General features: G+C 43.2%; 3 protein-coding genes across 5 annotated transcripts; 1 reads left to right on the plus strand and 2 right to left on the minus strand.

The window, feature by feature from the left end:
- The first annotated feature begins 5900 nt into the window (after positions 1 to 5900).
- LOC118384380 (complement C1q tumor necrosis factor-related protein 1-like) lies at positions 5901 to 19160 on the plus strand. Its single transcript, XM_035770864.2, has 3 exons — positions 5901 to 6017; positions 15366 to 15596; positions 16365 to 19160. Exons 2-3 carry the CDS (start codon positions 15377 to 15379, stop codon positions 16910 to 16912), a joined length of 768 nt encoding a protein of 255 aa, XP_035626757.2. The 5' UTR covers positions 5901 to 6017; positions 15366 to 15376; the 3' UTR covers positions 16913 to 19160.
- Positions 19161 to 31628: 12468 nt separating this feature from the next.
- Positions 31629 to 60987, minus strand: LOC118384381 (beta-1,4-mannosyl-glycoprotein 4-beta-N-acetylglucosaminyltransferase-like). Of its 3 annotated transcripts, none has more exons than XM_035770867.2 (3): positions 60580 to 60987; positions 35292 to 35562; positions 31629 to 35177 (listed from the first exon to the last, which is right to left on the minus strand). In XM_035770867.2, the coding sequence occupies exons 2-3, from the start codon at positions 35559 to 35561 to the stop codon at positions 33861 to 33863; spliced, it is 1587 nt and encodes a 528-aa protein (XP_035626760.1). In that variant the 5' UTR covers position 35562; positions 60580 to 60987; the 3' UTR covers positions 31629 to 33860. The 3 variants fall into 3 exon arrangements, with proteins under 3 accessions (XP_035626760.1, XP_035626759.1, XP_052374535.1); XM_035770866.2 differs by lacking the exon at positions 60580 to 60987 and adding an exon at positions 45160 to 45456; XM_052518575.1 differs by lacking the exon at positions 60580 to 60987 and adding an exon at positions 36742 to 39131.
- A 10231-nt stretch (positions 60988 to 71218) lies between these two features.
- On the minus strand, positions 71219 to 98734 carry LOC118384383 (beta-1,4-mannosyl-glycoprotein 4-beta-N-acetylglucosaminyltransferase-like). Its single transcript, XM_035770868.2, has 3 exons — positions 98527 to 98734; positions 74920 to 75199; positions 71219 to 74818 (listed from the first exon to the last, which is right to left on the minus strand). The coding sequence occupies exons 1-3, from the start codon at positions 98550 to 98552 to the stop codon at positions 73502 to 73504; spliced, it is 1623 nt and encodes a 540-aa protein (XP_035626761.1). The 5' UTR covers positions 98553 to 98734; the 3' UTR covers positions 71219 to 73501.
- Between the last annotated feature and the right edge of the window lie 20012 nt (positions 98735 to 118746).

A 118746-nucleotide genomic window follows, 5' to 3' on the forward strand; every position in this document is an offset into this window, starting at 1 on the left:
CACATGGGGACAAAGAGCGTACTTTCTGGAGAAATGTCCTCTAGGGGGGGGTTGCAAGCCGAAGAACACCATCCCAACCGAGAAGCATGGGGGCGGCAGCATCATGTTGTGGGGGTGTTTTGCTGCAGGAGGGACAGGTGCACTTCACAAAATAGATGGCATATGTATATATTGAAGCAGCATTTCAAAACATCAGTCAGGAAGTTAAAGCTTGGGCGCAAATGGGTCTTCCAAATGGACAATGACCCCAAGCATAGTTCCAAAGTTGTGGCAAAATGGCTTAAGGACAACAAAGTCAAGATATTGGAATGGCCATCACAAAGCCCTGACCACAATCCTATAGAACATTAGTGGGGCAGAACTGAAAAAGCTCTGTCAGGAGGAATTGGCCAAAATTTACCCAACTTATTGTGGGAAGCTTGTGGAAGGCCACCCGAAACATCTGACCCACTGGGGATGCGGTGAAAGAAATAAAAGCTGAAATAAATCATTCTCTCAACTGTTATTCTGACATTACGCATTCTTAAAATAAAGTGGTGATCCTAACTGACCTAGGACAGGGAATTTTTTACGAGGATTACATTTCAGGAATTGTGAAAACTGAGTTCAAATGTATTTGGCTACGGTGTATGTACATTTCCGACTTCAACTGTAGCTAAGTCTGACTGTCCTTTAGCCATGTCTTTATGTTTTTTTTGTGAGTGTGCGATAGGTGGTGCAGTTATGTGTGTCTGATGGCAGTGTTTTCCAGACACGGGAAGCTCCCACAGTGAAAGCAGTCTGACTAAATGTGTTTTTCCTTAATTACGGGAATTATTCATTCACTTCTCATTCACTTCTCATGGCAGTCTAGTCAAGCAGTATTTTAAGTAAGCATTTAAGTACAGTTTTGCTGCCTCTGTCGTCAAACAATTTCATATGTATCGGAAATGAGCTTGGTTCAATTTGGATATTTTAGTTACCTTCTTCAGCTGCTTTTGTTTCTGGGGGTACTTTTACCACCTTTTTCTCCCCAATTGGTAGTTACAGTCTTGTCCCATTGTCCCAGAGCAATGCGTCCGTCAGAAACACGACCCCGCCAGGCCGCACTGCTTCTTGACACACTGCTTGCTTAACCCGGAAGCCAGCCGCACCAATGTGTCGAGGGAGACACCGTACTGTACAGCTGTTGACCAAAGTCAGCATGTATGCACCCGGCCACCACAAGGAGTTGCTAGAGTGGGACAAGGACATCCCTGTCAGCCAAGCTCTCCCCTAACCCGGATGACGCTGGGTCAATTGTGCGCCGCCTCATGGGTCTCCCGGTTGGCAACATCACAACTCAGGATCGAACCCGGATCTGTAGTGACGCCTCCAGCACTGCGATGCAGTACCTTAGACCGCTACGCCAATCGGGAGGCCCTTTCACCTTCTTTTTGAAATCAAGTATGATGTCAAGGTACTTAAAAACGGATACCACCTGGAGCTTCTCCCTTGACACAGACCTCTGGCTCAGTAGCATCATTTGCCCTCTTTGTGAAGAACATGCTAACTGTTGTTTTATTTCTCACATTTAAATGCAAACTCGAGTCACTGAGACACTTTGTAACATAGACCATTGAAGTGGTGAGTTGTTCTGCAGCCTGTTGTTTGCTCTTTGCATGCAATTCATTTTATGATTGACAGGGGGGTCATTTCAAACTGTAACCTATTGAGCAACAGGTTATTACTTTGGGATATCAGGGGATATTGGACAAGAGAAGGCTACTCGTAGGTAAACATACATTCATTGTCCAAGATATGAAAACAGAAACAAATCTTTGTATCTCAGCAAAAATCTTTCTCAAGTTTGTTGAATGCCACAACCATATGAACTACTGCATTGATGTCCATGTTTCAGTAGACACTCCAAAGAACAAACACACAGACATAAGATCAAATAACGTTTTCCACCTCATAAAAAGGAATGAGTTCTGACTGGTGGGAACACTGACTATGTCCCAAATGGCACCCTATTCCATATATATAGTGCACTACATTTGGGATGCAGCCTCTACCTTCTGGTTATTGGTGGGCAATTCAGTTGAGCAGAGACAAGGAACGAGTGTAGAGAGGGTTATGGAGGTTCTTATGAGATTAGAAAATGAGAGGTCAACTAGGGGTTAGTGGTTAAGGCCTAGGTGTTTCAGAACAAACGACATAAAGGTCAATGATATGACTGAAGAGGCTCATGCTGAAGATTTTCATTTGCAATCTCACCATCCCCAAATATAAATAATTTATTGTACATCTGGTGTTTTTGTATTATTTATTCTTGTAGACCTGGAATAAATCCGTATAGTCAATGAAACAAAAATAATATTGAGGTAGTTTAAAACATGGTTTGATATGTGATTTATCAGTTATCCTCCCTTCAACACATTACATTTGTGAAACAATTATGTTTTCACAGCTGAATGTCTTTGGAACGTTGCAGATTCCTCTATTAAGATTAGGAGTAGTGTTGACATTGGGGAAAAAGAAAGATACAGAGAAAGAGATGATGATGGTTGAGTAGCTTGCAGTTGAAAGGTCAATCAATAGTCTGAATGAAAGCATGTAGAGCTACAAATAATATTTGTCTTTAAAATGTTGATTTTTCTTGGCACTTAAAATATGAAAGAGGGAAAGAGGGGCAGACGACATGTGAAGCATGAGCCTTCCTTCCTTCCTTCTTTCCTTATTTCCTTCCTTCCTTCCTTCCTTCCTTCTTTCCTTATTTCCTTCCTTCCTTCCTTCCTTCCTTCCTTCCTTCCTTCCTTCCTTCCTTCCTTCCTTCCTTCCTAGATAGAAATAGACATACCGGTACTATAGACACTGGTAGTTCAAGGGAGGACAGTCAATGTCTTAGAGTCAATAAAACCTGGGTCAGATGTGTCCTTTAATGGCATGGAGATGGAAGGAGAAGAACACCCGTGACATAATTACATAACAGTCTGTGGAGTCTCTTTCAATCCTGGACCCCTAGGCGGTAATGCACTCCAGATGTGCTTGTGTAACACGTGTACACCAATCTGAAAGCAACTTCCGCTCTCACAGCAATGAAAATGACAGTTCATCCAAAACCTTGCGGAAGGTAAATAAAAATATGCCTATTCATTCTCACTGTGTAGTGCAGGTAGACCGTTGTGCCAACATGGTTATGCTGTATCTGCACCAACAGGGATGGTAAGAAAGTGTAAAAGACCCATTTCACGTGCCTGTATAAATGTCTGTGTCTATTCTAATTGCCTTAAAAAAGGACAATCATAAATGTGGTCTACGTTTCAGTGAGTCAGACATTCCATTTAAAAACAGTAGTCCCAAGGGAACATGGAACAACATCTGTCTGATTCAGCTAACTAAAACCATTGGGCCCCATAAATAGTCAAACATATATTGTCTCTGCTAAAAGTTCATCTCTGTGTGCGTGCGTGCGTGTGTGTGTGTGTGTACGTGCCTGCCTGCACATGTGCATATGTGTGTTACTGTCCCTCCCCGAAGGTTTCTGCCACCAATTTCTCCCCAGCTCCATGGTCCTCCCTTCCAATCCTTTCCTTCCCTCAAGCTAGCCTACCTCTCCCCTCTGCCCCCCTCACCTCCCGTCTCCACCCCAACAATAACACTACCCCACCCTGTCTGTCCCTGACTCCATGTGTAAAACCCTGTGCCCCCTTTCTCCTCAGAGTGCTAGCTCCCCTCCAGGCCCTCCACATACTAACATCTGCCTCCTCCTCTCCTTTGTGGCTTGAGCTTTCACAGATGTGAAGCAGCAGAAAAAAGAGCAGGGGGGAGGAATTCACCACAGCAGAAATACAGGACTGGAAGGATGGCAGACAGTACTTGTAAAGGCAATGGGGTTTGTTCTCTTGAGTCTCCCACAACGATTATACAGATGTAGTGCAATGTAGTGTAGGGTTTGGGTAGTGTGTGTGTGCGTGTGTGTGTGTGCACTGTTTGATTGGTTTTTGGGTATCAATAAAAAGGTTCCTATACCTGTTCTTATTCATTTATTTAACAGAATGTAATAAATTAGTGTTCTTAACCAAACAAAGATGTTCGATAATGAATCTTACAAATGAGGGTCTGGTATAAATAGTGGAACTCAACAAAGGGAAAGAAAAATGATCTGACAACACTTATTAACACTTATCAGCCTTATGAGCCTTAACACTTATCAGCCTATTTATCATCCTCATCAGCCTTAACACTTATCAGCCTATTTATCATCCTCATCAGCCTTAACACTTATCAGCCTATTTGTTTGAATTTAATGTGATGCTAAATAAAACTATTATTACTGCTCTTGATTGAGAAATACAAAAATAGTGTTGTGTTATATATATATATATACAAAATTGAACGTCATCCTGAATGTCTAAAGATTTGTTAGGCTTTATCATATGTTCAAACAGAACCTCCAAGACATAGACAATACATTCCATCCGCTCTGTTATTGTCAGAGCCCTTAAACATTCCCACCCCTTTTCTTGAGTTATCGACTTTGAATGATTACGGTCATGTCATAGCCTTACTTCTCACAAGCTATGCATGTCATTTTACATTTCATGGAAAGACATTCATGGAGAAACAGAAGCCATTCAGTCAGAGTAAACAACGTGAATGTGGGCAAAGTAGCCTTCTTACTGGAACTGTTGAGAGTCAATGTTGCTATATATATATATATATAAAAGAGAGAGAGAGAGAGAGAGAGAGAGAGAGAGAGAGAGAGAGAGAGAGAGAGAGAGAGAGAGAGAGAGAGAGAGAGAGAGAGAGAGAGAGAGAGAGAGAGAGAGAGAGAGAGAGAGAGAGAGAGAGAGAGAGATAGAGAGAGAGAGAGAGAGAGAGAGAGAGAGAGAGAGAGAGAGAGAGAGAGAGAGAGAGAGAGAGAGAGAGAGAGAGCTTCCATAACAAAGGCATCCCCTACAGAGAAAAGCTTTGACTACTGTATGTACAGACTCAATGAGCATAGCCTTGCTATTGAGACGTAGGCAGACCTGGCTCTCAAGAGAAGACAGGCACACTGCCCACAGAACGAGGTGGAAACTGAGTTGCACTTCATAACATCCTGCCAAATGTATGACCATATTAGAGACACATATTTCCCTCAGATTACACAGACCTACAAAGAATTTAAAAAGAAACCCCGTTTTGATAAACTCCCATATGTATTGGGTGAAATACCACAGTGTGCCATCACAGCAGCAAGATTTGTGACCTGTTGCTACAAGAAAAGTGCAACCAGTGAAGAACAAACACCAATGTAAATACAGCCCATATTTATGTTTCTTAATTTTCCTTCTTGTACTTTAACTATTTGCACAACATGACATTTGAAATGTATTTTTTCTTTTGGAACTTTTGTGAGTGCAATGTTTAATGTTCATTTTTAAAAATGGTTTATTTCACTTTTGGCTATATCTATTTCACTTGCTTTCCCATGCCAATAAAGCCCCTTAAATTTAATTTAATTCAATTGAATTGAGAGAGTGAGAGAGAGAGTCATTTTCAATTTTCTTTGTGGAATTAGATTCTGGATATTTATTTGTTTTATTTGTTATACTGTACATACGGCTATAGGATCTTAGTTTGATCACTCTTTTGCTTCTGAGAATATGCAAACTTGAAGTGTATTTGAGTTTTAAAAAGGCTTCTAAAGTTTGTAATTTCCACTTTGAAATGTAAGACATGATTTGTATCAACGAGAAATGTCCATTCATTACAATCCACATAATAATTCACATTTCCAGTCGCTGCATGATTATTTTCGTGCTGTAACAAACTGGCTCAAATTAAGATCGGTTTACCAGTTTTTCATTAGTACTTGTACTTATAGTTGTCGATGTTGTTTTCATTGTTTTATGTGTATCACTTTGCTTTGGCAACATTGCATTTGAATTTTAGAGAGAGAGAGGCTGACTCAGGATTCTCCCCCTCCCCTTTCCTCCCCTTTCTCTCTCCTTTCTCTCTCCTCTCTCTCCTCAGCTGATCAACACCACTTGAAGAGACTTCTACAAGAGGTAAGTTACTGCATGCTTTACTATCAATCACATTATCTGTCATTCTGCGGTAGCTTCTGCACAATGCCAAGAGTGCACGTCTCACGCAGTTCCGCATCTTTAATTTGGCTACATTAAATGTAATGTCTAACTGATGGGCGTCGTCAGAACTTGCAGAGAGGAGGATAGAGCAGCACCAGAGGGCTGGTGAAGTTGCATATCAGCAGCCGCAGCTAGTTTCAGTAGTTGGCTGACCTCTCAACAGGACCATACAGGCATGGCCGTAATTACACATGAGGACACAGAGTAGCTGACTGTTTTTTAGGAACTCAGTCAGGATCTCAAATTCTGGTGAGAGTTAGAATAGTGAATAGAAAAGGTGCAATTTCAAAACTTAGTCATGCATCAGCAGTTTTCCTCTTGCTATATGTCACTCACTGACAGTCACTCAATTAGCAAGGCATAAAACATTTTTTGATTAGTCTAGGGTATAATTACAATCTCAATTGCACACTCCTTGCGTCCTCTCTCCTCGCCTCCTTCTCAAAACCCATTGGAGGAGAAGGTCAGAGAGGAGGGATCTCTGCCTTTCTCAGTCAATGGGTTTCGGGAAGGAGAGAGGACGCGAGGAGTGTGCAATTGAGAATCTACCTAGTTAGTCTAGCTATCTATCTATCTAAATTTGTAGTAATCGAGGCCGAATTACTGACAGGTAACGCTGGGCACGAGCCCAGGGGCCCTGACCTCCAATTGGCCCCCATTGATTTTGTTTGTCACTCTCACTCAGATATCATATTAACATGACATAAGTCATGGCAAAATAGGTAGAATTGCATGGAATTAGCTTTCAAAAGGCAAAAATGTATCCCAACCCCATGGTAAAACATGTAGAATACCTCCGTCTGTATGTATTAAACTATAGTTTGTTATCCAGGTGCTGAGTTAATGTGTAGCGGCTAATTGTATAGCTAATAGGCTATGTGTTTGTAGGTCAACTGAGGTACATGAAGCTACAGGATGGTTGGGGTCCTTTTAGCTTGTTTTTGCTGTTTTCTAAATAGCATTTTAGACTTTTTAAATAGCATAGAAATGCAGTAAATGAGCTTCAACGGCTTAATATTTTCAAAATGTCACAGTATTTTTCCAACAGCATTATATATATAAAAACCAAAAAAATGCACTATGCAGAAACCGCTCCGCCATTTCCTGGTTGCTAAAATTTGAATAGTTCACCTAATTTCAGTTTATGTGACAAAACAAGCAAGTATAGAGTAGAGAATCATTGTACCATTTAAACCACTGTGAAATACACTATATACACAAAGGTATGTGGACATCCCTTCAAATGAGTGGTTTCGGCTATTTCAGCCACACCCGTTAATGACAGGTGTATAAAATTGAGCACACAGCCATGCAATCTTCATAGACAAACATTTGCAGTAGAATGGCTTTACTGAAGAGCTCAGTGACTTTCAACATGGCACCATCATAGGATGCCACCTTTCCAAACAAGTTCCAAACTGCGTCTGGAAGCAACGTCAGCACAAGAACTGTTCGACGGGAGCTTCATGAAATGGGTTTCCATGTCCTAGCAGTATCACACAAGTCTAAGATCACCATGCGTAATGCCATGCATCAGCTGGAGTGATGTAAAGATCGCCGCCATTGGACTCTGGAGCAGCGGAAACGCGTTCTCTGGAGTGACGAATCACCCTTCACCATCTGGCAGTCCGACAGATGAATCTGGGTTTGGCGGATGCCAGGAAAAGTCTTCCTACCCCAATGCATGGTGCCAACTGTAAAGTTTGGTGGAGGAGGAATAATGGTCTGGGGCTGTTGTTCATGGTTCGGGCTAGGCCCATTCGCTCCAATGAAGGGAAATATTAACGCTACAGCATACAATGACATTCTAGATGATTCTGTGCTTCCAACTTTGTGGCAACAGTTTGGGGAAGGCCCTTTCCTGTTTCAGCCTGACAATGCCCCCGTGCACAAAACGAAGTCCACACAGAAATGGTTTGTCGAGATTGGTGTGGAAGAACTTCATAGGCCTGCAAAGAACCCTGAACTCAACCCCATTGACCACCTTTGGGATGAATTGGAACTCCAACTGCGAGCCAGGCTTAATCGCCCAACATCAGTGCCCGATCAGACTAATGCTCTTGTGGCTGAATGGAAGCAAGTCCCTGCAGCAATGTTCCAACATCTAGTGGAAAGCCTTCCCAGAAGAGTGGAGGCTGTTATAGCAGCAAAGGGGATACCAACTCCATATTAATGCCCATGATTTTGAAATGAGATATCGAATTAATTTAGGTAATGTAAGGTAAGGCCATATATGGCCATATTACTTTTCCGTATGGGGCATCTTGCTCAGAGATGCTGATGTACATGATTTATCTAATGCAGATTAGTCTACTGATGCATTCCACTGGCTTTATTAACATGTTCTCAAGTCTAGCACACCACCAGATCATATAGCTTTAAACCCAGACTGTACCATGCCATATGCCAAGTCAAACTTGATTAACCATGCTTGTGTTACCATCCCCTTGGTCCAGGACTGCAGGCCAGCTTTGCTGTAGTGTATGGAGATTAGCTCAAACAATGTGTGCTGGATCAGCTGAATCCTGATTCCTGAAGTCAGCCTTTACGCTCTGTTTCCTCTAGAGCGCTACCCAGTGTGCATCCCAAATGGCACCCTTTTCCCATAGAGCACAACTGTTTTGACCAGGGCCGGAAGCACTGCACTATGTACGGTATAGGGTGCAATTTGGGATGGCGTCCAAATGTCCATCTTCTAAACTGTACAATTGAACTCTGTGGCACAACTGTCAAATAAAGAGGCTGAACGATTTAAAGCACTCCTTACTATCAAATTAATGTAGTTATTTCTTACCCTTCGGTAATAACAAAACATTTGGCACAGCCTGTAGAATCCAAAAATGACCAAGATACTTGTAACGCTTGTCGTCTGGGGAAGGAGAGGAGGACCAAGGTGCAGTGTGGTAAGTGTTCATATTTTAAATATTTTAATGAACACTGAAAACAAAACAAAACAATACACAACCAACCAACCAACCAACCAACCAACCAACCAACCAACCAACCAACCAACCAACCAACCAACCAACAGTCCTGTAAGGTGCACCACAACACTAAACAGAAAATAACCACCCACAAAACACAATGGAAAACAGGCTACCTAAATATGGTTCTCAATCAGGGACAACGATTGACAGCTGCCTCTGATTGAGAACCATACCAGGCCAAACACAGAAATAGAAAATCATAGACAAACTAACATAGACAACCCACCCAACTCACGCCCTGACCATACTAAAACAAAAGACAAAACAAAGGAACTAAGGTCAGAGCGTGACAATACTGTACCTCGTTACACTTCACAAGTTTACATGGTTCACATATTTTGCGGAGATGAAGCATTCCTTTCTACAGACAACTATGCTGTATCCCGTGCATATGACACTCAACTTTGATTAGATTTTGAGTTGACAATCCCAGAAAAAGACCTTCAAGATCACTCAGATGTCTGCAGATCATGGACATTTATTCCAGGGACATTATGGAAGAAGCTATAGCATTGCTATACTTTTGGTTTGTGGATGAGAGCCACACTAGTGTTTCTTCTGTGGATTTTCATTGGGCCAATGTTTTGTCGACTGCAATGAGCTATGGATCTAAAATGGCACCTTAGTATAACAGCTGTGTTGCACTGTCTGTCTGAGACTAAAGGGCTGGCATCATTGAAAATGACCAATAATGGTCATGGTTTGAAACGAAGCTCCTGACAACAACAGTGGTTGCTGTCTCATGGATAGTTCATAGCTGGCTCGTGTTCACCATTCCTAAACTTCCCCTCCTCCCCTGCTCCCCCCTGCTTTCCCTGCTCCCCTGCTCCCCCCTGCTTTCCCTGCCCCCCTATGCAAATATATGGTATGTTTTCTCTGGATCCAAAATCCTCTTTTTCCCACTCTCCTGGAACAGCAGTGGGACACGTAATAATTCAGTTACTAAGCAGACTGATATTTCAGGAATGTTTCCCCCCCCCATCTTATTCATGTGGATATTCATTAAACCACTATAGCAGGGGTTTCCGAAACTGTTTTTGGGCCCACGACCACATTTTGATATCTGAAAATGATTGCGACCCCAAACATGTGAAAGAAAATGCATGTAATTAACAGCCGATGATTACTTTGTTAATTGGGGCTATGGCAGTCCATTGTAAAACATTCTAACTGTATTTCTGATTGTGTTCTCAAATCACAATCACATACTTTTAATGTGGGGCTATGAAAGTCAATTGCAAATTCGTCTGACATAATTACTCTTATCTCACCACCCCTAATTAGATGGGTGTGCTTGATCCATGTAGTGTCGGAGCTTCTCAAAGTCAGGGGGTGTGGTGTACTGTGCGCACCTCATCTCTCCTGTCACATCCAACCTGGATCAAATGTATTTTCTTCTAATACAGAGGAGAGCACTGAATCAGCATACCGTGAGTTTTAATATTCGGAGGGAGACGGCACAGTATTCCCTTTGAGTCATAAACCAAAACTCCTCCATAGTGACCCGTGAATGCCTTGTCTTCAGCATTCAGTCACATGGCAGCTCGATCAGCTGCTCAATTTCACTTACCGGCATGTCAACTAAGCCAGGGTCACAGTCAAATCAGCTAAATCTGATTGGTCACTCATCTGTAGAAATGTTTTGTATTTCCCCTTCATGCTTGCGTTCAGTTCGTTCAGTTTCACAAATATGTCTGTTACATAGGCAAGGAGAGAAATGTTATTTTCATTACACAGAAAGATTGACTTCCATTGCGAATGACAACAGTTCCTCTCTCAATTCCAATAATCTTTCCAACACTCCCCCTCGATAACCAACAAGCCTCGGTGTGAAATAGAACCATGTCATGCTCTGATCCCATATCTCCACAACGTTTTGCAAACAGGCGTGTGCAATGTAGTTTACACCTGAAGTTACCTGCTGCTTAAATCTCAGAGTTCTGCGCTCAGCTCTTTTGCCACAAGTTGCTCTCGGGTGTACCCATTATAGCCCAGTGGGTGTATCATACAATGCATCCATATGGCAGAGGGAGAAACATGTATAACTAGAATGCAGAGGCCTGCCCACCATCCCGCGATAGATGGAGCCCCATCTGTGCAAAAATCCCACTATTCAATCCCATGGAATCTCTTTTTCGTCAATATAGCCACGCAGCACACTCATCATCCCCTCTGCCGTTTCATGCTCGGGTATACTGAGACAGAACAATATGTCCTCATGAAAAGCATCCGAGGACATGTAGCGAACAAAAGTCAACGAATGGGCATCTCGGCCCTCACAGTTAACATCCATTTGGAGAGGATAAAGTTGTTCAGTCAGTTTGCTTTTGATTGCTAGCTATAGCGTCAATTCTTAGTTTCACTGTGTTATCTGACAAAGGTATTGCTTTCACCATATCAATTGAGGCCGGCAATCTCAAAGTCTCTGCAATAGTGTGTGGTTTCATAGGTTAGCAGGCTTAGCCAATGATTCAAGTGCAATGGTCAAGTGCGGCCTTTTCCCAGGATCTAAGGGCACCCTCTGGTTGAATTGTAACTTTTAGATTTGAATCATTTTCATTTAGATTTTTTAGGTTAACCACATTACAATGATTTTGAGAGACAAAAACTATATAATATATTTACAGTCCCAATCAAAAGTTTGGACACACCTACTCATTCAAGGGTGTTTCTATATTTTTACTATTTTCTCCATTGTAAAATAATAGTGAAGACATCAAAACTATGAAATAACACATGGAATCATGTCGTAACCAAAAAAGTGTTAAATAAATTCAAATATTTTTAATATTTGAGATTCTTCAAAGTAGCCACCCTTTGCCTTGATGACAGCTTTGCACACTCTTGGCATTCAACCAGCTTCATGAGGTAGTCACCTGGAATGCATTTAAATTAAAGGGTGTCTGTTGTTAAAAGTGAATTTGTGGGATTTCTTTCCTTCTTAATGTGTTTGAGCCAATCAGTGATGTTGTGACAAGGTAGGGATGGTTTACAGAAGATAGACCTATTTGGTAACAGACCAAGTCCATATTATGGCAAGAACAGCTCAAATAACCAAAGCGAAATGACAGTCCATCATTACTTTAAGACATGAAGGTCAGTCAATCTGGAAAATTTCAAGACCTTTGAAACTTTCTTCAAGTGCAGAAGCAAAAACCATCAAGCGCTATGATGAAACTGGCTCTCATGAGGACCGCCACAGGAACGGAAGACCCAGAGTTACCTCTGCTGCAGAGAATACGTTCATTAGAGTTACCAGCCTCAGAAATTGCAGCCCAAATAAACGCTTCACAGAGTTCAAGTAGCAGACACATCTCAAAATCAACTGTTCAGATGAGACTGCATGAATCAGGCCTTCATGGTCGAATTGCTGCAAAGAAACCACTACTAAAGGACACCAATAAGAAGAAGAGACTTGTTTGAGCCAAGACACACGAGTAACGGACATTAGACCTGTGGAAATCTGTCCTTTGGTCTGATGAGTCCATAGTTGAGATTTGGAGTTCCAACCGCCGTGTCTTTGTGAGACACAGAGTAGGTGAATGGATCATCTCTGCATGTGTGGTTCCCACTGTGAAGCATGGAGGAGGAGGTGTGATGGTATGGGGGTGCTTTGCTGGTGATACTGTCAGTGATTTGTTGAGAATTCAAGGCACACTTACCCAGAATGGCTACAACAGCATTCTGCAGTGAAACGCCATCCCGTCAGTTATGCGCTTAGTGGGAAAATCACTTGTTTTTCAACAGGACAATGATTCAACACACCTCCAGGCTGTGTAAGGGCTATTTGACCAAGAAGGAGAGTGATGGAGTGCTGCATCAGATGACCTGGCCTCCACAATCCCCCCGACCTCAACCCAGTTGAGATGGTTCGGGATGAGTCGGACAACAGAGTGAAGGGAAAGTAGCCAACAAGTGCTCAGCATATGTGGGAACTCCTTCAGGACTGTTGTAAAAGCATTCCAGGTGAAGCTGGTTGAGATAATGCCAAGGATGTGCAAAGCTATCATCAAAGCAGCATGTGGCTACTTCGAAGAATCTCAATTCTAAGATATATTTTGATTTGTACAACATTTTTTTGGGACTACATGATTCAATATGTGTTATTTCATAGTTATGCTGTCTTCATTATACAATGTAGAAAATTGTAAAAATATATAAAAACCCTTGAATAAGTCGGTGTCCAAACTTTGACTGTTACTGTGTATATATTTACAGTGGAAGTCAGAAGTTTACATTTAGGTTGGAGTCAAGGTTGGAGTTAAAGAAGAAGTTACAGGTCTGTGAGAGCCAGAAATCTTGCTTGTTTGTAAGTGACCAAAGACTTATTTTCGACCATAATTTGCAAATTAATTAATTAAAAATCCTACAATGTGATTTTCTGGATTTTTCTTCTCATTTTGTCTGTCATAGTTGAAGTGTACCTATGATGAAAATTACAGGCCTCTCTCATCTTTTTAAGTGGGAAAACTTGCACAATTGGTGGCTGACGAAATACTTTTTTGCCCCACTGTATATCTACATAACCTGAAAGGCCGCTCAGCAAGGAAGAAGCCACTGCTCCAAAACCGCCATAAAAAAGCCAGACTACGGTTTGCAACTGCACATGGGGACAAAGATCGTACTTTTTGGAGAAATGTCTTCTGGTCTGATGAAACAAAAATAGAACTGTATGGCCATAATGACCATTGTCATGTTTGGAGGAAAAAGGGGGATGCTTGCAAGCCGAAGAACACCATCCCAACCGTGAAGCACGGAGGTGGCAGCATCATGTTGTGGGGGTGCTTTGCTGCAGGACGTACTGGTGCACTTCAAAAAATAGATGGCATCATGAGGAAATAAAATGATGTGTTTATATTGAAGCAAAATCTCAAGACATCAGTCAGGAAGTTATAGCTTGGTTGCAAATGGGTCTTCCAAATGGACAATGACCCCAAGCATACTTCCAAAGTTGTGGCAAAATGGCTCGAGGACAACCAAGTCAATGTATTGGAGTGGCCGTCATAAAGCCCTGACCACAATCCTAAAGAAATTTTGTGAGCAAAACTGAAAAAGCATGTGCATGTAACCTGATTCAGTTAGACCAGCTCTGTCAAGATGAATGGGCCAAAATTCACCCAACTTACCGTGGGAAGCTTGTGGAAGGCCACCCGAAATGTTTGACCCAAGTTAAACAATTTAAAGGCAACGCTACCAAATACTAATTGAGTGTATGTATACATCTGACCCACTTGGAATGTGATGAAAGATGTGTATTGTAAATGCTGAAATAAATCCTTCTCTCTGCTATTATTCTGACATTTCACATTATTAAACTGGAGTGGTGATCCTATCTGACCTAAGACAGGGAATATTTACTAGAATTAAATGTCAGGAATTGTGAAAAACTGAGTTTAAATGTATTTGGCTAAGGTGTATGTAAACGTCCGACTTCAATCGTGTATATATACAATGCCTTGCGAAAGTATTCGGCCCCCTTGAACTTTGCGACCTTTTGCCACATTTCAGGCTTCAAACATAAAGATATAAAACTGTATTTTTTGGTGAAGAATCAACAACAAGTGGGACACAATCATGAAGTGGAACGACATTTATTGGATATTTCAAACTTTTTTAACAAATCAAAAACTGAAAAATTGGGCGTGCAAAAAAAGGCACTGTATATATAAAATATATATTTTGGACCTGATTTTGGAGATTCTCCCTTGACCCCATGTTCATATTAGTCGACCACACAATATGTCGTTACCCCTAGTTTGGGAACAGCTGCATTATAGTATAATTTACCCTACTCACAGGATAACATAAATACCTCTTTGTCTAACTTGTTTTTTCTTCATGCTCGAGTCAATGTGTATCACCAAAGTTCAGCACTATAGCCTGAATTATATTTAAAAGTAATTTCCGATTGAGCCTAGATATGCTGTGTTTACGTGCTGCAGTCTCCACTCATGTGGGAACATTGCTTTTAAGTTCCTATTGCGTTACGCATTGAATCGAGCCTTTACTATTTGAGTTATGTAACAGACAACGATGTAGAATCTCATATGATACTGGAATGAAATGGTATTTCTCTCCACTACGAGTGCTTTATGTATACTGTCAGCAGGACCAATTTACAACTGTACCTTCATGTTTATAATAGCAAACACCACTGTCAATTGGACTTCGGTATAAGCCCATCTTGGATATAATACTCTCAAATAACTCTCCTTGTTCAAAGATTTACAGCACAAAGTTTGTGTCTAAATCTGCCTGTTGTCCTTCCTTGTCCTCTCAGTTGCAGCAACCATGTTTGACCACCTCCTCCTCCTGAGCCCCATCCTCCTGTTCCTCCCTCTGGTCATCACTGTCCCGTCCCCCGGAGGTGCCCCTCCTACCCCCTGCCGCCGCTGCTGTGACGACCTGGAGCTACAGAAGGGCCCCCCAGCCCCTCAGACGGGGGACCAAAAGAGTGGCCTGAACCAGATGCCTGAAGTCCGCACCTACATCAACATGACTATCCTCAAAGGTGCGCCTGGATTGTGCCTTTACACCTGCAATACACATAGCTTGATACCAGGTCTCTTTGTGTTGTTTTGCCAACTCCTATGGTGGTTGTCATTCCAAAGACTAAACAGTTTGCCAAACATCACAAAAAGATCCGGGACCAGGCTATACTGTACCCACTGACTGAATTCAATTTGATTGGATTATGATTATGTGTATTCCAATCCAAGGCTTCCTTTCATTGAAGGAATGCTGTAAAAAATGTTCTCCAGTCAGTGGATTTAGAGGCTAAAATGTCTGCTGCTATTTCAGAACATTAGCCTGGCACTGAATTTGCTTATGTGGCTGAAAACATGTCCAAAAACGTAACAGTTTGTGTGTGTGCATGTGTGTGTGCATGTGTGTGTGCATGTGTGTGTGCATGTGTGCGTGTGTGTGTGTTTGCTCACCAGAGAGTATGACCTGGCTTGGAAAAACATACTGTGGCCTTCCAAAAATAAAGTAGCAGAAAAAAATATCCTGTGAAAGATAAGCATAACTCCGGGAACCCTAAATTCTCATATACAATTATGAGAAGTCTGGAGAAGTCTGAAGTCTGGAGTGACTCTAAGTTTACGTAACATTGCTATCTGGAGACAATCATAAACAATCTATCTACACATCGTCTTCTATGATCCATGTTGTACTGACTTTAATCTCAACATTACCCCATTTGGACCTTTAGTCTACATTACTGTGTCATAGCTCTCTAAGGACTCATGTGCTGTATATTTTCCATCTTGCCTCACAGGGGACAAGGGAAACCGTGGGGACAGGGGGACACCTGGGAAGTCTGGTGAGGAAGGCGCTACTGGATCCCGAGGGCCAATGGGCCCCAAAGGAACCAAGGGCCAGGTGGGCCCCCCAGGGGACCCCTGCAAGACCCAGGAAGCAGCCTTCTCGGTGGGGCGTCGCAAATCCCTCCACAGTGTGGACTACTACCAGGCCCTGGTGTTCGACACAGAGTTCGTCAACCTCCACGGCCACTTCGACATGTTCAAAGGAAAGTTCAACTGCTATGTCCCTGGGATCTACTTCTTCAATGTCAACATCCACACCTGGAACTTTAAGGAGACCTACCTGCACATAATGAGGAATGACAAGGAGCAGGCCATCGTGTACGCCCAGCCCAGCGAGAGGTCCATCATGCAGAGCCAGAGCCTTATGTTGCCCCTTGAGCTCAATGACGAGGTGTGGGTCCGGCTGTACAAGAGGGAGAGGGAGAACGCTGTGTATAGTGACGATGTGGATGTCTACATCACCTTCAACGGATACCTCATCAAGCCCACCCTGGAGTGAGATGACCTGCTGGGTCGTGTTCAGTAGGCACAAAACAGGAAGAAAACGCTCTAAGCAGTGCCAAACGGGGAGGTATTATATGGACTTGTCCAGGAAGAAATGCTTGTTTTCTTTTTCCGTTGCAAAATGTTTACAATGTTTTGGTACGGTGAGCCCTAATGAACACGATCCCCAACTGACACGAAGGGAGGGGGCTAGAGGTCAGAGTTCAGGAGGTTCCGATTGGAAGAGGGGCCTCTTTATGCAGGGTTACTCATTGATGCACACACCTACTTTTAAGTGCCTTTATACGCTGCAAAGGGATACTGGGGTAATGTAAGGTAAGGTAATGACTCCATGTACATATCCATAGACTCCGTGTCCCCTGTATTGAAAAATAAATATTATTAGAAGTATATGCTCACAAGGATGCTGGGAGGGAAAAGACCTATGACACAAGGAAAGAGATGTCCCCTTAAAGACATAAAGGGGTTTGTAAACATCTGGCTGTAATGGATTTCACTGTTGGTTGTTAGCTTTATTAGGAGGTGTCACAGTGAACTGACACACATTGAAGTGCTTTGAAACCATTAGTGATGCCAGAAAGCCTGGTTGTCTTCCCAAACTCCCAGATTGGTGCTATGCCTTAATACTGTCATTTGTCTCAGATGTTTTGTCTGGACACTAGTCTAGTTTGTATGCTGTTTTTTTTGTGTTCAGTTTCTAAGCTCTTGGATCAATTTTGTCTGGTAAATCTGTTCATTAAGGTCCTGATATTTTCCAGCTGGATATCAGTTGCACAGTGGGTATAAATTAAAAAGACGACAGTAGTCATTACAGTAGTCACAAGTCCAAATAAGAATAATATGATAATAGTTCAACAGGGATCCCTTGGTAACAGGATACAGAAATGTTACTTACAGTTTGGTGCTGTTTTTGTTTGGTCTTATCTAATCAGAACCTAATGTGGCAAACTAACAGTGCCAGCTGGAATAGGGTACCATTGCACCATTCAAATAGGTTTGATATGGATCAAGTATTCAATTGCACAAAGAAGTCCTCTGAAGTAGAAAGATGAATTGATTGATTCCAACAGTTCTCTTGGCAGTATTTCCTTCAATGACAGCAGCTGGGATAAGTCTTGTGAGATTTGGCGCCTTGCCAAATTCGCCTTGCTGAATTTGAATTTTTACGGAAATGTCAGAAGTTCCTTGTGTGATACTATTTTGCCGGGTACTCTGAAAAGTGTTGGCGTGAAACCCAGTAAGACTCCAACAGTAACATTTCTTCAGGAAATAGAGCATTTCTGAGGCTAAAGTCAACACAGATCCTGTTGCCAGGAGTAGCCTTTTGCTGAAATAACCTACATAATACATGGTGCTAAAACATCCTTCAGTCGTTTTAAAATCACACTGTAATGTGTGGTTTTACTGCAGGTTGATGAATGTCTGTGTGAGAGTTAGAGTTGGGCTTTACAGGTATGCAAAAATCTTTTTGTAAAGATTCAAAACAGGATGTCAGAGGGTGCAGGTGAGTTTCCTCTAGTCAGTCATCCAGACACAGCTCAACCCTCATATCACATGCAGAAGGGAGTCCAGAGATCAAACAAAGATAAACAGTTGATCAAAGGGCTGATTAAGTGCAAAGACACAGAGAGTGAATGAAGGACTAAGCAAGACTTTTATATTTGGAACTGAATTGCAAATATAATTCTACATGTGTTTAATGGTGTGACAGACAGTTGCTTTTCAATGGAATGGAAAAAAAGTGCAAGCTATCCAAAACCCTTCCAAGTTCTTACAGTACTGTGGCCCTCATAAACCAATTCCTAACCATGCAGGTCAACGCTTTTAACAACAGGTGGCATCCTTCAGCCAAGTTCAAACCTCTTCTCACAGCACTTCGTTGAATGTTGTTTTTGTGTCAGAATGGGGGATGATTTGATAGGAAGTTAGCTTTGAGAAGCTGGCCATTCAGGGGTGAACTTTTCATTTATAAAGTTAGCTAGTAGACACAGGTGTAGAGATGTCACAATTCGAGAACTATTCTTCCTTCATTCATGACAAAATGCTCCAATGAATTCAACGCTGTTTTGCTGTTCAAGTTACTTGATTGTGTCCTTATGGTGTTAAATAATGTACAAAAAGGTGCTACATTATATTTCGTTTTATAATTCAAATAAATGTACATATTCCGCATGGATGACATATGACCAATACATATTTTACATGAACTTTGCAAACCTTTGTTAATAAAGATATTGACACATCTTTGTCTCAAGCTTGATTGTTCCACAGATCTGTCAAACAGTTGCAGTCAAGCAAGGGAAGGTGCACAAGAGAAGAGGTCAACGCCCACTGTACAGATCTTCATAATTCAACAACCTCCATTGTTATATGACCTATCATCTGTTCTTATGAGTGTTGAGGGATTATTGTATCCTTCTGCCAAAGGCAATAAAAATATAATGGTTAGTACGCTAGAGTGGAGTTCATGTCGGCAACCTCCCAAATCTCTATGTCACAAGAACGCCCTTGAAATAACAAGGGCCTCCTTTGGACATAGACAACACAGCAATAACAACACATTTCATGATAGTTTTGATGACGCATTATGGTGCATTCCTATCCTTCTCTATAGTTGAGTTGACTGAGACATTAGTGGTTTAAATGACACCCGACCACACTGGGCAGGCGTTCCCTCTTTGGTCTGGTTTTCTATGTGTTGTCCCAAGGAGCATATACTTTCCTCTTGCCTTAATACAAGTCTTCCACCACACCACAACACTCACTCAGCATTTCAGGGGGTTTTCTGCAGCGGTTCAATCTGCAGTCGTGGCCAGCTACACCCTGTCCTCAAACCACAGCCCATTCCACTGCTGTTGTAATGGGGGCTATAAATTTGCCTAATATGTACAAACTCACTGCTTCGCAATGGCATGCTATGGTGTCCATCTGCCACACAGACTCCTCTCAAGCAGGACTTCACCTGACTTGATCTTCTGTAGTATAGTTGGTAGAGCATGGTGTTTGCAATGCCAGGATAGCGGGTTTGATTCCCGGGACCACATACGTGAAAGGTCTTGGCCATAGTACTGTAATCTAAGTGCATGTGATAGTCAAATGTATGCTGTAAATCCCATGTCTACGGTAACCACAAGTAGGGCTCATAAACGGGTGCCAGACAGCAATTGTAGTAAGGCGACATCCCAAATGGCAGTGGTGTAATGTACTTAAGTAAAAATACTTTAAAGTAGTTTTTGGGGGTATCTGTACTGTACTTTACTATTTACATATTTTTAAATAATAATAATTAGAGTTTACACCACCTGGTATTCCCAGGCGGTCTCGTATCGAAGTACTAACTAGGCCCGACGGTACAGTCACAAGCGTATTATTTTTTCCACCATTTTCTCCCCAAATTACAAGCTTGGCTCATCGCTGCAACTCCCCAATCGGCTCGGGATAGGCGAAAGTTGAGTCATACAACCTCTGAAACATGACCCGACTGGCGGCGCTACATCTTGTCACACTGCTCGCTTCACCCGGAAGTAAGCCGCAACAAATGTGTTGAAGGACTGAGGTCAGCTTGCAGGAACCTGACCCTGCCACAAGGAGTCGCTAGAGTGCAATGAGCCAAAGAAAGCCCCCCCGGTCAAACCCTCCCCTAACCCAGATGGCACTTGTCCAGTTGTGCACTGTCCCACAGGGTTCCCAGTCTGACCGGCTGTGACAAAGCCTGGGAATGAACTGCTGTGCTACTCAGGACCCTACTTTACTATCTAGATTGACAACTTTTACTTCACTACATTCCTAATGAGAATATGTACTTTCCCTGACACCCAAAAGTAGTTGTTACATTTTGAATGCTCAAGCAGGACAGCAATATGCTCCGATTCATACACCTATTAATATAACGCTGGGGTTCACAAAATGTTTTGGCCCACGACCACATTTTGATATCTGAAAATTTGTGCGACCCCAACCATGCGGAAAAAACCTATGTAATTAACATCCAATGTGTATTTTTTAATGTGGGGCTATGACAGTCAATTGAAAATGAGTCTGAAATCATTTCTCTTATCTCACCAACACTAATGAGATGGGTGTGCTTGATGCATGTTGCATCAGAGCTTCTCAAAGTCAGGGGGCATGGTCGACAGTGCACACCTCATCTCTCCTGGCACATCCAACCTGGATTGATATTCGTTTTTATTGCAGACAAGAGTACTGAATCAGCCTACCATGAGTTTTAATGCTCAGAGGGAGACAGCACAGTATTTCCTTTGAGTCATAAACCAAAACTCCTCCATAGTGACCCATGAATGCGTTGTCTTCAGCATTCGGTCACATGACAGCTCAATCAGCTGTTTGAGTTCACTTACCGGCATGTCAATTGAGCCAGGATCACAGTCAAACGGATTTCGCTGATTCAGTCACTCATTTGTAGATGTTTTTCAGTATTTCACCTTCATGCTTGCTTTCCATTTGCTCAGTCTCCCAAAATATGTATTTTACTTAGGTAAGGAGACACATTTTCTTTTCATCACACAGAAAGTCGAGTCTCAATTCAAAAAAATCTTTCCAACACTCGCCTTCCATAACCAACAAGCCTCGGTGTGAAATAAAACATTGTTATGCTTTGATCCCATATCTCCACATAGTTTTACAAACAGGCATGTCGAATGTAGTTTACAATCAAAGTTACCCGCTGCATATCTCAGAGTTCTGCGTTCAGCTCTTTTGCTGTCAGTTGCTCTCGGTGTACCCAATACAAACATTGCCAGTAGAATGGCTTTATTGACGAGCTCAGTAACTTTCAATGTGGCACCGTCACAAGATACCACCTTTCCAACAAGTCGGTTCGGCATATTTCTGCCCTGCTATAGCTTCCCCGTTGAACTGTAAGTGCTGTTATTGTGAAGTGGGACCTTTAGGAGCAACAACGGGTCAGCCACAAAAAAAGTGGTAGGCCACACAAACTCACAGAATGGGACCGCCTAGTGCCAAAGCACGTTAAAATCATCTGTCCTCAGCTGCAACACTCGCTGCAAGTTCCAAACTGCCTCTGGAAGCAATGTCAGCACAATAACTTTGTCAGCAGCTTCATGAAATGGGCTTGCATGGCCGCGCAGCCGCACAAAAGCCTAAGATCGCCAATGGCAATGCCAAGCGCCGGTTGGAGTGATGTAAAGCTCGTTGCCATTGGACTCTGGAGCTGTGGAAACGCGTTCTCTGGAGTGATGAATGCCGCTTCTCTATCTGTCAGTCCGACAGACAAATCTGGGTTTGGCAGATGCCAGGAGAACGCTAACTGCCCCAATGCATAGTGTATTCTGCAATATAAAATCCATGTGTACATGTCATTTTTTTAAATGTATTTTTTTACCTTTATTTAACTAGGCAAGTCAGTTAAGAACATATTCTTATTTACAATGACGGCCTATACCGGCCAAACCTAGGCGACACAGGTCCAATTGTGCACCGCGCTATGGGATACAGCCTGGATTCTAACCAAAGTGTCTGTAGTGATGTCTCTAGCACTGAGATGCAGTGCCTTAGACTACTGTGCCACTCGGGAGCCCCAACATGTGTGTAGAGTGCGTGTCTTATTATGTGGTCCTTCTGTAGCTCAGTTGGTAGAGCATGGCGCTTGTAACGCCAGGGTAGTGGGTTCAATCCCCGGGACCACCCATACGTAGAATGTATGCACACATGACTGTAAGTCGCTTTGGATAAAAGCGTCTGCTAAATGGCATATATATATATATATATTGTGAATTGTGAATTGTATGTGTATATCTGTCTGTGCCTGTGGGTGTCTCTTCACAGTCCCAGTTGTTCCGTAAGGTGTATTTTTTATCTGTTTTTTTTTTTATCCGATGCTACTGCTTGCTTTAGTTACCTGATGTGGGATAGATTTCCATGTAGCCATGTCTCTGTTTTTATTTCACCTTTATTTAACCAGGTAGGCTAGTTGAGAACAAGTTGTCATTTACAACTGCGACCTGGCAAAGATAAAGCATCGCAGTTCGACACAAACAACACAGAGTTACACATGGTATAAACAAAACATACAGTCAATAAAACAGTAAAAAAAAAGGAAACAAAATGTCTATATACAGTGAGTGCAAATGAGGTAAGACAAGGGAGGTAAGGCAATAAATAGGCCAAGGTGGCGAAGTAAATTGCAATATAGCAATTAAACACTGGAATGGTAGATGTGCAGAAGAAGAATGTGCAAGAAGAGATACTGGGGTGCAAAGGAGCAAGATAAATCAATATATACAGTATGGGGATGAGGTAGTTGGATGGGCTGTTTACAGATTGGCTATGTATAGGTGCAGTGATCTGTGAGCTGCTATGACAGCTGGTGCTTAAAGCTAGTGAGGGAGATATGAATCTCCAGCTTCAGTGATTTTTGCAGTTCGTTCCAGTCATTGGCAGCAGAGAACTGGAAGGAAAGGCGGCCAAAGGAGGAATTGGCTTTGGGGGTGAGCATTGAGATATACCTGCTGGAGCGCATGCTACGAGTGGGTGCTGTTATGGTGAGACTTGTAGATGACCTGGAGCCAATGGGTCGGCGACGAGTATGAAGAGACGGCCAGCCACCAAAAGTGTACAGGTCACAGTGGTGGGTGCAATATGGGGCTTTGGCGACAAAACGGATGGCACTGTGATAGACTGCATCCAATTTGTTGAGTAGAGTGTTGGAGGCTATTTTATAAATGACATCGCCGAAGTCGAGGATCGGTAGGATGGTCAGTTTTACGAGGGTATGTTTGGAAGCATTCTTTGTGGTGAAATAGGAAGCCGATTATGGATTTAATTTTGGATTGGAGATGCTTAATGTGAGTCTGGAAGGAGAGTTTACAATCTAACCAGACACCTAGGTATTTGTAGCTGTACACATACTCTAAGTCAGAACCCTCCAGAGTAGTGATGCTGGATGGGTAGGCAGGTGCGGGCAGTGATCGGTTGAAGAGCAGGGATTTAGTTTTACATGCATTTAAGAGTAGTTGGAGGCCACGGAAGGAGAGTTGTATGGCATTGAAACTCATCTGGAGGTTTGTTAACACAGTGTGCAAAGAAGGGCCAGAGGTATACAGAATGGTGTCGTCTGCGTAGAGGTGGATCGGAGAATCCCCAGCAGCAAGAGCGACATCATTGATGTATACAGAGAAGAGAGTCAGCCCGAGAATTGAACCCTGTGGCACCCCCATAGAGACTGCCAGAGGTCCGGACAACAGTTTGACACACTGAACACTGAGAAGTAATTGGTGAACCAGGCGAGTCAATCATTTGAGAAACCAAGTCTGTTAAGTCTGCCAATACGAATGTGGTGAATGTCGGAAGCCTTGGTGAGGTCGATGAATATGGCTGCACAGTAATGTCTCTTATCGATGGCGGTTATGATATCGTTTAGAACCTTGAGCGTAGCTGAGGTGCACCCAGTACTTTGCACTTCCCATAGTCTGTTCTTGACTTGGAGATTGTGAAGAGACCTTTGGTGGCATGTCTTGTGGGGTATGTATGGGTGTCCAAGCTGTGTGCTCGTAGTTTAAACAGACACTTCGGTGCATTTAGCATGTCAACACTTCTTACAAAATGATGAAGTCAATCTCTCCTCCACTTTGAGCCGTGAGAGAGTTACATGCATATTACTAATGCTAGCTCTCCGTGCACATTTTAAGGAAAGCCGTGCTGCGCTGTTCTGAACCAATTGTAAGGTTGGGGGCCCCCGCAACAAAACTAGAGCCTGTAGGACCTACCTTGTTGATAATTTTGTTAAAATGGCAGAGTAGTGCTTTAGGATGGACAGACTTCTCCCAATCTTAGCTACCATTGTATCCATATATTTTGACCATGACACTTTACAATTCAGGGTTACTTCAAGCAGTTTAGTCACCTCAACTTGATCAATATCCATATGATTTATTACAAGATTTTGTTGAGGTTTATGGTTTAGTGAACGAATTGTCCCAAATACAATGCTTTTAGTTTGAAATATTTAGGACTAACTTATTCCTTGCTACCCATTAAGAAACTAACTTCAGCTCTTTGTTAAGTCTTACAGTGATTTCATTCATGGTAGTAGCTGATGTGTATAGTGTTGAGTCAAGGCTATACACGTCAAGGCCAGTGGCACGTCATTAGTAAAGATTGAAAAAAGTAAGGAGCCTAAACAGCTGCCCTGGGGAAATCCTGAATCTACCTGGATTATGTTGGAGATGATTCCATTAAAGAACACCCTTTGTGTTCTGTTAGACAGGTAACTCTTTATCCACAATATAGCAGGGGATGCAAAGCATAACACATACGTTTTTCCATCAGCAGACTATGATCGATAATGTCAAAAGCAGCACTGAAGTACAACAAAACAACCCCCACAATCTTTTATCATGAATTTCTCTCAGCCAATCATAAGTCATTTGTGTAAGTGCTGTGCTTGTTGAATGTCCTTCCCTATAAGCGTGCTGAAAGTCTGTTGTCAATTTCTTTACAGTAAAACAGCATTGTATCTGGTCAAACACACTTTTTCTCAAAAAGTTTACTACAGGTTGGTAACATTCTGATTGGTCAGCTACTTGAGCCAGTAAAGGGGGCTTTACTAGTCTTAGGTAGCTGAATTACTTTTGCTTCCTTCGAAGCCTTAGGGCACACACTTTCTAGGAGGCTTAGATTGAAGATATGGAAAATTGGAGTGGCAATATCGTCCTCTATTATCCTCAGTAATTTTCCATCCAAGTTGTCAGAACCCGGTGGCTTATCATTTTTGATAGACAACAATCATTTTTTTCACTTCTTCCATACTAACTTTACGGAAGTCAAAATGACAATACCTGTATTTCATAATTTGATCAGTTATTCTTGGATGTGTAGTGTCAGCGTTTGTTGCTGGCATGTCATGCCTAAGTTTGCTAATGGTAAAAACATTTAAGTAGTTGGCAATATCAGTGGGTTTCGTGATGAATGTTTTGAATTTTGAATCCGATTCAATGAATGATGGAGCTGAGTTTGCCTTTTTGGCCGAAATTTAATTTAAGGTGCTCCAAAGCTTTTTACTATCATTCTTTATGTCTTTTACCTTTGTTTCATAGTATAGTTTCTTCTTTTTGTTCCGTTTAGTCACATGACTTCTCAATTTGCAGTATGTTTGCCAATCGGTTATGCAGCCAGACTTATTTGCCATTCATTTTGCATCATCCCTCTCAACCATAAAATGTTTAAATACCCCATCAATCCACAGGGATGTAACAGTTTGTTAATGGGTGCATGTTTTTTTTTTTACAAACTGTGATAAGTAATTTCAGAAATGTGCATTGTCTGGTTGCTCCTCAGTACACAGCGCAGACCAACTAAGTCTTTATCAAGTATTTCACACGTTATCCAGATACATACTGTTAGCAGTTGGTTGTCTATAGCAGCTTCTCATCAGAATGGGCTTTAGTTGAGGCAGATGAACCTATAGCCATATTACTTCAACAGTATTTAACATGAGATCCCCTCTAAGCTTTACAGGAATGTGGTTCTCAACATAAATGGCAACACCTCCACCTTTGGCATTTCATGTAGATGTTATAGCCATGTATTGCTACCACTGTTCATCAAAGCTATTATCTGAGTTTCAGAAATTGTCAGAATATGTCATATGTTACTAGCAAATTATTGATTTCATGATCCTTGTTTCCTAAGTTACAATTGTTAACGTGGGCTATTTTTTAGCACTTTCCTGTGATGCTTGATTGTTCTCATTGTTTTACTGGGAAGCTTAGCAGAAGTAGACATGCTCATGTTAGTTATGTAAGTGCAGGGTGAGCTACACACAGTGGACTTTCTACTAGGGCACACCGCCTCAGCACTAACAGTAGAACTCTGGTTCATAGGCACTTGATTACTGCATACAATAGCTGTGGGGTCAGCAGAGGCATTCAGGACAGTAAGAGGGACATACAATGTAAGTAACCTAATGTGTCTTCCAGCGCCCCTGGGATAATGTACATGTGCTTTGGCATTATGACAACGAAGCAACACAATGGTAGGGATTAACTGAGCTGGGATTGGGTCATTGATAATTGTCCAGGAACCAAAATGACTTGGCTGCATCCCATCCTCCTTAAAACAAGCTTTGTTTCCAGGAGGTATCAACATCGTCAATAAACGTTACACCAACAGAGCTGCAATAGTGTCATAGACAGTTAGAGGGGTAAAAGTCTGGTGAAACATTCAATACCACGATTTAGGGAGTGTTTGAGGGGGAGTGTTTGTGCTACAGAATAAACACCTCACCATAAATCAACAATGACACACATAATTGAAAAGTTTCACCGAAGACCTATATAGACGTTATCAAATGTTTTGTTCAAACAGAAAAGACTGTACAGTAAATGGAATAAGGCTATGAGTAACTTCTTTTTTTTCCATTATTTTATTGTTCATCCTTTGTTAGGAATAATGGAGTATCAATTGCATAAGACCCAATATCCAAAGCACCCTGATAGAAATGTCATTTTAAGAATTAACATTTTTTCTTCCTCAAATAATCCAGAAGTATTTCTTCAAATCCAGATTTTGCTTCTAGACTGCCATCTACAGTTCAGGCATGGTATCCAGTCTTGCTCTACAATATTTTATTAAAGAAAGACCTAACCTAACCAGAGTCACTGGCAGCGTGGTATTTCTGTCTAGACTCTAAATGTAACTTAATGCCTTTACTGATAATCACTTGTTGACGTGAAACTAGTTGATAAAACAAAAAAGTGTCCTTAATACCTGTGTCTTTACATGGTCGTTGGGCAGGCAGTTATAGTGTAGTGAAAAAAAAGTGCATTGAAATGTGTTGTTTTACAGGGTCAGCCATAACAGTACGACACCCCCGGAGAAAATTGGTGTTAAGTGCATTGCTCAAGTGCACATTGACAGATTCTTCACTTGTCAGCTCTGGTATTCAAACCAGCAACCTGTAAAGACTGACGCTGGAGATGAGAAGCAGGTACTAGGAGTCAACATCTATTCAGGAACAGACAGGTAAACAAAACAGGAACAGCATCAGCACACCGGTAAACAACAAACGACAATGCTGAAGCGGTGAACAGAGCGAGGGAACAGACAAATATAGGGGAGGTAATGACAGAGGTGATTGAGTCCAGGTGATTCCAATAATCAATGGTGCGTGCGACAGGGGGAGGCAGGTGTGCATAATGATTGTTGCAGGAGTGTGTAATGCTGGGGAGCCTGGTGCCCTCGAGTGCCAGGGGGAAGAGCGAGAGCAGGCGCGACACAACCTTTGTTACTGGCCCAACAATCTAACCTCCAGGCTATCTGCCACTACATTTACATTTACATTTAAGTCATTTAGCAGACGCTCTTATCCAGAGCGACTTACAAATTGGTGCATACACCTTATGACCACCAGTGGAACAGCCACTTGCATCTAAATCTTGTTGGGGGAGAAGGGGGGGTGAGAAGGATTACTTACCCTTACTTACCCTATCCTAGGTATTCCTTGAAGAGGTGGGGTTTCAGGTGTCTCCGGAAGGTGGTGATTGACTCCGCTGTCCTGGCGTCGTGAGGGAGTTTGTTCCACCATTGGGGGCCAGAGCAGCGAACAGTTTTGACTGGGCTGAGCGGGAACTGTACTTCCTCAGTGGTAGGGAGGCGAGCAGGCCAGAGGTGGATGAACGCAGTGCCCTTGTTTGGGTGTAGGGCCTGATCAGAGCCTGGAGGTACTGAGGTGCCGTTCCCCTCACAGCTCCGTGGCGAGCACCATGGTCTTGTAGCGGATGCGAGCTTCAACTGGAAGCCAGTGGAGAGAGCGGAGGAGCGGGGTGACGTGAGAGAACTTGGGAAGGTTGAACACCAGACGGGCTGCGGCGTTCTGGATGAGTTGTAGGGGTTTAATGGCACAGGCAGGGAGCCCAGCCAACAGCGAGTTGCAGTAATCAAGACGGGAGATGACAAGTGCCTGGATTAGGACCTGCGCCGCTTCCTGTGTGAGGCAGGGTCGTACTCTGCGGATGTTGTAGAGCATGAACCTACAGGAACGGGACACCGCCTTGATGTTAGTTGAGAACGTCAGGGTGTTGTCCAGGATCACGCCAAGGTTCTTAGCGCTCTGGGAGGAGGACACAATGGAGTTGTCAACCGTGATGGCGAGATCATGGAACGGGCAGTCCTTCCCCGGGAGGAAGAGGAGCTCCGTCTTGCTGAGGTTCAGCTTGAGGTGGTGATCCGTCATCCACACTGATATGTCTGCCAGACATGCAGAGATGCGATTCGCCACCTGGTCATCAGAAGGAGGAAAGGAGAAGATTAATTGTGTGTCGTCTGCATAGCAATGATAGGAGAGACCATGTGAGGTTATGACAGAGCCAAGTGACTTGGTGTATAGCGAGAATAAGAGAGGGCCTAGAACAGAGCCCTGGGGACACCAGTGGTGAGAGCGCGTGGTGAGGAGACAGATTCTCGCCACGCCACCTGGTAGGAGCGACCTGTCAGGTAGGACGCAATCCAAGCGTGGGCCGCGCCAGAGATGCCCAACTCGGAGAGGGTGGAGAGGAGGATCTGATGGTTCACAGTATCGAAGGCAGCCGATAGGTCTAGAAGGATGAGAGCAGAGGAGAGAGAGTTAGCTTTAGCAGTGCGGAGCGCCTCCGTGATACAGAGAAGAGCAGTCTCAGTTGAATGACTAGTCTTGAAACCTGACTGATTTGGATCAAGAAGGTCATTCTGAGAGAGATAGCGGTAGAGCTGGCCAAGGACGGCACGCTCAAGAGTTTTGGAGAGAAAAGAGAGAAGGGATACTGGTCTGTAGTTGTTGACATCGGAGGGATCGAGTGTAGGTTTTTTCAGAAGGGGTGCAACTCTCGCTCTCTTGAAGACGGGAGGGACGTAGCCAGCGGTCAGGGATGAGTTGATGAGCGAGGTGAGGTAAGGGAGAAGGTCTCCGGAAATGGTCTGGAGAAGAGAGGAGGGGATAGGGTCAAGCGGGCAGGTTGTTGGGCGGCCGGCCGTCACAAGACGCGAGATTTCATCTGGAGAGAGAGGGAGAAAGAGGTCAGAGCATAGGGTAGGGCAGTGTGAGCAGAACCAGCGGTGTCGTTTGACTTAGCAAACGAGGATCGGATGTCATCGACCTTCTTTTCAAAATGGTTGACGAAGTCATCTGCAGAGAGGGAGGAGGGAGGGGGGAGGATTCAGGAGGGAGGAGAAGGTGGCAAAGAGCTTCCTAGGGTTAGAGGCAGATGCTTGGAATTTAGAATGGTAGAAAGTGGCTTTAGCAGCAGAGACAGAGGAGGAAAATGTAGAGAGGAGGGAGTGAAAGGATGCCAGGTCCGCAGGGAGGCGAGTTTTCCTCCATTTCCGCTCGGCTGCCCGGAGCCCTGTTCTGTGAGCTCGCAATGAGTCGTCGAGCCACGGAGCGGGAGGGGAGGACCGAGCCGGCCTGGAGGATAGGGGACATAGGGAGTCAAAGGATGCAGTAAGGGAGGAGAGGAGGGTTGAGGAGGCAGAATCAGGAGATAGGTTGGAGAAAGTTTGAGCAGAGGGAAGAGAAGATAGGATGGAAGAGGAGAGAGTAGCGGGGAGAGAGAGCGAAGGTTGGGACGGCGCGATACCATCCGAGTAGGGGCAGTGTGGGAAGTGTTGGATGAGAGCGAGAGGGAAAAGGATACAAGGTAGTGGTCGGAGACTTGGAGGGGAGTTGCAATGAGGTTAGTGGAAGAACAGCATCTAGTAAAGATGAGGTCAAGCGTATTGCCTGCCTTGTGAGTAGGGGGAAGGTGAGAGGGTGAGGTCAAAAGAGGAGAGGAGTGGAAAGAAGGAGGCAGAGAGGAATGAGTCAAAGGTAGACGTGGGGAGGTTAAAGTCGCCCAGAACTGTGAGAGGTGAGCCGTCCTCAGGAAAGGAGCTTATCAAGGCATCAAGCTCATTGATGAACTCTCCGAGGGAACCTGGAGGGCGATAAATGATAAGGATGTTAAGCTTGAAAGGGCTGGTAACTGTGACAGCATGGAATTCAAAGGAGGCAATAGACAGATGGGTAAGGGAGAAAGAGAGAAAGACCACTTGGGAGAGATGAGGATCCCGGTGCCACCACCCCGCTGACCAGAAGCTCTCGGGGTGTGCGAGAACACGTGGGCGGACGAGGAGAGAGCAGTAGGAGTAGCAGTGTTATCTGTGGTGATCCATGTTTCCGTCAGTGCCAAGAAGTCAAGGGACTGGAGGGAGGCATAGGCTGAGATGAACTCTGCCTTGTTGGCCGCAGATTGGCAGTTCCAGAGGCTACCAGAGACCTGGAACTCCACGTGGGTCGTACGCGCTGGGACCACCAGGATAGGGTGGTCGCGGCCACGCGGTGTGGAGCGTTTGTATGGTCTGTGCAGAGAGGAGAGAACAGGGATAGACAGACACATAGTTGACAGGCTACAGAAAAGGCTACGCTAATGCAAGGAAATTGGAATGACAAGCGGACTACACGTCTCGAATGTTCAGAAAGTTAAGCTTACATAGCAAGAATCTTATTGACTAAAATGATTAAAATGATACAGTACTGCTAAAGTAGGCTAGCTGGCAGTAGCTGCGTTGTTGACACTAGTAGGTTGGTAAATGCTAGGTAATAAACACATTCACTTTCATTATGGCTGTTAATCGACTCGTTTTTGTCAGTCAACTGTACAGCTATTTCTTACAATAAAATGTAGCGGAATGATTGATAAAGGAAGAGGAAATATTCAAAATGAAGTCACCTTAGTTCTTGATTTATTTAAACAATCTGTTAATGAAGTTAGACAGGAGCTATACCTCAGTTGCACAAAAATTGGACACCATCCAGAAATTATAAATGACAAAAGACCATGCAGATGTCTAAATCCCCCTAAAAACATAGTCAACAACATCCAAGGCTTTTTTTGTTAATCTGAACATGCTGCCTCATTAAACAGTTCGGATGCCATTCTTTAAGATTCCTGAGATTCTAGTCTTTAAATGTAGACACGGTGGCAGAGAATGTGTGCAAACTGAAAGTCAGAGCATCAATTCAAGTATCAGATTCCCAAGAGAAACATTGTCAATACACCAATCAATTATTATTATCTCCTTATTCCCAAAGTCATTCTCCCAAGACAAGGAAGTGATAAGCTAATTTTGAACAAAGGTGTCCACATTGACATGACATGATTTAACAGTAAACAGCAGTCTTAAACTTCTTAATAATTGTATATTTATCTGGGGATAAATAGATAGTACTTCACTTTAACTGAAATAGGTTCCAGTACTCATTTTGGGTGCTGACACTGTTTGTATTCAGGTGCAGGAGCTTCACAATACTTTTGAGCTAATATTCTATCAAAGGAATAGGAGCTCAAGCAGTAGAACATTTGAGGTGCCAGTACTCAGCTCAGCTGAGCTCCTGCCCAAGCCAAGCACGGTACATAGAGGCATGATTAAAAAATACATTTTTGGTCATTTATTAAATGTAACTAAAAATATACTAATAATTATGGAATAAAAGTAAATGACTTATTTTTTGTGCACTTTTGTCTGTCTTTATGTCGTCCTGTTACTGTTTTTACTGCCAGTAGGTTTTATTCATGTACTGTAGCTATTCAACAAAACAATGTCTACAGTGCAAAACAAGAATGAACTAAGACATTCATTGCATCACCCATTTGTGTTTGTTTTGTTGATCACCAATTTCCACTGAATAGGCCTCTGTGTACTCTATTGTTATTCAGGCAGAAACCAATGACTTGCAGTCTATCAAAGGCTGATCTGATTGATGGCACAATGCGATAAACTCTGTTACATTCATCGGTGTCATTGGTATACATCCTATTCACAGTGGACATGTCCCTATGAGCTGTAGGAATAGTATTCTCATGGTGAAGGATTTTAAATTGGGAATAACTGCAATGCATTTTTGAGGACAAAACCAAGGAAACCATTATGTTTGCTTATAAATGTAAAGCCGACTGTCGAGAACAGATCGAAATACCAGACGTGATGTTAATCACTAGACCATAGCAGAAGAACGATTTTGTTTCTCAAGAAATGTCTCTCGATGAACAATGCATACAGGTGACAAAAATGCCTAAAAGCATTGTGACAACTGTTTGGCAGGAACACATGGTTCTAATTGCATATGCTTTTTGGCCTCAAATTCATTCATCTGTACACCATAAATGATCTGTTTACAAGAAGGCTATGAGAGTTATGTAGTCAAGCAAGTGACGGCTAAGAAACCCATAGTGCATTAGTGAGGGATACCCGAGTTTGTATTTAACAATATAAAACAGACTTTCCCTTTCCTGCTCTACTTCCCTGTGTTGTTCGAACAACCATTTCAGCACAGTAACAGTTTTACCACCACCAGTTTTACCACCACCACAGAAAGGTGCACGGATCGTTTTTCAGGTCTCTTTCTTCAAAGGTCTCTGGAAACTCAGAACTGGTGGCACTAGAAGCACATTGTTGATCTGACTGAGGGAAAACTACAGTATCACTGGCCATCAGATAGGTACATATGTATAGAAAGTCTGTCTGCCATCACGTCTACAGTTAGGAACTGTACAAAAGTCAACAGTCATGTCCCAACTGGAATCCAGTCTTTGAATGATCTGGAGCAGAAGAAGCCTTTGTCTTTGAGGAATGTTTAACTACTAATATTGTGATCGAAAAGGGACAGAGTTGAATAGAAAGAGTCTAATAAAATAGGTGCAAACCCCCCACAAGATCAACAGCAGTTAAATTACCCTCAGATGTCCTTCATCATCCCTCCTCTCACCTGCTAGTTACTTCATATTTAGACAGGAAGTGGACAGCCTGAACCTTCAATTAAAAGGCGAAAGGTGGGGGTTTCATAGATCCAAATTCAGAGAGATGTTGTGTTCAGGAAACATCCCTTGAAATTAAAAATCCTTCCATTGAAATCAACAATGAGAATATAAATCCTCACCGGTTTTCTACAAGATTCAGGCATATGGGTTATCAAGTATGTAGCGATACAGCTGAAAGTACTTTAATAGATATTTGGGTGCGTACATAGGCTCTTTAGGGTCTGTGGGTGGGTACTCCCCCACCGAGCCATCAAACCATCCCCCAGTCCGGATCAAGCCCTTGATGTAATTCAGGTCTCGTTTTTCCACGTAGTCGCCCCAGCGGGGGAAGTCTCCATTCTGGGCAGAGATGAGCTTTTGGGAGATTCCCTCTGGTCTGAAGCACCAGGAACAGTGCCAGCCTGCGTAGTGGACAGGGCTCCCAATGGACCACTGCACCAGGATGTGTCCACTCTCCCTCTGATAGTTCCGGAAACCCGGCATGGAGTAGTATTCCCTGCGTCTCAGTAATATCCCGTCTCCATTGTAGACAGTGAAGAGCATGGCGAGGGTGCAGACGGAGAGGACTTCCAGGGTCCCAGGCTGCCTCCAGAAGAAACCATAAAGGGACTTTCTCATGTGGATGGACACCGGTTCCGTCCAGCCGTCGTAGAGTTTGAGGAAGAGGATGCCCTCGCGGGCAGGGATCTCGTCTGCATCGTTGATGAGGAAGACATCATCTGGCCTGGCGCCTTGCACCCTGGACATCCCGTCACGGCTTAGAAATGTTCGCAGGTAGTCGTCAGCAATCCACCCGTTCTGCTGGCCACCTTTAGGGAAGTGATCGAGGAATACATAGAGGATCTTGTGGTGCACATAGTTGTAGGTTCCGTTAAGCAGAAGGCGCAGGAAGTGCAGTGGCTTGGAATTTCCGTAGGCCGTGAAGTTTGACTCACACACCAGGAAGAGGTCAACAGTGTCGGCCAACTCGTGAAAGCGGGCGTGGAGGAGGTCAAACTCGTGGTTGATATTAATGGCATTGATGACCCTTCGAGGAACCTTTCTCAGTGTCAGACGAGCCTTAGTGGGCAGGTTGGAGTGTTGCACCATGGTGGGGATGCCACAGTGAGGGCCGTGCCAACCTGGGCGACACATACACTTCACCAGCCTTTTCCCCCAGGCTGTTTTCTCCTGGGCTGACTTGGGTTCCTCTTGGTGTGCATGCAGGATCTTAAGCTGGCCCTCTCCGGGTTCCTGGACCTTTTGTCCTAAATGGTCTTTGAGATAAGGCATTTCCGTCCCCTCTCTGAAGCAGTATGCTCCAGACTTGGTGCGCACAAAGAACTGGGTGGGGTCATCGCTAAGATGAAAGCTCTGTTTGTGAAGATCCCCCAATGGTCCTTTGGGGTCTGGGAGATTCACCGTCATTCTGTTTACATTCCCCGAGTCAGGCTGCTCCTTCCGCCATGGGTCCTGAGTGGGAGAACAATAGGAGTCAAATTAAACATCAATGACAATGTCATATAACACCCAAAACAATGTATGGGGAAAGTCATGTCATCTGCCCCCCTCAATCTTTCTCCCCACCTCTGCGTTTCCCTGGTCCTCCCGGTATGCCTCTGGTTCCCACAGGCCAGTGTCGGAGGGTACAGGCCCAGGCAGAGGCCTCCTCTCTGGGTGAGCATTGTTTGAAGGGTTCCCCTTCCCTCTCCAGAGAAAGCTCAGGGCATTGACAGAGGAGGCATACAGCTCACTCAGTATAGGCATGTGGTGGAGGGGCTTGTAGTTGTGAAGCTGGGAGAAGACACACAGAGCCAATGCGCAGAAGAAAAAAAACTTGTGCCTTTGAATCTTCATCCTGAAAAACAAACACACACATATACAACTCTTTACCTAAACTGAAGTTTACCAACTCCTTACTTAACTGTAACTCAGGCATGTGCACATATATGGTTCTACCGGTGCAGAGCACATGCCCCTTACAGTCTCCAAAGTTCCCTTTTAGGTGGTGGTATAATTTCCCACCAAAATATATTTTTTTGTATACATTTGTCATCGTTATTCGCCACCCCTCAACCCATCCGTTGGTTCCCCGTCCTTTGTAGCCATCTACCTTGCCAGAAGATTCTACCGTTACACTTGTTTAAACTGAGCTGCACTGGGGTCAGAACGCAATCCTTTTTACATTAACCCTTTCTAACCCATAGCGGCCATCAACGGCCTTAACTTGTTAAACACCTGTTGTTGTATTCACATGGTTGTCGTCAACAACCAGGAACCAGAAATAGGACGGACCTCTGAGACTATCACAGTGCAGGTGCATTTATACGGAGACTTGGTTACACACAGGTGGATTGTATTTATCATCATTAGTCATTTAGGTCAACTTTGGATCATTCAGAGATCCTCACTGAACTTCTGGAGAGAGTTTGCTGCCCTGAAAGTAAAGGGGCTGAATAATTTTGCACGCCCAATTTTTCAGTTTTTGAATTGTTAAAAAAAAGTTTGAAATATCCAATAAATGTCGTTCCACTTCATGATTGTGTCCCACTTGTTGATTCTTCACAAAAAAATACAGTTTTATATCTTTATGTTTGAAGCCTGAAATGTGGCAAAAGGTCGCAAAGTTCACGGGGGCCGAATACTTTCGCAAGGCACTGTATGTTTGATGTTGTCGATGTTTGATGCTGTGAAATTTGGGGAATAGCTCACAGATTAGCAAGTCAGCGGTGGAGCTCGAGTGATTGGCTAGAGTAATTTCTGTTTATGTTTGGGTTTAGGTTATGGTTTGTCGTGTTTGCTAGGTTTGACAGCTTAGTTGTCCTGTTTGGGTAGTAGATGCCCGCGCAGAGGAGCGCAAATGGTTAGTTGGATATTTGTTTACATAGCAAGATAGCGCCGAAAAACATGACAGCTCTGCTTCTAGCCCCTAAGCAACTTTGCAGTATTTGGTTATTTTCTATGTTATTTCTTACATTTTTGTGTTATTACATACAGCCAGAAATAACTTTTGGATATCAGAGCAGTGGTAACTCACCAGAATTATGACCAGGAATAAGACTTTCCCAAATTGGATCCTTTGTTTGCAACCCCCACGTCAATTGAACTTATCCCAGAGGCTGTTTTAAAACTCAGGCGACGGAGAAGAGGTACTTGCAGTGGACTTTTAGTCAGACTCAGGAGGCGAGCACACCATCCACCGCTTCTGAGTATATTACTCACAAATGTTCAGTCTCTGGACAATAAAGTAGACGAGCTCAGGGCGAGGGTCTCCTCCCAGAGAGACATCAGGGACTGTAACACATCATGGCTCTCTCCAGATATACTGTCCCCGTCTGTACAGCCAGCTGGGTTCTCAGTACATCACGCAGACAGGAATGAAGAACTCTCCGGGAAGAAGAAGGGCGGTGGTGTGTTTCATGATTAACCACCGAACCACAGAAACTCAGGTCCTTTTGTTCACCCGACCTAGAATACCTCACAATCAAATGCTGACCGTATTACCTCCCAAGAGAATTATCTTCGGTTATAGTCACAGCCGTGTATATTCTGCCTCAAGCCGATACCACGACGGCCTTCAAGGAATTACACTGGACTTTATGCAAACTCGAAACCACATATCCTGGGGCCGCAGTTATTGTAGCTGGTAATTTTAACAAAGCACATTTTAGGAAATCGCTACTGAAGTTCTATCAACACATTGACTGTAGTACTCACACTGCGAAAACACTTGACCACTATTATTCTTTTTCACTTTTAGGATAACACAGTGCCATCAAAGCGACCCGCTATCCAGGACTGTGGGCTCTCATTCTCTATGGCTGATGTAAGTAAGACATTTAAAAAGGTGTTGTCATTGTAACCCCCCAAACTGTGCCCCCCTGAGCTTTGTATGACCACATACAGTACCAGTCAAATGTTTGGACACACCTACTCATTTCAGGGTTTTATAGAATAATAGTGAATATGTCAAAACTATGAAGTAACACATATGGAATCATGTAGTAACAAAAAATGTGTTAAACAAATAAAAATATATTATATATTTGAGATTCTTCAAAGTAGCCACCCTTGGCTCGATAACAGCTTTGCACACTCTTGGCACTCTATCAACCAGCTTCATGAAGTAGTCACCTGGAATACATTTCAATGTCTAGGACAGGGTAACAACATTCCGCTGAAAAGGCAGCGCGGGAAATTGAAAGATTGTTTAGAAATGTTTAGAAATATTTAACTTTCACACATTAACAAGTCCAATACAGCAAATGAAAGAAAAACATCTTGTTAATCTACCCATCGTGTCAGATTTCTCAAATGTTCTACAGCGAAAACACAACATACAGTGGGGCAAAAAAGTATTTAGTCAGCCACCAATTGTGCAAGTTCTCCCACTTAAAAAGATGAGGCCTGTAATTTTCATCATAGGTACACTTCAACTATGACAGACAAAATGCATCTTTTGTGAGATGCAGAGAAGGTGAACGGATGATCTCCGCATGTGTGTTTCCTACCGTGAAGCATGGAGGAGGAGGTGTGATGCTGTGGGGGTGCTTTGCTGGTGACACCGTCAGTGATTTATTTGAAATTCATGGCACAGTTAACCAGCATGGTCATCTGGTTTGCGCTTAGTGGGACTGTAATTTGTTTTTCAACAGGACAATAACCCAACACACCTCCAGGCTGTGTACGGGCTATTTGACCAAGAAGGAGAGTGGTGGAGTGCTGCATCAGATGACCTGGCCTCCACGATCACCTGACCTCAACCTAATTGAGATGGTTTGGGAGGAGTTGGAATGCAGAGGGAAGGAAAATAAGCCAACAAGTGCTCAATGTGGGACTCCATCAAGACTGTTGGAAAATCATTCTAGGTGAAGCTAGCTGAGAGGCTGCCAAGAGGGTGCAGAGCTGTCAAGGCAAAGGGTGGCTATACTTTGAAAAATCTCAAATATAAAATATTTTAACACTTTTCTGTTTACTACATGATTTTATGTATATTATTTCATAGTTACTCTACAATGTAGAATATAGTAAAAATAAAGAAAAACCCTTGAATGAGAAGGTGTCCAAACATTTTACTTTTACTGTATACTCATAACGAACCAAATTCATACTCATAATGAACTCCGTAATTAAGCATCAGAAGAAAAACAAATCAATAGAAGTAAAACCAGTTACAACCTTTAAAAACCTACCAAGATTTTAATTTAGTTCAACTACCATCAAGCTACTGAAAAATGTTGTAGTTCATATAGTTCACAACTTCCCAATACTGGTACTCTTCCTGCATCGTGAATACATTTAGAAGTTCATAACTATGCACTCTCCTCAAACAATAGCATCGCATTCTTTCACTGTAGTAGCTACTGTAAATTGGATAGTGCAGTTAGATTAACAAGAATTTAAGCTTTCTGCCCATATCAGATATGTCTATGTCCTGGCAAACTGTCTTGATACTTCACCTTGTGCTAATCACATTAGTGCACGTAAGCTCAACCGTCGTGTGTGTGTGTGTGTGTGTGTGTGTGTGCGTGTGTGTGCGTGTGTGTGCGTGTGCGTGTGGGGGGGGGGCACCGATCCCGTAGAGGTTTGAATGGTGTGTGGTTGGAGGTGCCAGGCTCACCGCTTTGAATGTGTCAAGAACTGCAACGCTGCTGGGTTTTTGACGCTCAAAAGTTGTGTGTATTAAGAATGGTCCACTCAGTGTATACTGTACACAGCATGTAAACGGTCATGATATCAGTGCCACGCATCACTCTCACAAACCCTTCTTGGGGTAGCATGCGTATACTGTCACATACATTTATTGACCCATTCCACAGTTATTGGCCTGGTTCCATTTCTGCCTTCCATGGAAACTTCTGTTGTTGACAGTTGCTGTTAGACAAATACCTAAGAACATGTCAGAGCAAATTGACTCATTTCCATTGCTCAACACTGCAACCTCTTCTTTTGTGTGCATGTGGGTGGAGATGACATCAATTAAGATAGTTTCTCAGACAATACGAGCACTGTGGGACTGTGGAGATAGCCTATCCCTACATAAGAATTTGTTCTTAACTGACTTGCCTAGTTAAATAAAAGGTAAAATAAAATTAAAAATTAAAAAACTTCATAATGAAGCAGGGTGGCAGGTAGCCTAGCAGTTAGAGCATTGGGCCTGTAACTGAAAGGCAGATTGTTCAAATCCCCATGTTCAAATCCCCAAGCCAACAAAGTAAACAAAATGTGTCAGTCAGCAAGGCACTTAACCCAAATTGCTTCAGGGTTGCTGTTGATAATGGCTGATCATGGCCATGATCCCACTCTCCTAGGGTGTCTTTGGGATATGCAAAAAAACAAAACATTTCCAATTAATACACACTTGTACATGTGTGAAATAGGACAAATAAATATAGACACCCACTTAACCCACTTTGCAACTTCCTACCTTTTATTTATAGCTTATAAGAAATCATGCTATGCCTTCCAACAAAACAATCAAACAAGCAGAGCGTCAATACAGGACTAAGACGCTCATCGGATGTGTCAGGGCCTGCAAACCATTACAGACTACAAAGGGAAGCACAGCCGAGAGCTACCCAGTGGCACGAGCCTACCGGACAAGCTAAACTACTTCTATGCACTCTTCGAGGCAAATAACAATGAAACAGGCATGTGAGCACCAGTTGTACCGTAAGACTGTGTGATCACGCTCTCCGTAGCCGTCGTGAGTAAGACCTTTAGAAAGGTCAACATTCACAAGGTCGCAGGGCCAGACAGATTACCAGGATGTGCACTGCGAGCATGCACTGACCAACTAGCAAGTGTCATCTGACATTTTCAACCTCTGTCCGAGTCTGTAATACCAACACGTTTTAAGCAGACCACCACCATGCTCAAGAACACTAAGGGCCTTCCTAAATGACTACCGACCCATAGCACTCACGTCTGTAGCCATGAAGTCCTTCGAAAGGCTGGTATTGGCTCACATCATCATCCCAGAAACCCTAGACACTCCAATAGGCATACTGCCCCAACAAATCTACAGATGATACAGTCTATTGCACTCCACACTACCCTTTCCCACCTGGACAAAAGGAACACCAATGTGAGAATGCTATTCATTGATTACAGCTCAGCGTTCAACACCATAGTGCCATCAAAGCTAGTCAATAAGCTAAGGACCCTGGGACTAAACACCTCCCTCTGCAACTGGATCCTGGACTTCCTGATGGGCCGCCCCCAGGTGGTAAGAGTAGGTAACAACAACACGCTGATCCTCAACACGTGCGTGCTCAGCCCCCTCCTGTACTCCCTGTTCACTCATGACTGCACGGCCAGGCATGACTCCAACACCATCATTATATTTGCCGATGATCAGCGGTAGGCATGATCACCGACAACATCCAGACAGCCTATAGGGAGGAGGTCAGAGACCTGGCCGTGTGATGCCAAGACAACTACCTCTCCCTCAAAGTGATCAAGACAAAGGAGACGATTGTGTACTACAGGAAAAAGAGGACAGAGCATGCCCCCATTCTCATCGAAGGGGCTGCAGTGGAGCAGTTTGAGAGCTTCAAGTTCCTTGGTGTCCACATCACCAACAAACTAACATGGTCCAAGCACACCATGACAGTCATGAAGCGGGCACGACAAAACCTATCCCCCCTTGAGACTGAAAAGATTTGGCATGGGTCCTCAGATCCTCAAAAGGTTCTACAGCTGCACCATCGAGAGCATCCTGCCTGACTGGTTGCGTCACTGCCTGGTATGGCAACTGCTCGGCCTCCGACCCCAAGGCACTACAGAGGGTAGTGGGAACGGCCCAATACATCCCTGGGGCCAAGCTTCCTGCCCTCCAGGACCTCTATACCAGGCGGTGTCAAGACGAAGGCCCTAAAAATTGTCAAATTTTCACCCTAGTCATAGACAGTTCTCCCTGCTACCACAGGGTAAGCGGTACCGGAGCACCAAGTCTAGGTCCAAGAGGCTTCTAAACAGCTTCTACCCTCAAGCCATAAGACCCCTGAACATCTGGTCAAATGGCTACCCAGACTATTCGCATTGCATTCCCCCCTCTGCTCTGTTTTTTCAATGCATAGTCACTTGAATTAACTCTACCTACATGTACATACTACCTAAACTAACCGGTGCCCTCACACATCGACTCTGTACTGGCACCCCTTTGTAGATATATTTTTTTAACCTGTGCTCTTTAATTACTTGTTACTTTTCTCTCTTATTCTTATCCATATTTTATTAACTACATTGTTGGTTAGGGGCTCGTAAGTATGCATTTCACTCTAAGGTCTGTTATATTTGGCGCAAGTGACTAATACAATTTGATTTACTACCTGCGAACACATCTTATCTAAAACCTGAAAGCATGATCTGACAGTTTACATTGTAGTAGTGTTAGGTTTAACAGTACCTATAACCATTCTGGAATTTTATTTGACCATATAAAAGAGAAAAATAACTATTGCAAGTTACACTCAATTGCAACTGAATGTTTTGTAAACAAATGGAGAAAACATGTAGGCAAAACTGGTCCATGCGATTACAGAATGGAAGAACCGCGTGATAAGTTGGGTTGCCCCCCCCCTTGGGTTGTGCCGTGGCAGAAATCTTTGTGGGCTATACTCGGCCTTTTCTCAGGATGGTAAGTTGGTGGTTGAAGATATGACTCTAGTGGTGTGGAGGCTGTGCTTTGGCAAAGTGGGTGGGGTTATATCCTTCCTGTTTGGCCCTGTCCGGGGGATGTCATCGGATGGGGCCACAGTGTCTCCTGACCCCTCCTGTCTCAGCCTCCAGTATTTATGCTGCAGTAGTTCGTGTCGGGGGGCTATGGTCAGTTTGTAATATCTGGAGTAATTCTCCTGTCCGGTGTCCTGTGTTTAAGTATGCTCTCTCGAATTCTCTCTCTCGGAGGACCTGAGCCCAAGGACCATGCCTCAGGACTACCTGACATGATGACTCCTTGCTGTCCCCAGTCCACCTGGCCGTGCTGCTGCTCCAGTTTCAACTGTTCTGCCTGTGATTATTATTATTTGACCATGCTGGTCATTTATGATCATTTGAACATCTTGGCCATGTTCTGTTATAATCTCCACCCGGCACAGCCAGAAGATGACTGCCACCCCACATAGCCTGGTTCCTCTCTAGGTTTCTTCCTAGGTTTTGGCCTTTCTAGGGAGTTTTTCCTAACCACCGTGCTTCTACACCTGCATTGCTTGTTGTTTGGGGTTTTAGGCTGTGTTTCTGTACAGCACTTTGAGATATCAGCTGATGTACGAAGGGCTATATAAATAAATGTAATTTGATTTGATGATAAGTTGACCTGAAGAAACCTTTAGCCCTGCTGCATGGGAGCCCTTACTAGAGAAGGGCAGGCAGAACTGCATACACACAATTGATCCTCCGGTGAGCTGCTTTGTTAAAACGGGTGGGGACAGGCTACTTCTGCAGTCTCAGTGCTCATATTGTCTGAGAAAAACTATCATTGAAGACATCCACAACCACGCAGAGGCTGCAGTGTGTTGAACAATGGAAATAAGTCAGTTTGCTCTGACACGTTCTTAGGAACACAAGGTTCGGTGGAAATCAGAAATGCAACCATGCCAATTAATGGTGGAACGTTACCAAAGGGAACAGACTTCATATGGGCCCTGGTCAAAAGTAGAGCACTATAAAGGGAATAAGGTGCCATTTGGGATGCAACCTTAAAGGTCACAGCTACATAGTTCACATAAAAACAGATCATGAACCCCACCTCCTGGTCCACAATATGTGAGACTGAATGACCCGCAGTATCAGTTCACGGACCATATTCATTTCCTGACCAATGGCTCTTTGCTCTCGTCAATACACCTGCCGTAAGCAACATGATCCTAAATATCCCCATGACAAATCCAAATCAGAAATCATAGTCTCACAGTATAATGGGAATTTTCATGTGAACCAAAAGGAGAGCAGTTGTTGATCATATCCAAGTATATTACAAGAATTCAGCAATAACACCTCCAGAGCAGAAGCAAAGAACATTTGTAACGAGGCCGTCCTTGTACATTAATCACACAGCGTATTTACTGTTCTGTAAACATCAACCCGAGAGGCTTGTAGGAAGTCACATCAGCTGCTTCATAATCACACAGTGTCATAGATAAACTATCAGTGTGTCCTCGAATCCAGTCTGGCGTCAAGCCTTAAACATAACATTCATCACTGTCACACTTTGATACTGACAGTTCAACAGGTAAGAAAACCAGTACTCAGTTAGTTACAACAGATAATCATAAACTAACAAGTGACAACTACTGAATTAAATATGGTACTTAAGCATATATGGTTAACCCCTGTTTCCCTTCCCCGAAGGGAATATGTATCCGTCTGTCTTCCCGCACATACAATCATGTTTTTAACATATCAATTCATAAACAGTAAATAAAATACAGGAAAAATTACAAATCAAATAATGTCCTATTGCACACAGCCTTTGAGTAATTGCGACAGATGAAATGTGGAAATGTGACAATGCCTATCAGGGGTTGACATTAAGAGTTGCCCTAATACCCAGAGCAAGGGAACAGAAGTTGAACTCAGCAGTCAGGCAAGTTGAGTTCTCTATGGGTGACATTTGTCTGAAAACAACTGCAGAAAATAACAGAAGCCTAAAACTGAAAAAAAAAAAAAAGGTATTTTTGCGTTTAAATAGATAATTTATAATTGAGGAAAGTGATTTTAATATTCCAGCAACCATAAAATACTCCTGACTTTCCTGATTGGCAAGTGCATTTCTATCCCTGCCTATGAACATGAAATAGATGTTATAACAGAGGATTTGACTGAAAGGTTGACTCACTTATACCTTAAGTACACTACGTCCCAATATCAACTTCCCCACAACACTTCCCCATGATACTGTAATAGTAATCATCATTGACTCTATAGAATGAGTGCCAGTCTGTTTGTGCCACCATGCCAACTCATTGTCACACATTGTCATGACAAATGTGTAAGTGAACTACGTAGTTTGCGGAAGGCTACCCGAAAGGTTTGACCCAAGTTAAACACTTTAAAGGCAATGCTACCAAATACTAATTGAGTGCATGTAAACTTCTGACCCATTGGGAATGTGATGAAAGAAATAAAAGCTTAAATAATTCTGTCTACTATTATTGTGACATTTCACATTCTTAAAATAAAGTAGTGATCTTAACTGACCTAAGACAGGGATTTTTTATTTGAATTAAATGTCAGGAAATGTGAAAAACGAAGTTTAAATGTATTTGGCAAAGGTGTATGCAAACGTCCGACTTCAACTGTAAGTACATGGAAGTGAAAATTAATTGCAACAAATCTAGAGAGGTATCTTAATAACCAACTCCAAACAGAACAAAATCCATTGAACCGTTCCCAAATACTGTAAAAAGAGAGAGGGAGAAAAAAAAACCCCACTAAAGGTGATTAAACATACCTCCCATGCAGGAAAAGTCTAGCCATGCTGGTTTGTTGGCAAGTGGAGCCCAACTGTTATTTCAGATGTCTTTTACATTGTACGGTAGGTCTCAAACTTCCTTAGTTACTCTATTTGAACTAGTCGGTAGAGCTTCCATGCAGCAACATGTGACAGGTGGCATCATTCATTCAGGACATCAAACTGGATTTACAACAGCGCAGAGATATAAAGAAAGCGTGAAATAGAAAAGCAGGGTGGAGCCCTTGGTGGAACAGTTACACATCTTTCCTGTACTCTGCCTCTGGGGTCTTCATGTCCGTCACAAGTGCACGCACATGCACAGTACTCCCACAAACAAGGGCACACACACCTACACACCCACCCACACTCACAAAAACACAGGCACGTGTGCACACACACACACACACATAGAAACACAAGCATGCACACACAAAAAACACGCATGCACACAGGTGGCCATTCCTAAACAAATAAGGAACAGCTTTACATATCACTCCACATTCACTCTTACCAATCTGCAGCACAATGAATGAAGACTGTCTGTTCACTGTGCTGCATAAGATTTGTGAGAATGGGGAAATATGACAACAAGAAAGCAATGGGCTGACAAAGTATCCAGGCTTCATCCACCATACATGCGGTAATGTTGTGCAACACTAAATAAGGAACAATTAACCTATTCATAACCTACTCTACACTTCCTCCCCCCCCGACACACACAGTACAGGCACGCGTGCACACACAAAGATGCACGATTACAAGTACACACACACACAAGCTTCCACACAAACACCCACGTACGCACTCACACACGCTCAACTTCTCCCTCATGCAGCCTACCTTGTGCTCTGCAGTATTCGAACTGTGGTAGAGAAAGCGGACGGGAACACAGATGGATATGAAAGCACACATTTTGTACCTCCACATTTAACACGCATGGACATCAGTGGAAGCTGGTGGGAGTTAGCTATGGGAGGACAGGCTCATTGGAATGGTTGAAAAGGAATTAATGCAACTGTATCAAACACAATCATATGGAAACCACTTATGTTTGACTCAATCTCCTTTTATTCCATTCCAGCCATTACAATGAGCCCATCCTCCTATAGCTCCACCCACCAGCATCCACTGATGAACATGCATCAAGCCAAACTCTGGATTAAAGAATATATCCCAAGTGTTTTAATTATTTGATAATCCTATGAAAAACACCAATAAAAGGCTGTAATACTAGTGTACTACTACTACATTATAAACCAATTATTTAACAATGGGAGAGAAATGTATGTTTGACACCCATGCTTGACACCGCCTGAGTGACTCCATTGATAAGTAACAGTTGCCAAAATGAAGATATTCTCTTCAGAGCACAAGCACTCATGGCATGTGTCGCCACTTCCCAGGGCAATTACAATTAAAACAATTAGCCCTTCAGAAAATATGCACAAAAGACCATGCATTACTATCGACCTCCAGTGACTGCTCCTTGTTCTTGTAAGGAGATGTGATACAGTATTTAAAAAATAAAGTGATAACCATGTTAATCTGTAACAGGAATTTCCAGCAGAACAAAAGGAGAGCAGTCGTTGATCATATGAATCAAAGATGAATTATTGTATTAAACTGTATTGAAGGAGACACCTCCAGAACAGAGACATAGAAAATGTCTAACATGCGTCACAGGACCTTTAGTCAGATAGTACCCTATGTTCTCTAAACATCAGCCAGAGAGGTGTTGGAGCAAACCATTGAAGAAAGCTCAGCATTGCATGTAGATAGGTTTGGCTGCTAGGCTGAAGTAGCAAGGACATGCACATTAAAAGATGATGTCCAGGCCATATGACACCCAGACCATACTCTATTTTTGTAGGAATACATTAACCAAGACCATACGTGCATTCATGACAGCTGAACGTGCTGTGGTCAGCAGGGTACAGGAAGAAAGATGTAGGCAAGATAACTGATGACTAACACGTAAAACATAGGCATGCAGTGCATACATTATTTTTAGAACATGGAAAGAGTTCTGCCATCGTTGTAACCAAAAGCAGAGTAACTTTATTTACATATGTGATGTACCCCAATACTATGCATGTATAAAAGCAGAGGCAGTGTTAAGAAGCGGCAGCTATTCCGCGGATCAGCACGGCTTTTAATAACTTGTATTAAAGTCTACATTGAATTCAAAAAGTTCTGAGAGTATTATATTTCTGTAACAATTATCTACGACAGATTTGGCGAGCTTGCCAGGAGTTCAAAGGGGCCTGGGGGCGTTCCAGGCTGTGACAGTGTCTTTGGACAAAATTACAAACGGGTGGCCACCCAGCTATATTAAAGGTAAGCTTGTTCTTACATAGTTGAATGTTTGTATAAATTGGTTCAGAGATACTGTCCCAGCAAGAGGGGCGTCAAGTAGGTCTCTATTTAAATTTCCTAAAAATCCTAGTAAATGCTAAGAGCTTGTTGAATTCAATGAACTGCATGCATGTGTGATTTTGGGGGTTGTAAAAAGTGAATTTATGTGTGCATGTGTAGGGACTAAGTGAGTAAAGGCTGTGAACCTTGCCGGTGTCGGGTGTTTAGCGGGGGCTTGCACTTGCTCTGGTCGGATGACTGGTGTGGCTGTTCACGGTCTCTGACTGAACTGCCTGGCCTGGTGAAGGGCTGCTGCAGTCTACCCATATGGTCAAAATTGATCAATAAGTAGGTAGAAAAGTCCACGAATACCACCCTTTAAGGTGAAAAAGGGGTCTGCTTAGGTGGCATTCATGGTTACCGCCCCAATAGAATAGAAAGGGGGTCTGCTCTGATGAATAGATAGAGTGCAGAAAAACATTGGCCAGATTTGGCAAGGTTAAACTGCAAAACAAATCCTGCGGATAGAACGCTCCGTCTGTCTGAACGGAGGTCTCTAAATGAGCAGGTCACGCCATAATACAGCTCTGAGAAAAAAATAAAATAAAAATAAAAACAGAGGTCTGCGTTGGATGGGTGAAAAGGGTATGAAGACAAGCTGACCAGATTAGGCAGTAGTCATACCCTGGAAAAACCTATAGGATATAAACCGGTTTAAGAGGCCATAGGTCGTTTTAGGTAAAACAAAGTGTGAATGAACAAATGTGAATTAAACGTCTGAATGGATGGTTCTCTGTGTTGAGAAAGTGTATCACAGCAAGCTAGAATTGTGAAGTAAGAAAGTGTGTGTGTATGTGTGTGTATCAACTGATCAGGGAAAGGAATGCGCAAGCCCCTCTGTGACAGTTGACTGAGTGTAAATTGAGAAGGAGAATGCATTTAATTCTTACTGAGAGGAGGGGGATAGAATCAATGGATATTGGAAAAATAAGGATAAGATAGAAACTACGTAAAGATAGATATATATACTGACATAATAAATGTGTTAACCATTCTGGAATGCGTAGAACTTGTTAAAAAGTATTAAACAAGGCACATATAGTATAACGGTCTGTGAAGTAGAGAAAGAGAGAACACACAGGTAAGCACAAATTATACTATATGGTAAAAATTCACCTAGACCGTCTCGAAGAAATAGTGAAAACAAACAAAGGGGTATGGCCTAGGTATATACTGGAGACATTACAGTACCGTGAAGGACGGTAGGACGAAGCAGGGCTCTGCACCAGGAGAGCCTGCGGGATAATAATAGCCTGAAGGAAAGGCAGAGGTGTCAGGAGCCAGAAGAGAGTGGGACTGGAGAAAATCATCAAGATATGATAAATTAGGATAAATTAGGAATAAAAACAACAGTAGAATATAATAAGTAAGAACCAATAAGTAAAAAGTGTAGATATTCTAAATAATTAAATTAAAAGGAAAAGTATCAGATCTAATTAAAACACTTAGTAAAGTTCAAAGAAACAGAGTAGACAACTGAAAAAATGAATAGAACACCAGTATAGATCTTAGGGGAGAGGCACCTCCTGAGCAAAAAATAAATAGTGGCATGAAAACAAACAGACTGTTTCTCCCTGGAATATAGAGAGCCAAATTTAATAAAGCCATGGAGTCCCTGAAAGAAGCGCACGTTAATTCTACCAATTCGGCTTGAATATGAAAGAGCAAACTGGATAATGTAGGGCAACATTACCCGGTAAACAGGATAAATAAAATAAACAATTAAGGGAGGCAATTATGAATTGGAACGATCACATAAAACCATAATAACAAGCTCAATTTACCAGCGTTTTGATGTTAACATTCTACCATCAGAAAATACATTACGATGAGGGACAGATATGAATCTGCTTGTCCTCACAGACGTGCGAGTGGTCAGCAGAGCTATAGAGAATATCTCAGCGTAAGAAATAGCTCCCTGTTTTAGATAAGGAGTTAATGGGTATGGGAAGAATGAGTGTGAGGTGACCGTGGAACTAAGTGCAGTAGCAGAGAATGCTTTTTCTTTGAGTTTGCATCTTTTTCAAAAAAGCAACTAATCGTTTTAAGGTTAGTAAGAATTACATTTTCATCAAGCGGTGGATAAGTCTTTGATCGATCAATAAGTGGTTCATGGAAATTACAGTTGATGTGATGAAATGCGTACTAGATCACGTTTTACCTAACTTTAAGTAATATACCGATGGGATTTACTAATGGTCTCACTTGGAATCATTTTGCATTAATTTATCAGTGGTGATAAAATACGTGGAGGATTTGTTATTAGCGTCAAAAGACGGGAAAATAAACGTATATGAAAAAGCACCACCTTGGTAAAATTAGTTGGAGGAAAAGAAAAATGTAACATATTTTGGTGTTTTTCAATTTCTAAGGGAAAAAACCTGGGATCAGGAAGAAACTATGCGTTCTGTGCATGGCTAAACTAATCTCGCATGTTCAGAAAAACGTAAGGGGTTTTCAGTTTTGATTGACATTCTATACCGTCATTCTCTGAAACTGCTAATATGCTTATAGAATTAAATCATTGTATAAGTAATACTATTGGCATGCTGATTAAAAGGTAACATTGTGAATGCTAATGAAATGTACACTTTCTTTTCCAGATAAAGGAGTTTCATTTTCTCTGGTCAAAATGTCCTTGGAGACTGCGATACTGAGGAAAGCAGTTAGTAATAGTCAGCCGCTTTAAAAGTAATAGTCAGCCGCTTTAAAAGTAAACGTATCTGGAAACGGCTATAAATGGAGTTCCGGATAAGTGAGGCTAGTTCCTGTGTGTTCTTTACCTATGGTTCACTCTAGTAGGTGCACACCTTATACCGCGAAGAATATGTGTTACTGGATTTAATTTGAAAGGGGTCATTTTCAATTCAGTTTCAAATTGGGTGAGCAGAAGGATTGAAATATTTATTTTTCTGAAAATGTTTTAAAAAGTTTAAGAAAAAGGGAGTGGAAACATTTTAATGGTGTCAAATGCCCTGAACCCTAAGCATTTCCCGTAAAGACTGATCAACTTCACTGGAAATTGTTGGAACAGGTGGGATGTCATAAAATTACTAAGAAACACCAGTCTCTACTCAAAGTGTACAATTACTTTGAAATGCTATTATTTCCGTAGGAAAATTATGAAGGGATGTAATCTTAAATTGACTAGTTAAACAAATAGGTTTATTTTTATTTAACATGTGGTCATAGGCAAAATTATCAGTTCCCTGGGGTTATGGTCTTTGTGTAAATACACACATGTGCTTTGTTCATTCTGCATATAGAAGGGAAAGTATATGTTAACAGGGGATGACAGTTACTCCAAATGGTTTATGATATAAGTACTGGGATAATTTCATTTTGGGTTTCAACACAAAATTTGCAACATTATAATATTGGAGTGTGGGTGTCTGCGAGGGTTATTACATTTACATTACATTTAAGTCATTTAGCAGACGCTCTTATCCAGAGCGACTTACAAATTGGTGCATACACCTTATGACATCCAGTGGAACAGCCACTTGCATCTAAATCTTTTTTTTACCCTTACTTACCCTATCCTAGGTATGTTGGTTATGTTGATAATTACAGAATCTGAAACTTGTCTGAGAGATTGCCAGTAGAATAAGGGAGTTATCATGGAAGGTGACGTCAGAATGCTTTAATGCATGGGAGAGATATTTTTATCACAACAAGTGTGTGAGAAGCTCAAATGCATCCTACTGGCTGAAGAGTGAGGGATAACTGTGTCTGATGGCCTGTGAACTATATCTGAAATAGACATGCTGGAATGATGTGTGTTGAATTAAGAAGGTGGAATTTGAGTTAAAGTAAGCACTAGGGACTGTTATTCTGAATTTGGGTTGGACAATTTATACAACTTCTTAGTTATGATTTGGATATAGAACTGTTTAAATTTACTAGGCATAGGAAAGCTCTGGAAACTAATCCTGAGACAGGGAGGTTGACATAATTGACAGAATATTAGATTACGGGTTTTGTTTATTTAGTTTATTATGTTAGAATTTGAATGTTAAATTGTATTGATATAATTAATTGATTATTGTTTCACAATAACACCCAAGGGTGGAGAAGAGACCAGGTTTAATTACATTAGGAGTAGTGGTAATTTTTTGCAAATATGCAGTTATCATTTATTTTTTATTTTTTTATTTATTTAAAAAATATATAAAAAAAATCACTCTTGGTTGGTCAATTTATTTTTGTTTTGAGGAACATAAATGTATATTGTTCCTGAGGAGGGATAGATGTAAATGGACTAAAATTGAGTTGAGAATGTTTTAGGAAATTAGGAGTAGTGACTTATATGATATGGGAACTGCATTGGGGATCTGAGGGGGATCATAAATGAAGGTTATGATAGTGGAGGGGTGTTATTTCTAGAAACTATGTATATTATTAGAGAAGATACCTCACAGAAAAGGACAGCTGGCTGTGAAAAATGTAGAAATATAAAATAGAGACAATTCTAAAAATAAAATTTAACATTATACAGATTATGGTAAAAGTGATAAGTGGTGGAATTCTGAACATTATAGCAAAAGTTTAAGAAACTTATGACTGAGTTTTGTTAGGATTGGATATTCTTCCAACTGGAAGACACTTGACTGATTACATGTTATTCTTACAGCAGTTGCTGTAGGGACCATAATTCGGCTATCATTATGTATAACTACATCAATGGCAGGAGGCAAGGTATTTGAGACAGAATGTTTACATAGGGCTGTTATTTAAAATATTACAAATCCGTGATCTTGCTATAAGAAGAAAGTCTGTTGTCAGGAAATAACCCATGTGTTAGTGTGTATATCCTCAGGAAAAAAAAAAACAGCACATATGAGGCCAGATGGAAGGGCATGGGCTGAACTCTGGAGACTGAGTGTACACAAAGATACACTAGGCAGGAGGTATACCATACAGCACCTGCAATGGTAAAGATCACTATGGCTCTCTTCGGTGGGTGAATAATTCTCACAAAAAGTAAGGTCCAGCTGAATAATGGGTGAGCTTGAAAACACCATGACAGAGGAACCAAGTTAGAGAGAAAGACTAGATTCCACTGTAGACATACTGGGTTTGGTTTGGGAGCTACTTGTTTTATTTGTTAATGCATCATGATGTGAAAAAGGATAGATGTACTCTAGACAACATGTTGAAGTCATTGATGTGAAAGCATATACAGTGTTAAATTACTTCAAAAAGAGAAATAGTTGATTAAGGATATGCATATGCTTATCAGTTGAAATGGAGCAGATGGAAACAATTTTAAAAAATAAAATAAAAATGACATTATTTGGGAACACCTCTCAGAACCTGGGGCCAAAAGAGGAAGATTGGGTAAAAGCAAGAGGAAGCTTATTAGAACTTTTATTTTTGTGGAGTCCAGCAGAAAAGCATCCTGGAGGCATAGAGTCAGGTGAAGAGAGAGTGGGAATTGTCATGTCTCAGATTTCGGTATTCGTGAATATATTTATGCATAACACATAACATTGTCAATACTGTTATGTTTTGTACTTTGCTTTCCAAGTCGTATGTTTAGGAACCTGAACCAGGACGAGAGGTTCCACATCTGATGATCCAAGGGGACCAGAGGGGCCTTGTCCAGGTGATACCAGGAGATCTGGTCTACATGCGAGTGTTCCGGAGAAAGTGGGATCAACCAAGGATAGAAGGACCCAACGAAGTGGCCAGAGCAACAAGAACGACGGTCCAAGTGAAAGGAAGTCAGACGTGGTACCATCTGAACCACTGCACCAGAGTCCCATCAGAAACAAGGAGACAACCACACAGCGATAAGAACACGGGGATGCTGATTCAACAGGCGGGAGCCCGGAAGGAGCAAGAGCAGCAGAGGAGATTGAGACGCCGGGGAGGAGCCAAGGAACCAGCAGACCAAGTGGAAGCCAGGATACGACAAATGCACTGTCTGCTGCACCCAGAAAAGGACGAAGGAGAGACAACACTGGAGAAAAAGCCTGCAAACAATCAATATTCTCTCCTGTGGGGCCAGAGAGTCCAGGGTTGGGGGAAAATAACATGCCTGCCTGACAGAAGCCCTCCACAGTGGGACCCCAAAATACCACCTACAGAAAGGGAACAACTCTTCCCTGAAATCAATGCCTTTCCAAATGGAAGCCCAGTCCGGTCAGAGGAGGGAACTCCAGGGGAAGGAAGACCCCACAAGAAGGAGAAGGAAGAGTCTTGCAGGCTGAAGAGGAGGATTTCCCCACAATTGACTTTTCAGCCCTTGAATGGTCCCGTAACAGACAATTGAAGTTAGAACAACAAAAGAATAATGACATTGCCATGACAAGGGCAACAGTAAACACTGGTACAGGAACAACAGACTCACGCACAATTAAGCAGTATTGTGAAAACAGGAAGAGAAGAGAGGAACCCGCTTAACAATCTAAGAAGACTGACAAGGTTAGCATTCCTGTTCCACCTCAAATCATAACAGAAGTCAATCTCAATCAAGAGGATCAAACCTCTGCCTGAGACTGCATTCTGTGGATGGACACATCAGACAAAGGGAGAAGTCATCTGGGACCCGAAAGGATGTGAACTGACGGTAACCAAAAAAGATGAGTGGTTGCTTACCTTGAATAAGATTGAACATGCTAAAGGTGAAGGATTTATAGTTGAAATAGCAAGAACAAGGTTAACTGAAGGAAGTAGTGTAACTGTTATTAGAATTGGTCCTACGCCAATACCTGCACAGGAGGAGCCTGTGACAACCAGAACGACAACAACAGTGGCAGCTGTTACAAAGACTACGGTAGTCACCACTAGGCTAATGTCTACTGCTCTTACCAAGCAGTCCACTGTACCCACAAAGAAACCCGAAGCATCAGGGTCAGGAGTTTTTTTTTTACTGACATTTGGAACTTTCTAGCAAACTAACAATCTACCTCGAGAAAAGGACATTGAGATTCCAAATGAGACTAACTCCAACTAATACTTCAACCCTAGAACTGTACAAGGACAAATCATTGAAGATATTAGTAAAAAATGAATGGTATAAATGGGCTCAATATACAGCAATAAAATTAAAACTGACAAATTGCTTATTATGTGCACCCTCTCCGCTGACAGAATTAGTGGTGGTACCTAATCCTTATGATTATAGGTACTGTGCTGACTTTAATAAAAACTTGTAATTTGAGTAGATCAGAAAGGCCTTATTGTCCAGCTGAATGTTTGTCATATTTGGGTAATCCATCCTATCAAAGATATTACAAACAAGCTGGCTGGGGAAAATGGTGCCAAGAATTGGATATACGGGTAGAACCACAAAAGTTAGAGGCCCCATATAAATATCAAATAGATTATCAACAACCGTATGAATGTTTTAACAGCACGAAATGACAGAATGAGAATGGAAAGTTTAAAGGTAAATGTGGGATTACATGGCACTTAACTAAGGACACCAATTGGAATGCAGACACCCCAGAAAGGGCTATTTATCAAGCAGCTGGTATTTGGGAGGGAAAGGTATTTGTTCATGACGATTGTCAAAATCAAACTCTAGAGCAACCATTAATTGCACCGTATGAAGAACAGACTAAAGAGGTGATAGTGGCAGATTTTCCACCATTCTTTTGGGGCTATGTGTGGTAGGGCAAGGCCAGGTGGATAACGGTGCCCTTGTTTGGGTGTAGGGCCTGATCAGAGCCTGGAAATGGATGGACAGACCTTTGTGGAGAGAGCAAGAGTTTGGGAAGGTTGATTCAAGTTGTAGATTTAATGGCACAGGCAGGGAGCCCAGCCAACAGCGAGTGTAATCACTGAATGGGATCCTGCGCCGCTGAGTCTAATGTTGTAGAGCAAAATACAAAAAACAACAGGGTAGGATCACGCCAAGGTTCTTAGGCTCTGGGAATATACATCTGACCAAGGTCTATTTAGATGCAATAGGAGACATGCACCTTCTGGGTAGAGGAGTTCCTAAAATGGATGGACAAAGCAAGAGATGATTCAACAGATTACTGAATGGGATCATCCTGGATTTGAATCAATATTCCTGTGGATAACAAAGCCTTTGAATAAGAACTTAAGAATTTAGAGTGGATTAATTATATTTACTAAAACCAACAAAGACTCATTAATTATACTAACTCTGCATTGACAGCTTTGGGAGAACAGGTAGAGGCAACCAGTAGAATGACATGGCAGAATAGACAAGCTCTCAATTGGCTCTTAGCAGAAAAATGAGGTGTTTGTGTCATGTTTGGAGATGAATGTTGCACCTTTATTCCCAATAACACTGCACCTAATGGATAGAGCACGTAGTCATCACGCTGTTCCTTTGTTGTGCTATGTAGCAGAAAGGGGAGTCTGTTGTCTGTTAGGAAGCCAAATGTTTGTTGTTTTGTGTTTATTTTTAATATATATATCCATAAATATATATCCTTTTGTTTAATAAAAGTTAGTTTTGCCTTCTACAATAAGGATCATTGTTAACATGTTAGGTAACAGAGGGGATTCCGGTTACAAGTGTCTATGTCCTCAATCTTCTAACAGGTCTGGTTATCTTTGATAATAGTTTGTTAGAGAGGTGTCTGCAAGGGAGGATCATGTTAAGATGTTTTATCTTAGAATGATGTCTTATTGCTTTTACAAACTGCATGAAGTTTATTTTAACAGAACCATATTCATTGTATTATTTTCTCTCAATTCTACATAACTGAGATAACCTCAGGCAAGGCTATGTACTACATGCTCATTGCTTTTTCACAGTATATTCATTTATTGAAAGTGTTTTATTTTTGTTTCAAACTGTATATTTTACTCCTTTGTGTGTTATTGATTGGAGAAGTTTGGTCCAGTTGGGATGTGTGACATATTCATGTTCATTTCATCTTCTATTTGTATGTATATAGCTGATGTTAATTTTGCCTTCATCCTTCTTGGTGTTCTTTAAAGTGTTTTCATGTGAGACTGTTCAGTCTCAGAGGGGGAATTATGTTGGAGCAAACCATTGAAGAAAGCTCAGCATTGCATGTAGATAGGTTTGGCTGCTAGGCTGAAGTAGCAAGGACATGCACATTAAGAGAAGATGATATCCAGGCCATATGACACTCAGACCATACTCTATTTTTGTAGGAATACATTAACCAAGACCATACGTGCATTCATGACAGCTGAACGTGCTGTGGTCAGCAGGGTACAGGAAGAAAGATGTAGGCAAGATAACTGATGACTAACACGTAAAACATAGGCATGCAGTACATACATTATTTTTAGAACAAAGTGTTTATAATGTCCGACAGGTACAATGTAATTTGGTAAAAATCATGTAAGCATATACTTACACAATCTTAAAACAAATACCAACACAACAGCATGTGTAAAATAAGGAATATTAAGTTACAAATGCACATAATAAAACTGCACATTAAAGTCTTGGACAACAGCAGTGCGTGGGTAAAATGAAAAGCCAAGCCAGAAATAAAAGACATATTACAAGCTATGTGTGGTGATAATTTCATTGTTTGCTCTATAACCTGTTTGTTAAAATGCCTTGACAACATGATATAAAGGCCTAAGGCTGAGACAAAAAGACAGTGGCAGAATAAATTCAACCACACCTTTGTTTCATCACAAAACCGGAGAGTCCACAAAAGATATTGCAAGTAGCAAACAGTTAGATAAACCTACAGCCTGGTCAAGCAAGTTAATGTTCCCGACATTTGACTTATAAACAACTATTGATTTAGGACCACGGAGAGTTAAAGTAAGTCGCAAAGAAAACAGACCCTGCTTAGTCAGACAGTGCCAAATGTTCTCTAAACAGCAGCCAGAGAGGGTTGTACGAAGTCACAACAAAATACAGTGAATTTGACAGCTGCTACAGAATCACACAATGTTCATCATTTTTAAAATTTAACTAGGCAAGTCAGTTATAAACAAATTCTTCTTTACAATGACAGCCTAGGAACAATGGGTTCAGGGGCAGAACGACAGATTTACCTTGTCAGCTCAGAGATTTGATCTAGCACTCGAACCACTAGGCTACAATAATAATTAGTGTGTCCTTTGGTGAAAATCATGTAAGCATGAACTTACAACAAATACCAATACAACATATGTAACATATTAAGTAAAAAAATGCACATAGTAAAACTGCACACTCAAGTCTATTCCGGAGCGGGGAAGCGAAGCCAGGGAAAAAACAAACACATAACAATCGATGTGTTGTGGTAATTGCATTGTTTGCACTATAACCTGTGAGTTCGGAGAAAGGCAGCGAAAGAGGACGGAGGGAGGGCTGCCTTTTGAGGAGTCGGAGGCGATCGAATAAACCCCCACTCCTTCAATTCCGCTAGCAAACATGCAATCTTTGGACAATAAAATGGACACGGTATTGGGAAGTTTAAACTACCAATGTGACATTAACATTTACATTTACATTTAAGTCATTTAGCAGACGCTCTTATCCAGAGCGACTTACAAATTAAACACTGTAACATCTTATGCTTCACTGAGTCGTGGCTGAACGACGACAATATCAACATACTACTGGCTGGTTTATACGATGTACCGGCAGGATAGAACTGCGGCGCCTGGTAAGACAAGTGGTGGCGGTCTATGTATTTTTGTAAACAGCTGGTGCACGATATCTAAGGAAGTCTCGAGCTATTGCTCGCCTGAGGTAGAGTTTCTCATGGTAAGCTGCAGACCACATTACCTACCGAGAGAGTTCTCATCTATATTCTTTGTAGCGGTTTACATAGACACCACAGTCAGAGGCTGGCACTAAGATCCCATTGAATGAGCTGTATTCCGCCATAAGTAAACAAGAAAATGCTAACCCAGAGGTGGCGCTCCTAGTAGCCGGGGACTTTAATGCAGGGAAACTTGAATCAGTTTTGCCAAATTTCTATCAGCATGTTTGGCAAATCTGACCATAATTCCATCCTCCTGATTTCTGCAAAACTTAAAGCAGGAAGCACCAGTGACTAGATCAATAAAAAAAGTCAGATGAAGTAGATGCTAAGCTACAGAAATGTTTTGCTAGCACAGACTGGAATATGTTCTGGGATTCCTCCGATGGCATTGAGGAGTACACCACATCTGTCCTTGGCTTCATCAATAAGTGCATCGATGACGTCATCCCCACAGTGACCGTACGTACATACCCCAACCAGAAGCCATGGATTACAGGCAGCATCTGCACAGAGCTAAAGGCGAGTTGCCGCTTTCAAGGAGCGGGACTCTAACCCGGAAGTTTATTAGAAATCCCGCTATGCCCGCTATGCCCCCGACGAACCATCAAACAGGCAAAGTGTCAATACAGGACTAAGAGAGTCATACTTCACTGGCTCTGACGCTAGTCGGATGTGGCAGAGCCTTCAAACCATTAGACTACAAAGGGAAGCACAGCTGAAAGCTGCCCAGTGACACGTGCTAAACTACTTCTACAGTGGTTCCTCCTTTAAAAATTGTGTCATATTGCAGCACACCCAGAGTGCTGCTGTAGCATTCTGTGGCACGTCATTTAATTCTCAGCCATTTATTCTGTTACTGCAAGTTATTGCTAGTTTGACCACTAGAGGCATCTTTGAGAAGCATTCGATAGTATTCCGTAATGGCATTACCAGAGAATTTAAAACATTTTTTGTAATAACATAGTACAAGGGCTAGATGAGAAAATTTGTGTTACTTAATTTGATTAATATTATAGTGTTATTATTCAGAGAAAAATGGTCAGTTTGTAAATTCAGACCGTTTCGCTCTCGGAGTGCACACTGGACTGTGCACACTGGACTTTCCGACGAGTAGTAGGGTTGGCTAGCTACTTCCAGACACAATTGAGACCCTGCTGACCATTTTATTCTCCCTAGCAGAGCTGGTAAGGCAGTTTTAGTGTTAACCAGAGAGTTGGTGACTGTAAATGTGCTGCTGGAAACAATTTAATTACGCTTATTTTCACCAACGTTTACTGACACCGGCCATATTCAACGGGTGTTGAGCGCTAGTAAATAAATTATTCTGCACTCAGACGAGTGTGCTCTGAAATCCGTGTAGATATGAAGCTTTTGTGGAGCGATGGGTAATGAGGGTGGCTGTTGTCTGTTTGCAGAGGGTTCGAGCCCAGGTAGGGGCGAGGAGAGGGACGGAAGCAAAACTGTTACACGGGTACCATTTGAATCAGTTGAATCTTATTTGTAATTCTGAAAGTCTGGGCAGCGAGCTCGTTTGTCATCAATCGCTAGACCAGAAATAGTCTTAAATTTAAAAAATCCCCACTTTTCCATTACGCGACATAAGCACAGTTGACACCATTGAGGTGCGGATATTTACTTTCTACACAAGTAGTTGTTTTGCCAGTTTCGTCCGACGAACAGATTGTAGTGGTAAAATAAAAAGAGAGACACTTATGGAATTCTAAGCATCACTGCAGTCAAAACAGGCTTTGCGAACGTTCGATTCCATTAATTTGCTATGAGCACTTGCTAGTGTTTCAGTTTAGCCAACGTTCAGCTGTTTTTCAGCCTTGGGTGAATTTTGACTTGTTCTATTGTCCAGCCTGTAGATAGCCAGAGTGAATTTACGAAAGCACCCGCATGTACATTGAGAAATCGCAAAGACTATACCATTTAGCTAAGCAAAGAATGACCAGAATAATAAATAATGGGTAGTTAGCCTATAGTTAATATACTGGCAAATTTGATGTATAATAGGGTAGCACTGTAATTCATGGATCATATGCTGTCTCAAATAAAAATGTATTTGTCACATGCGATGAATACAACAGGTGAACAGATGAAAACAACCTTACAGTGAAATGCTTACTTACAGGCTCTAACCAATAGTGCAAAAAAAGTTTAGGTGAACAATAGGTAGGTAAAGAAATAAAGCAACAGTAAAGAGACAGGCTATATACAGTAGCGAGGCTATGGAAGTAGCGAGGCTACATACAGACACCGGTTAGCCAGGCTGATTGAGGTAGTATGTACATGTAGATATGGTTAAAGTGACTGCTGTTGTTCTTACCTCTTTCCCTTTCTGTCTTCTACACCTCTCTCCCCACCTCGTCTTTCTTCCTCGTTTTATAATGCACACCATATGTGCATTGAAGTACAGATTGAATTTGTATTTATAATATTACAATTATTGTAACAATGTGCTGGGTTCGCTGTCTGAGTCAGGCGCAGGACACAGGTTTGAGGAAAAACACAAAAGTCTTTACTCAAAATATTAATACAAAAAAAAACGGAATATCTCCAACAAGGAAACATCACATAATGAGAAAACCCTCCAACACACACCCAAAACAATCACGGACAAAACAGAAAGGTAGACGAGAGGTTAAATAAGGAGCGTAATAAGGGAATAGAAATCAGGTGTGCGTAATCAAGACAAAACAAAAGGAAAAAGGAAACATGGATCGGTGATGACTAGAAAGCCGGTGACTTGACCTCCGAACGCCGCCCGAACAAGGAGAGGAGCCGACCTCAGCCGTGACAATGATCATATTTATAATGCATTTATGTATTTATAACACCTGGATAATGAACTTCTTTCAATAAAGCGTTTCACATTCTCCACCGGTTGAAATGTAGTATCTCATTGAAATTACTATCCTGTGTTCTCAGATGAATGCAGATGAAGGGAGTTAGATATGCATAGTTTTGTTCTGTATATATGAATTACAAATAAATAATGTTTCTAGTCTATTGCATAGCTACAATGTGTAATCATTGATGTCCCAGGAGCAAGGAGTGGTAAACACTGTTGAAGTGTCTAACTGTAATACATACACGCAGACACAGCATCATTCACATAATGAAGATTGATATGACTGAAAAAGAATGTCTCGGAGATTCATACCTGAACCCCACTTTTATTTGCCAAGGAAGAGTACATGATCTCCTCTCCACACCACTGCCGCTCTCTGTTGTTATTTATGCTAGTCACTTTAACTTTACCAACATGAACATACTACCTCAACTAACCGGTGCCCCCGCACATTGACTCTATACTGGTACCCCCCTGTATATATTGTTATTTTTTTACCTCTGCTCTTTAATTACTTGTTATTTTTATCCTTATCCATATTTTTTGAAAATGCACTGTCGGTTAGGGGCTCGTAAGTCAGCATTTCACTGTAACATTTGATTTGATTTGATATGCCTTGACACTGTGATATATAGGCCTAAGGCTGAGACAATAAGAAGACACAGTGGCAGAATAAATTCAACCACACCTTTGTTTCATCCCAAAACTGGAGAGCAACATCTGTCCGGTGAAGTCCACAAACTATGTTGCATGGAACAAACAGTTCCATAACCTACCCCATGATCAAGTTTCCGACATTTTCGGACTACTAAATAACCACTGATTTAGAACCACGGGTTGTTACTGTAAGTCACAAAGAAAACAGATGCTGCCTCCAGCTTCAAAATTTCAACATCATCTAATCCCCTATGTTTAGTCTAATACATTGACAACTAAAAGATACCAACAAATGATTTAGTCCAATCAACGTAAGCTAAATAGGATCTGGCTATTACTTGTTGAACTTTCATCCTCTCAGGCTAGGGATACAATATATGAATTTGTAGTTGGATCAGAATCGCCATTTTAATCATTGGCCAGTACGGAGAAATAAGTCCAAATCCCTATCCCCATGGCTAATTTAGGAAAGGGACAATTTTACCTAGCTAGCCACCGGAGGACAACGACACAACGAAATGTAACAATTCAAGTTGTTTTTGTCGATGACATTTAGCTTCTTATGTGATGTTATTGGTGTGAAGCCAAATCCAAACAGGCTTCCCCTGACACTTTTTTTGGTGCTCCAGGACCATTCACAGCTGAGCTCACTTAGTTTAGGTCAACGCTGATTGGCTATTATTTTTATAACAATCAATGCTATGGGCGGCAACAAAGTCATACTCTTTTTGACCAGACATCTATACTGAGAAGCAATGTTCTCTCTAAACTCAGAGAAGCATGAGATTGTACTTCAACCAACTTTCTAGAGTTTTACCCGTTAGTTAACACTATCAACGTTTCCCTTTACTGTGGGAATTGTGATCGAATCAATGCAATAGTAGCCACTTTCAATGCAACATACTGAAACAAAGCTAACCATACAAGAGATTTTGTTGAAGACAGAACGCATTGGAGTAGGATTCTACTGCATCGACAGGCACATGCTCTACACAGACCAGTGCGTCATAACCAATCAGAGCTGCTATATGCAAATAGACCATTGCCATATATGGATCTGTGCCATTCACTTTGAACTGGACTGTTTTTACAGCATCAGCGGTTGTGGGTAAATGTGCTTGTTTTGAGATCAAGAGAACTACATGTAGCGGCGTGTGCACATTTGTACATTTGTTCATATCCTTTGCAAGTTAGTGGGTTATTAGCCCAGTTATATATCATTTGTAGTCAGCAATGATGATTGTGATTGCTTCCTACAAGAGCACAAAACGTGTTCATTTCTAGACATCTTTGAAAAGCGAGTCAGGTAAAGAGTTTTTTTGTTGTCTTACAGGGGCAGTGTTGTATTTTGAGACAGGCTTGAATAAGCTGTTTGCACTCAGCAGACCTGAAATTTGAGAAGGCATCATCGAATGCGCAATCACGCTTGTTCCCCACCATGAATGGAACTTAAGGATTTTGGGCACGGGCTAGTCGACCAACATTTTTTACTAGCCCAGCTGCCCTGGTGTAAAATCTGGGCCCTGAGATATTAGAAAATACGAAATGCCACTAGCAAACAGGCTAGTTGGGCCCATTTTCAACTAGCCCGGCCTGAACAGGACTAGCCACTAGCTTAATTTCAATCTCTGTTCCCCACGATTCGTTCATTTTTGTAGAGAACGTCACCTGTTTTCGAACAAACGTGGTTTTGAACAAATGTTTCTCTTCTTCAATAGTTTGCAAGGAACTCTGCTAGAAATTAGTATGACATTCGGGCATTAAAAGTCTTGATTTTCCTAATGTCACATACTATATAACTACATTTTTTTGCCTACTTAAAAGGCCTCCTATTTAGGACACAAGTATGGGTATTCGAACATGGCCTGTATGTTGGGTCAACTATATGCCCAAATGTTAAGCCAATTTACAATCCTATTGTGCTGATTACCTTACAATTGTATGTTGATTCAACAAACTCTCCTCGAAGGGAGCTGAATTTGAACAAACTTGTTAAGTAAAATTACAAATGTATGTTTGTTGAAAAGCACTCCCATCATCGTAATATTTCCCAGCATGCTCTATTTCATAATATTTATTTTGCAATATGTTTTTACATGTACATTGATTGGTTGATTAATCCTATTCCACACAAACATAAATAACATACATTTTTCTCAACTATTCCAACCTGTTAGGAGTTGAACTTTTTGAGATGGCTGTTCCAGTTTATATGATTTAGGAAGTCTCAAAAATAATTATTACTACCATGGTAGTCATTCTCAAAGTTTCAATTGTTGGTTTCCCCACTCTTGGTGGATTCCAATAGGAAACGTACACTTCCCTTTGCAAGCAGTGAGGTTGATTCAATGTACAATTTTAAGGCAACCAGCTGCAATAGGATTGTGAGTTTGCTCAGCAAAATGGCATTGAGGTTGATTCAATGTACAAATAAAAGGCAGCCAGCTGCAATAGCATTCTTCCAAAGGCTTTGAGGAGTACGCCACATAAGTCAGGGGCTTCATCAATAATTGCATCAATAACATATCCCAACCTGCCGCTTTCAAGGAGCGGGACTCGAAGTTTAGCTTATAAGAAATCCTGCTATGGCCTCCGACTAACCATCAAACAGGCAAAGCGTCAATATAGGATTAAGATTGAATCATAGTACACCGTGCTCTAATGCTCATCGGATGTGGCAGGGCTTGCAAACTATTACAGACTACCCCCAAGCCATAAGACTCCTGAATGGCTAATCAAATGTCTACCCAGACTATTTGCATTGTCCTGTTGCCCCCAAAAATGTGTTTAACGAAAGTTGAGCAAACTTACAGCCCGCTGCAATAGGATTGTGAGTTTGCTAAAAATTTGATTAACAAAAGTTGAGCAAACTCACAATCCTATTGCAGTTGGTTGCCTTACAATTGTACGTTGAAATCATATCTTTTCAAAAAGAAATTACAGCGCAGGTAATTCAAATGAAGTCAAATAAATTCAAATTGTTATTCAAAAAACACTCAGCAGAAGTAGGCCTACCACTGTGCAATTTTGTGTGTGTGTGTTTGCTCGCAAACTGTAACACAGAAAATATTTATATCTATTTTTTTTACGCTGAATTATGTAATTATTCAGATTGGCAGAACTTGTGATTTCAGTGTAGTCTGTACGCCACTGGAAAATTCACCTCAAAGCTCTGCTACCATCTTGTAGAGATATGGGAATATTTCTGTTGTGAATCATTAGAAACTAAACTGAGAAACCGTGAAGATTTTGTGACTTTAAGGTAGGGCTGCCCAACCCTCTTCCTGGAGATCTACCCTCCTGTGGGTTTTCAGTCCAATCCTAATTTAACACACCTGATTCTACTAATTAGCTGCTCAACAAGACCTTAACTAGCTGAATCAGATAAGCTAAATTAGGGTTGGACGGTACAGGACAGTAGATCTCCAGGAAGAGGGTTGGGCAGCCCTGCTTTAAGGTGATTGATTTCCCTAATGGGTTCACACCTTCTTATTATAGCTCATTGTCTGTGTTATGGCGAGCAGTCTAATCATAACATCAATGCGAACGTACAGGACCAACACTTAGGTTTTGAATATTGAAGTCACAAAGGCAATATCGCCATATAAATAGAATTCTCGATCGAGTGACATGAACTGCATTCTTATAGGTTTATCAATCCATTTTATCACATCCGCAGCTTTTGTTATCTGTAGACTACACGTTTTCTGTTGTGGTTTCATATATTTTAAGTACCTTTTTTAAAAAGGTGGATTTCACCCTGGGGGGGATCTGTTTTCATCATGTCCAAGGCATTTCTAGGACAGTGACGTGTTTCACACATAATTGCCCAGGTGGAAGGCAGGTCAGGCTTCTGTGCTAAATGATACACCCTGCTTCCTTTTCTTGCTCTTCTTTGGAGTTTAATGGCGGTTGGCATCCAATATGTTGCATTATCAACTGGACTACAATGTACATCCATTATACTTGATACAAAATGGGAAAAAGGGAAAAAGAAAAACTACAAAAAGAAAAAACGGAACCCCCCCCCCAAAATATACAAAATAAACACGCTTTCAACTAACCCTACACCCATTAAAAACCCAATAACCCATTCCACTACTTTGACCCTATCTGCTCCTACGCTTTAGTGGAAAACTCAATCCAAAGAATAGGCAGAGACTCATTTAAAGTATAATAGTGATAGGAGATGTTGTACCCACTGTGACTATTAAAACCTACCCTAACCAGAAACCGTGGATAGATGGCGGCATTCGCACAAAACTGACTGCGCGAACCATCGCATTTAACCATGGGAAGAGGACCGGGAATATGGCAGAATACAAACAGTGTAGTTATTCCCTCCACAAGGCAACAAAACAAGCGAAATGTCAGTATGGTGGTGAAGGTAGGAAACAACATCTCCACTTCACTGATCCTCAACACTCGGGCCCCACAAGGGTACGTGCTCAGCCCCCTCCTGTACTCCCTGTTCACCCATGACTGCGTGGCCATGCGCAATAGCGCCTTCTTGTCTATGCCGCTCAGTCACTGCTCATCCATATATTTTGTATTCCATCCCTTTACTTAGATGTGTGTGTATTAGGTAGTTGTTGTGGAATTGTTAGATTAGTTGTTGATATTGCTGCACTGTCAGAACTAGATGCTAGATGCTAACCATGTGTATGTGACCAATACAATTTGATTTGATTTGATTTGAAGAGTAAATGGTTATATGTCCCTTATATAGTGGGAGGTGATATTACAATCATATTGTTTATGCAAGTTATTATATACAAGCAAAAGTTCCAGAACAGAATGGCCTTGTGTTTGGGTGCAGACATAACATGAGTCTACGAAATGCACAGCATCACAGTTCAATACAGAACAGAGCATAAACCTTGAGCAGCTACAACAGCTCACCCCAATTTTGCCACCATAATTCCAAAGGCCTGGGAGGACGGGACACTACCACTCAATACACCCTTTCATTCTTCCAAAGTCAAATCTCATACACCCAAATATTTCTCTGCAGCTGCCACCACAACATTTATTGTCAGTGATTTATGTCCCATTTCTGAGGTACAGTTGATGACCATTGCTATGAACGCTAAGAAGCCAAACTTACTGAAGCATATATCCCTCTTTGGCCTATGCCTCGGTGCTGAAACAGAATTACAACTCACAGGGATCCTCACCCTTGACCCATCCTCCTCATCCTACTTCCTTTACTGTCTCAGCATACGACACCTTCTGCACTACTCTGACTCTAGCCACCTCAACCTGTCTTTCCGATCCCCAGATAAATGGTCACCCCTACAGTTTACACACATCTTTATTCACCGAAACTACACAAATCCCATCTTGCACATTTACCACATATTGGAATCTCCCTCCTACAAACTGCTGCAACATGACCATATGACCATAAACGTTGCACCTGAAACAGGGGAGTTTATTCGGCACAAAAGCTCTAACAGGATATCTGATATATCCTAACATGACTTCATCTGGAAAAGACTCAAAACTCAAAATGACTGACAGTGGCTCCTCTATTTCACCACGCTCAACCACCGGGTCTGCGTCTCACCAAACGGCAGGCATCGCAAACACCAAGAATCTTCAACTTCAATTTCTCCACACTTAACGCTACACCCAAAAATCCCTACTTTCAATGGTGCCCTGTTCCTAAGAGCAAAGCAAGAAACAGATCTTGACCCAAGTTGCATAACACGGAGCACTCGCTCCCTCTGGTCAGAAGAAACACAAGCAAATATCAACAAGTCCACTACAGGTTACCTTCACTGATTCAATTGCACCCAACTCCTGAAACACTTCATGGAGCAAAAAAAGTGTTTATTTTAATAAAGGACAAAAAGTCTGCTAAAATCTTTGGGTAAATTTTACATTTACATTTAAGTTATTTAGCAGACGCTCTTATCCAGAGCGACTTACAAATTGGTGCATTCACCTTATGACATCCAGTGGAACAGCCACTTTACAATAGTGCATCTAAATCTTTTAAGGGGGGGGGGGGTGAGAAGGATTACTTTATCCTATCCTAGGTATTCCTTAAAGAGGTGGGGTTTCAGGTGTCTCCGGAAGGTGGTGATTGACTCCGCTGTCCTGGCGTCGTGAGGGAGTTTGTTCCACCATTGGGGGCCAGAGCAGCGAACAGTTTTGACTGGGCTGAGCGGGAACTGTACTTCCTCAGTGGTAGGGAGGCGAGCAGGCCAGAGGTGGATGAACGCAGTGCCCTTGTTTGGGTGTAGGGCCTGATCAGAGCCTGGAGGTACTGAGGTGCCGTTCCCCTCACAGCTCCGTAGGCAAGCACCATGGTCTTGTAGCGGATGCGAGCTTCAACTGAAGCCAGTGGAGAGAGCGGAGGAGCGGGGTGACGTGAGAGAACTTGGGAAGGTTGAACACCAGACGGGCTGCGGCGTTCTGGATGAGTTGTAGGGGTTTAATGGCACAGGCAGGGAGCCCAGCCAACAGCGAGTTGCAGTAATCCAGACGCGAGATGACAAGTGCCTGGATTAGGACCTGCGCCGCTTCCTGTGTGAGGCAGGGTCGTACTCTGCGGATGTTGTAGAGCATGAACCTACAGGAACGGGCCACCGCCTTGATGTTAGTTGAGAACGACAGGGTGTTGTCCAGGATCACGCCAAGGTTCTTAGCGCTCTGGGAGGAGGACACAATGGAGTTGTCAACCGTGATGGCGAGATCATGGAACGGGCAGTCCTTCCCGGGAGGAAGAGCAGCTCCGTCTTGCCGAGGTTCAGCTTGAGGTGGTGATCCGTCATCCACACTGATATGTCTGCCAGACATGCAGAGATGCGATTCGCCACCTGGTCATCAGAAGGGGGAAAGGAGAAGATTAATTGTGTGTCGTCTGCATAGCAATGATAGGAGAGACCATGTGAGGTTATGACAGAGCCAAGTGACTTGGTGTATAGCGAGAATAGGAGAGGGCCTAGAACAGAGCCCTGGGGGACACCAGTGGTGAGAGCGTGTGGTGAGGAGACAGATTCTCGCCACGCCACCTGGTAGGAGCGACCTGTCAGGTAGGATGCAAAATCACATTATCTGGTGAAATAATCTGTAGTTACTGTTCTCTGTACGTGTGTGTCTCTACACTTGAGACACAATTGGACACACTGAACTGTACTACACTGTTCATACAATTTTTTTTTTATGTTACTTTTACCATATAACATTATTGTTGAATACCCAGTTCTCTTTTTTGAGTTAGCATTAAATAGTGTACACTCCTCTGTTTTTTTAGATTTTGACAAATAAACATTCTTTGTACATATCTGAATGTCTAGCATCTGTATGAAGCTAGAGATCCCTGTACCGGTTATATAAATCTCTTCTGTGAATCCATAAAGGCAGGCAAATTTAGAAGATTGATAGAAAATATCAGTATTTATTTTATGGTGGTTCTACATGGTCTTATTCAGATATTTTTTTCTAGTAATTGGTTTTAATCACATCAGATATTTTCATACCAGATACTTTACAGAACCAATCAGTGAAAAAAAAACTAGAATTGGACTGCCTGTGTAAACGCAGCCATAGTCCTTTATCCGGCTTCGGTACACTGGTAATGGTGTTCGGCATGGTTTGCTGGGGAAGCTGAAACTCTTTGTGCCTATGGCGAATGGTCTTGTCCTCTCTGCGGTGAGCGGCCAGCTAAATTAGACTCTGACAAAAGTGTGGTAGGGCTTCTTAACCACCAACTGTTTGGTCCTCTTGCAGAAGATTTGCTGGTACTGCACATGTCCTGGAAAGACATGGTTGTGGTGTTAGCATTTTACACTTTTTGTGGAAGGGACTTAGGGCAACATACCTTTGTTGGTAAAGATATCCACTGTATGGGAACGGCTAGCATATTGTTTAGGGACAATGAGGGACACTGGGAGCTGCTTTTAAGAGGAAAGATCAGTCAACAAAGTGAATGGTCTGGAGGGCTAAAGAAGATGTGAAATGTCTTAGGAGGACAGTTCTTACACAGTAGGAATGAGTGTGTGGGAGATTAAAGTGTATGGGAGATTAAAAAGAAATGGGACCTCTTAATCACTCTCATACTCAACAATACATTTACTGTCTATAAGCACAACCCTGCACAACCAAAACTCCCTTCCTCATCTCAAAGATCTGTCTGTAAACCTCCCCCATCCCCTTTGTCTTTGACAGATCATTCTTGTCAATATTAGACCTTTGCAGGGGATTTTGCATTTAGTTTTACTTGCATTTAAGAGCAGTTGGGAGGCCACAGAAGGGGAGTTGTATGGCATTGAAGCTCATCTGGAGTTTAGTTAGCACAGTGTGCTGTTGAGTCTGCCGATAAGAATGTGGTGATTGACAGAGTCAAAAGCCTTGGCCAGGTCGATGAAAACGGCTGCACAGTACTATTAGGCCTATTTATTGCCTTACCTCCCTAATCTTACTACATCTTATTACATTTGCACACACTGTGCATATATTTTTCTAATATGTTATTGACTGTATGTTTGTTTATCCCACGTGTAACTCTGTGTTGTTGTTTTTGTCGACTGCTTTGCTTTATCTTGGCCAGGTCCCAGTTGTAAATGAGAGCTTGTTCTCAACTGGCCTACCTGGGTAAATAAAGGTGAAATAAAAATAAATAAATAAAAATGTGTAGGATGCCATTTTATGGATGGGACATTAAATGGTTGTCCAGACTCTATGGTCACTGAAGATCCCATGGCACTTACTGTAAGAGTAGAGGTGTTAACCCCGGTGCCCTGGCTAAATTCCCAATCTGGCCCTCATACCATCATGGCCACCTAATCATCCCCAGCTTCCAATTGGCTCATTCACCCCCCTCCCCTCCCCCTGTAACTATTCCCCAGGTTGTTGCTGTGAGTGAGAATGTGTTCTCGGTCAATTTACCAAGTCAAATTAGGGTTAATTAAATAAAATTGTATTGAATAAAAAGTCCCATGTTACAGTAAAGAGAGCCCTGTCAATTCTGCCGCAATAATCTCCCAGAATTATTTCCTTCAAATTCATATTTTTCTTACAGACGGCCATCTAGAGTTCAGGCATGGAGAAGGCATCTAGTCTCGTTATACATTGCTTTAGGAAAGACAGACCTAACCGGAGTCACTGGCAGTGTGGTATTCCTGTCTAGACTCAAGAGGTCGTGCCATAATGCGTTTTCTGATAATCACTTTTGAATTTGAAACAAGTTGGTGAAACAAAACGTTAATTAATACCTGTGTCTTTACATGGTCGTTGGGCTGGCACAGTGTAATTACAGTGTAGTATAGTATTTTGGTAATGCTAGGTAATAAACAGATTAACTTTGACTCTTGTCAACTGAACAGCTATTTCTGAAAAATGTACCACATTGGGACGTACTACTTCAATACAAATATATAGTGGAATGATTGATGAAGGAAAAGATTCAGGACTTGCACAAGATTCAAAATAAGTCACATAAGATTAGTTATTGATTTTTACTTCAACAATTTTTGTTTTATTAGTTAGAACACAGGAGTAGTACCTCATAGTTGTACAAAGAAATATTGGACACCATCCAGAAATTACAAAAGAAATCCCCCGAAAAAAGCAAAGTCAACAACATCGAAGGCATTTTTTTGCTGTAAACATGCTGTGGACCTTAAACAACAGTGCAGTTTGTATAGTTGCCATTCATGCCATTCTCTAATATTCCTGAGATTCTGGCCTTTAAATGTAGCCACTGTGGAAGTCCCACTTTTCATCATGTGGACTCCAGATAGAAAGATATTGAAAAGTGGCACCTTACAAATAATTTCTAACAAGATAGATAAAATACATATTCACACAGACACGCACGCACACACAAACACACGCACACACGCGCACACACGCACACACACACACGCACGCACGCACGTACACACACAATAGGGCAGAGGGAGTTTAAAAGTTGAGTGCACGAATAATCAAAACATGGATTGAGGAACGAGAGGTGTTGAGAAACAAGAGGTGTATCAGAGTTCAGAGTAAGTCGTTTTAAAGGCTGTGAGAGAATGTGTGCAAACTGCAAGTCAGAGCATCAATTGACGAAGCATCAGATTCCCAAGAGAAACATTGTCAATACACCAATCAATTATTATTATCTCCTTATTCCCAAAGTCATTCTCCCAAGACAAGGAAGTGCTAAAGCTAATTCTGAACAAAAGTGTCCACATTGACATGACATGATTTAACAACCGTAAACAACAGTCTTAACATTCCTAACATTGTAAGTTTATCTGGAAATAAAGGTGCATGATTAATAAAGTAATACATGTAATAAATGACTCAAAATTGAAGTTAAAGTATACTAATAAATGACATCCTTTTTATGCACTTTTGTCTGTATTCATGTCATCCTGTTACTGTTTTTACTGCCAGTAGGTTTGGGTTCATATAGCTACACAACAAAACATAGTCTGCAGTGCGAAACAAGAACAAACTAAGATATTCACAACATAAACATTTGGCTTTTGTTTTGTTGACGCACTGGTTTCTGTTGAATAGGCCTCTCAGTGACTATTGTAATTCAGGTAGGAACCAATGACTTGCAACGTTTCGAAGGCTGATCCGATAGATGGCAGACAGTCTGTTGTTTCTTAACTCAGCATGAATACATGAATAATTGTCATTGCTGTACATCCTATTCACAGGGGATATGTCCCTAAGATCTGTAGGAATATTATTATCATGTTCGTTATTTGGTTGTTGAAGAATTGGAATCCATTTTTTTAAAAGACGAAACCAAGGAAACCATTGCGTTGGCTTATATACATGTCAAATTGAGTGTCTCGAACAGATTGAATTACCAGACGTGATGTGAATCACGAGACCATAGCAGAAGAAATTGATTTTGTTTCTCAAGAATTTTCTCTCTCAATGAACAATGAACACAAATGACAGAAATGTCTAAAAACAATGTGACAATTGTTTGGCCTGATTCCATGGTTCTAATGACATATTCTTTTTGGCCTCACATTTATTCTCCTGTAAACCATACACAATCTGTTTACAAGAAGGCTATGAGAAAGTTGTGTAGTCAAATTAAGCAACGTTTAAGACAAGCCCACATTAGTGAGGGAAACCTGAATTTGTATTAAACAATATAAAACTGACTTTCCCTTTCCCGCTATATTTCCCTGTGTTGTTCGAAACAACCATTTGAGCACAGTAACACAGTTTTACCACCACCAGTTTTACCACCACCACAGAAATGTGCACTGATCGTTTTTCAGGTCTCTTTCTTCACAGAGGTCTCTGGAAACGCAAAACTGGTGGCACTAGAAGCACATTGTTGATCTGACTGAGGGAAAACTACAGTATCACTGGCCATTGGCCATCATCAGATAGATATTTTATACATATATACCTGTCTGCCATCACGCCTACAGTTAGGAACTGTACAAAAGTCAATGTCCCAAACGTAAGCCGGTCCTTGAATGCTCTGGAGTAGAAGGGGCCTTTGTCATTGAGGATTGTTTAACTATCATTTAAATATTGTGATTGAAAAGGGATAGAATCGGATAGAATGAGTCTCAGATGTCACTCATTACACTCCCACTCAACCACTAGCTACTTCTTCTTCAGACAGGAAGTGGAGGGCCTGCCCTTCAATCAGAGGCATAGGTGGAGGTTTCATAGTTGTGTTCAGACAACACCCCTTGAAGTTAAAAATCCTTCCATTGAAATCAACAACGAGAAAATAATCCTTACCGGTTTTCTACCAGATTCAGACATATGGGTTCTCAAGTATGTAGCGGTACAGTGGAAAGTTCTTTAATAGATATTTGGGTGCGTACATAGGCTCTTTAGGGTCTGTGGATGGGTACTCCCCCACCGAGCCATCAAACCATCCCCCAGTCTGGATCAAGCTCTTGATGTAATTCAGGTCTCGTTTTTCCACGTAGTCGCCCCAGCGGGGGAAGTCTCCATTCTGGGCAGATATTAGTTTGTGGGAGATTCCCTCTGGTCTGAAGCACCAGGAACAGTGCCAGCCTGCGTAGTGGACGGGGCTCCCAATGGACCACTGCACCAGGATGTGTCCACTCTCCCTCTGATAGTTCCGGAAACCCGGCATGGAGTAGTAATCCCTGCGCCTCAGTGATATCCCGTCTCCATTGTAGACGGCAAAAAGCATGGCAACAGTGCAGGCGGAGTGGACTTCCAGTGTCCCAGGCTGCCTCCAGAAGAAACCATAAAGGGACTTTCTCATGTGGATGGACACAGGTTCCGTCCAGCCGTCGTAGAGTTTGAGGAAGAGGATGCCCTCGCGGGCAGGGATCTCGTCTGCATCGTTGATGAGGAAGACATCATCCGGCCTGGCACCTTGTACTCTGGACATCCCGTCATAGCTTAAAAACGTCCGCAGGTAGTCGTCAGCGATCCATCCGTTCTGCTGGCCACCTTTAGGGAAGTGATTAAGGAAAACATAGAGGATCTTGTGGCGCATGTAGTTGTAGGTCCCGTTAAGCAGAAGGCGCAGGAAGTGCAGTGGCTTGGAATTTCCATAGGCCGTGAAGTTTGACTCACACACCAGGAAGAGGTCAACAGTGTCGGCCAGCTCGTGAAAGCGGGCGTGGAGGAGGTCAAACTCGTGGTTGATGTTAATGGCATTGATGACCCTCCGTGGAACCATCCTGGGCATCAGACTTCCCTTAGTGGGCAGGTTGGAGTGTTGCACCATGGTGGGGATGCCACAGTGAGGGCCGTGCCAGCCTTGGCGACACATACACTTCACCAGCCTTTTCCCCCGGGTGTATTTCCCCTGGTCTGACTTGGGTTCCTCTTGTTGTGCATGCAGGATCTTACGCTGGCCCTCTCGTGCTGCTTGTACCGTTTGTCCTGAGTCGTCTTTGAGAAAAGCCATTTCCGTCCCCTCTTGGAAGCAATATGCTCCAGACTTGGTGCGCGCAAAGAATGGGGTGGGGTCATCGCGAAGACGGAAGCTCCGTTTGTGAAGTTCCCCCCATGGTCCTTTGGGGTCTGGGAGAGTGACCGTCATTCTGTTTACATTCCCTGAGTCAGGCTGCTCCTTACCCCATGGGTCCTGAGTGGGAGAACAACAGGAGGAAAATCAAACATATCAATGACAATGTCATATAGACCCAAAACAATGTATAGGGAAAGTCATGTCATCTGCCCCCTCACCTCACCGCCATGCCCAATCCATCTCTCCACCTCTGCATTCCCCTGGTCATCCCCTGGTTCCCACAGGCCCATGTTGGAGAGTCGAGACCCAGGGAGAGGCTTCATCCCTGAGTGAACATTCCGTCTCCAGAGGAAGCCCAGGGCCTCGAGGTTGACAGAGGAGGTATACAGCTCTCTCAGCATAAGCATGTGGTGGAGGGCCTTGCAGTATTGCAGCAGGGAGAGGACACACAAGGCCAATGTGCCGAAGAGAAAGACCTTGTGTCGTCGCATCTTTGTCCTGAAAAACAGATACATTAACAAAACTCTTTAGCAAAATGGAAGTTTAAACTCCTTGGTTACTTAACAGGCCCACATAATCACTCCGGTTGTTTTGGCATTGTATGCATGCTCATCAATAACTATTTACATAAAGTAAAACAACAACTTGGCATAAAGAAACTAAAAAGCATGACCTATAGTAGATTTGAACCTCTTTTATCTCATCACCCATTGTTAATAAATGACACTGGTAAAAGAAAAAAGTATCTGGAAACTAAACAGGAAATCAGAAAAATCAAAATCAAGAATCTAACCAAGAAAAAAGAAGAAACCACCCGCTACACTATCAGGAAAACAGGAAATCAGAAAAATCAAAATCAAGAACCTAACCAAGAAAAAAGAAGAAACCACCCGCTACACTATCTGGGCAACAGAGCGTTGTGTATGTGAGCCCTGAACAAAAGTAGTAGAACTACATAGAAAATGACGCTCCACCGCTGCATTTGCATAAAGTATGTAGCACCCTTAACAGTCCAGGAATAGCATACAAAACACAAAGGGGGTTCAGTTACCAATTTCTTATTCTTTGAGATCTCGTCCTGTATTGTTAACCTGTTTGGGTTTTCAATTAAAAGCCACCACTCACTGAAAGACTAGTGCTCCAACTGCCTTTTTGCTTGTGGTTTTCCGACATGGACTGCAGGCAGTCTGGCTACGTTAGCTTTAACCCCATTTTGCATGCTGGGCATGGCGGTGTAGAGTTAATATTGGGCATAGGCAAATCAGGTCTGAAGCTGGGATGGTTATCTGCTTATAAACTCAGCAAAAAAGAAACGTTCCCTCACTGTCAACTGTGTTTATTTTCAGCAAACTTAAAATGTGGAAATATTTGTATGAACATAACAAGATTCCGAGACATAAACTGAACAAGTCCCATAGACATGTGACTAACAAAGGGGGGATAACAGTAATAGTCAGTATCTGATGTGGCCACCAGGTGCATTAAGTACTGCGGTGCATCTCCTCCTCATGGACTGCACCAGATTTGTCAGTTCTTGCTGTGAGATGTTACCCCACTCTTCCACCAAGGCACCTACAAATTCCCTGACATTTCTGGGAGGAATGGCCCTAGCCCTCACCCTCTGATCCAACAGTTCCCAGTTGTGCTCAATGGGATTGAGATCCAGGCTCTTCACTGGCCATGGCAGGACACTGACATTCCTGTCTTGCGGGAAATCACGCACAGAACGAGCAGTATGGCTGGTGGCATTTTCATGCTGGAGGGTCATGTCAGGATGAGCCTACAGGAAGGGTAACACATGAGGGAGGAGGATGCCTTCCCTGTAACGCACAGCGTTGAGATTGCCTGCAACGACAACAAGCTCAGTCTGATGATGCTGTGACACACCGCCCCAGAAAATTATGGACCCTCCACCTCCAAATCAGTCCCGCTCCAGAGTACAGGCCTCGGTGTAACGCTCATTCCTTCGACGAGAAACGCAAATTCGACCATCACCCCTGGTGAGACAAAACCGCGACTCGTCCTTGAAGAGCACTTTCTGCCAGTCCTGTCTGGTTAAGCGACGGTGGGTTTGTGCTCATAGACAACGTTGTTGCCGGTGATGTCTGGTGATGTTCTGTCTTACAACAGGCCTACAAGCCCTCAGTCCAGCCTCTCTCAGCCTATTGTGGACAGTCTGAGCACTGATGTAGGGATTGTGCGTTCCTGGTGTAACTCGGGCAGTTGTTGTTGCCATCCTGTACCTGTCAGGTGTGATGTTCGGATGTGTCGATCCTGTGCAGGTGTTGTTACACAGGGTCTGCCACTGCAAGGACGATCAGCTGTCCATCCTGTCTCCCTGTAACGCTGTCTTAGGCGTCTCAGAGTAAGGACATTGCAATTTATTGCCCTGGTCACATCTGCTGTCCTCATGCTGTCATGTTTTGTCTTATATTGTCTTGTCATTATGCTTTCCCTTCTGTTCGTTTCCCCCTGCTGGTCTTATTAGGTTCGTTCCCTTTTTCTATCCCTCTCTCTCCCCCTCCCTCTCTCTCCTCTCTCTATGTTCCGTTCCTGCTCCCAGCTGTTCCTCATTCTCCTAACTCACTCATTTAGTCTTTTCACACCTGTCCCCTATTCTGTCCTCTGATTAGAGTCCCTATTTCTCCCCTTGTTTTCCGCTTCTGTCCTTGTCGGATCCTTGTATGATGTTCGCTGTGCTGTGTCTTGGTCTCGCCCTGTCGTGTCTTGTCTCCTTCAGATGCTGCGTGTGAGCAGGTGTCTGAGTCCGCTACGGTCGGTGCCTTCCCGAGGCAACCTACAGTTAATGGTCGAGTCTCCAGTCTGTCCTCGTCACTACGAGTGGATTTAAGTTTTTTATGTTTTGTTTTCTGCTCTGATTGTCCAGGAGTAGTGCTCTTATCCTTTACTGGAATAAAGACTCTGTTTTCGCCAAGTCGCTTTTGGGTCCTCATTCATCTGCATAACAGAAGAATCCGACCAAGAATGGACCCAGCGACTACGGATTCTCGTAACACTGCCGTCGAGATCCAGGGAGCCATGCTCGGCAGACACGAGCAGGAATTGTCTGCTGCTCGTCATGCCGTTGAGACCCTGGCCGCTCAGGTTTCCGACCTCTCTGGACAGTTCCAGAGTCTTCGTCTCGTGCCACCTGCTACTTCTTGGTCTGCCGAGTCTCCGGAACCTAGGGTTAATAACCCACCTTGTTACTCCGGGCAGCCCACTGAGTGCCGCTCTTTTCTCACCCAGTGTGATATTGTGTTCTCTCTCCAACCCAACACATACTCAAGAGAGAGCTCGGGTTGCTTACGTCATATCACTCCTTACTGGCCGGGCTCGAGAGTGGGGCACAGCTATCTGGGAGGCAAGGGCTGATTGTTCTAACAATTACCTGAGCTTTAAAGAGGAGATGATACGGGTTTTTGATCGTTCAGTTTTTGGTAGGGAGGCTTCTAGGGCCCTGGCTTCCCTATGTCAAGGTGATCGATCCATAACGGATTACTCTATAGAGTTTCTGCACTCTTGCTGCCTCAAGTGACTGGAACGAGCCGGCGCTGCTCGCTCGTTTTCTGGAGGGACTCCACGCAGAGGTTAAGGATGAGATTCTCTCCCGGGAGGTTCCTTCCAGTGTGGACTCTTTGATTGCACTCGCCATCCGCATAGAACGACGGGTAGATCTTCGTCACCGAGCTCGTGGAAGAGAGCGCGCGTTAACGGTGTTTCCCCTCTCCGCATCGCAACCATCTCCTCCCTCCGGCTCAGAGACTGAGCCCATGCAGCTGGGAGGTATTCGCATCTCGACTAAAGAGAGGGAACGGAGGATTACCAACCGCCTGTGCCTCTATTGCGGACTTGCTGGACATTTTGTCAATTCATGTCCAGTAAAAGCCAGAGCTCATCAGTAAGCGGAGGGCTACTGGTGAGCGCTACTACTCAGGTCTCTCCATCAAGATCCTGTACTACTATGTCGGTCCATCTACGCTGGACCGGTTCGGGTGCTACATGCAGTGCCTTGATAGACTCTGGGGCTGAGGGTTGTTTTATGGACGAAGCATGGGCTCGGAAACATGACATTCCTCTCAGACAGTTAGGGAAGCCTACGCCCATGTTCGCCTTAGATGGTAGTCATCTCCCCAGTATCAGATATGAGACACTACCTTTAACCCTCACAGTATCTGGTAACCACAGTGAGACTATTTCCTTTTTGATTTTTCGTTCACCTTTTACACCTGTTGTTTTGGGTCATCCCTGGCTAGTATGTCATAATCCTTCTATAAATTGGTCTAGTAATTCTATCCTATCCTGGAACGTTTCTTGTCATGTGAAGTGTTTAATGTCTGCTATCCCTCCTGTTTCTTCTGTCCCCTCTTCTCAGGAGGAACCTGGTGATTTGACAGGAGTGCCGGAGGAATATCATGATCTGCGCACGGTCTTCAGTCGGTCCAGAGCCAACTCCCTTCCTCCTCACCGGTCGTATGATTGTAGTATTGATCTCCTTCCGGGGACCACTCCTCCTCGGGGTAGACTATACTCTCTGTCGGCTCCCGAACGTAAGGCTCTCGAGGATTATTTGTCTGTGTCTCTTGACGCCGGCACCGTAGTGCCTTCTTCCTCTCCTGCCGGGGCGGGGTTTTTTTTTGTTAAGAAGAAGGACGGTACTCTGCGCCCCTGCGTGGATTATCGAGGGCTGAATGACATAACGGTTAAGAATCGTTATCCGCTTCCCCTTATGTCATCAGCCTTCGAGATTCTGCAGGGAGCCAGGTTCTTTACTAAGTTGGACCTTCGTAATGCTTACCATCTCGTGCGCATCAGAGAGGGAGACGAGTGGAAAACGGCGTTTAACACTCCGTTAGGGCATTTTGAGTACCGGGTTCTGCCGTTTGGTCTCGCTAATGCTCCAGCTGTTTTTCAGGCATTAGTTAATGATGTACTGAGAGACATGCTGAACATCTTTGTTTTTGTCTACCTTGACGACATCCTGATTTTTTCACCGTCACTCGAGATTCATGTTCAGCACGTTCGACGTGTACTCCAGCGCCTTTTAGAGAATTGTCTCTACGTGAAGGCTGAGAAGTGCGCCTTTCATGTCTCCTCCGTCACTTTTCTCGGTTCTGTTATTTCCGCTGAAGGCATTCAGATGGATCCCGCTAAGGTCCAGGCTGTCAGTGATTGGCCCGTTCCAAGGTCACGTGTCGAGTTGCAGCGCTTTCTAGGTTTCGCTAATTTCTATCGGCGTTTCATTCGTAATTTCGGTCAAGTTGCTGCCCCTCTCACAGCTCTTACTTCTGTCAAGACGTGCTTTAAGTGGTCCGGTTCCGCCCAGGGAGCTTTTGATCTCCTCAAGAAGCATTTTACGTCCGCTCCTATCCTCGTTACTCCTGACGTCACTAAACAATTCATTGTCGAGGTTGACGCTTCAGAGGTGGGCGTGGGAGCCATTCTATCCCAGCGCTTCCAGTCTGACGATAAGGTTCATCCTTGCGCTTATTTTTCTCATCGCCTGTCGCCATCGGAACGCAACTATGATGTGGGTAACCGCGAACTGCTCGCCATCCGCTTAGCCCTAGGCGAATGGCGACAGTGGTTGGAGGGGCGACCGTTCCTTTGTCGTTTGGACTGACCATAAGAACCTTGAGTACATCCGTTCTGCCAAACGACTTAATGCACGTCAAGCTCGTTGGGCGTTGTTTTTCGCTCGTTTCGAGTTTGTGATTTCTTATCGCCCGGGTAGTAAGAACACCAAGCCTGATGCCTTATCCCGTCTCTTTAGTTCTTCTGTGGCTTCTACTGATCCCGAGGGGATTCTTCCTTATGGGCGTGTTGTCGGGTTGACAGTCTGGGGAATTGAGAGACAGGTTAAGCAAGCACTCACTCACACTGCGTCGCCGCGCGCTTGTCCTAGTAACCTTCTTTTCGTTCCTGTTTCTACTCGTCTGGCTGTTCTTCAGTGGGCTCACTCTGCCAAGTTAGCTGGCCATCCCGGCGTTCGAGGTACTCTTGCTTCTATTCGCCAGCGCTTTTGGTGGCCTACTCAGGAGCGTGACACGCGCCGTTTCGTGGCTGCTTGTTCGGACTGCGCGCAGACTAAGTCAGGTAACTCTCCTCCTGCCGGTCGTCTCAGACCGCTTCCCATTCCTTCTCGACCATGGTCTCACATCGCCTTAGACTTCATTACCGGTCTGCCTTCGTCTGCGGGGAAGACTGTGATTCTTACGGTTGTCGATAGGTTCTCTAAGGCGGCACATTTCATTCCCCTCGCTAAGCTTCCTTCCGCTAAGGAGACGGCACAAATCATCATCGAGAATGTGTTCAGAATTCATGGCCTCCCGTTAGACGCCGTTTCAGACAGAGGTCCGCAATTCACGTCACAGTTTTGGAGGGAGTTCTGTCGTTTGATTGGTGCTTCCGTCAGTCTCTCTTCCGGTTTTCATCCCCAGTCTAACGGTCAAGCAGAAAGGGCCAATCAGACGATTGGTCGCATACTACGCAGCCTTTCTTTTAGAAACCCTGCGTCTTGGGCAGAACAGCTCCCCTGGGCAGAATACGCTCACAACTCGCTTCCTTCGTCTGCTACCGGGCTATCTCCGTTTCAGAGTAGTCTGGGTTACCAACCTCCTCTGTTCTCGTCCCAGCTCGCCGAGTCCAGCGTTCCCTCCGCTCAGGCGTTTGTCCAACGTTGTGAGCGCACCTGGAGGAGGGTGAGGTCTGCACTTTGCCGTTACAGGGCGCAGACTGTGAGAGCCGCCAATAAACGTAGGATTAAGAGTCCTAGGTATTGTCGCGGCCAGAGAGTGTGGCTTTCCACTCGTAACCTTCCCCTTACGACAGCTTCTCGTAAGTTGACTCCGCGGTTCATTGGTCCGTTCCGTGTCTCCCAGGTCGTCAATCCTGTCGCTGTGCGACTGCTTCTTCCGCGACATCTTCGTCGCGTCCATCCTGTCTTCCATGTCTCCTGTGTCAAGCCCTTTCTTCGCACCCCCCGTTCGTCTTCCCTGCCCCCCGTCCTTGTCGAGGGCGCACCTATTTACAAGGTACGTAGGATCATGGACATGCGTTCTCGGGGACGTGGTCACCAGTACTTAGTGGATTGGGAGGGTTACGGTCCTGAGGAGAGGAGTTGGGTTCCATCTCGGGACGTGCTGGACCGTTCGCTGATTGATGATTTCCTCCGTTGCCGCCAGGATTCCTCCTCGAGTGCGCCTGGAGGCGCTCGGTGAGTGGGGGGGGTACTGTCATGTTTTGTCTTATATTGTCTTGTCATTATGCTTTCCCTTCTGTTCGTTTCCCCCTGCTGGTCTTATTAGGTTCGTTCCCTTTTTCTATCCCTCTCTCTCCCCCTCCCTCTCTCTCCTCTCTCTATGTTCCGTTCCTGCTCCCAGCTGTTCCTCATTCTCCTAACTCACTCATTTAGTCTTTTCACACCTGTCCCCTATTCTGTCCTCTGATTAGAGTCCCTATTTCTCCCCTTGTTTTCCGCTTCTGTCCTTGTCGGATCCTTGTATGATGTTCGCTGTGCTGTGTCTTGGTCTCGCCCTGTCGTGTCTTGTCTCCTTCAGATGCTGCGTGTGAGCAGGTGTCTGAGTCCGCTACGGTCGGTGCCTTCCCGAGGCAACCTACAGTTAATGGTCGAGTCTCCAGTCTGTCCTCGTCACTACGAGTGGATTTAAGTTTTTTATGTTTTGTTTTCTGCTCTGATTGTCCAGGAGTAGTGCTCTTATCCTTTACTGGAATAAAGACTCTGTTTTCGCCAAGTCGCTTTTGGGTCCTCATTCATCTGCATAACACATGCCTCCTTGTAGCGTGCCTAAGGCACTTTCACGCAGATGAGCAGGGACCTGGGACATTTTTCTTTTGGTGTTTTTCAGAGTCAGTAGAAAGGCCTCTTTAGTGTCCTAAATTTTCATAACTGTTACCTTAATTGCCTACCTTCTGTAAGCTGTTAGTGTCTTAATGACCATTCCACAGGTGCATGTTCATTAATTGTTTAAGATTCATTGACCAAGCATGGGAAACAGTGTTAAAACCCTTTACAATGAAGATCTGTGAAGTTATTTGGATTTTTATGAATTATCTTTGAAAGACAGGGTCCTGAAAAGGGGAAGTTTCTTTTTTTTTGCTGAGTTTAAATACCATGACGTTATATTTAATCCAAGAAGAAATGGTCTATCAGAATGGAGACCTCTCCATTCCATTGTGAACCAAATCTCATAACGAAATATGTCCTCACTGCAGTCTCTTAAGCGAGAGAAATCTGAGCAGTGGACTGCTATGTCTGCAGCTTTGCTCACACACTAGTTAATCCAATCCCTCCAGCTCTTACTGTTTCCCCATATTTCCCCCTCGATCCTGAAAATCTGAAAGGATGAGTGACAGTTTTGTACGATGTCTGAATATTTACTAGTAGCCTACAGTAGATGTTTTTATTGTCTACATTTCATAACATTACACTGTAGGTGAAACCCAAATGTAACGGATGTGAAACGGCTAGCTTAGTTAGCGGTGTGCGCTAAATAGCGTTTCAATCGGTTACGTCACTTGCTCTGAGACCTTGAAGTAGTAGTTCCCCTTGCTCTGCAAGGGCCGCGGCTTTTGTGGAGCGATGGGTAACGATGCTTCGTGGGTGACTGTTGTTGATGTGTGCAGAGAGTCCCTGGTTCGCGCCCGGGTATGGGCGAGGGGACGGTTTAAAAGTATACTGTGACATTGATGCTGTTGACCCGGATTACTGGTCGCTGCGGAAAAAGGAGGAAGGTCAAAAGGGGGGTGAGTGTAACGGATGTGAAACGGCTAGCTTAGTTAGCGGTGTGTGCTAAATAGCGTTTCAATCGGTTACGTCACTTGCTCTGAGACCTTGAAGTAGTAGTTCCCCTTGCTCTGCAATGGGTAACGAGCGATGGGTAACGATGCTTCGAGGGTGACTGTTGACGTTGTGTGCAGAAGGTCCCTGGTTCGCGCCCGGGTATGGGAGAGGGGACGGTTTAAAAGTATACTGTTACACAAAGGTGACCAATGAATCTGTCCATTGAAATGAATCATCTCACGTTTCTTTAGTACTGTTCTTATATTGTTACGTCATAATGCCTTTGGTGCTGGAGTATAATGCGGTTTCATCCACCAGCTAATGCCAGCAGTGCTGCTGGTCAGTGAAAGGTGAGTATGAAGACATTGAGGTTCTTCCAAGTCGTGGGAAGTACTGTCTTTGTAAGAGCTGACACCTAATGATTGACATGGCTCCTGACACTACTTGCGCATAATCAGAAGTCGATTTGAAGGACAGCCATTCTAAGCTGTGTTTGTGAAAAGGACTGTACACTGTACGGATGACTTATTATTGTTTTGGCTTCATCAAAGATACAGTTGAAGTCGGATGTTTACATAACACTTAGGTTGGAGTCATTAAAACTCGTTTTTCAACCACTCCACAAATGTCTTGTTAACAAACTATAGTTTTGGGAAGTCAGTTAGGACATCTACTTTGTGCATGACACAAGTATTTTTTCCAACAATTGTATATAGACAGATTATTTCACTTATAATTCACGGTATCACAAATCCAGTGGGTCAGAAGTTTACATACACTAAGTTGACTGTGCCTTTAAACAGCTTGGAAAAATCCAGAAAATGATGCAATGGCTTTAGAAGCTTCTGATAGGCTAATTGACATCTGTTGAGTCAATTGGAGGTGTAGCTGTCGATGTATTTCAAGGCCTACCTTTAAACTCAGTGCCTCTTCGCTTGACATCATGGGAAAATGAAAAGAAATCGGCCAAGACCTGAGAATTTTTTTTGTAGACCTCCACAAATCTGGTTCATCCTTGGGAACAATTTCCAAATGCCTGAAGGTACCACGTTCATCTGTACAAACAACAGTATGCAAGTATAAACAACATGGGATCACGCAGCCGTCATATGGCTCAGGAAGGAGACGCGTTCTGTCTCATAGAGATGAACGCACTTTGGTGCAAAAGGTGCAAATCAATCCCAGAACAACAGCAAAGGACCTTGTGAAGATGCTGGAGGAAACAGGTACAAAAGTATCTATATCCACAGTAAAACGAGTCCTACATTGACATAACTTGAAAGGACGCTCAGCAAGGAAGAAGCCACTGCTCCAAAACTGCCATAAAAAAGCCAGACTATGATTTGCAACTGCACATGGGGACAAAGATCGTACTTTTTGGAGAAATGTCCTCTGGTCTGACGAGACAAAAATAGAACTGTTTGGCCATAATGACCATCGTTATGTTTGGGAGGAAAAAGGGGGAGGCTTGCAAGCCGAAGAACACCATCCCAACCGTGAAGCACGGGGGTGGCAGAATCATGTTGTGGGGGTGCTTTGCTGCAGGAGGGACTGGTGCAATTCACAAAGTAGACGGCAGCATGAGGAAGGACAAATATGTGGATATATTGAAGCAACATCTCAAGATGTCACAAATGGGTCTTCCAAATGGACAATGACCCCAAGCATACTTCCGAAGCTGTGGCAAAATGGCTTAAGGACAACAAAGTCAAAGTATTGGAGTGGCCATCACAAAGCCCTGAACTCATTCCTATAGAAAATTCATGGGCAGAACTGAACAAGTGTGTGCGAGCAAAGAGGCCTGCAAACCTGACTCAGTTATGTAAACTTCTGACACACTGGGAATGTGATGAAAGAAATACAAGCTGAAATAAATCATTCTCTCTACTATTATTCTGAAATTTCACGTTCTTAAAATAAAGTGGTGATCCTAAATGACCTAAAACAGGGAATTTTTATTAGGATTACATGTCAGGAATTGTGAAAAACTGAGTTTAAATGTAATTGGCTAAGGTGTATGTAAACTTCCGACTTCAGCTGTATACGGTAACACTTTATTTTAAGGGTCCATAATAAACCATTTAATGGGACTTTATAAGGCATTTACAAACCATTTGCTCTCCATTCATTTATCATTACTCCCACATTTGTACATTTTAGTACGGTAGTTATTCACAGATGTGTATATATTTCCTTAAACATCCTGTGTTGTGTGCTTATTCTATTACCAGGTACTGCAGGAATGTCTACCAATGGCGTCACCATCATTTTGCGAGAAATTGCACTTGTAACTCAAAACATTTCTAAAGTATTTCTAAAGTGAAAATAGCATCCACTTTAGATTCGGGAAAATAAATCAAAATCAAATCAAATGTTATTTGTCACATGCTTACGTACAAGCCCTTAACCAACAATGCAGTTTTAAGAAAAAAATAAGTGTTAAGAAAGTATTTACTAAATAAACTGAAGTAAACAATAAACAAATAAAAATAAAAATGAAAAAAATAAGAATAAAGAAAATTTAAAAAAGTATTTAAAGAGCAACAGTAAAATAACAGTAGCGAGGCTATATACAAGGGGTACCGGCACAGAGTCAATGTGTGGGGACACAGGTTAGTTAAGGTAATTGAGGTAATATGTACATGTAGATAGAGATAAAGTGACTATGCATAGATAATAAACAGAGAGTAGCAGCAGCATAAAACTGGGGGGAGGGGTTCAATGCAAATAACCCAGGTAGCGTTTTGGTTAGCTGTTCAGGAGTCTTATGGCTTGGGGGTAGAAGCTGTTGAGAAGCCTTTTGGACCTAGACATGGCGCTCTGGTAATGCTTGTTGTGCGGTAGCAGACACAACAGTCTATGACTCGGGTGGCTGGAGTCTTTTTTTTTTTACTTCCTCTGGTACCACCTGGTTTAGAGGTCCAGGATGGCAGGAAGCTTGGACCTAGTGATGTACTATGGTGGTCTGCTTGAAACATGTTGGCATTACAGACTCGGTCAGGGACAAGTTGAAAATGTCACTGAAGACACTTGCCATTTGGCCAGTGTATGCTTGGAGTACACGTTCTGGTAATCTGTCTGGCCCTGCAGCCTTGTGAATGTTGACCTGTTTAAAGGTCTTACTCACATTGGCTACGGAGAGCGTGATCACACAGTCGTCCGGAACAGCTCGTGGTCTCATATATGCTTCAGTGTTGCTTGCCTCGAAGTGTGCATTGAAGTAATTTAGCTAATCTGGTAGGTCAGGGCTGTGCTTCCCTTTGTAGTCCATAATAGTTAGCAAGCTCTGCCACATCCGACGAGCATCGGAGCTGGATTATTACGATTCAATCTTAGTCCTGTATTGACACTTTGTCTGTTTGATGATTTATCGGAGGGCATAGCGGGATTTCTTATAAGCTTCCGGGTTAGAGTCCCGCTCCTTGAAAGTGGCAGCGCTAGCCTTTAGCTCAGTGCGGATGATGCCTGTAATCCATGGCTTCTGGTTGCAGTATGAACAGTCACTCTGGGGATGACATCATCGATGCACTTATTGATGAAGCCAGTGACTGATGTGGTGTACTCCTCAATGCCATCGGAAGAATCCCAGAACATATTTCAGTATGTGCTAGCAAAACATTCCCGTAGCTTAGCATTTGCGTCATCTGACCACTTCCGCATTGAGCGAGTCACTGGTACTTCCTGCTTTAGTTTTTGCTTGTAAGCAGCAGGAATCAAGAGGATATAAATGCCAAATGGAGGTCGAGGTAGAGCTTTGTACCCGTCTCTGTGTGTGGAGTAATGCTGGTCTAGAGTTTTTTTTCTCCTCTGGTTGCAAATGTAACATGCTTGTAGTAATTAGGTAAAACAGATTTAAGTTTCCCTGCATTAAAGTCCCCGGCCTCTGGATGATCATTTTCTTGTTTGCTTATGGCCTTATACAGCTCGTTGAGTGCGGTCTTAGTGCCAGCATCGGTTTGGGGTGGTAAATAGACAGCAATGAAAAATATAGATGAAAACAGTCACCAACGCTCTGGATGACATGCAAACTGCCTAACCAGCTCTGCTAGGGGGAGTAAAATTGTCAGAGTGGGGTGTTCTCTCATTATGTGTCTGGAAGTAGCTAGCCAATGTTAGCCAGTTAGCTAGGTTGCTTGACTGTCGTTGTGAGGTCAGAGCTTTCGGAACAACCCTACTATTGGCCAGAGAGTCCAGTGTGCTCTGAACGCGAAACACTCTGAATATACAAACGGACAATCTGACAGCACAGTTGCAGTCACCAACGCTCTGGATAACATAATTGACAGTTTTCTCAAAAGGGAGTTGACAAGTTGATCAACTTTCAAAGCAAAATTACTTTCCCATTGTTTTCTCAAATGCAGTGTATGATATACCATTTTGTACAGAAATTCAAATGTAGCTGTAATGCGGTCTACAGTTTATCATGAGATACTCTACCTCAGGCGTGCAAAATCTAGAGACTTCATTAATATTATATTTTGAGTACCAGCTGTTATTTACAAATAGAAACAGAGCGCCACCCCTTGTCTTACCGGAGGAAGCTGTTCTATCTTGCCGATGCACGGAAAACCCAGCCAGCTGTATGTTATCCATGTTGTTGTTCAGCCCCAACTCGGTGAAACATAAGATATTACAGTTTTAATGTCCCGTTGGTAGTATAGTTTTGATCGGAGCTCATCCAGTTTATCATCTAATGATTGCACGTTGGCTAGTAGGACTGATGGTAGAGGCGGGTTACCCACTCACCGTCGGATTCTTACAAGGCACCCCGACCTACAACCCCTGTATCTCCGTCTCTTCTTCATTGCGAAAGACAGGGATTTGGGCCTTGTCCGGTGTCTGATTCACCTCCGACTCGTTTAAGAAAAACTCTTTGTCCAGTACGAGGTGAGTAATAGCTGTTCTGATATGCAGAAGCATCTTTTTGGTCATAAGAGACAGTGGCAGAAATATTATGTACAAAATAAGTTACAAATAAAAGTGAAAAAAAACATACAATAGCAGAATTGGCTAGGAGCCTGTAAAACGACAGCCATCTCCTCCGGCACCAATATAACTTTACTAATGACTGGTAAATGGTTTATACATGTGAGAGTAATGATTAACACATGCTGAAAACACAACTTACACATTCCTTAGAAATGATTTATTACAGACCCTTCAAATAAAGTGTACCATATATACTGTACACATCACGTAGATAGAAAGTAATGCACAAGTTTAGTATACACTATCACTCTCTCAAACCCTTCATGGGGAGCAGGTTTTACTGTCACATAAATACAGCAGGCCCAATCTGTTCTGTTGTATTGTTATCACATTTTAAGGTTGAACACTGAAACTATTGAAGCTTTGATGAGGCTTACACTAGTGTAAGAGTTCCTCGAGCCTATGCATATCTCACTGTTGGGGTATGGAAATAATAAATGTTATGAATTTTATATGAGAATATGTAAAGTGCAAAAATATTCAAGGCGCATTTTTATTTGCATTGTACATGATGAACAAGTGACAAATCATTTTAGGCCTCAATTTCTGAAAATAACCGATGGTTTACATGAAAAAAGACCCAGCTGCTGTGTCAACCCAACTGATGGTTAAAAAACAAAAAACAACTGAAGGTTAAATTAACCCGTGTTTGGGTAATCCAAACAACCCAACATTTGGGTTATTCACGCAACCCAACTGGCTGAGTCAAAATAACCCAGCGTGTGTTCTATCCAAAATTTACCCAGTGCTGGTTTACCAAATAATCCAAATTGAGTTGTTTTTAGCCAGGACTTTTGTTTGAGCGTAACCCTGCTGCTCTAGGAGCTTACTTAGACGTATAAAGATAAAGAAGGGCATGTGAAACTGGGTACAATCTTCATTGCAGCACACACCTTAGGGTTGGCCACCTATTCAGAGCATTAGTGCTGGTAAATATGACTATGTCTTCCTCCTTACTGATCTCCAGTGAGTGAAATTCTGCTGATTGGTCACACATGGAATTAGTGTACTGTAGGTGAGTGACTGATCGTTAAGATATTTGAGCGTGCATGTGGTGGCACATCACATGTTAATTCCTGGGTAATGTGAATGAGACCTTGGACTGTTTTACAACTCTGCAGAAAGGCAGTGGAGGACATGTGATTGCTATCATAAAAGTCATAGAAGTTACACATTAAACATTAGTCTGTAACAAGGAAGTCTCAGCTTCATCCTCTGGAGAGAGAGCCAGCCCAAGTGCCCTTTTGTACAATGAAAGCTATTCTCTCCCACTCACCATGCTCAAATGTCACCCTCTTTTCTCTGTTACTCTGTGCACAGTGCACTACAATACTTTCCTTCTCCAAACCTTCCCCCTCCTCCTGTCCCCCTTCCCTTACCCACATACCCTCCAACCTGCTGCCCTGCTCATTCCTTCTGGTTCTCTAGCTTAGGGTTACACACACACACACCTGATCCTCCGGTGTGCTGCTTCCTTACAAAGGTTGGGGATAGGCTACCAGGGTAGTCCCACAGTGCTAGTATTGTGTCTGGGGAAAATTATCATCATTACATAACATCCCTGCCCACACAATAAGTACATTTGCTCTGACAATGTATTTGTCTAACAGCAACCATCAACAACACAAGCTTCCGTGAAAGTCAGAATGAATAACAGACCAAACTGGAAAGTCCGGGAAAAATGGGAACAGACAATGTGTGCTGTGGGCCCTGGTCAAAATGTGTACACTATAAAGGGAATAGGGTGCTATTTGGGATGCACTCTTAGAGGAAGTTCACAGCTACATAGACCTATAGTAGTTTTGTTATTTTATTAAGATCCCCATTAGCTGTTGCTAAAGCAGCTACTATATTATTATTATATTACTCTTTCTGGGGTCCACATGAAACAGAAATCATGACATAACAGAGAACATCAATAGACAAGAGCAGCTCAAGGACAGAACTACATACATTTTAAAATGGCAGACATAGCCTACATATCCTGACCGGTTGCATCACTGCCTGGTACTGCAATTGCTCGGCCTCCGACCGCAAGGCACTTCAGAGGGTAGTGGGTACAGCCCAGTACATCACTGGGGCAAAGCTGCCTGCCATCAAGGACCTCTACACCAGGCGGTGTCAGAGGAAGGCCCAGTCATAGACAGCCAACCCAGTCATAGACTGTCTGCTCTACTACCGCATGGCAAGCCGTACCGGAGTGCCAAGTCTAGGACTAAAAGGCTTCTCAACAGTTTCTACCCCCAAGCCATAAGACTCCTGAACAGGTAACAATGGTTACCCGGACAATTTGCATTGTGTGCTCCCACCCCCCAACCCCTCTTTTACGCTGCTGCTACTCTCTGTTTATCTTATATGCTTAGTCACTTTAACTATACATTCATGTACATACTACCTAAATTGGCCAGACCAACCAGTGCTCCCGCACATTGGCTACCCGGGCTATCTGCATTGTGTCCCACCACCCGCCAACCCCTCTTTTTACACTTCTGCTACTCTCTGTTCATCATATATGCATAGTCACTTTAACCATACCTACATGTACATACTACCTCAATAAGCCTGACTAACAGGTGTCTGTATATAGCCTTACTACTCTTTTTTCAAATGTCTTTCTACTGTTGTTTTATTTCTTTACTTACCTACACACACACACACACACACACACACACACACACACACACACACACACACACACACACACACACACACACACACACACACACACACACACACACACACACACACACACACACACACACACACACACACACACACACACACACACACACACACACACCTTTTTTTGGCACCATTGGTTAGAGCCTGTAAGTAAGCATTTCACTGTAAGGTTTACACCTGTTGTATTTGGCACACGTGACAAATAAACTTTGATTTGATTTATCAAAACATACACACCACATATCTAGGTCAAATAGGGGAGAGGCATTGTGCTGTGAGGTGGTATCTGTTTTTTTAGCAGGTTTGCTGTTAATTTGAGCAATATGGGATAGAAGGGAGTTCCATGCAATAATAGCCCAATAAAGTACAGTATGCTTTCTTTTTCTTTTTTTAAAATTTCACCTCTATTTCACCAGGTAGGCCAGTTGAGAACAAGTTCTCATTTACAACTGCGACCTGGCCAAGATAAAGCAAAGCAGTGCGACAAAAAACAACAACACAGAGTTACACATGGGATAAACAAAAGTACAGTCAATAACACAATAGAAAAATCTATATACAGTGTGTGCAAATGGAGTAAGGAGGAAATGGCAATAAATTGGCCATAGTAGCAAAGTACTAACAATTTAGCAAATTAACACTGGAGTGATAGATGAGCAGATGATGATGTGCAAGTAGAAATACTGGTGTGCAAAATAGCAAAAAAGTAAATAAAAACAATATGGGGATGAGGTAGTTGGATGGGCTATTTACAGATGGGCTACGTACAGCTGCAGCAATCGGTAAGCTGCTCAGATAGCTGATGCTTAAAGTTAGTGAGGGAGATATGATTCTCCAACTTCAGCGATTTTTGCAATTCGTTCCAGTCATTGGCAACAGAGAACTGGAAGGAAAGACGGCCGAAGGAGGAGTTGGCTTTTGGGATGACCAGTGAGATATACCTGCTGGAGCGAGTGCTATGGGTGGATGTTGTTATGGTGACATGTGAGATGAGATAAGGCGGAGCTTTAACTAGCAAAGACTTATAGACGACCTGGAACCAGTGGGTCTGGCGACGAATATGTAGAGAGGGCCAGCTGACGAGAGCATACAGGTCACAGTGGTGGGTAGTATATGGGGCTTTGGTGACAAAACGGATGCCACTGTGATAGACTCCATCCAGCTTCCTGAGTAGAGTGTTGGAGTCTATTTTGTAAATTACAATGCCTAGGTTGAGGATCGGTAGGATAGTCAGTTTTACAAGGGTATGTTTGGTAGCGTGAGTGAAGGAGGCTTTGTTGCGAAATAGGAAGACGATTCTAGATTTAATTTTGGATTGGAGATGCTTAATATGAGTCTAGAAGGAGAATTTACAGTCTAGCCAGACACCTAGGTATTTGTAGTTGTCCACATATTATAAGTCAGAACCGTCCAGAGTAGTGATGCTAGTTGGGCGGGCGGGTGGGGGCAGCGATCGGTTGAAGAGTATGCATTTCGTTTTCCTAGCATTTAAGAGCATTTGGAGGCCACGGAAGGAGTGTTGAAGGTCGTTTGGAGGTTTGTTAACACAGCTCAGATGAGAAATCAATTTCTTTCAATGATTGCAAGCATGCAGTGTATTGGGTGGATAACTGCACTTCTCAAAACAAAAACTGGTGCCTACTAACATCACTGGTGAGTGTTGTTAATGCTGACGCAACTTTGATGGAGGAGATCACCCTCAAGTTCTTCGAGCCAGAGCACACCTTCATGAGTGCAGACAGTTTCCACCATGGCGTGGAACAATAAATGAAAGAACGACCAGGAAGTGTGGTGTACGACTTCGGGGACTGCCTCCATGTGGTCGCCACTTCCAATGCAGGCAAAGTGGAGGTGGTCGAAGTGAAAAAGGAAAACATCCTGGCATGGAAAGCTGGCTATTCCATCGTCAAGCTGAAGAAGGCAGCAGCACCAAAGCTGGCGGAGATGGCTGAGATCCAGTTGAGGCATGGATCCAGGAGCCTCTACTGCAAAGTTTCCCATGAAGAAAAGGACTTCACAGAGCTTGACTTTATCATGAAGAAAGTCACTCTAGAGACAAGTTCGACACTACGTACACAGGATAGAGGGATAGAAGAGTCCAAGAAGATGGACATAATCACCAAGATGTGTCCTCTGATGCCTGCAAATCGAAGGCAGTTCTGGAATGCCTTGGTTGTGAACAGCATTGCAGAGGATGAGGAGTGATATGGAAAAGCACTGAAGAAGTTTTACTTAAAAATGAAATGTAACTATTCAGCATTTTATCAATTCAGCATTTTTGTAGCTAAATGTAATTTGTGTCCTCTTATGAATATGAACATGTAAATATATTTAAAATGTATTCTTAAAGCTGTTATTTATTTATTCATTCAAAAGTGTAATTTGAAAAAATACGAATAAAATGTTTTTATTAGCAATCACATGGTCATTTTTATCATTTGTATTTCCCTATGTCATACTTCTATCATATTCCATCATTTTATATTACAAGACATGCAACCATTTCATGTAATTCAAACAATTGCGGTGCTGCTTTTCACATTTATTCTTATAACAAGACATGGGCTACTTGTCAAACACAGTATGTAATGTGACTGATGCAGAACCTACATTTCTACATAAATGCAACTGGTATCTTAGTGGAAGACACAAAGGATGCAATGTGAAGTATAGTAAACTAACAAATGAAAATGGCAGATACTGCTCTTTGCTTTGGTATTACTATGCAATTTATAACATATCATGCCACGGAAGAAGGCAGTAACTGCCGTATAAGGGTCAAAGGTTATGTCAGAGGTCAGGGTCAACATGAATAAAAACAATTACTCATACTAAGGCAACAGATCTCCAATGATCTCCCTAGAATTAATTTGGCTGGACAATTAAAAAACTTTGAAGCCATTTTTCTCAGTTCCACGCTATGAGCAGTTACTGCCTTTTTGCTTGGGAGGGCAGTACAGACGGGGGTATGGTAGGGTGCGGATACAGTGGAGGTAAACCTAGGCATTGAGTGACAATAAGAGAGGTTGCATCTCTGGCGGCACTAGTTATGCTAGGTGAGGTCACCCCATGTGTGGGAGGTGGGACAAAAGAGGCATGTTGAGAGGGGCTAGGGGCTCCGCAGTAAAATGAATCAATTATAGGGCAGGGTAGCCTATTGGTTAGAGTGTTGGACTAGTAACCGAAAGGTTGCAAGTTCAAATCTCCGAGCTGACAAGGTCACAAATCTGTCGTTCTGCCCCTGAACAGGCAGTTAACCCACTGTTCTTAGACCGTCATTGAAAATAAGAATGTGTTCTTAACTGACTTGCCTAGTTAAATAAAAGTAAAATAAATAACTACTAACAGTATACAAGGCATATTGACATAAAGCGAGGCATAAAGCAATCACAGGTGTTGATTGGGAGAGCTAGCTAAGACAGCAACAGCTAAATCAGCTAAGACAACAACAACAGGTAAAATAGCGATGAATGGGCAAGAGAGGGTCAGTTAACTACACACAGGGCTAGATGAAACAGGGAAGCCGTTACTACACTAGCAAGTGGGAGACATGGTGTTCATAAAGTTAGCAGGACGGGGCTAGCAGAAGTGTCTTCGCCAATGTCCGAAAGAGGTTGGTTGAGGGGACATCGGCAGACCAGTCGTGATGGATTGGCGGGGCTCTGTTACGGAGTCTAGTTGATAGGTAATCGACTAGCCGGACTGTTCCCCGGACTCCAGTTGTAGGGATTTGTACAATGCACAAACAAGGCTATTGAACCTGACATTAGTGTCTGTATTTATTCCTTTATCCAACATATCATACTGAAACAGGCTCCGTGTTGACAAATGGTCCAGGCCAATTGGCAAAAGACGTATTGTAGCTGGAGTAATTTAATTTGCTAGCCAGGAGATGCGCCTGGCTCGAGGTGCTAGCTTTGGGACAAGGGGCTAGCTAGTTGCGATGATCCAATGCAAAGGGCCAGATCTTACGGCAGGAATCCGGCGATGTAGTGGCTTCTAGTAGTGGTAGTGAAGAGTCCGGGAGGCATCAGCTGTGTAGCCGAGTGATCATAGGGTCCACTGAGCAGGCCGGGAGATGGGCCTGGCTCAAAGGCTAGCTTCGGGGCTGGGCCAATCGGTAGCAGCTAGCTAGGTGCGATGATCTGGAGTAATGGTCCAGTAATGGAGTAATCTGGAGTAATGGTGGAGAAAAGCAGTCAGAAAAGCAGTCAAAGCTCAGGGTTGATATCGCGTTGTGCAGACTGGCTGGTATTATCCAGGGTAAAAGCGGCTGGTGTCTGAGCTAGAGGTAAAGGCAGTGGCTAACAATGACTAAATAGCTAGTAGCTAATTAGCTGGTTAGCATCTGACAGCTCGCGTCTGATGGAGGTTCTAGCTATAACGTCTAAAAATAGCAGATCCGTAAAACATTGGGTGAGGCAGATTGCCGGAAGGTATATTTAATTTAAAAATGGAAAAAGAGATTGAAATATATACAAAAAAAAAATATGAAAAAGACCAAATTTACATGGGACAACAACAAACACATCCGCACTGCTACTCCATCTTGGTATAGGTTGGTTCTTGAATTTGTTCTGTTCTGGATTAGGGGACTGTTAAAAGATGCCTGGTAGCATGTATGGTGGGGTAAGTGTGTGTGTCAGAGATATGTGTGTAAGTTGACTTGCAAACAACTTGGAACTTTCAACACATTAACGTTTCTTATAAAAAAAGAAGAAGTGATGTGGTCAGTCTCTCCTCAGCTCTTAGCCAAGATAGACTGGCATGTAATCGTTTTTATATTAGCCCTTTGAATACAACGAAGAGCAAGCACCTGACCACGTGACTGGACAACAATCAAGATAAGACAAAACTAGAGCCTGCAGGACTTGATTATTGGAGCGTGGTGCCAAAAAAGCAGAGCATCTCTCTATTATGGAAAGACCTCTCTCCATCTTTACAACCATATGTTTTGATCATGACAGTTTATAATTTAAGGTAACACCAAGTAATTTGGTCTCCTCAACTTAGTACATAAAAACAGATCATATATATATGAACCCCACCTCCTGGACCACAATATACTGAGAGAATGACCCACAGACCCCATGAAATATCATGAGTTGGGCATCTCCGGCGCGGCCCATGCTTGGATTGCGTCCTACCTGACAGGTCGCTCCTACCAGGTGGCGTGGCGAGAATCTGTCTCCTCACCACGCGCTCTCACCACTGGTGTCCCCCAGGGCTCTGTTCTAGGCCCTCTCCTATTCTCACTATACACCAAGTCACTTGGCTCTGTCATAACCTCACATGGTCTCTCCTATCATTGCTATGCAGACGACACACAATTAATCTTCTCCTTTCCCCCTTCTGATGACCAGGTGGCGAATCGCATCTCTGCATGTCTGGCAGACATATCAGTGTGGATGACGGATCACCACCTCAAGCTGAACCTCGGCAAGACGGAGCTGCTCTTCCTCCCGGGGAAGGACTGCCCGTTCCATGATCCATCACGGTTGACAACTCCATTGTGTCCTCGTCCCAGAGCGCTAAGAACCTTGGCGTGATCCTGGACAACACCCTGTCGTTCTCAACTAACATCAAGGCGGGGGCCCGTTCCTGTAGGTTCATGCTCTACAACATCCGCAGAGTACGACCCTGCCTCACACAGGAAGCGGCGCAGGTCCTAATCCAGGCACTTGTCATCTCCCGTCTGGATTACTGCAACTCGCTGTTGGCTGGGCTCCCTGCCTGTGCCATTAAACCCCTACAACTCATCCAGAACGCCGCAGCCCGTCTGGTGTTCAACCTTCCCAAGTTCTCTCACGTCACCCCGCTCCTCCGCTCTCTCCACTGGCTTCCAGTTGAAGCTCGCATCCGCTACAAGACCATGGTGCTTGCCTACGGAGCTGTGAGCTCTCAGTACCTCCAGGCTCTGATCAGGCCCTACATCCAAACAAGGGCACTGCGTTCATCCACCTCTGGCCTGCTCGCCTCCCTACCACTGAGGAAGTACAGTTCCCGCTCAGCCCAGTCAAAACTGTTCGCTGCTCTGGCCCCCCAATATGGTGGAACAAACTCCCTCACGACGCCAGGACAGCGGAGTCAATCACCACCTTCCGGAGACACCTGAAACCCCACCTCTTTAAGGAATACCTAGGATAGGATAAGTAATCCTTCTCACCCCCCCCCCCTAAAAGATTTAGATGCACTATTGTAAAGTGGCTGTTCCACTGGATGTCATAAGGTGAATGCACCAATTTGTAAGTCGCTCTGGATAAGAGCGTCTGCTAAATGACTTAAATGTAATGTAAATGTATATGTCACATAAACATGGTTAGCAGATGTTAATGTGAGTGTAGCGAAATGCTTGTGCTTCTAATTCCGACCATGCAGTAATATCTAACAAGTAATCTAACCTAACCATTTCACAACAACTACCTCATACACACAAGTGTAAAGGAATGAATAAGAATATGTACATAAAAATATATGAATGAGCGATGGCCGAATGGCCATGCAGTGGATGGTATAGAGTACAGTATATACATATGAGATGAGTAATGTAGGGTATGTAAACATTATATAAAGTGGCATTGTTTAGCTAGCTAACCACACGTAGCTAGCCAAAAAATATCCCCATGACAAATCACAAATCATGGTCTCACAGCCCGTGTTAATGTGGAAATGTGACAGAGTGCCTATCAGGGCTTGACTGTAAGGCTTTCCTTAAGAAAAGGGAAGTTGAACTGAGCAGTAGGGCCAGTTCAATCACCCACAACTCAATTTCCCCATGAGTACAGCTGTCATCATAGGGAGTCTATAGACTGTGCAGGTCTGTTTGTGCACTCTAAAAAATGCTGGGCTACAAACAACCCAATTTGGTTATTTGGTAACCCAGCTCTGGGTAAATATTGGACAGAACACATGCTGGGTCATTTTGACCAAGTTAGTTGAGTTAATTTAACTGTCAGTTGTTTTTTTTATTTATATTGTCAGTTGGGTTGACACAGCAGCAGTTCGGGTTGACCACAATGGAGTTGACATGATAGAACAAACAGATGTGGGACCAGGAAGTCTAGGCTTTACACACCAATAGAAGATTGTACAACCAGTAACAAAGATGTCTATGATGTGATAAGGGAACCTGAATGCTCAATAAAACTGTTATGTTTTACTGTGTTAACACTGAAATATGCTGTTGTAATAAAGAGTATGTTGAAATACCCTTGAGCAAATGCAGCTTAAAGCAGTTGCACAAGAGCACATGAAAGTAAAATATGAGAAAGGGAGAGAAAAACAGAAAGTGTGAGACAGAGGGAGAGAAAGAGCAGGAGAGAAAGAGAGAATGTCATTAAACATACAGTACCTCCCTTGCCGGTAAAGTCTAGCCATGCTGGTTTGTTGGTAAGTGTTATTTCCGATTTAGAACTCCCTCTTCTCTTTTCAACATCTCCAATACTTGCACTACTCTGTTACGCTACATTGTTTGAACTATTTGGTAGAGCTTCCAAAGAGCGGCAGGAGGCCTCAACAATGAATGATATGACAACAACCACCAGGCTACCAAACTGAATTTACAACAATGCACACAGAGAGAGAGAGAGAGAGAGAGAGAGAGAGAGAGAGAGAGAGAGAGAGAGAAGCAGGGGAGGCTCATGACACAAAACGGTTGCTTGACCCAGATTATTATTATTGTTGTTTTTTAGGAACTCAGTCGGGTTTTCAATTTACTGTTGAGAGTTACTATAGCAGAATACTTATGTAAATAATTTATTTCAGTGTTTTTATTTTTAATACATTTGCTAAAAAAAAATCTAAAAACCTGTTTTTGCTTTGTCATTATAGGGTATTGTGTGTGGATTGATGAGGAAAACCATTTTTTTAAAATACATTTTTGAAGAAGGCTGTAATGTGGAAAAAGTGAAGGGGTCCGAATACTTTCTGAATGCAGTGTATATTTAATTATGGAATCAACGCTCGATAACACTGGCCAATTTGCTGTGGAGGCAGGCAATCACACACACATACGCACACACGCACATGCTCAACTTCTCCCTTATGCAGCACACTGAGCTTGGACCTGTAACGATGTGCGCTAAGAGTCGGGAAGCAAGTTTAGGGAGTGAGTGTTTTAATAAATAAACACAACATAATACAAAATAAGAAACACGGACAACGCAGACATGACTCAGGTATAGAAACAATGACCCATTGGAAAGGAACCAAAGGGAACAACGTATATAGGGATGGTAATCAGGGAAGTGGTGGAGTCCAGTTGAGTCTGACCACACGCAGGTGCGTGTAACGATGGTGACACGTGTGCGCCATAATGAGCAGCCTGGTGACCTTGAGGCTGGAGACGGAGCACACGTGACAGGACCCAGGTCCACAAGGAGGCAAAAGGGGGCTTAGGCCCATCAGTTGAAACTTGTGCCTCCTCAGTTTTAGTTTTATGTTCCTATATAAAAATAGCAAATGGGTTAAAATAATTGAGTGACAGGTTTTCGCAATATCTGTATGTCCGCTGCGCTGTGTCAGCACAGGTATGACTCCTTGAGTTTCCATAAAAAGCGGGGAAAAACAAGCTTCACTTAGTAGTAGTCCACGCAATGTGGTGGACCGGACACCTGGCTACTGTGTCAATGGGTGTTAAAAGTTTTGTGATGTGATGATGTCACAGAAGTTCCTCTGACATCATATTACAACACATAAGTAAGATTAGAGGCTACAGGGCTGTTGAAGGTGGTGACAGACCCCGAATTTAGGTTTACAGCCCCCATGGTGCACAGAATCCTCAGTCTCTTCGATCCTCCATACAAATGACTCCAGGCAAAAGCAACAGATCTTTACACTAGAGTCAAAGTGGTCCACAGTGCGTTGGAGTGCATCGAGAAGCTGAGGTGTAACATCGAGTTCAAAGCCATTTGGGCATAGTGCAGTGCCTGTGGTACTGACGCACAACCAGCCCCAAGCAAATGACAACATTATGTAAGTATAATATCCAGCAATACGTGGTGGACAGTACAGTAGGCCGACACAGATAGAGGAGTAAAGACTGAGTGTAAAACACTGTTCTTCAGCACGTTGGATGCTGTCATTGGTGAAATGTCAGAACGATTCAGTGAACGCAACAGCCAACTGGTAGAGGCCCAGAGAGCAGACTTTCTAGATGTGAAAAAGATTAAAACCATTCGTCTTTTATTTACTGCATTCGTTTACTGTTAATGTAACTAGCCTAAATATAGATTGTGCCATGACTTTATCGATCTGATATTTTGTTTACCTGGCCTACTACGAGGTACCACTGTTTTATTCGTATTCGTTCGCATTTGCAGTTGTGTTGGTATTGTAAGCCAAAGTGCTATTCAGTATTTTTGTTTGTGTAACGGATGTGAAACGGCTAGCTTAGTTAGCGGTGCGCGCTAAATAGCGTTTCAATCAGTTACGTCACTTGCTCTGAGACCTTGAAGTAGTAGTTCCCCTTGCTCTGCAAGGGCCGCGGCTTTTGTGGAGCGATGGGTAACGATGCTTCGAGGGTGACTGTTGTCGTTGTGTGCAGAAGGTCCCTGGTTCGCGCCCGGGTAAGGGCGAGGGCGAGTTATTCTGTGACATTGATGCTGTTGACCCGGATTACTGGTTGCTGCGGAAAAAGGAGGAAGGTCAAAAGGGGGGTGAGTGTAACGGATGTGAAACGGCTAGCTTAGTTAGCGGTGCGCGCTAAATAGCGTTTCAATCGGTTACGTCACTTGCTCTGAGACCTTGAAGTAGTAGTTCCCCTTGCTCTGCAATGGGTAACGAGCGATGGGTAACGATGCTTCGAGGGTGACTGTTGTCGATGTGTGCAGAGGGTCCCTGGTTCGCGCCCGGGTATGGGCGAGGGGACGGACGTAAAATTATACTGTTACATTTGCATGCATGAATAACTAGGCTACTACTTTCAACATTTAATTTGCAATATTTTGGTAAGACAGCTGTGTGCATGCCTACATTCACATAGGGTAATTCACCTATTACAAGCAGCCTATCTATCTTATAGCCTATATTCATTACCAAAATGGCCTTACGCTGTTCATTGTGCTGATACAGCGCAGCGGAAATAGGCAGAGGATTTCACACCAACCTGTCACTTCAAAAGCGCTCAATGATCTCGGAGTCTCCGCATTTGAACTTTATGTTTATTGTGGTATAGCGTGATATAAGCCGAATTCAATATAATTCCAAAGCAAGAACGCAACAAAAATTGTGCCCCCTCTTCAATTCCAACTGCCCCCTTAGTCACTCCAGGTCTGATTGTGCTCTGTTGTATTCTAACTGTGGTAGAGAAAGTAGACGGGAACCCAGATGGACATGAAAGCACACATTCTGTACATTCACATGTATCATACATGAGCATCCATCAAGCTGAAATCTGTCTTAAATAATCTATCCCAAGGGTTATAATCCTATGATCATCCTATCAACAACACCAACAACGAAGCATGAATGGCACGAATGTTTTACTCCTCTGAGTAGCTTAAATGACTTGCCTGACCAGTAACAATTGCTGAAATTTAGAGCACAAGCACTCATGGCAATGTGTTGCCACTTGCCAGGTCAGGTGTTAGCCAGTAGGGGGCCCAGGACAAATTTAAACAAGGGGCCGATCCCTTCTAAAAAAATATGTACAACAGACCACGCATTTATATCAACCTTAAATGACTGGTCTATGGTTTGGTCACATTACTTGGTTAAGTCTAATGTGCTTGTGAGTGTTCATTGTCTGTTTGCAAGCACACTCTCCAACTTCATAGATGACCTTTACCCTACCTTACCCAACCCTTTATGAGCTGAGTGAGCCTTGACATGCTTAGGCACAGACAAACAGACCAAAAGCACACTGTAAAACATTTGCTATATTTTTTTACAGTAAATTACTGACAGTACAGTAGCCAGTAGGTATCTGCAAATGTACAGTAAAATAATGGCAGCACAGAAGCCAGTAAATGACTGTAGATTTACAGGACCTTTACTGACACACAAATTTAAGCGATATATTACTGTAACACCTGACTACAGAAACATGTTGTATTTCTAGAATTGACAGTGCATTAGTGGAAGCACAGTGGTTAATAAACTGTTGTAGATTTACAGTGTAGGTAACTAGTGCCAACTACGTGCACTATTTCTGTTAAAAGCATTTGATATAGGTATGCCAATACCTATTTTGTCATTTGTATTTCACTGGCCTGCCGTACAATTAATCTATTTTGTGACAGTTTTTTTAAAAAATATATGTATTTTGTGTTTTCTAGCACAAAAATAAACTTGCAAATAGCCCACTTAACTTTAACATTCTCAGTAATGGTAAAAAAATATGTTTACTTGCTATGACTGTGATATGTTCTTGTTTATCATTGGTCTTCGAAGTATTTTGTATTTGTGTCAAGATACCTTTTGATGTATTTTTTGCCCATCTCTGACTAGTGCAAAGTATGACACGGTAATATTCACAGTAACTTACCACTAACTTTCTCTAATTTACTGTAATATCATAGCAACAATACAGAACAATACTGTAAAATTAGCTTACTATACTTTAAGTAATTGCTACTGTTATTGTAGTATTGGTATATTACTGTAATTACATGGGATTGGTGCAAGCAGGTTGGCTGCTAGGTGTTTGTATATTACAGCATATTTATGAATATTTGGTATTTTATATCACTTGCACTTCCAGGACTAACACAAAGGCTTCCAAACGGGTCGTGATTACAGGGAAAGACATACAAAAATGGCTTGGCAAATACACATTAACTTGACAGGGAACTACTACCACATTTCAGTTAAATTGGTACAGCACTCTTTAAAACAATTTTTTTGTCACCTTTATTTAACCATGTAGGCCAGCTGAGAACAAATTCTCATTTACAACTGCGACCTGGCCAAGATAAAGCAAAGCAGTGCGACACAAAAATCAACACAGAGGAATGGAATAAACAAACATACAGTCAATAACATAAAAAGAAAAGTCTATATACAGTGTGTGTAAATGAGGCGAAGTAAGGCAATAAATAGGCCATAGTAGCGAAATACAATTTAGCAATTAAACACTGGAGTGACAGATGTGCAGAAGATGAATGTGCAAGTAGGGATACTGGGGTGAAAAGGAGAAAAATAAAATAACAGTATGGGGATGAGGTAGTTGGATGGGTTATTTACAGATAGGCTATGTACAGGTGCAGTGATCTGACAGCTGGTGCTTAAAGTTAGAGGGGGAGAGATGAGTCTTCAGCTTCAGTGATTTTTGCAATTCGTTCCAGTCATTGGCAGCAGGGAACTGGAGGGAAAGGCGGCCAAAGGAGGAATTGGCTTTGGGGGTGACCAGTGAAATATACCTGCTGGAGCGAGTGCTATGGGCGAGTGCTGCTATGGTGACCAATGAGCTGAGATAAGGCGGGGCTTTACCTAGCAAAGACTTATAGATGACCTGAAGCCAGTGGGTTTGGCGACGAATATGAAGCGAGGGCCAGCTAACGAGAGCATACAGGTCGCAGTGGTAAGTAGTTTATTGGGCTTTGGTGACAAAACGGATGGCACTGTGATAGACTGCATCCAATTTGCTGAGTAGAGTGTTGGAGACTATTTTGTAAATGACATCGCCAAAGTCAAGGATCGGTAGGATAGTCAGTTTGACGAGGGTATGTTTGACAGCATGAGGGAAGGATGTTTTGTTGCGAAATAGGAAGCCAATTCTAGATTTAATTGTGGATTGGAGATGCTTAATGTGAGTCTGGAAGGAGAGTTTACAATCTAATCAGAAACCTAGGTATTTTAGTTGTCCACATATTCTAAGTCAGAACCATCCAGAGTAGTGATGTTGGACAGGCGGGCAGGTGCGGGTAGCGAATGGTTGAAGAGCATGTATTTAGTTTTACATGCAACAATTTCGGCAGATCATTTTAGAAAGAGAGGATCCAGATTGTTCTAGCCCGGCTGATTTGTTGACTGGATTGAAGGAAGGAGAAATGGGGAAGTCTTGGGCGAGTTGCTGTGGGGGGTACAGTACAGTTCAGTTGCCCGGGGTAGTGGGAGCCAGGTGGAAAGCATGGCCAGTCGTAGAAAAATGCTTATTGAAATTCTCAATTATAGTGGATTTATTGGAGGTGACAGCGTTTCCTATCCCCAGTGCAGTGGGCAGCTGGGAGGAGGTGTTCTTATTCTCCATGGACTTCACAGTGTCGCAGAACTTTTTTGAGTCTGTGTTGCAGGAAGCAAATTTCTGTTTGAAAAAGCTAGCCTTGGCTTTTCTAACTGCCTGTGTATATTGGTTTCTCTCTTCCCTGAAAAGTTGCATATCGCAGGGGCTGTTTGACGCTAATGCAGAACGCCATAGGATGTTTTTGTGTTGGTTAAGGGCAGTCAGGTCTGGAGAGAGCCAATGTCTGTTCCTGGTTCTAAATTTCTTGAATGGGGCATGCTTATTTAAGATGGTGAGGAAGGCATTTAAAAAAAAACAGGCATCCTCTACTGACGGGATAAGGTCAATATCCTTCCAGGATACCCGGGCCAGGTCGATTAAAAGTGTTTCAAGGACCGTTTGATAGTGGTGAGTGGAGGTCGCTTGACCGCTGACCCATTACGGATGCAGGCAATGAGGCAGTGATCGCTGAGATCTTGGTTGAAAACAGCAGAGTTGTATTTGGATGGCAGGTTGGTTAGGATGATATCTATGAGGGTGCCCGTGTTTACGGATTTGGAGTTGTACCTGGTAGGTTACTTCCGGGTTGGAGCGAGCGGTCGCATCGGCACTTCGCTCCGCAGGTAGTATAACTTTTTCATTACATTTCATTATAGTACAACGGTTTGATTTGTCTAATCTTAGCAATTTCTTCTTAGCTAACTACATAGCCGTCTTTGTATCAAAGATAATTGCATAATTATCGTATTTCGTCGTCCTAACGTAGTCTTCACTGCTATTTGCCCAGCAGCTAGCCAGCTAGCCAGCTAGCATACGCCCACCGATTAGCAGCACTGTAGTAACTATTAGACTCAACTGAACGACTTGATTAGTGTAGTGTTAGCTAGCTACATAGCTGTCTTTGCTGTCTTCGTATCCAAGATAATTGTGTAGTTTAGAGTGTGTAGTCTTAGAGTGATTATCTTAATTTACCGAGGTTAGGTAGCCAGCTATTTGTTGTCCTTAACGTAGGAGACTCTGCTAGCTAGCCAACAGATAACAACTAACAGCTAGCCAACGTCTACTGAATAGAACTCAACAACCCGGTCGCATTCACAGGTAGTATCACATTTTCATTTCATTTCATTACAGTACAACGGTTTGATTTGTTTGATCGTAGCAAGCTACATAGCTAGCTACATAGCCGTCTTTGTATCAAAGATAATTGTGTAGTCTAGAGCGATTTTCTAGGTTAGCTAGCCAGCTATTGTCGTTCTTTTAACGCAACGTAACGTAAACAACACTGCTAGCTAGCCAGCTAGCCCCCGAATAGCAGCACTGCAGAAACTATTACACTCAACGGAACGACTTGATTAGTGTAGTGTCAACAACGCAGCCACTGCCAGCTAGCCTACTTCAGCAGTACTGTATCATTTTAATCATTTTAGTCAATAAGATTCTTGCTACGTAAGCTTAACTTTCTGAACATTCGAGACGTGTAGTCCACTTGTCATTCCAATCTCATTTGCATTAGCGTAGCCTCTTGTGTAGCCTGTCAACTATGTGTCTGTCTATCCCTGTTCTCTCCTCTCTGCACAGACCATACAAACGCTCCACACCGCGTGGCCGCGGCCACCCTAATCTGGTGGTCCCAGCGCGCACGACCCACGTGGAGTTCCAGGTCTCCGGTAGCCTCTGGAACTGCCGATCTGCGGCCAACAAGGCAGAGTTCATCTCAGCCTATGCCTCCCTCCAGTCCCTCGACTTCTTGGCACTGACGGAAACATGGATCACCACAGACAACACTGCTACTCCTACTGCTCTCTCTTCGTCCGCCCACGTGTTCTCGCACACACCGAGAGCTTCTGGTCAGCGGGGTGGTGGCACCGGGATCCTCATCTCTCCCAAGTGGTCATTCTCTCTTTCCCCTTACCCATCTGTCTATCGCCTCCTTTGAATTCCATGCTGTCACAGTTACCAGCCCTTTCAAGCTTAACATCCTTATCATTTATCGCCCTCCAGGTCCCCTCGAGAGTTCATCAATGAGCTTGATACCTTGATAAGCTCCTTTCCTGAGGACGGCTCACCTCTCACAGTGCTGGGCGACTTTAACCTCCCCACGTCTACCTTTGACTCATTCCTCTCTGCCTCCTTCTTTCCACTCCTCTCCTCTTTGACCTCACCCTCTCACCTTCCCCCTACTCACAAGGCAGGCAATACGCTCGACCTCATCTTTACTAGATGCTGTTCTTCCACTAACCTCATTGCAACTCCCCTCCAAGTCTCCGACCACTACCTTGTATCCTTTTCCCTCTCGCTCTCATCTAACACCTTCCACACTGCCCCTACTCGGATGGTATCGCGCCGTCCCAACCTTCGCTCTCTCTCCCCGCTACTCTCTCCTCTTCCATCCTATCATCTCTTCCCTCTGCTCAAACCTATCTCCTGATTCTGCCTCCTCAACCCTCCTCTCCTCCCTTTCTGCATCCTTTGACTCTCTATGTCCCCTATCCTCCAGGCCGGCTCGGTCCTCCCTCCCGCCCCCGTGGCTCGACGACTCATTGCGAGCTCACAGAACAGGGCTCCGGGCAGCCGAGCGGAAATGGAGGAAAACTCGCCTCCCTGCGGACCTGGCATCCTTTCACTCCCTCCTCTCTACATTTTCCTCCTCTGTCTCTGCTGCTAAAGCCATTTTCTACCACTCTAAATTCCAAGCATCTGCCTCTAACCCTAGGAAGCTCTTTACCACCTTCTCCTCCCTCCTGAATCCTCCCCCCTCCTCCCTCTCTGCAGATGACTTCGTCAACCATTTTGAAAAGAAGGTCGACGACATCCGATCCTCGTTTGCTAAGTCAAACGGCACCGCTGGTTCTGCTCACACTGCCCTACCCTGTGCTCTGACCTCTTTCTCCCCTCTCTCTCCAGATGAAATCTTGCGTCTTGTGACGGCCGGCCGCCCAACAACCTGCCTGCTTGACCCTATCCCCTCCTCTCTTCTCCAGACCATTTCCGGAGACCTTCTCCCTTACCTCACCTTGCTCATCAACTCATCCCTGACCGCTGGCTACGTCCCTTCCGTCTTCAAGAGAGCGAGAGTTGCACCCCTTCTGAAAAAACCTACACTCAATCCCTCCGATGTCAACAACTACAGACCAGTATCCCTTCTTTCTTTTCTCTCCAAAACTCTTGAACGTGCTGTCCTTGGCCAGCTCTCCCGCTATCTCTCTCTGAATGACCTTCTTGATCCTAATCAGTCAGGTTTCAAGACTAGTCATTCAACTGAGACTGCTCTTCTCTGTATCACGGAGGCGCTCCGCGCCGCTAAAGCTAACTCTCTCTCCTCTGCTCTCATCCTTCTAGACCTATCGGCTGCCTTCGATACTGTGAACCATCAGATCCTCCTCTCCACCCTCTCCGAGTTGGGCATCTCCGGCGCGGCCCACGCTTGGATTGCGTCCTACCTGACAGGTCGCTCCTACCAGGTGGCGTGGCGAGAATCTGTCTCCTCACCACGCGCTCTCACCACTGGTGTCCCCCAGGGCTCTGTTCTAGGCCCTCTCCTATTCTCGCTATACACCAAGTCACTTGGCTCTGTCATAACCTCACATGGTCTCTCCTATCATTGCTATGCAGACGACACACAATTAATCTTCTCCTTTCCCCCTTCTGATGACCAGGTGGCGAATCGCATCTCTGCATGTCTGGCAGACATATCAGTGTGGATGACGGATCACCACCTCAAGCTGAACCTCGGCAAGACGGAGCTGCTCTTCCTCCCGGGGAAGGACTGCCCGTTCCATGATCTCGCCATCACGGTTGACAACTCCATTGTGTCCTCCTCCCAGAGCGCTAAGAACCTTGGCGTGATCCTGGACAACACCCTGTCGTTCTCAACTAACATCAAGGCGGTGGCCCGTTCCTGTAGGTTCATGCTCTACAACATCCGCAGAGTACGACCCTGCCTCACACAGGAAGCGGCGCAGGTCCTAATCCAGGCACTTGTCATCTCCCGTCTGGATTACTGCAACTCGCTGTTGGCTGGGCTCCCTGCCTGTGCCATTAAACCCCTACAACTCATCCAGAACGCCGCAGCCCGTCTGGTGTTCAACCTTCCCAAGTTCTCTCACGTCACCCAGCTCCTCCGCTCTCTCCACTGGCTTCCAGTTGAAGCTCGCATCCGCTACAAGACCATGGTGCTTGCCTACGGAGCTGTGAGGGGAACGGCACCTCAGTACCTCCAGGCTCTGATCAGGCCCTACACCCAAACAAGGGCACTGCGTTCATCCACCTCTGGCCTGCTCGCCTCCCTACCACTGAGGAAGTACAGTTCCCGCTCAGCCCAGTCAAAACTGTTCGCTGCTCTGGCCCCCCAATGGTGGAACAAACTCCCTCACGACGCCAGGACAGCGGAGTCAATCACCACCTTCCGGAGACACCTGAAACCCCACCTCTTTAAGGAATACCTAGGATAGGATAAGTAATCCTTCTCACCCCCCCCCTTTAAGATTTAGATGCACTATTGTAAAGTGACTGTTCTACTGGATGTCATAAGGTGAATGCACCAATTTGTAAGTCGCTCTGGATAAGAGCGTCTGCTAAATGACTTAAATGAAAATGTTAAATGTAATAATTTGTGTGAGATTGGGGGCATCTAGCTTAGATTTTAGTCCCAGTTTAGGTCACCTAACAGTACGAACTCTGACGATAGATGGGGGGAAATCAATTCGCATTTGGTGTCCAGGGCACATCTGGGGGCAGAAGGTGGTCTATAGCAAGCGGCAACGGTGAGAGACTTATTTCTGGAACAGTGAATTCTTAAAAGTAGAAGCTCAAATTGTTTGGGCACAGAGCTGGATAGTAAAGACAGAACTCTGCAGGCTATCTCTGCAGTAGATTTAAACTCCGCCCCCTTTGGCAGTTCTATCTTGTCGGAAAATGTTATATTTGGGGATGGAAATTTTAGGGGTTTTGGTGGCCTTCCTAAGCCAGGATTCAGACACGGCTAGGACACCAGGGTTAGCAGAGTGTGCTAAAGCAGTGAATAAAACAAACTTAGGGAGGAGGCTTCTAATGTTAATGTTATGAGTGTAATACAGAAATAAACTACCCTCTGAATGTACATATAGAGCTGTATTGGTGTGTATTCTCCGAAAAATAGATATTCTATGGAAAATGGTATATAAAAACAATAATTCCAATAATATCCCAGAATATTCTATATGTACATCTTGTTATGGTTATTTGGTTGCTATAACATTTGGTTTGAAGTGACTTTGAGGATTTGGGCATGCTTTTTGACGCATCCTGCTATAGGCCCTAACACTCCCATTGTTTCACTAGCACAGCACCTCAGGAGTAAATGTCATTTTGCTTTTCATAGCCGATCATTCAGAGTATCTCTACCGCTCCTGCAGTCTCTAGAGAGTTGAAAACAGCAGGTCTGGGACAAGTAGCACGTCCGGTGAACAGGTCAGGGTTCAGTAGGAGCAGTCAGAACAGTTGACACTGGAACAGCAGCACAACCAGGTGGACTATGGACAGCAAGGAGTCATCAGGCCAGGTTGTCCTGAGGCATGGTCCTAGGGCTCAGATCCTCCAAGAGAGGGCAAGAAAGAAATAAAGGAGAGAAAGAAAGAAAGCTAATTAGAGAGCACACTTAAATTCACACAGGAAACCGCATAAGACAGGAGAAATACTCCACATATAACAGACTGACCCTAGCCCCCCGACACATGAACTATTGCAGCATTACATACTGGAGGCTGAGACAGGAGGGGTCAGGAGACACGGTGGCCCCATTCGACGATACCCCCAGACAGGGCCAAACAGGCAGGATATAACCCCACCCATTTTGCCACTAGAGGGATATCTTCAACCACCAACTTACCATCCTGAGACAAGGCCGAGTATAGCCTACGAAGATCTCCCCCATGGCACAAACCCAAAGGGTGGCGCCAACCCGGACAGGAAGATCACGTCAGTGACTCAACCCACTCGAGTGACGCACCCCTCCTAGGGACGGCATGGAAGAGCACCAGTAAGCCACAATGGCCCAGCTGTTTCACCGGAAGTGTAAATGTGAAGCATCCGGTTGGAGTTTCCTCTCCCAGACAAATATGGTGGGGATAGGAAGCTCAGTAGCTGGCAGTGGGAGATAAGGAGCGAGATGGAACTGGACATTCTGCTGATTAAACAGTCAAGCTCAATACAGTTTTCTGTTCCCAAGACTACAATATGTTACAAACAGACTCAGTGGACTAAGTTTAGTAGACTTTACCCTTTGCCAAAGTTTTTAAAAATAGTGTTGTTTAGAAGGGAAAAATTAGTTATTGCCCACGCACACTACACAGAGTAGTAGTACCCTAACATAATATGCAGGATAACACAAGAACTAGCTTGGTAGCTTGCTAGGCCTCTCTAGCTATAGGTCTAAACGATTGAACGCATGATGATGATAACTAGCATAGGGTAACGTAGTGTCTAATGCTAAATTGTCATACATTCTTCTTCTCTACCGCAGATTTTCACATGGTCGCAGACTCCAGGACAAGAAAGAAACAAAGGAAGACAGAGACAGAGTTGTTGATTTCCATTGTTACTTGTAAATATTAAAAAGAGGAGAAAAAGACAATCCAATTTTTCTAAATTAGCTATCTGGCTACTCACGATTCTATAGGCTACATATTTGATTCACCACTTGAAATAGCTATTTTGGTGTTATATCTTGGTTTAATCTAATTAATCAAATCATTAATCTTACAATACAAATGTAACAAACAATAAAACAACTTTTTTTTGCAAGAAATGTTAGCTATTTTTTACATGTTTCAATAAAGTTGACTAAAGAAGAAGCTCATCTATTGTTTGTATGTATTTTCACTTGGTAATGAGTAGTAGGCCTAAGTAATTGTAGAAAAGGCCATATCCTATGTAACTCATAGTAATTACATTGTACTTATGCAGATATTACATGTACTCTGTGGTGTACTAGTGTGTTTAAAGGAAGTGTTACCGTAAAGGTATTCAGTTGTTGTTGTTTTTTTCGCTGAAGTATGTATTTATTTAGATCAGACAGAACATGTGATATAAATCTAGTATGAGCGCCACCTGCAAATTCACTTCAAAGCTTTGCCTCCATCTAGCGGAGATAAGGGAATATTTGAGCAGTGAATTATGAGAAACTAAATTGAGAAACCGAAAGTGTTGTGACTTGATGGTAGGTGATTGATTTCCATAATGGGCTCACACCGATAAAGCTACTCACATCAATGCGAACGCACGCGACCTCCACTTGGGTTTTGATCAGTGACGTCACAAAGGCAATTGCCATAGAAATATAATTCTAGTGAAATACAATCCTAAAGTTCTAGTGACATGAACTGTATTCTAAAATAGGTTTATCGATCACTTTTCTCACATACGCAGATCTTGTTATCTGTAGGTTGTTGTGGATTCGTATAGTTTAAGTATATTTTTAGGTCCTTGGATCAACAACTGGAGAAATTCAAGAGATCCCATGAGTAATAATTATAAATTATGAGATTAAGATGATGTTCTCTTGTTTTTAGCTTTTCTCGCAAATTACTTTTCTTTTAAAAAATCCAGTTGCCTATATGACTGATACAAACCCTCAAGTCCCAGGGCTGGAGGACCAGCATAGAACTGTAAGTAGCACACAATGTTTCATTGTTGTAACAGCAGATGCATGGTTTTGTAATCTGCCTAATTGACAGCACTTGATCTCTCTTATCACATTACTCAAGTACAACTGGCAGTTTTCTGACATTTTGCCCATTAATGTAAGTGTTGGGCTGCTTGACTGGAGTGAGAAATGTAATTTATAAACACTGCAAATAGTTTTTTCACAAGTCACACGTTTTGTCTAAAATGGCAAGCTATCCACTATGTAGTACACTGCTTTTGACTAGGGCCTGACTATTTTTGAACAGGCCTAGTCAAAAGGAGTGCACTATATAGTGAATAGGGTGCCGCTTGGAATGCACCCATGAATGATGATACTGTCCACCTCCAGTCTTCGTCCAGTTCCTCTGGCTGTAGGGAGACGAGTCAGGCTGCAGTGGCCTCTGGATCCAGAGTCAGTGGAGAGCAGCGTCCTCAGAAACCAAGCAAACAGCGCTCCCAACAGGGCTTCAGTGTACTACAGAAACTGTCTGCGGAGTAAGTTCAGTTACAGTGTATGTAAACTGTTGTTTTTATATGTGTAGTTTTTTTATTGTGTATAACCACTCCACAAAATAAGTTTTATTTTAATTAAATGTAATATAATAAGAAGCCTAATGTGAAATATGTTACAAATGAATGAAGTGCAGGTAATTAATTATAACTACATAATCTCCCTGCTGACAATCTCAGAGAACAGAGGATCGCGAATGAATGTCTACATGGTGTGGTGAGTCTAACCATTGTGTAGAGTTTAAAGGGGCAATCAGTTGGTGCGATATCTATTTTTGAACTTATAAATGAATTATATATTCTTCAAAAATCAATGGGTAAATAAGTTATAAATGCCTCATGAGCTTAGCTTGACTGCCGTACCCCATCAGAACCCAAAATATAATCTTGTTTACTCTAATATTTGTAAGCAAAGTAAATGTAAACAAAACAGGCCCAAAACATGATCAAAACAATAGTCTTGATATCATGGATGGTCAATCCTTGGCATCCTCTATTTATGAATTTGAAAGTGGTTACATTTCTCCAAACCAATCCCTCAGCTTTTTTTTTTAAACAGGGGCATTCTGTTTTGTTAATGTTTCAACTGCTGATTGCCCCTTTAAGGGATTAGTTATTCATATAAAATATTAGTTCAGAGATTTCAGTAACTATCCTTTCAGTCACATTGAAAAAGGTTCCCATGTATCTCATTGCCGACTAAAGCGTTATGAATTGATTCAACGTCTCAACAACACATTGGTTTAAAAGGAACCTCCACTGAAATGTTTGTGTTTGCTCCTTTCTTCAAAATTCAGATTAGTTTGGAGGACCTGAGTCGCGCCTCGGATGGCATCGTCGACTGGGTGTTGACCGTCACCACTGAAGTTCTCCTCCCTTCCATCTCCCTGTGCAAAGCTCTGAGAAGCAGAGCCACCTCCAGATCCTCTAGGACCTCCTCCAGCACTAAGCAGGATCCATCAGAGGCCTCGCTGCTACAGGCCCCATCAACATCAACAACACCTCCACACTCTGGTGCCTCCCCAGAGGGACTGAGAATCATCCACAAATTGTCCAGCTTCCTCACAGGCCAGGGTGAAGCTACTGGTCGCCTTCTGGGGAGACAGCCCTTTGGATCCCTTTTAGGTGGAGAGGTGAGGACGGATGCTGAGTTAGAACACATTGCCAGCAGGGTATTGGCTGTGGTTCTACAGGGGGTCTGGACTATGACATCAGAAGACACCAGCGACCCTGAGATGGGGGCTCTTCTCTCAGGCATTCTTAAGAACATCCCCATGGTGTTGAATTCTGCTGTAGCTGTAGCTAGAGAAAGCTCTGAAAGTCAGAGTCTCTTGGAGATGGTTGACATTGGACAGAGAATCAACCCAGGGTCTTTCCTCTCAGACGAGCACATCAGCCGCATTTGCTCAGACATGGTGACCAGCGCGTACAGCACCGCCAGGTTCTCTGTGTTGGAGGACAAATCTCTAGGCTTCACTGATGACAGAACCCTGTCTCCTCCATCACCGCTGTGTCAGAAGTCCCAGTGCTGCCTGACGGCTGGGGAAGAGACAGGCAGGGCTCCCTCTCTCTCATGTTCCTCACACTGCAGCCAGACGTCAGGGCAAAGTACTGCCTCCTCCTCCTCTGGTCGTCAGAGTCCAGATGAGTTCTTCACTCCTGAGGTGAAGCAGAGGATTATCAGGGCTGTGGAGGAGATCATCACAGAGGGCAGTGAGGACGAAGCCTCTGGATCCACTGAGCTGTGTGAAGCTGTGTCACTAGGCTCTCGCTGCACCACTCCCACTACCAGCCTGGCAGCCAGCAACATTTTGTCTGTTGTTCTGCACAGCCTAAAGGACACTATTGGTGCTGTTCTGTCCAAAGAGGTCGCCAGGCCAGAGTTGGAAAAGGCTATCAGCCAAAGCCTGGTCAACTCTGTGATGGTGACCCTGAAAAGTCTGCTGATGCTAGATGCCCAGTTTCCTGTGGTGCAGGGGGACAACTCAACCCTGAAGACCACAGAGCAGATCCCACATGGAACCATGGAGACCCCAGAGCTGATCCCAGCTATAACCATGGAGAGCTCAGAGCTGATCCCAGACAGAACAATGGAGACTCCAGGGTGTTCCTCAGACATAGCTGTGGATAAGAACCACATCTCCCTCCAAGATGAAGACATGGCTTATGAGGCCAACATCACCGCCAACTCTATCTTTTCCTCCATCGTGGATCTGGTGAATCCCAAAATGGACAGAAGGTCCACCTCATCCAGTGGGGGCTCTCAGTATACATGCCCCATGCGTGCCTTCCTGGACTCCAAGGACCTAGCAGGGTTCCTTCGGAGTCCTAACCTCCGCCGCTTCTCTCAGCAACTGATCTGGCACGTGGCGCAACTGATCCTGGAGTCTAAAATGGCCAAGACGAAGTCTGTGAGAAAGTGTTTTTCATACACGACAGTTGACAACCGGAGTGGAGGCCTTGACTTGTCCACAGTGTTCTCTAATGAGCTCCTCTACAGCTTTGTGGAGGGGGCGGTCAAGAACCTTCTGGAGACCTTCCTGAGTGTTCCACACAGCCCTCCTGTGGAATCCTTCATGGAGGATTACAGCTGCATGGAAGAGAGGAACTGGGTGGTCTCTCCCACCCTCTCTCGACGCAGAAGTGCATGCCTGGAGAATGATAATGACTCCACAATCACACAACAGTCAGGCGAAGTGGGCATCATCAAGCCCAGCTCTAGGAAAACCATCAATGCTCTTCTATCTGACATGCTCATTGACAGTGTCAGAGAACTTCTCCAAGAGGGTCGTGATGAGAGTGAGCTTGATCAGACTGCTGCCAGAGTGGACGAACGTCTCCAAGAGGCTTGTGATGATGACGAGGTTGAACGTACTTCAAACAACGGTAAGGTATCTGGACAAGCATATTTGGTTTGATCAACATAGGCCTGTCCATAAAGTGTCCATACAATGCTAAGATGATTAGTAAGTCAGATATTTCTGTACTGGAGAAAAAAATCTCACTTCAACATGGTATTTATATGGTGCACAACCATAGCACTGTCACATTTCTTTAAGATATATGCATGTATAGAGAGTATTGATGGTATCAACATGACATAAGGACACAATTGTCCTTGTGATGTAACTGTTGTGCATCTCCAGCTTGCATGATGCCGGCCATGATGTCAGAGACTTCGTCTAAGTATTGTCTTGAAGCTGAGGCCACTAATAGTGATGTCACTGGCTGTGAGAAGAACCCTGACTCCCTTTGGATGACAGGGGAACTGGACGAGTGCAGAGCTGGATCAGTGGACTCAGCTGACACAGAGCACAGCACCTCATCCTTCAGGCAGTCAATTCCCAGCCAGGCTTCCTTCAAGGCATCAGATGCCTCCTCACTGGCCTCACTGGAGACGGTGGTAAACCTCAGCTCTGCTAACAATGCTGCATTAACAGCTAACCGTCAGAACATGGCCGTAACTAAGAGCAGGACAGGGGCAGCAGGTCACAAAGGCTGGTACTGCATCCCATGCTGCCACACTGCTGAGGGGACTCCCATTGAGGTAACAACACTGTTATCACAATATCTCACAGACTATTATACATTCAAATACATTGAAGTGTCTTCATTTCAATGAATTGATTCGAAAACTACAGTATAGCAAACAAATGAATGTCAAGTCAATGTCAGGTTGTACTTCTGCTGTTAACAGCAGCCTAAGGTGCCTACAACTCTATCGAAGACAGCGAAGTTTCAGAACAAACGCCAGAAGAAATCATCCAAGCCTTGTAAAGGAAAGAAATTCAATAATTCAGTGGCACCCCTGCATGGTAATTTCTCCGAACATAACAAATGCTCACATTGCAGGTTAACTTTTAATTTTGTGTGGAAATCAGCTAAATCCATTGTGGGGAATTGTGTTAATCTGTGTACTATTTAAATACAGGTGACAGCAGCTATTACAGGCCTGTCAGAGTACTGATCTCTTGTTGATCTGTAGTTTCAGCTGCTGCAGAGAAACCCAAGAAACCCTCGTTCGGTTCCCGCTTGTCCGCTGCCTTGGTCAGGTTCTTTTTTGGATGCTGTGGTATCAAGAAGAAGATCAGACAGTAGAGAATCATATCAGCCAACAAAGGTTAACACCAGACATATGTCAACGCTGTGTTTAAATAGTAAAACCCACATAAATAAACAAACATAATTGCACTCAAGTTCAAACATACCACAGCTTTTCCTTTATTTGATTGTCTCCCGACAAAGTCCACCACATCTACATCAGATCTTTCACAAACAAGCAACAAACAGGAAATAATTATGTACATTTATCCCTAATTAATTATCTGATTAATTTAATCAAAAATCATTACATCAAAAACATTACAACAATTTTTTTTTCCAACTGTAGTAGCACACAAAGACCACATAATTTTTACACAATGTCTATATAAATTGGTAGTTTTGTCAGGTTAGCCCAGTTTATCTTTATAATTGTTGGTCACACTTTATTTTTATAGCCCCATATAGATGAACTACAGATGGTTATAGTATCAACTAAGTAGCTGTTGATAAGCAAATGTCTGCTATAAGTTTACGGTTAGGGTTAGGGTTAGGATTATGGTTAATGTTAGGGTTGGTGAATAGTTAGTTGAAATGTTGTTGACAGTTTCTGAACATCTAGTGACCATCTACAACCCATCTACTTCGGACAATCCAAAGAACGTTTTACCTAAATGTTTCGCCCCAGAAAGGTTTGCAACAGTAAAACAGTAAGACAAAGAAAATGTTTCCTGATTCAGAAAACAATGCCGTACCTCACAAAGTGAAAGCCGAAGATGTCAGTTATTTTGAAACACACACACTTTAAATGCATTAATACATATAGACATATGCTATTTTAATAATAGGTACAATATATTATCTAAGTTTATAACATAGTAATATCTGGTTAATAATAATGTATTAAAAATGTTATTTCATACATATATAATTACACATTTGCTATGTATGCCACAAAATACAAATGTCCTGTTTTTTCATAATATCTGTAGTATATGCATTACCAGTCAAATGTTTGGACACGCCTACTCATTCAAGGGTTTTTCTTTCTATTTTCTACATTGTAGAGTAATAATGAAGACATCAAAACTATGAAATAACACAATCATGTAGTAAGACATGAAGGTCAGTTAATCCGGAACATTTGAAGAACTTTGAAACTTTTTTCAAAGTGCAGTCACAAAAACTATCAAGCGATATGATGAAACTTGCTCTCATGAGGACCGCCACAGGAAGGGAAGACCCAGAGTTAACTCTGCTGCAAAGGATCAGTTTAATACAGTTACCAGCATCAGAAATTGCAGCCCAAATAAATGCTTCACAGAGTTCAAATAACAGACACATCTTAACATCAACTGTTTAGAGGAGAATGCTTGAATGAGGCCTTCAGGGTCAAATTGCTGCAAAGAAACCACTACTAAAGGACAGCATTAAGAACAAGAGACTTGCTTTGGCCAAGAAACATGAACAATGGACATTAGACCGGTGGAAATCTGTCCTTTGGTCTGATGAGTCCAAGTTTGACATTTTTGGTTCCAACCGCCATGTATTTGTGAGACGCAGAATAGGTGAACGGATGATCTCCACGTGTGGTTCCCATGAAGCATGGAGGAGGAGGTGTGATGGTGTGGGAGTGCTTGCTAGTGACACTCAGTTATTTATTTAGAAATCCAGCATGGCTACCACAGCATTCTGCAGCAATACTCCATTCCACCTGGTTTGCGCTTAGTGGGACTATTATTTGTTTTTCAACAAGACAATGACCCAAACACACCTCCAGGCTGTGTAAGGGTTATTTGACCAAGGAGGAGAGTGATGGAGTGCTGCATCAGATGATCTGGCCTCCATAATCACCCAACCTCAACACACATGAGATGGTTTGGGATTAGTTGGACTGCAGAGTGAAGGAAAAGCAGCCACAAGTGCTCAGCATATGTGGGAACTCCAAGACTGTTGGAAAAGCATTCCAGGTGACTATCTCACAAAGCTGGTTGAGAGAATGCCAAGAGTGTGCAAAGCTGTCATCAAGGCAAAGGGTGGCTACTTTGAAGAATCTCAAATATAAAATATATTTATTACATGATTCCATGTGATATTTCATAGTTTTGATGTCTTCATTATTATTCCACGATGTAGAAAATAGTAAAAAATAAAAGAAAAACGCTTGAATGAGTAGGTGTGTTCAAACTTTGGACT

The sequence above is a fragment of the Oncorhynchus keta genome, chromosome 5 (assembly GCF_023373465.1).
Source record: "Oncorhynchus keta strain PuntledgeMale-10-30-2019 chromosome 5, Oket_V2, whole genome shotgun sequence".
Taxonomy (NCBI): Eukaryota; Metazoa; Chordata; class Actinopteri; order Salmoniformes; family Salmonidae; genus Oncorhynchus; species Oncorhynchus keta.

Coding starts and splice junctions, on each gene's coding strand:
- LOC118384383 (XM_035770868.2), bottom strand. CDS start 98,552: ATGGCTAGACTTTACCGGCAAGGGAG. Junction 75,200..98,526: donor AGACTTTACCGGCAAGGGAG/GTACTGTATGTT, acceptor TCTGTTTTTCAG/GACAAAGATGCGACGACACA. Junction 74,819..74,919: donor GGATTGGGCATGGCGGTGAG/GTGAGGGGGCAG, acceptor TCTCCCACTCAG/GACCCATGGGGTAAGGAGCA.
- LOC118384380 (XM_035770864.2), top strand. CDS start 15,377: ATGTTTGACCACCTCCTCCTCCTGAGCCCCATCCTCCTGTTCCTCCCT. Junction 15,597..16,364: donor CAACATGACTATCCTCAAAG/GTGCGCCTGGAT, acceptor CTTGCCTCACAG/GGGACAAGGGAAACCGTGGG.
- LOC118384381 (XM_035770866.2), bottom strand. CDS start 45,185: ATGGCTAGACTTTTCCTGCATGGGAG. Junction 35,563..45,159: donor AGACTTTTCCTGCATGGGAG/GTATGTTTAATC, acceptor TTTGTTTTTCAG/GATGAAGATTCAAAGGCACA. Junction 35,178..35,291: donor AGGACCAGGGAAACGCAGAG/GTGGGGAGAAAG, acceptor TCTCCCACTCAG/GACCCATGGCGGAAGGAGCA.